This window comes from Rattus rattus, chromosome 10 (genome assembly GCF_011064425.1).
Source record: "Rattus rattus isolate New Zealand chromosome 10, Rrattus_CSIRO_v1, whole genome shotgun sequence".
In the NCBI taxonomy this organism is placed as follows: domain Eukaryota; kingdom Metazoa; phylum Chordata; class Mammalia; order Rodentia; family Muridae; genus Rattus; species Rattus rattus.
Window position 1 is genome coordinate 54,886,405 of NC_046163.1, and position 144,179 is coordinate 55,030,583.

Below are 144,179 nucleotides of genomic sequence, written 5' to 3' on the forward strand. Positions count from 1 at the left end.
CTCCTTTTTGTTTTTAGTTTGGTCAGTTTTTATCTTCTATCTTTTGAAGCTCTGCTATGTGTTGCTTATACATTTGAAATAAGAGAAAGTTCACAGCAAGGGAAGACCTTTCCCCTGAGAGGTGAGCTTCTGCTGTGAGGTCTGTTCTTCAGCCAGGGTAAGTGTCCCTGAGTCTCTATCAGTGGGTTTTTGTCGTTCCTCTTGTTCAATGTATTTTCTGTACAAACTTTTGAATCTGTGTGTTTCCAAATTATCTTTGGTAGATGGAATATTGCTAGATTCTCTTTTCTGTTGTTTTCTTTCAAAGTACAGTCCGATAACAAATATTTAGCTCAATGCTTTGTTTCTCTATGATTACATCTACATAACCCACTTAGATGCCTTCTGCCTTGCTGTTTTCTATCTGTCCTCCTGTCTGTTTGCTATCCCTTTTTCTATTGTGGACTGTTTTGATATATTAGCCATATTTTATCCTACCTTTTATATCTATCGTTTAAATGCTTACCCTAGAAATTACACTCTATCTACCTAACTCATTGAATATTAATCTAGACCCCCTCCGCAGAGACACTGTCTGTGTTTAAGGACATTTTCCTCCTCTTCCTCTAATCCTGGATGTTACCTGTCCTTGATATCCCATCCCTAAATTGTCTTTTTGCTGTTGACCCTTAATCTTATTGACTATATCATTACTGCTGTATATTCCCAAGAGTTTCCAGGCCTGAAATCCTACACTCGCTCAGAAACTTTCCATTTTTCCTTCTGTTTTTTCCTTTGTTTGGTTTGCTCTGCTTACCATCCACACAGTCTTGTCTTCCTGCGGACCTCTGAGTTGAGGGTACAGGCGAGTGTGCTTTGATTCAGTTTGTCAGTTTGTCTTTACTGTGGGTAGTTCTGGGCACCTTGGCTCTAGTGAGCCCTGCCTAGCCTTGGCTTCTGCCTCGGCCTGCACAGCGTGAGTCAACTCCCAGGTTTGCTGCACTAACACCTCCGTCCACACGTGTGCAGCTCCGGCCTTCCAATATGCTGCTTATCTCTTGATTTTAGGACTTCATCCAAAAATTAATTAGCTTGGGAGTTCCTGCCTGTCTTTGAAACTCTCCAAATTAACGAGTAGTTTACTCTGTGATGTTTGTCATAAAAAAAAAAAATACAGTTGTTTTGCCAGGAGAATTTATCCAACTAATTCACAGTTACAGCCTCTGAAACCGCAACAAATGCTGTTTTCTTTCAAAATGTAAAAGGCTATAAAGGCTTCACACATTTTACCTAATAAAAAAGTAATAATTAAAAATAATATACCAAGCATTTATATACTCTGGCATATATATATATATATATATGCCATATGCGCTGAGCAGGTAGTAGCCTGAGTATTTCATATAGATTGTTTAATCAGCATAATTTACAATAGTTTCTACCATATATTTTTATACCCAACAAGTTTGAGCTATTATAGTTACTTTTGTATTCATTTCTCATTTGGATGTTTTTACACCTGTTTTTGTGTCCACCTGGAACAGAAAGTTATAGACCCAGCTAGGTATGCTTCTGAGAGGTTTCTAGACTTCTTCCCTAGAGTTATGTCAGTGAAGCACAGGATAGTGTTATGACACACGACTAATACATTGACTTCGTAAAGAAGGTTCATTTTTACAGGGTCTTAGCCTCTAAGCATAAGGCGTGATTTGAGGGGACATAAGGTGTGAGATTCTGAAACTACCATTTGTCAGTGGCCCATGCAGAGAATCTCTGCCCCTTGAAAGACTTCTAAACCCTTAGCTCTCTCCCTTTCTTTGTGTGCAAACTGAACAAGATCATTATTATTGGATCAGGGTTTGGAATCCCTTCCTCATTTCCATTTTTCTCAATAAGCACCATGAAAAAAAAACATTTTAAAATTTAATTTGAACAGGTGCGGTAAAAAGCATTTTAAAACTGTACCCTGGACTTTGGTTCTGTTTGTTTGAGCTACATCTAAGTGTCATTTTAACAGACTTGCACTGTAAATAACTTAAGTTCTGGTGCCAAGAACCAATTATCTACAGGGAGAAAAGAAAAAAAAGGAAAACAAATGATTTTATACAGAATGAATCATGCAACCGCTTCAGAGGCTCAGCAGGCAAATTGGCTGAGATAAGACCAAATACTATTGTTGCTTGATTAGGGATGAAATCGCCGACCTGAGGTAGCTGCTCTTAGGGACTGAGGAAGACGCAAATCAAATAATATTCACGCGGAATTCCCCAAGTTTCATCATGATGCAAGGATTCTGTTCTTTTCTACATTGTCTGAGAGTAAAGATTAAAAATTGTATTTGCAAGCAACAGCAGATTTATTTAGTGACTAGACAACCTCAATAGTACAATATGCTGGATGCTTTTCCCGAGATCTTGGTTTTTTTGGATGTATGTATTTTGAAAGTGTATTGTGTACGTTTCTAGGTTTTAAATCTATATAATATTATATACATATAACAAATCATGAACACATTTGAAAGTTGGTGAAAACTGCAATCCAGTACGTCTGTGCTGGTACCCATTATGATTCTACTCCACCACAGCTAAGGATATTTTTAACCAGTTTTGTTAAGAAATGACTGTCAATAATGGTTCACTCATGCGTATGCTGCTCAGGCAACAAGCCAGTCTCCTCCCTCATGTAGTAGAGCCAGGTAGATCTGATGCAGTAGACTTGTTTGTTCTCAGGTCATCTTGCTGGACATTATACCCACTGTAACTTAAGCCATCACCCCAGCCCACCCCCGCCATTACTCCCACAAGCTCAGAGACTCGGGCAACCCAACAGCCTTTGACATTGTCATTGTGCACGTGTGTATTTGTGTGTGCTGTCTTGAGACAAATTTTCTCACTGGCTTGGAACTGGGCAAGTAGGTTGGGCCACCAGGCTAAGAAACCCAGGGGATCTGCCTCTCTTTAGTGACGGGGTTGGAAGTACATGCCACCATTTCTGAATTCACAGGATCAAACCCACATCTTCATGCTCAAAGAAACATAATGATGGCATCAGAGAAAAACCTCTATCCCTCATCACACATACATACATGTGCTCGCACATCTATCATCACACATATACATATGTGCCCACACATCTATATGTACAAAGTGCACCAGAACACATAGGAGCACACACAAATATACACTTTAGCTGCCTGGCTCTGCTTCTTTCTCCAACCCCTCCTCTTTTACTAAGCTAAAACATTTCCTCATGCCTTAAACAAATTCCTAGCTCTCTACTCCATGCAGCTGGGGCCAGTTCCTCAAAACAGTAATGAATGAGTGAGAAGTAGATATCCAGTTGCTAAGTAGGCCTTCAACATTGTCTGAAGCAGAAGAGTTTTAAGCTTACCAATAAAACACTAAAAAGCAAGGCAGACCTCTGAACATTTCTAAACACTTGTAGCTTTCACAGAGCCCTTTCCCTGTCTTGTTAATAACTAACAACCCTGAGATTTCCTTATGGAGATGAGGTTTCCTTACGGCCTTGAAACTTAAGCAACATTTGGTTAAGCTGAATTTTCTCTTATCATGAGAAGAAAGGCTTAAATCAGGTACATGTTCATTAAAGATAAACAGATCTGGTGTTAATCTCCACCCTGTTCTTTACAAGTTAGGAAACATCATGCCCAGAGCCTAACCCTTGAGCCTCGGTTTCCTCATTTTGTAGAAAGCTACTTCTCAGGTTTCTGTGAAGATGTGATGTGATGCATAGAAAGCCACAGCACAGTGAGGCAGTCCATGGGGGCACCAATAGGGGATGATTAGAATCTTTTGGCTACACTGTGGATGAGGTTAACAGATGAGCTTGGGCTGGTGAGATCAGGCTTGAATGCAGAGATTCTCGAATTCTGTCTGCAGCAGCAGGGACAAAGCCCCACCTCCCTGCTGATGCTCGAAGCCCAGGAGTTCCTTTAATCCTTTAGGGACAACACATCAGATAAATGGATCCTTGGCTTTGATCCAGAAAAGAATTTCAAGACAAGCCAGCATGAAGCAGAGTTGGAGTTTATTACAATAGGAAGGCACTCAGGGAGAGAACACAGTACACCGAGAACGCTGGTGAGGGCTCCTTGGAGATGAGCCTCTGTTAAATGTCTTGGCGTGTCTACCGTCCTGCTTGCTCTTACACTGTATCTCAAAGGGCTGCTAAGAAATCTTATTTGCTTCTTGGTGAATGTGATTATAGAGTCACTTCTGAGGTTCTTTCCTGGGGAAATAAAACCAGGAATTAGTTACAACAGGTTAGGGCTTTTTCTTTCTTCCTTTCTTTCTGTAAATGGAGAAGGGGTTCTGATGATGTCTCTTGAAAAGTGCAGGTTTATAGCTGAGAAAGTCTTTAGCAGATACTGCCCGTGCTGGATTACTGCTTCTTTGCTGGGAAGAGGCATAGAGCAGACTCCAGAGTGAGAGCCCCTGTCCCCATGTCCTCATGATTTCCCCTGCCTCTGTCTCCTCTCTTTTAATGTCCAAGTTTGTGTCATGTGTGCTGAAGAAAGACTAACCTTAGGACAACTGCATCCAGTTTCCACATCTGCGTAGTAGATAAGGGGCTAGAAAGAATCCTCATTATTGGGCAAGAGGATCTCGGTGTCACTTTCCCATTGGCTTTTGCTGTGCTTAATGAAGCATGAAAGAATAGAATTTCTTGACTCTCCCTAACATCAGGGTGGGGTTGTTAGCAAGTGAATCAAACCCAAAGGAATGATTAAGCTCATCCCCAATTAATATCTTCTGAGCACCCTGTGGTTTGATTTACACATAAAAAGCAAATTGGAGTCATCATTAAAATAACTCTAATCAAAGACTAAAAGACTATTTTTTTAAGCTCAATTAGGATAACACTTTGGTGCCTGTGATTAATCTAGTGTTGCAAGATAAAATGAAGGTGACTTAACATACCTCCCCTGATTTAATCCATTTCTCTATAATGCTGTTTTGGTTACTTTGAAAACTCTGGCCTGATCCTGGATGAACATTAATGATTCATTAATGCGTGTTTACCTAGTTTAACACACAAGGCTGACATTCGTGAGAGGTAAGAGCAATTAGCAACTTTACGGCTTAGGGTCTTGTTTATGCAGGTTATATCAAAGTAAATCATTTTGTCAGTGTCTATGAAAGGTTGATGATAATGTATTTGGAGCGTTTCCAATTTCATTTTTAGTGTGAAAATACAGCATTAATTAATCCTCCTAATACACTGATAATCAAAGGATGCTTATTTATTGACTATAGTACTGATAGTAGAAAGACCTTCATTCATTCTGTGTGTGTGTGTGTGTGTGTGTGTGCGCGTGTGCGTGTGTGTTAGATGTGTAGCGTATGCATGTGAGCATGAGAGTAGCATTATATGTGTGATATGTGGGTGCGTAGATGTATGGTGTGTAGTGCATACATGTGAGTGTGAGTCTGTGTGTATGTGTGTGTGTGTTACATGTTGTGTGTGGTACATGCACGAGAGTGTGTTTGTATGTAAGTACACTCACATATGAACATACTGAAGTCAAAGCAATTTTATAGAACATCGAATTAAATGCTATAATCACTTTTTATAGTGTCCCTTTTTCTTCCTGCAACTGGCAGGCTGCAAGTTAGGGCCCAGCAGTTACTGCTGAGATAGAACTAAGGCCACATTACTTAATCCTCCCACCCCTTCTGTGAGGCTACAGGTGTCAGTAGCCTAGGCCAACAGCTTTTTATCCTCAGAAAAAGCAAGAAAGATTTTTAGGACATTTTAGAAATCATCATCAACATTTCAGTATAATTAGAGAGCTAGAATATCCGCCTACCATCAATCTTTAAAGCCACACCGGGAGTCCTACTCTGTGTCCCATTTCAACCCTCTCAAGGCTGGAAGGCTCTCAGTATTACAGGAAATGGATGATTTTATAGACCATTTACCAAAGTTAAATCAAGATCAGGTAAACTATTAAAACAATCCTATAACCCTTAAGGAAATAGAAGCAGTCATCAAAAGTCTCTCAACCAAAAGCAGCCCAGGGCCAGATGGTTTTAACTCAGAATTCTACCAGACCTTCAAAGAAGAACTAATACCAACATTCCTCAAACTATTCCACAAAATGCAAACAGAAGAAACACTGCCAAACTCATTTTATGAGCCCACAGTCACCCCAATACCTAAACCACACAAAGACTCAACGAACAATGAGAATTGCAAGTCAGTTTCTTTTATGAACATTGATGCAAAAATACTCAATAAAATACTCAGAAACTGATCCAAGAATACATCAAAAACATCATCCACCATGATGTAGTTTCATTCCAGGAATGCAAGGATGGTTCAATATACAAAAATCTACCAACATAATCCACCATATGAACAAACTGAAAGAAAAAGAGCACATAATCATCTCATTAGATGCTGAAAAAACCTTTGACAAGAACCAATACCCCTTCATGTTAAAAGTCTTGGAGAGATCAGGGATATAAGACACATACCTAAACACAATAAAGGCAACATACAGCAAGCCAATAGCCAACATCAAATTAAATGGAGAAAATCTTAAAGCAATTCCACTAAAATCAGAGACTAGACAAGGCTGCCCACTCTCCCTATCTATTCAAATTAGTGCTGGAAGTTCTAGCTGGCACAAATAGACAACTCAAGGAGATCAAGGGGATATATATATGGAAGGGAAGAAGTCAAAGTATCACTATTCTTGGATGATATGATAGTATATATAAGTGACCCTAAAATATCTATCAGAGAATTACTACAGCTGATAAACACCTTCAGCAAAGTGGCTTGATACAAAACTAACTTTAAAAAAATCAGTAGCCCTCCTTTACACAAATGATAAATGGACTGAGAAAGGTAAACCATGCCCTTTACAATAGCCAAAAATAATGTAAAATATCTTGGTATAACTCTAACCCAAAAAGTGAAAGAGACCTTTATGATAAGAACTTCAAATCCCTGAGGAAAGAAATTGAGGAAGATATCAGAAGATGGAAAGATCTCCCATGCTCATGGATTGGTAGGATAAACATTGTGAAAATGGCCGTCTTACCAAAAGCAATCTATTGATTCAATACAGTTCTCATCAAAATTTCAACACAATTCTTTACAGATCTTTACAGATCTCAACTTCATATGGAAAAGCAAAAAAATGCAGGATAGCTAAAACAACCCTGAACAATAAAAGTACTTTTGAAGGCAAATATATCCCTGATCTGCATGGTGCTGGTATAGTAATAGACAGGTTGCTCAGTAGAATCATATTGAAGACCCTAAAATAAACCCACACATCTACAGACACTTGATTTTTGACAAAGAAATAAAAACCATATGATGGAAAAAAGAAAGCATCTTTAACAAATGGCGCTGGTCTAACTGGATGTCTGCATGTAGAAGAATGCAAATAGATCCATATTTATATTCCTGAACAAAACTCAAGTCCCGTAAATCAAAGACCTCAGATACACTAAATGTTGTAGAAGAGAAAGAGGGAACTAGCTTTGAACTTATTGGAATAGGAGACAACTTCCTGAACAAAACACCAATGATTCAGGCTCTAAGACCAACAATTGATAAGTGGGACCTCATGAAACTGAAAAGTTTCTGTAAGGCAAAGGACACTGTCAATAGGACAAAATGTCAGCCTACAGATTGGGAAAGGATCTTCACCAACTCTACATTAGACAGAGGTCTAATCTCCAAAATTTATAAAGAATTAAAAAAAAATCAGACATCAACAACCAAAGAACCCAATTAAAAGTGGAGTACAAAGCTAAACAGAGAATTCCCAACAGAAGAATCTCAACAGCCAAGAAGAACCTAAAGAAATATCCAGTGCCCTTAGTCATCAGGGAAATCCAAACCAAAACAACTCTGAGATCCCATCTCATACTAGTTTGAGTGGTGGATCAGAAACTCAAGGGACAGCTCATGCATGGAGGACATGGAGGAACAAGAGCACTTCTCCATTGCTGGTGGGACTGCAAACTTGTACAAACTCTCTGATGATCAATTTGGCAGTTTTTAAGAAAGTGGGGAATAGGTCTACCTCAAGACCCAGCTTTACCAGTTCTGGACATAGACCCCCACCCCTCCAAATGCCCTGCTATACTACAGAGGCACTTGCTCAACCATGCTCATAGCAGCTTTATTTGTAATAGCAAGAAACTGGAAACAACCTAGATGTCCCAAGCTGAAGAATGGATTAAAAAAATGTCTCATATCTACACAATGGAATACTATTCAGTTATTGAAAACAAAGACATCATGGATTTTGCAGGTGAATGGATGGAACTTGAGAATATTAACTAGAGTGAGGTAACCCAGAGTCAGAAAGATAACTATGATATGGACTCAGTTATAAGTAGACATTAGCCATAAAGTGCAGGACAGCCATGCTACAATCCACAGGAAAAGATGGGTAATAAGGAAGGCCCAAGGGAGGATGTTCGAATCTCCCTTCAGAAGGAGTCAGGGAACTGGGTAAAAGAGAGAGTGAGGAGCTGGGCTGGGATGGAGATTAGGAGTGGGGAGAGTAGAGACCAGAGAGGGCATGGAGGGAGAATAGAAATCAATCCATGGGGTATATCTGGTGACTAGCTGGAAGGCTGGGAATGGAGGATATGGGGAATCTAGCTGAGATTCCTACCAGAGAGGGATATAGAGCTTGACGTAGCCACCTCACATAGCCAGGCAGGACTTCCAAAGGAGGCAGGGGGCATCAATCCAGTGATGAGGATGGAGCAGAAATGGAGGGAACAGCCGACCAGTGACTGCCCCAACTGGAGACCCTTCCCATGTGAGAGAGCCAACCCCTGACACTCTGTTATGCTTGTAGACAGGAACCAAACATGGCTGTCTCCTGGGAGGCTTCACCCAGTAGTAGATCAAGGCAGATGCAGAGACCCATAGCCAAACAGCAGGCAGTGTCTGCTTGGGGAATCTTGTGGAAGAGTGAGGGATAAAAGTGAGCGAGTCAGAAGGTTCAAGGACACCTTGGGAAGACTGGAAGAGTCAGCTGACCTGGGACCATGGGGTTTACAGAAGCTAGGCCACCAGCCAGGGAGCATGCAGAAGCTGGACCTGGACTCCATGCACATCTGTGGCACACATGCAGTTAAGTCTTCCTTCATGTGTGTTCCCTCTGTCTCAGACTCTGTTCCCTGCTACTGGATCCCTTTCTCCCCTGGACTGCAGGATTGAGCCTCAGTAGAAGAGGACATACTAGGTCCAGCTGCGATTTGGTATACCAGAGTGTGGTGGTACCCCAGAGGGGATCCCCTTCTCTGGGGAGGGTGTAGTAGGAAGAAGGATTTGTGGGGGTAGAATGATTTGTGGGGATAGAACTAAGAGGAGAAAAGGGAAAGGGGGCTGTGTTTGGGATGTAAAGTGAATTTAAAACGTGAATTATTAAAAATTAAATATCAAAAAATAGAAATAAAAGTCAAAATAATTCAGTCATCACACACACACATATATATACAAATATATATATGTATATATATGATATACCATCAAAATCCATATCACGCTCTCCATTGTTGCTGAATACTGTCACATATATAAGAGAGATCACTCACTGACCAATGTGGCAAAATCTTTGTCATTACAAACCTTATAGCCTGATGACATCTTTTCTAAAAGTGAGCTATTTCTTATTAAATAATGATCTTTTATAGCATTTAGATCAGGAAACGATCATTTTCTCTTTAAGTTTCATTATCTGAAAAATTAAATTCTGTCATTTATATTTTGCATTGAGGAGCACTATCATGGAATGTGAACTCAGTGATTCTCTATAGAAACATCGTTCTTTGGGCAATTGCTGCACTGCTTCTGAGCCCCCCCCAAAACAAACAAACAAACAAACAAACAAACAAAAACCTTCACTATGACGTACCCTGCCTAATACAGACAGCTATGCAGCTCCAAGCTGGATGACTTCTCCTTTTACCATTTTCTGTAGTTCTCACAAATGGGAAATTTAGAATGTGTTGGAAAGATAGCCCAGATTAAAGGCAATCTAGACAAAAACACTGAAATAATTTAAGGCTACATAGAGAAAGATTACCAAAAGAGAAACGCTGATCATAAGAATTCTCACCTTATAAACCAGGAGTTCCTTAGCTAGGGGTGGGACTTTTGTTGTTACTGGTTTATACCCTGAGAATTCGTGTGAGCAATGTTGTTCATTTGGCCTTACAGACAACCTGAAATGGTGTATGTCCAACCATGACATCACAGAGTTCGCAGCTGAGCAGGTCTGTGGATGACATCTTCCCCCAGCAGCTGCATAATACCTTCTGGTACCATGAAAGCTAGCCAGCAGGGAGGAAGTTAACCGACCAGTTGCATCCAGGTTTCTCCTTGTCTTGTGGTCAGAGTATGTGATGTCATCAACAGTAGGGGGTTACCAGGTTCTAGTGGGCAACCAAAGGCAATAACAGTACACTATATTATTTGAGGGGGTGTCTCTGGGACACATGAGAACAATTTGAAGAGAGGCAGCCCACACTTGATACCGGGCCTTTTAGTTGGTATCCTATAGCTTCTGGGAAAAATATTATCCCTGATATAGAATAACACCAATTAAACGCTTCTGTGGATATGTAAATTATAGCTTATAAAATAGTTTCCACATTGCTTTTTCAAACATCCTTAACACGAGTGCCAATTGTCAAGAATCTGCTTGAGGTATTTTTAGAAGACTTTCTTGAAAATAGGCTACTATGCTAATACCCTGGCTCAGATTTTACATTTACTCAGAATTTGTCAGCGTATCATTTACCTATCTTTTCAATTTATTCTCTGCAAAGATCAAATCTTGCTTGATTTATACCCACATCAGATGAAAATCATCCCAGCAGAATTATGCTGATAACCTCTTTGGAAAGGTGGGCTGTGTGAAAGAGGTCGGTAAACAGTGATTACCGTGGAGAATGCAATAAGCATTCACATCCATCACTGTTTCTTCCCCGAGTTAAATGAGCCCATGCTTTCAGCTCCTTTGTCGACAAACAGACTAGCATCCAATGTGATATAACTAATAGATGTAGACAGAAGTTGAAGCTGACCCCAGACAATCGTCTTCTAAATGTGTGTGTGTGAGTGTGTGTGTATCTGTGTGTGTATGTGTATATCTGTGTGTATGTGTGTGTCTGTGTGTGTGTATCTGTGTGTGTATGTGTGTATCTGTGTGTGTATCTGTGTGTGTATGTGTGTATGTGTGTGTGTATCTCTCTGTGTGTATGTGTGTATGTGTGTGTGTATCTCTCTGTGTGTATGTGTGTATGTGTGTATGTGTGTATGTGTATGTGTGCATGTGTATGCTAGTTCTCTTCGTGATGTATGTGCTTGTGGGTATTCACATACATGCATGCACATACATTTTAACTGAATCCTCCTTAAAACAAAAATATCCATAGAGCTAAAGAGCCATGCTTACCCTAAGCTATAAAGGCATATTAACTGAGCTAATTAGACAATTGAAATGCCATAAAAGGTGCTAGTTAGGCTACTTTTAAAAAAAGAAAAGAAATAACAATCTGAAAACTCAGGAAAAATAAGTCGGAAAAAACTCTGTCTTTTTTTACATTACCACAATCGCTACTAAGTAATCATGCCAGTCAAATGATTGAGAACAAGAAGTATACTACAGATCTTTCTTCTGTGTCAGAACCTGTCGGGAAGCCTCCTTGAGCCATTCAAGACCCAGTGCAAACTCTCTTTGTCCTGCAAAGACTATCAAATGCTAAAAACCCATAGGCTTCTGAGACTCAAGGGGCCATGCTGTCCAGGTCTTGAGCTGTCAATGCAACACACCACAGAATGCCTGGGAGAAACTGCCTCATCTAACAACATCCTTGGCAGCAAAGTATGGTGGCTCATGCCTGCAATTCCGGCATTTAGGAGACTGAGGCAGGGGAATACCATGAGTTCTGGGCCAGTGTAGCATAATGAGTGAAGCCCCATCTTGAAAATAAACTGTTCTCTTTGCTTTATTCCAACATAAGGTATTTGTTAGTGACTTTTTACTGCATGAGTCTTAAAGGTGGAGTCTCCACATGAATGCCTTCTGGGAACGTTTACAAAAACTCAATTGTCACAGTTCCGGAACAGTGTTCTACTAATCACAGCTGTGACTTCTAAATTCACCCATGTTTTCATGAACACACTCTTACCTTTTGTTTTCAGCATCAACGTTCAGGAGCTTGGAAATGTAATTTAAATTCTATGTAATTACTATGTAATTAGTATGTTACCACAAACATTGGTGATTCTTTGTCGAGGGGCTTTATATTTTCCCAACTTAGTATCATATCATACCTCCCATTTCTCCTAGCACTAACACATCACCAGACTTTCATCAAAATTGCTTTTGTCCCCCTGTATTTTAAAGGAACCTCAGGTTCTCAGGTGTCAATGCCACCAGTTTCTTGCTTCGCTTCTAAGAAATGCCATACTGATCCCACCAACCTTGCCTTGTCCATGACTTTCTACTTCTCAAAGTTCTTGGCTGAGTTAATGGGTTGGTCTTTGCCCTCTTGTCTCACCCTAGACATAGAATACATTTGTGTTCTTCACCTGCCACAGAACTTCCATTCACTCCTGAAACAACGATTCGGCAATACCTCCTCCAGTAGCTAAGGAATGATCTCCACGGCTGACACTCAGCACTCAAGATCAGCTCTCCGTTCTGAATAATTCTTCCAGTTGGTTAGCTGCTCTGTCTCTTGTTATAGCCGATGATGTTGGTGGAATAGTCAAATGATTCTGCCACCTGTTGGTGTTACTGGGCAGTTGCCATGTCAAGAAGTGGGTGTATGGGTTGAAGACATGATGCAAAGGTGAAGAGTACAAACTGCTCTTTCAAGAGACCCGAATTCAGTACCCATATGAGGCAACTCCCATTGCTTGTAGCTCCTGTTCCAATATCTGCTTTCCATGGACATCTGCACTCACATGAACATATGATACCGACAGACATGAGCATCATACACATAAAATAAATATTAAAGCATTGAGTCTACCTCTATAACTCTACTTTTATTTTAATTGTTATTAATAAAACTATTTTTAATTTTTAAATGTGTTGGGGGCTTTTAGCTTTTATTTTGTCCCAATTCATTTGAGATTTTTGGCTTTAGTAGTGTTTCTTTAAACATGTTTTATCTGTTGGCTTGTGCTGTATATTAGTTATGGTCTCAATGTGATAGAATGCCTGGCAGAAGCGACTTAATAGAGAGAGTGTTTATCTGTCTCACAGTTTTGGGAGTACAGTCTTTTATGGCAGAGAAGGCACGGCAGCTAGAGTGGTCAGGGTGTGTTCCTAGAATGTGCAGCTGAAGCTCACTTCAGTCAAGGTGAGTTAGAAAGCAGAAACTTTGTATCAGAAGAAGCAAATGCCTTCAATACTAATCTCCAGCAGTCCATGTCAGCCAGCGAGCCATGACTCAAAGGTGCCACAGCACACCCAAACAGCACCAACAGCAGAGACCAAATACGCCAACACAGGAGCCAATGGGGGATAGCAGAGGCCTCTGACAAGTGTAACCCACAGCCCTGCTGCTAGCTTTTACAGTTAGCTTTTGAAATCAGAGCTCTCCTGTGAAGAGCCGAAATGGGTGAGCTCACTGGTGGCCTTCGATGTTCAGAGAACACCCCACTCTTTGTGGGTACAATTGCCTTCAGAAACTTTGTGCATGGAATGAAAATTAATCTTTTAAATATGTCTGATCTGGTAATCCATGTCTAGTGCTCATGAGCCATTGCAGGGTGAACATGCTAATCATATTTTCTTAACTTTCAAATTACTGATACTTTTGATGACTATGTAAAGGAACTTAGGGGAAGAAGGCCCTCCCACCTTCTGTGAAGGGGTGATATGGTAATGACAGTCCTGCAACATGTTTTCATCAGGGGCTGTCTTTTGCAGAATATTTACTGACCTAGCAGAAGAGATCTAATGTGATTATATCTTATCTTAGAAGAAATATTTATGTATTTATGCTTACTATGTAGCAGGAAATTTTCTTTTCTGGGATCTTTTTTTCCATTTCCATGCATGTAAATGCAATCAGACAAGCAGGGGGAGGAGGAGGAGGAGGAGGAGGAGGAGGGGGGGGGAGAAGAGGAAGAGGAAAAAGAGGAGGAGGAAGAGGAGGAGGAGAAAGAGGAGGAGGAGAAAAGGAGGAAGAGGAGGAGGAAGAGGAGGAGGAAGAGAGGATCTATCTAGCCACTTATATGTTTTTGGCATATATATTCTCACGTCTCTATGTCTCACGTCTCAAGTATATGTTTAAAAACATTTTATTACTGATTCTTTGCAGGCTATAATGTAAGGATTGGAAACCACAAATACTTAAGAGCAGCTAAATATTATCTCCAACATGAAACATATGCTAATGTCCCCAAACACTGAATAAACTTTATGCATGATACTTCCATAACTCCCCATCTTACAGTTTTGTCTCTAATTTTCTCCTTTTCTCTAAAAATATTTTCATCAAGGATGTGATTGTTTCTCTTTAAATTGCTTTCAGTCTAAACTTATACTGAGTATTTTTTTACAGAGTTCTCGAAATTTCCCATGTGATGGTCCTTAGTGATGTAGTAATATCTACTCAGTATTCTACTTCCCAACTTTTAGGGGACATGAGTCCATACGCCAGTTGGCTCCTTTAAGGTCACCTAGATCCTGATGACCAATGGTGATGAGAAGAGATGAATATGTATTTAGCTGACTGAGCAAGATCACCCTTGGTCACAACAGGGCTAACTTCAATTTGTGTTGCTCTGACAACAGACAGTGAGAAAACAATGATCAGAGATATCTGAAAATCTGCTATACACTTGACACATGAAAGAAAATGTCTGCCAAGCTTTGGAGGTTAGTGGTTAATACAGCACAACTTAGTTCGTTCTAACTATGTTTATCATTCTAGAATGAAGTTACAGGCTAGGCAGTGAGATTCTAGCCACTTCACAAGCAAATAAACATTTCCATTGTGTCCTAATAATTATATCAACTTAGGCTTTATATCCTTGGGTCTCCAATATAGAAGGTTAGCCGTTCAGAGTGCTTCCTCAGTTCATCTATCTTTGTCTTATAAAACTGAGAACACTAGAAGCAATGCTGGGGGCTATGGGATCTTGGTAAGGCTTCTGTAACATCTTAAACTTTCATTAGATTTCAATTATTTGGCTGCGCTTTATAGGGCCATATTGCATAGTAATCTTCATCCAATGTGATGGCAAATCAGAGGGTGTTTACACCAAAATGTCTAGGTTGATAACACAAATCAGAAATATCTGCTGGAAGCAGCACTCTCGGGTATCAGAGTCAAATGCTGTTCAACATTTGCCAACTTATTTGCGTGTTTTCCCAAAAGCATACAGCAATGTTGCCATATAATCGGGAATTTGTATCTGGTCATCATCTTCCTTTCCAGACGTTGAGATCCTAAAATCCCTGGAATTATCCAAGGGATATTGTGAGTGTCTTAGTGTTGGTATGCATAATAAACTTCTTGTGATCATAGTTGAGCATACGCTAGTGAGGTAAAGGCTTTTAGTATCTGCAGAGTATGGGGCACTGTTTGCAGGGTAATCAACCATAGGATAGGAAGACTGGAACTCGATGCCTGCACCTGCCTAAGAGAGTGGAAATTAATCTAATCGTAATAGCCAGTGATTTCTCAACCATGCTAATACATATCAATCAGACCTTCAGAGGAGCTCTCAATAATAACTATAATAATAACTTCTTGGCTGATGAACACAGCTGGGTGCTGGAAGGTGGAGCCTCTGGAGATTATGGATGCCCTCACCCATCAGTTTCTTGTCGTCTGCATCTTCCATTTGGATGGTCCTGAGTAGTATTCTCTACACCATGCCAATTATGGCCAAGTGAACTGATTTCCTCTGACCTGTTCTAGCAAATTGTCAGAACCAAGGGGAAGGTGTGTGAACCTGATTGTACACAGTCGGAACAGTAAGTAGCCTGGGCTTGCATTTTGATTATGAAGTGGGGCCGTCTGCAGTACTTAGATTTGTGACTTGGGGAATCTGATATACCAGCTAGATTGTTAGTCTATGGGGTGGTATTAGAATCGAATTAAATTGTTTGATCCCAACTTAGAGTCTGAAAGCTTGAGAAGCTATTGTAAACACACACACACACACACACACACACACACACACACACACACACACCACACACACATACACGTTTGCTGTTAGAAGTATCATGTATAAAATAGCTTATTTTTATTATTATTATTTAATTGTATTATATATGATATAATTGTTTACTATTACATATTATATAATTTTATATAATATAATGATATATAATTTTATTATATACTAAGAGTATTATAAAAATACTCAGTAGCACGAGTCACACTTGCTGCACATGACAATCTCTTGTTGGAAATTCAATTCCATCCTATAAGCTGTTTACAAGGCCAGCATACATCGAGAAATCAAATGGTCCCCAGGTTTTCACACATGAAAAAGACAGACTACTATGTTCTGTGATCCACACAGTAAACCTTAAAAACTGTTAATAGAAATCTTAACATGATCTAATTAGAAATACTTGAAAGGATAAAATAATCCAGACAAATATTTAAAGACATATAGTAGTTAATACAATTAAGTAGGAAATAACTATTCAGTATATTGACTTTTTTCACTAAGATAAGGATCTAGAAATCACAATTTTCTTTCTTAAGGTAGGACCTTTGTTAAGACTGTCCATCCCTGCTTTTCTTCATGAGTAGCCTATGGACGCTGTCATGCAGCAGCTGCTTCTTTTTAGAAAAAGAAATTTCTTTAAAAAAAAAACTCTCAAACACTCAAGAAAAATGTCACTTCTTAAGTCACTGGGATCATCTGTTCAGCTAGAAATGCCCATACATACATACATACATACATACATACATACATACATACATACATACATATCTCCATCTATTCATCTACCCATCTGTCCATCAACCCATCCATCCATCCAACAAACCATTCATCTACCCATTTATCTATTCATCGTTTGGTCTTTCCATCCACCCACCCACCCACTGACCCATCCATCCATCCATCCAACCATCCATCCATCCATCCATCCATCCATCCATCCATCCATCCATCCATCCATTCATCCACAAATTCATTCAACCACTTATCTAGCCACTCACTTATCCATCCATCTGCCTATCTATCTGCCCATTCATCTATCCATCCATCATCTATCCATCCATCATCTATGCAGGATGAAGAGGAAGGCACTAATCCTAACACATGTTCTGGTCTTTTTGTCAGTTTGAACATTGTGGAGTCATGGAGTACAGCCACAGCACCTGCTCCTTGGGTTCAAACTCAAAAGAGTTTTCTTGGTGAACTGGTTGATGGGTCACTTCAATCTATGTGTCAGGTTGAAGTCTACTCACTGGTCAAGGAAGATGAAGGTTTGCTTCTCAGAAACTATGGGTCTCAGAAGTTCCTCCAAGATTTAATGAGCAAGACATTGTAGTTAAGCCTTCAAATTTCATTTCTATCACCTCTCTAAGCCGTGTATGCAAAACATGTTTTGTGCTGTTTGTAAAGACCAACATTCTTATAGATACAGCAGTTGTTAAAAACACAGGAAGTAGGCCAAGAAAGGTATACTTACGGAATGAAAGGGTGGGGTCTGAGTCAGCACCTCATTTCCTGCAGAGCTTTCTCAGAGCCCAGTCTGATTGGTTCAGGTGCACAATGTAGTTCAGAGAAGTTCTAGTAGGAACCTCACCAACTAGAAGTTATTGGGAAAAGACCTCTAGAATGTAGTTGATAGGCACGTTCTATGGTATCCTGAGAAGGAAGAGACTGGAATGTCCTGAAGTTAAAAGAAACACTGCTTGAGTTTCATAGGTGAGTGAACCCAGACACCATCGCCTGCCAATACCTAACCATCTCTTTAGAATTCCCCTATACCCAAGTAGAACATTGACGCCTTGTCTGAAAGGGGACTGTGGAGAAATAATGGGATGCACTGCTCATCAGAACAGTTTGTGACTACATTTTCCAATCAGTGATTTCCCTGACAGTTTCTAAATTGCCTCAGGTTCTCCTCTTCCATTTATTTCTAGCAGTCGGATGTTTACTGATGAAACAGTTTTGCCTGTAATTTGTCTTAAGCGCCCTAAAGCTAAAAACGAACACAGCCTCTTGTAGTTTTCCAATCACTGCCTTGGTAATCTGGGGCAAGTCATTAAAACACCCTACTTGGAATGTTTTCACCCTTGAAAGGGAATAATCAGTTCAGACCACCTTCTTAGGGTTGTTGGACCTACAGAGCCCAAGGACTTTATAAAATTTGACAATATAATAACTGAATCGAGACCATTGCTTCTCTGTAGATAATCTTGTAGGATATATTGTATGTACAATTTAGTCAAATTTAACTTTCATAAATTTACATTTCTTTTTTTTTTTTGCTTCAAATTTTTTTTTTATTATTAACTTGAGTATTCCTTATTTACATTTCGAGTGTTATTCCCTTTCCCGGTTTCTGGGCAAACATCCCCCTAATCCCTCCCCCTCCCCTTCTTTATAGGTGTTCCCCTCCCCATCCTCCCCGCATTGCCGCCCTCCCACCAACAATAACGTTCACTGGGGGTTCAGTCTTAGCAGGACCAAGGGCTTCCCCTTCCACTGGTGATCTTACTAGGATATTCATTGCTACCTATGAGGTCAGAGTCCAGGGTCAGTCCATGTATAGTCTTTAGGTAGTGGCTTAGTCCCTGGAAGCTCTGGTTGCTTGGCATTGTTGTTCATAAGGGGTCTCGAGCTCCTTCAAGCTCTTCCGGTTCTTTCTCTGATTCCTTCAACGGGGGTCCCGTTCTCAGTTCAGTGGTTTGCTGCTGGCATTCGCCTCTGTATTTGCTGTATTCTGGCTGTGTCTCTCAGGAGCGATCTACATCCGGCTCCTGTTGGCCTGCACTTCTTTGCTTCATCCATCTTGTCTAATTGGATGGCTGTATATATGGGCCACATGTAGGGCAGGCTCTGAATGGGTGTTCCTTCTGTGTCTGTTTTAATCTTTTTGCCTCTCTATTCCTGCCAAGGGTATTCTTGTTCCCCTTTTAAAGAAGGAGTGAAGCATTCACATTTTGATCATCCGTCTTGAGTTTCATTTGTTCTAGGCATCTAGGGTAATTCAAGCATTTGGGCTAATAGCCACTTATCAATGAGTGCATACCATGTGTGTTTTTTCTGTGATTGGTTTACCTCACTCAGGATGATATTTTCCAGTTCTATCCATTTGCCTATCAATTTCATAAAGTCAATGTTTTTGATAGCTGAATAATATTCCATTGTGTAGATGTACCACATTTTTCTGTATCCATTCCTCTGTTGAAGGGCATCTGGGTTCTTTCCAGCTTCTGGCTATTATAAATAAGGCTGCTATGAACATAGTGGACACGTGTCTTTTTTATATGTTGGGGCATCTTTTGGGTATATGCCCAAGAGAGGTATAGCTGGATCCTCAGGCAGTTCAATGTCCAATTTTCTGAGGAACCTCCAGACTGATTTCAGAATGGTTGTATCTGCAATCCCACCAACAATGGAGGACCTCATTCTCCGCATCCTCGCCAGCATTTGCTGTCACCTGAGTTTTTGATCTTAGCCATTCTCACTGGCGTGAGGTGAAATCTCAGGGTTGTTTTGATTTGCATTTCCCTTATGACTAAAGATATTGAACATTTCTTTAGGTGTTTTTCAGCCATTCGGCATTCCTCAGCTGTGAATTCTTTGTTTAGCTCTGAACCCCAATTTTTAATAGGGTTATTTGTCTCCCTGTGGTCTAACTTCTATAAATTTACATTTCTATTATTGGTGTATTTACTAAAAAATGTTAAAACAGTGCCCTCCAAGTGCTAGATATGATAGAAACTTAGGGAGATTAAAATTATAGAGTAGCTTTTTTTTTATTTATTTATCTAAAAGAAGATTGGTATTCTCTCTCTCTCTCTCTCTCTCTCTCTCTCTCTGTGTGTGTTTGTGTGTGTGTGTGTGTGTGTGTGTGTGTGTGTGTGTGTGTGTGTGTGTATGTGTGTGTTCCTCGATCACTGTCTATCAAGGCAAGGTCTCTCACAGGCCTGAGACTTGCCCATCAACAAGATTTAGGAAGAGTATCTCAGGTTCTCTATCTTCCCAGCACTGGGATTACAAGATTATGCCTTCATGGTTGGCTTTCTCCTGTGGGTCAGACCAAATTCATTCTGTCCTTCTTGCATGGAAGGTATGCACTTTACCAATGAGCCATCACCTAAACCCAAGAGAACTACTTTGAAAATGCGTCAATGGCCTGGGCAGGAGAATAATTTCATTTGAAAAACTGGGAAGAGGCAGAATATGAAGGTCAGAAAACGGAGCAACTGTTCACAAAATGTAGGTACAGTGGAGCTGAGGAATAGATTTCAACTTAACCTGTGGTGGAGTCCGCAGAGGTGGGGCCACAGCTGCTGAGCCTAATGGAGCTGTGTTTGCACGCCAAACATCAACACCTGAGGGCATATTCAAATTATCCTGCAAGAGGTTAATATAGAGAATTTAAACTTCAGTAGCTCATTTACAATATAATTTTTCCATCTCTTCATCCACAGGGATGATTTAGTTTCTCGAAAATTAAGCAATATTGTTTGAAAGGAAATGTGAATGGCTTGTGTAATCACTCCTAGTTGCAACAGTTGAGATATTAAATGCTCCCAAAGGACCGTGTTAAAGGCTTGGCTCCAGGGTGACAACATTGGGAGGTTATGGAACCTTAGGGAGGTGGCTTCTTATGAGGTGGCTTTATGTTATTGGGATACTGAGTGCCACCAAGAGGGGTTAGGGACTTGTGTTTCTTTGTGTTTCTCTTTTGCTTTCTAGTCATAAGATGAGCAGTTTGCTTCACCATACAGTCTGCTACTTTTATCACACCCCATCACAGGGGGTCTAAGGGCAATGTGTTCTCTCCATCATGAGCCTTCAAATCTATGAGACAAAGATAATCCTTATAAATTAACTCACAGGTATTTTATTATGGTGGCAGAAATTGACTGCCACTGAGGAATCCAGGTAGTTTTGCGTTTATGAGCCACCCTAGATATGAAGGGAGCTTCAAATTCTGAGTTTGGGAAGCATCACAATAAAAAAAGATATCCCAACATCTCTTAATCTGATGGTGTCTGAAAAGCCATTGTAAGTGATTCGTTTTTAAGTAGTTTGTGGTGACAAGTGACCTTTGTGAGTAGGCAGTGTTGACTCAAGTGACAGCCCAAGCTGATGTCCAGATATCTGATGAGCTCCTGAGAAGGGAACTACTGGACTTCTGAGATACTGGGAAAGGGAAAGAAGTCTTTAAGGACTAACACTACCTAGGACTCTATCCTTGCTATTGTTAGTCCTGTTCTGGCACTTCTCTGTCCACCTCAACGTCACTGTGTTGGATACAACCATCCTAGCCACTGTGCATTTGTGGAAACTGAAATTTGAAAACAAAACAAAACAAAACAAAAAACTGAACATATTGCCTCAAATCAACTTCCCCTTCTCAGCGCTGGGATTTTATCTGGTTTGAACCCGTGAAGATCCTGTGAACACGGTCACAGTCGCTGCAGTGACCTATGTGCAGTGTCTTTGGTGCTTTCTATGCATGTTTAGCTGCTTCTAAGCAGGATAGAGAGACGTAGACAATGACTAAACCTTGAAAGATACACACACGTGTCAGAGACTGTAGTAGATGCTGGACTCGAGCGAGTATGAACGAATGAAAGCAGGTCTGACATTTTCATAAGAGAGGTTGCCTGATGGGCTAGCAAACGGCATCATCTTGGCTGGTAATGCTCCTTCCCTCCAGGCTGAGTAGACTCCAGGTTGAAAGGGCAGAGGTTCTCGTTCATCTACCCCTCACCTTGTCCTAGCTCCAATATGTCTTCTAGGAGCTTTCTAAAGAGGTGTCTACCTCTCACATTTCTAGGCACAGTTCCATCCTATTCTCTCATTGCATTTGTGTATGCTTACTGCCAAGTATCCCTTAGCCACATAAACCAACGGGTTATAATCCTTTAAAAAGCTGATAGAAAATCTATCATCAGTTGGCCTATTTCTATTCTAATTCAATTAACTTTCTAAAAAACATTTTAGAGAGATATCTGAAATCTCAGCCTCGAGTTCTGCAGAGTGACAGATAACAAAGATTTATTGTATTGATTTATCTGGTACTGTGTGAATGGCCCTGAATCCTCAATGCCAGGGAAATAATACAGTAAATTTCTATCCTGTTTTTTTCTTTGACATTTATCTGGCTTTATGAGGTTATTCTTCCATCTTTTGTGTCCATTCCCTTCTATCTGCTTACCGTCAAATTTGAATTTGAGCATTACCTCTTCATGATCTCTTTCACCTTACCCCTAGCCTACATCTCAAACACTGTGAGGAGTGCTCGCGTTTTATGGTATCAAAGTATAGGTATGGATCTAATACTGAAAATTCATTCGCAAATATACCTTCCCGAGAACATGCCACGGTAGGTCAGATATCGATCCAAACCAGTGAGTCACAAAGAATGCTTTTCTTCTGTGTGAATTTTACTTGAAAATGGAGGAAATATTTTAATCTCTTAAATTTTGTATATCTCTAAATTTTAGTACATATTAATAAAAGTCGTCTTCTTCCATGGTGACCTACTTCAAATTGGAAGTGTCTCTATGTTTAGACATGCATATGTCTGTAGAAATATCCAAAGATGGCCACGATTTCTTTCATCCCCAGATCCACATCCTTGTGCTGTGACTTTATATTATTTTTATACCAAGTGCTACAGTGCTCATCTATCCCTTGAGTCTGGAAGAATTTCATAGTTGTAAATGTGATGGTGTCTAGGATTTGGAAAGTGTTGTGCACTGGGCTTGTTCTCACTAGAGCATGAAGTGCAGTCAGTTTGCTGAAGAGTAAAAGGCCTTGTATAGAACGATATCTTCAAGCAATCATTAGAGAGCTCCAAGTGGTGTGTGTGTGTGTGTGTGTGTGTGTGTGTGTGTGTGTGTGTGTGTGTGTTCACACCTGAGTGAGCCCTAGGAGAGATATCTGGTCCACAACAGAAGAACCACTAAGCTAAGTTCAGCCAAAATTGCTGCCCTATGTCATCATGAACTGTACCAATGATTGGTCTTTCAAGCTTCTGAAGTTGAGGGTGATCTGCAATGAACAAAAGTAACTCACATAGTGAAAGGAAGAGAAGGGAACACCCTAGAACCTTCCCATGGCTGTTGGGAAAAAAAATGATGAGAAAGCTTAGTAACTTTGAGGTTATCAGAAAATCCAGCATTGTGACTCACTTGTCTGTACTCCTCCGTATTACCAAATACCTGTTGCAACCAATGCAGACGGTTATTGTTACCATGGAGATGTTTGGTAATTAGCCATGAATAATTTTAAAGATATCTCCAAGAGGATGTGCAAACAAAATAATCCAGTCTTGTCCAGACCAGGACATCAAATCCAAGTCAATTTCCGACACACTTCGCAGAGTCAAGCAAAGGAGGCAGATGTGAAGAAACTATGAAACTAGTTCAAGCCGCCTTAAAGAAGAGGAGGGGAAGGAGAGGGAAGAGGTGGGGGAGGAGGCAATAACAAATATACAAGGTATCATTCAGACAAGTAAACATTTCTTTTGCTGTTGTCTGGAGATGTGCTTACAACTGGGTAGAAAACAAATTTAACTGGTGGTTGATATGACATTTGAATGAGCACCCAGGCACGACGAACTGTTCCTTCATGTTTATAGATGATGTTTACAAAGCTCTTATACGTGTTCAATGAGGTGGTAAAAAAGATAAATTTTACACAGCAATAATGCATTAAATAACCATTTTGGAGCCAGGCTGTAAGTACACTGAATACCTTTTAAAGTTTTAAATTTTTTTTTAAAAAAGAATTGTAGCTAAGGTGTAGTAGAATTACTGAGAGTCGAGCATACCATCCAGAATGACTACTTAACTAGGACAGTGAAAGTCATCTGGCACAGGGACAGAAACAAGGACATGGAGTGTTTGTAAAGAATTTAAAATTCTCTCATTTAATTTTTACGTTAAATTAATAACAGTACGGTTTACAGTATCATCTCACATACTTTTCTTGGTTGACCAGGACCTCTATCTGCTCCTCTGTTTCAATCTTCCTATCTACCGTCCCCCTTTACACCATTCTCCTCCCAGGTGTTCCTCCTCCACTCAAATAAACCTGTGTTCTACCACCTCTTCCACACTCCTCCCTCAGGCATTTGCTCCAGTCCCCCCTGGCCTCCTCCCTCCTGGTTACCTGACTTCTATTCATATACTCGTGTGTGTGTGTGTGTGTGTGTGTGTGTGTGTGTGTGTGTGTGTGTGTGTACATAACACGGGAGAAAAAAATGCAATATTTGTCTTCCTGAGCCTGAGTTATTTTACCTCACATAATGGTTTCTGTTTACACCTATTTTCCTGAATTTTTCACAAATTCAATTTTTCTTATAGCCAAATAAAATTCTGCTGTGCCGCAAAGCCTACTAAAAGTAGGTCTTTTATTGTTATCACTCCATGTCCTGAAATCTTAGGTAGCTTCAAGGATTTCATATACTGTTCCGCACAGGCACGGACAGATCCCTCTGTTCCCTCTCAGCCTGCCCCTTTCCACACACTACTGCTGTTCAGATGGATGCCGCCTTAGCTGGGAAGGGAGTGCTTGTAGGGTGATGGACACATAGCCTCATTAGTTTCCATCCTGAGAAAAATTACAAGGGAGAAAACCTTGAGTGAGGTGAATGTGTTAATTGTTAATCATAAGAATCAAATATAATTCACAAAGCGGTACTGAAGAAGGTTGCTATTAATAGGCATGGATGTAGGTGGGCCCTAGATCTCAGAAAAATTCTGTCATTGAGGAGAAGGAATTTCCAAGTCCAGCATCAACCCTCTGCTATGAAATGCTAGTTTCATTTTCTAAGAATAACAGATCTAGTACAGTAACATTTTTATAAGCAAAAGATAATACTTTAATAAAAAGTTATTTAAAATAAGAATACATACTTTAATTATAGTATTAAATAAGACCAAAAACCCCCACAAGTATTTTTTAAAAAGTAAACTATAACATCAAATATTTGCTTTTGTGTGTGTGTGTGTGTGTGTGTGTGTGTGTGTGTGTGTGTGTGTGTGTAGCAAAATGGCCTTTGAAATCCTGAGCCTCAATTTTAGGAATATTTTAATTAAAAATCAGTCATATTTTTCTACCATAAAATTTATCCTGTTATCTCACAATTATTTTCCCATTCTTCTTTCATATGAACCCCTTGGAGGATATTATCCCAATTGTTTATATAGTCAGAACCTGGCTTAAAATCTGATTGATACCTGGGTATCACAAGCATTTAAAGGGACCTGCTCAAGGGATATTGTGGTCAGTCATGGTCAGTACATAACTCTGCCCCAGCCTTAATGTACTCTATCTCTCTGTTCTATATGTTGTACATAAATGATTACACACACACACACACACACACACACACACACACACACATATATATATAGATATATATATATATATGAATAAGTGTTGCCTACATATATGGATTGTCATGGTATGGAATAAACAGAAAACTTCCTCTCGGATTAGTTTGACCAAGAAGGAGTCAAAATAGGATTCTCTACATCTTTCCCTATGTCTTCTGAGTGTCTGTGGTGACCAGCCAGTCTATATCTGTATGTTGTACGTGTCTGATCTGTCTGTTTGCCTGTGTTGTGCCTATGTCTGTGCTTCTCCCAAACGCAAGGCTTCAGACTATTTATTGAACAGCATAGAAAACATGGTATGGAAAAGGAATGGGGACCCCTGTTTCAGAGATCTTTAACAGAATTTCACAAGGGAAGAAGTGACTTTACTTACCCCGAAATGATCCAGAAGCACTCAAAACCACAATATCTACCTACCCATATCCACATGTTGCTTTCAACACTTATGGAGTATTTGTTTTGTTTAAGGTTGCTTTCAACCTGTGGGCTATATTCAGCAAGTGATCACTACGACACATACTATAGATACATACATTATTCTGGTTCAGAGGCATAAAGAGTATGTAAGTTAATATTAAAGCTATGCATTTAGTTTAGGTTGTATGGTGGTTTGAATATGCTTAGCTCAGAGAGTGGCACTGTTAGAAGGTGTGGCCTTGTTGGAGGAGTGTGTTAATGTGGATGTGGGCTTTGAGACTCTCCTCCTAGCTGCCCTTGAGACAGTCTTCTGGCAGCCTTCCAATCAAGATTCAGAACTCTCAGTTCCTTCTCCAGCCCCATGCCTCCACGGACACTGCCATGCTTCCCCCCATGATGATAATGGACTGAACCTCAGAACCTGACATCCATCCCCAATTAAATGTTGTTTCCCATAAGAGTTGCCTTGGTCATGGTGTCTCTTCTCAGCAATGGAGCCCCTAAGACAGGTTGTAAATGCTGATTGAATGCTGTAGTGGTTTGAATGAAAATGGCCCCCTTAGGCTCACAGACAGTTGCACTATTAGGAGATATGGCCTGGTTGGAGTAGGTGGGGCCTTGTGGAAGAAATGTGTCACTAGGAATTGGCTTTGGGGTTTCAGGAGCTCAAACTGGGCCTAGTGGCTCAGTCTCTCTTCCTGATGCCTGTGGATCTAGATGTAGAGCTCTTAGTTATCTCTCCAGAACCATGTCTACCCGCATACCACTATGTTTCCTGTCACAGTAATAATTAACTAAACCTCTGAACTATTAGCTAGCCTTCCTTTATAAGAGTTGCTGTGGTCATGGTATCTCTTCACAGCAATAAAACCCTAAGACATACCAGAAATCTAAAGCATAGTAAGGTTGCTTGTTCTGTCCTATTAAAGGTGGGTTAAACTTAAATAAACTAATTGCACAATATGAAAGCAGGTTAAATACACAGTCTTAAATGGTCTAAAAGCATATTATTAACTTCACTGTAAGGTCTGGTAAAAGTTCAGCCTCTGAAAGCAAGAGATATTTTCAAGTGTATTGGCACACACAGAGATGTTCCATACTGATAAAAATAAACAAACCTGCTCCCAAATACATATATAAGAGAAATTTAAATATTTAAGAAAATTAGATGTGAGCCTTCACACACTGTTTGAATTTTCTTTTACAGATCTTTATGGTGAGCTAGTTCTGGATTAGATTGTATATACCTATATGATAATATTATTAGAAGTGAGGGTGTTTTCTATAGATTAGTTTCTGGACACATGCTCTAATACTTTTCTGGAGTTACTTCTTTTACTGTTAATGCTAAAAAACATAAACTTCAGTCTCCAGGCTCCCTTGCAGCTATAGTTCTCAATGGTTTCCAAATGTCCACTTACTAATTCAGTAGTTGCAAATGTTCAAGAGACCTGGGATGAAGAAAAACACTGAACGTGGCACTGTGAGGAGGGTGGAGGTTGTGTTGAGACTGCAGTTTTTAGGGTGCGGTGTCATCGGCTTCCTGATGTGTCAGTGTTCCCACTCAGGATAAAAGTAGAATATTTCTAGAGGTCATCAGTTGGTGTGGGAGGCTCCACCTATAGCCTGCTCTTTTAGGTTTTGTGGTGAGTCTGTAAACCCCCTGATATTTTAAGAAAAGTATGAATAAACGTGTGTGTGTGTGTGTGTGTGTGTGTGTGTGTGTGTTGACTGAGAGTAACTCTGCTGTGAAATCAAGTTAATGAAACTACTATCCAGTACCCATCAAACATTATATCTGGAGTGCAGACCTCAAATCTCCTCAAATCAGCTCAACATGAAATTAAATTTAAAGCATTATGAACATCTGGTAGTCCAATTTCGTGTACTAAAGTCTGTTAGCTAAAAATGTATGTTTTCAAGGTCATTGTTTTAAACTTCACATCTGAATTCAGGTTTCACTGGGTTATTTGCCCAAGGCAAATTAGAAGAGAATGCGGATGTGAAAGAATTGCTGCATAAAGCAAGATGTGTTATCTAACTTCCTGACAGTGAAGAACGAGCCAGGAAATTAAGAGCAAATGTAAGAACAAAGGAACGCTTGGCAACTGGTCCATTAGTGCAGGATACAGGGAACTCTGTGCTTCACCAGCTCAAAGGACACCGCCTGCTTACGATGTAATTACGAAGCTAACACCAGGGAAGAAGCCTTCAATTGTGTTATCTTTCCTCTCTTTAAGAATCAGGGAGGCTAAGCCAGAGAGACAGATCAGTGGATAAGAGTGCTTACTTCCATGCCTGGCGACTTCAGTTCCACCCCAAAGATCCACATGTTGAGATGAGAGAAGCTATTCCAGCAACTTGTCCCCTGACCTCCACATATATGTTGTGGCATGTGCATACATGCAAAACAAATACATATCATAAAAGATATAGGGAAAGTTGCTTCTTAGACTTGGCATGTTTTAATTCCCCAGAAGCTGGCAGCATCTCTCCCAAGTTCAGGTATAGGCTAGTCTAGGAAAGTCTACTCTGTGAAAGAGCCTCCCCTATTTTCTCAGTAGCCTTCCACATCCCACAGTGCACAGAAGGTGAAAAGATGCAGGTTGGGGATTTAGCTCAGTGGTAGAGCGCTTGCCTAGCAAGCTCAAGGCCCTGGGTTTGGTCCCCAGCTCCGAAAAAAAGAAAAGAAAAAAAAAAAAAGAAAAGAAAAGATGCCCAGGATCAGAACCAGTCCAGCCGACAATTTCTGGAGACCTGGTGGTGATTCATAGGCTGGAAACAAAACACAATGATGAGTTAATTCTCTGTGTAGATATCAGAAGGGTGTATGGGAGATGAGCTTTATCTTATTTAGAATTCAATATTCAATATTACAGAAGCAAATTAAATAGAGATTGTGTTGAATTGTCCCCTTTCCAGTCAGAAGAGCCTGTTTGGTATCAATTGTCTTTCCTAGAAGTGAAGTTCCTATCATGGCCCATTGAGGGAAGAGTAGGCTTCACCATTGCCTGAAAGACGGAGTGAGGGGACTTGACAAACTCCCTGGCAAACTACCAGACACATGCTAATATTACGTCATGAAAGGTTAGGAGGTTAAACTAAGGGGACCCTGGAACTTCTCCAGGCATAGACCCAGAAGTGGACCCCAGGAAACAATAGAGGAGGACCCGTGTTCTCCAAACGCTGAACAATACCACCAAGGAAGCAATGTAAAGAATTTTATTCTAGAAGCTGTTTCCCAACACCATGGCAACAGGCCACCAAAGGAACCTGAGTCAAATGTGAACACTGGCAGTACTGAGAAAGAGGAATTTATTAGGCAATTTTCACAGTAAATACAAAGGTATGGCTCCTACCCATATTGTGGTCTTTAATACAAAACTCCCTACAACTAGTTCACCAATCTACAAAATCTGTCCTCCAAAAGTACCATTGAATTTCTGTCCTTAGAGATGGGAAACACTTCAAACTCAAGCTGACAGGAGCAATTGCCAGAGAAAGTGCATTTGGAATAGTTTTCAAACATCGATTGTGAATAAATAGCTTTGAACTCCTGTGGATGCTGCCAGAAAGATTACATCAGCCTTGCCCTGGACCACAGCCCCTTACCTCTCTCTAGCACATAGGTCCTCACTGACTTCCTGGCACCTTTTCTAGTCCTTTCTTTTGCACTGACAACACATCAGCACCAATATGTAGGAGAATACAGAAACATCATGAAGATTTGATTCTGGAAACAAGATGGTGTAAGAACCTCAGTGTTATCTTATCTCTCAGTGATAGGACATTTCCCCTTTCCTTAACAAAGCCCACTTTAACTTTAACAAAGCTGCTGAATCCATTTGGTTTTGTTTTTTGACTTTTTTGGAGGAAGGGTTGTTTGTTTGTTTGCTTGTTTGTTTGTTTGTGTGCTGTGGTTTGCAGCTGCTGTTTTGTGCCTGTTCTATGTTCCAGTCAAACTTAGAGGCTTGGGGCAATCCCTAGAAAGTCCATGAAATCAGGATGAAACATTCAAAGCATAGAACTCACAGAAAGCCATTATAATGACGGGTAGCATGAGAAAGGTATGCACCTGGGAGAGTATTGATGTAGGATTCAAGGAAACAGGTGGGGCAGAGAAAGCATAGTGCAATCCATCAAAGCTGAAGGTGAGGAAAGCATCACTGGGGGAGATCTGTGGTATGATCACCACATAGCATTTGGGTCTCATCAACTAAGTCAGTATGCTGAGGGAAACAAGAGCTGCCTTTCTCAGGATAGTAAATATAGAAAGGGAAAAAGCAGGAACGAATTCTGTAATGTTGGTTGATCTAGGAGGTATTGAATTGAACTCACTAATTGTATGTGCAGAAATAGAAAGACATAGATAGATATAGATTACACAGATATACATATTGAGATACATATAGATAATATAGATGATAGACATGATATAGATGATATAGATATAAATGTCACATATATTAAACTTTAATACCTTAGCTCTGTCTTCTGAGACAGCATTAGAGAGCCAACATCATAACCTCTGAGCACCAGTGAGAAGCAATGTTTGGTTTCTAAACACCATTCCTCACCATAAGCTCTGGGGAATTTGGAACAAAAGCTGAAGTGGGAAAAATTACTACGCCAACGTGGAACACTTTGTTATTGTAACAACTGTCAGATCTTCAGTGGGATTTGTTACTTTCCTGATCGTAAATGCTGTGGCTGTGTGAAAGAATGCCCATATCTGTGAGAAATATGGAGTGTGTTAGACAACAGTGGTAGGCATCATATTCACAATGCTCTCTCTAATGGCTTGGGTGAAAAACGTTTCCGTGCCATAGTCTTCTGTAAGCTCTATTTAAAAAGAGAAGAAAAGAATTAGAACTGTAAAACTGTAGAGCACGCCAATCCAGCCTCAAGAAAGTCTCTTTGTCTTCCCTGTCTTTAAGACCGGTTTAAGGCAGGTGGTGCATGTGCAGAAAATGGAGAAAATTTTGAATGAGCTATGTATTCACTTTAATGGGATAATCATCAAATTATACCATGATCAGGAATAATGAAGTTTATAATGAGACAGGCTCTGCGTCTCGCCAAACCACAGATGGCATTGTGGCTAGGTTTCAGAAGTTTTTATTTTCACTTTGTTTGAGCCAGTTAAAGAGCTTTAGAAGCTTCCAGAAGGAAATAAAGGCAAAAAGTCAATCTTCCAAAGTGGCTACCTGAGGATGAAAAGCCAAGGAAAACATGTATATGTATAAAGATCTGGTGTTTGGACAGAAACTGGACAGGAGATGCTACATAGATAGGTCATCAACTGTTGGCTGTAGCTGACTCAGACAAGGCTTTCCCTCCTTGATGGTCACAAGAGGAGTCAGGACTGAACTCACGGGCTTCAAGCTGCAGAGCCTAGGACTGATGTCAAGTCAGGCAATTTGTTTATAGTTTAGTTGAGTATTAACCTGTTTCCCGCCTCTTTGCATAGCTGCATGCCATAGGATTCCTTTCTTCCTTTGTCCATTTCATACATGCATTTATGTACACATATGTACACCAAGTTTCAGGCATCTTTACCTCCCAATATCCTCCTTCACTTTCCCCACTACTGCTGAAACCCTTCGCCTTTCCAACACCTCCCTCCCACCATGATTTCTTTTCAACCCATTGGATTTACTTAAGGTTGCTTGGATGAGCATGAGTGGTAGTTGTACTTGAACATGGTTAACAGATCAGTGGCTATCCCATTGAGAAAAAGAACAGTCCTTCTCCCAGTACCCACTAAATGTCCATAGCCCCTCTGGCCAGGATAGGGCCTGATGACACCATTCCCCATGCTTAATAAAACTGAATTCAGTCCATACTGTGTCTATTCTTGTGCAGGTCTCATGCAAGTAACTGTTATGGCCTAGATAACAGTTACCTGACTAGCCTGTCATTATAAGGAAACTTTCTCATTTGTTTCTGCTGTCATTAGGAAACTTTCTATGCCAAGTTGATTACATATTCTATTATGTTTTGTGCCCTTAGAAACCATTCATGATAGAAGTCAGTAGAACTGTTTTGTATAGTTATCCACAATAATCTTGGACCCAACCCAAACACCCAACAGCACTTCCTGCACCCATGTATAAGCTTTTGTGGTGTAAGCTGCCCCTGGGATAGACCCCAACTTAAGTGACAAACCAGCACCAAGAAACTATTTGGAATAAGACTTCCATTTTGAGCAATGGTCAAGTAAAGTGTAATTTCCCAAGACCTCTCTGGTAACTGGCACTCTACTTTGCAGAAAGAAGCATGTGTGTGGGTAACAGACATCCTGATTGACAAGTTAAGACATGAATGTTAGGTCCCATCTTGGTAGACAAGTTAAGACATGAATGTTAAACAGGTCTCATCCTGGTAGACATGTTAGAACATACATATTAAAGAAGACATACCCCCTGCCACAGTCGAATACCCCAACCAATAGAAACAGGATAAATGTGCAACAAAGACACGTTCCTAAGGAAATCCCCTATCCCTAAATCCCCACTGGTAAGATTCCTTGGCACAGATGTTTGTGGATTTTGGACTTAAAGACCCTGTATAATCTTCACTCGGAGTCACGGTTCAGTTCTTAAATCAGGACCGTGGCTATAGTCAATCAGTCCTGGGATGTATGCTCAATAAACTATTCCTGTCTGACTGAGATCCTGTAGTTTATGAAGCAATTCCTGGACCTCAACTATAACCACAGATACAGGATGTTCATGGGTCGCCATAGCCATGGCATGTCCAGAATACAACATTTCACAACACTTCTTTCTAATCTCTGGCCTCTTTCTAGCCCATCCTCCACCATATTCTCTGAGCCACAGGGGAAGGGAAATACAGATGTCCTGTTTAAGGCCAAGCATTTCAGTTACTGATTCATTCTGGCCAGCTGTAAGTCATTGTATTAACTGCCACCCTCTGCATGAAGACATTTCTCTGACAGAGACTGAGAGCAGCACTTATCTATGGGTATAAAGATAAGCATTTGAAAGCATTTAACACTGTGTCTCAAAAATCTAGCAGCAGCAACAGTTAAAAAAAATCCTGCTAATTAACCAAATTCCTTCCTTATAATTCCATAAATTAGGGTGTGTGCTCCCCAAAAGCAAAACTAACCACTTATTAATTAGCTTACAGTGGGTTCTTTTCTTAAAACAAAAATGGCCAAAATGAGCTTATTTTTCCAGTAAGAAATCAAAAGGGAAAGGGCATTGCTGATACTAGACCAAATTGTGGAATAAAATGTAAATAAGACAGCATGTAGTTTGAAAAGCCCATTGAGTAATATTATGTATTTCCATCCTATTTCCAATCCACAGTTAATTAAAATTGATTTTATAGTGTTTACCTTATACTCTTGAATATATTAAGCTAAGACAGTTGTAATCATATCCAACAATGATAAAGTACAGGAAGAGCCCAATAGCTTAGGACGCTGAGTTTTTATCTGCACTAAGTCCTACAAAAGTTAATATTTCATCCCCGCTCTCAACACTAATGGTGAACCTGTATCTGATATCTAATTATTGTTGGGTTTGGTCCTCTGACGTACGTTTTATAGACTCTCATATGATAGCATGACCCACATTCTTCCAAGGAAATACCCTTCTTTGCCACAATGGATAACTTAACCATTAATCTTAGAAAGGCTTGTTCCGTGGTTCAAATTCCACGGAATCTATTCCGTTTTACACTCTTTATCTGACAGGGTAATCAACAGAAATTATTCACAGAAATTAAAAACTCAAAAAACAGTGTGCAAGACTTTATCCTAATAAATTTAAAAAGCACATTCTCATACATATTCATATGCATATGGAGAGTCCTAGGCACAGGACTTCATACGACAAGCTCTGGGGAAAGATTATAAGTGTGTGGTGGGAGGGGAATGGTTATTTTTGAATTCTCTCCAGTCAGCACAGGAAGAAAAAGCCAGGAGCAAAGTCAATGAAATTGGAAACCTAAACACAATAGAAAAGTCAATGAAAACAATGGAGAAAGGTAATGAACCTAAAACAAAAAAATCAATGAAACCTAAGAGCTGAAATATTTGTTGTAAAAAAAATCATTGAAATTGTAAACCTCATTAAACTAATGAGTAAAGGAAGGAGGAGGAAAAGAAGGCAGGAAGACATGGAGGGAAAAATTAAGAAAAAAATGGCCAATATCATTAAGGAAACACAGACAATAATGCTACAGATATCATAGAATGCACGTACTGAATATGGCAAATAGATTCAGGCATGAATTGACATTGACAAGCAGATCTGAGATAGAGTCTCAGTCTTGAGAAGACTGACAATGGGGGCAGATGAGCCTTGGTAGTGTGTCGACGGTATCTTGTGAGCTGAACTTAGACTGTGTAGTAGCCTCTGTGGCTTCCGCCCACTAGATGCTGGTAACAAACAGTTCCTCAATTTGTGACCCAAATGTCTGTCAATATTAGGAACTGTTCCCTCAGAATAGAATTATCCCTTGGAGAGAACTGATGCCCTAAACTACCTGAAAAGATCGTTTAAATTAAGAATAACTAAAACGCTTGCTTAAAATCTCACCGGGGAGTTCTATCAAACACTTAAGAAACAAGCAACATGAGTCAAACAATAGCTCTTTCTGGTATCGGTGATGCGGGGAGCATTTGCCAACTCAGCTTTTAACACTGTCCCTGTCTTGATACCTAAACCACACAAAACATCAGAAAAGAGAAGAACACTGGTCAATAGTTCCTCTGGAAAAACAAACAGGGAAAATATCTTTAACGGCACAGCATTTCCAACAAGTATAGTGCATTACGCAGAGAGCACAAGCTTGGCTTGTTAATAGGAAAGCAGGCACTACCCACCTACCATTAGAATAATATACCGAGAAGAATGATGGGCTGAATCATGTCTAAATAAATGCAGAAAATATGTGACAAATTCAACCATCTTTCATGAAAAAAAGTTCCCAGAAAACTAGAAATAGAAGCGAACTTCCTCGCTGTAGCAAAGGACGTCTGCAAAGGCAAACCAGAGAAACATCAACCTACAGCTAGCTACTGTCATATACAGTCATAGGTAAGAGCAGAAAGCTTCACTTCTCAGGACCAAGCATAAGGTAAGAAGCAAAAGTCATGTAGAGTGTGTGTGTGTGTGTGTGTGTGTGTGTGTGTGTGTGTGTGTGTGTGTTTATGTGCATTATAGAAGCCCATAGCGAAATACATGTGCATGTACAAGGTAGAAGTTGACTATGAGCGTCTTCTTCTTTTGCTTTCCATTTTATCTTTCGAGACATGGTTTCTCACTAAACTTGGCTGTTGAACTCCAAGGATCCTCTTGCCTCTCCCCTTTCCTAGTTCTGGGATTGTAGGTGTGCCCTTTCACATCTCACTTTTTGCCTGGGTCCTTATGCTTACACAGCAGGCATTGTACACACTGAACTACTTTCCTAACTCCCACCCTGAACACTTTTTTTTAATTTACTTACTTCATTTTATGTATTCGGGTGCTTTGCTTACATGTATATCTGGTCCCAACTTGCACGCCTGCTACTCCTGGAGGTCAGGAGAGGGTACCATACCCCTTGGAACTGTGACCCATACCAGTGCTATGACCCAAACCCAGGCCCTTTCAGAGAACTATCAATGCTCTTAGCTGCTGCGCTCTCTCTCCAGCCCCATGAACATTCTTAAAAATATGGAAAGCTTTTTTGTTACTCCTAATCAACCAACTGTGTTTAGAACTCTTTTGATGAATCAATGGAAAAACTACTGACACCATCAATGAACTTAGGAATCGCATAGCATAGGAAGTCATAAAAGAAATCAGTTATTCTTTATATTTGTGAGCAAGAAGCCTTTCAAACATTAAACTTAATTACCATCACTTACAAAACTTATAAATGTTAATCAACAAATTATCTAAAGTTACAATTGTCTGTATGAGAACTTGAAGAAAAATGCAGATGTGGTATCTTGTTTAGGGATGGACAACCTTCTAAAATATAAGCATAGATTCAATGTAGTCACAATTAGAATCTCAGCTTGCAGGGGCCAATGAGATGGCCTAGCAGTTGAAGACATCTGCTACAAGCCTGACAGGCTGAGCTGGATTCCAAGAACCCATAAGGTAGAAGGACAGAAGTGAGTCCCTTACAGTGTCCTCTGTCTGACCTACACACATGCACACGCACGCGCGCACACACACACACACACACACACACACACACACTATCACACACATACACTATCACACACACACACACTGTCACACATACAGTCTCACACATACACTGTCACTGTGTGTACACATTCACACATATGCATACACACAAAATAAACAAAATGTAATAAAAAAAAGAACATCAAAACCTAATCTGAATATCGTTGTAGAATCCAACAAGTTGCTTTGAAGTGAATATGGCCATCTGAGTGATCCAAAATACACAAGAGTAGTTTTGGAGATTACAGAAGCAAAAATGTGGGAGTCGACTGCTCTCTGGGGCTTATCATAAATTGACGGTGGTTAGACAGTTTTTTCTTCGTGGCACAGGTTAAACAGTGATGGAGTGTGTAAAAGATTCCAAAATTGTATTATGAAACATGGCATCTTCTAGCCTCCCATGGCTATTAAAATATAAAGTAATAACACATGAATACAATTAAAATTTTAGCTTTTGTTTGGACTTAAAGTGTTTGCATTTTAAGTGGCTCCTGGCATCATGCATATTCTCATCACTGCAGAAAGTTCTAGTGAATATTACTAATCTGAAATGCGACTGTTTTATTGACTCATGTATGTATATTTTTAGATTACCACAACTACTGAACATGGTTTATGCCTGTTATACTGGCACTCAAGAGGCAACAGGAGGAAGGATTCCTGTGAAGTGAGGAATACAGTGACTTCCAGAATAGTATGGGTGACAGTGTGAGAGCTCATCTCAAGAAATAAACCAAATCAAACCGACCAAAATGACAGGGTAAATAGTTTCTTCTTACTTGTGTTTATTACTGCTCAGGTAGCCTGCTTGTCATTCTCAGGCTTTAGTCCCCACTACTCCCTCTTCTAACAGATTGGGGGTGAAGGAGGGTGTTTATAAATGAGTGAAAACAATGTAAACACATACTTTGTGGTTAGTTTATACCTAGTTAAAACTGAATTTTAACAAAGATGCTAAGCCACTTTAGTAGTACAAGAGATCTTCATGGTCTTGATCCTGATCTGGATTCAGTTTCCCTAACAGAATGCAAATTTTATGATGTATTGAAAACAAAGATGAGGTGGCTGGAGAGATGGCTCAGTGGTTAAGAGCACTGACTCCTCTTCCAGAGGTCTAGAGTTCAATTCCCAGCAACCACATGGAGGGATCATAACCATCTGTAATGGGATCCGATACCTTCCTCTAGTGTGTCTGAAGAGAATGACAGTATACCCATTCATTAAATAAATAGATCAATAAATCTTTAAAAAAACAAGACTGAAATTTCAAACATTGAAATGTACCCTCATCAAAGTTATTATGAAGAAAATAAAAGCCAGGACCTGTTGACAACGACCTACAATTTCAACATTTAGAAAGTAGAGGCAGTAGGATTGTGGGTTGGAAGTTATCCTGAGCTAGAAAATGAGGTACTATCTCAAAGAAATGGGAGGAAAAACAAAAGGAGGTTAAAAAGAAGGGAAGAGAAGAAAGGAGAATGAGGTGGGAAGGAGAAAAGAGGAGAGGGCATGAAAGAAGGGAAAGCTACAGACTGAAAAAATTGTGAACAGAACTAACAAAAATGTGTATCAGGAAGTTCTAGCATGCATAAAGGAGATGATCAAACCAACAGGAATGGTAGGTGGTTGCCTGGATAGTTTACCAAGGAACATGTGTGCTTCGCCATAAACACAATGGGAGAGAGCTATGATGGTCTAGAACTCTTCTCCCAAAGGGCGAAGTTGAGGAAACATATTGTGAACAAGACAGTGATACTCTAAATTGAGCATGTATAATCTTTCTTTGGAGGATCGCAAAAGCCCTGATGTAGAAATGAATGCTGTGCGAGGAAGGTATTGAGGATGTTTAGACAGAGAAAATGATATCCTTAGAGTGTTTTAATTAACAATGGACAATTGTATACTGCCCAGAAGTCTATGTGGAGAACAGACTATGAGTAGACCAAGAGTAGGACTGAAAAATTGAGTTTGGGACCCCGGTGCTCTCCTAGTAAGCATGAGGTCCTGGACCATGTCCTGCCCATAAAACCTAGTCTGGTGACACAAAACTGTTATCCCAGCATTAGGAAGATGAAGACAGAGAGAGGGACCAGAAGCCTGAGACCATCCTTGGCTGTATAGCAAGACCGTGACACAAAAAGTAAATTAATTAAATAGAAAAGGGAAACTGAGTTTAGGACTGCCACGATGGTAGGGCAATTGAGGCTGACCCTTTTCTATTTATTAGAAGACACAAAGGCATTGGAGTTATGGTTTATGGTTTATTCCATACAGTTTATTATAATTTTTTTTTATTTTGAGGAACTGAGTGGAAGGTACCATGGTTTACTAAGAGGATCCAGATTACAGGGAAATATTAAGATGCCTTGCTTGCTTTTTTTTTTTTTTTTTTTTTTGCCTGTTTTGAGATGTGTATTTGAAGTCCAATGTAAAATTTTTTTGGAGTTTAACTGGAAAATATGGCCAACACGTGTGCTCTGACATCATCTGCTTATGGGAGAGACTCAAGGCCATGTCAGTGTAGACAGGGAAACCCGACCCAGTCATATCCCAAAGAACAGCAACAGAAACCAAGGCAGGAAGAAATACACAGGCTCCAATGTCCGAGAACTCCAGGAAAATTGTTTCAAGATGATAGAGATGCATTTGCATTAAAGACCATCAAGTAGTAAAAATTAAAGCAACGTGTGACGCTTGGGAAAATACACATGATATTTCTAAGTCTTACTAACAGTGTCCCAGCATTTTAGGACTGTTCTGTTCCAGAGACATGTGGAGACTGCTTCTAAATGAGTGAGATGAGAAGAAGTCAGAGAGAGAAAAAGTAAAGCTGTATAGTTAGTCAGGGTTTGACAAGCTGGCTCCGTGGTAATGGACTTGCTATGCAGGCCTGAAAACCTGCGTTCAGGTTCCCAGCACTCCTGTAAAAGCAGGGCAGAGTAGTTCATGTCGGTAAGCAGGGTTATGAGTGGATAGAAATAGGTAATTCATGGGGGCTCGCTGGCCAGCCAGTCTGTCCAGAGTGTGAGCTCCTGGGCACTGTCTCAGAAAATAAGGTGGAGAGAGGAGGAAGACCCCCGATATAAGTGCGTGCACACACACACACACACACACACACACACACACACACACACACAAAAATTTTTGGAGTTAGTCCTTTTATCCCACAAATGCAAAAAGAAGGATGGTTGTAGCTAAAATAATATTCCAGCTTGAAGAAGCAGTTGTTTATATGAGTATTAGTACTCGAACTATGCTATAAATGAGAGAGTAAAAGAAGAAAAAAAAGAACGAATCAATAGAGAATTTTCTGAAACTGCAAAAGGAAAGAAAGGATGGGATGACAGCTTGAGGAGAAAGGAGAGCCAACGTCTCAGGAGCACGATGTCTTGTGTGGCGCAACAGGAGAGAAGGCAGAGACACAGGGCCAGGTAGACTGCTGGGTTTGGTGCCGAGAGGACAGGGTTATCGAGCCTTGGCTGAAGCTATTGTTTTTAATGAATTATTAGCCATCAGTTGATGACGGCTGAGAATGGATATAGGATATTGGAAGGCGAGTCGGGTGAAAGAGACGGCGAGGAAGTAAAGTTATGAGAGAATAGAGTGGAATATCAATATCCATTTATGGGTTCCAGCAAGGACAATAAAGTTGACGTGATTGTCTCCAGCAAGCTCCAGGGTCTGGGGCCCACGTGTGCAGTTGCTGGGCTCGTGTAAGCCTGGAGTTTTGCCAAGTAAATACAATTATGGGAAGAGGGAACGGAAGGAATTTACAAGGCGAGTGTCATTATGCCGGACTGGGAAATACGAGCTGAGTCAGCACAAGCTTATAACTCTTCACGACATCTTTTATGCCCAAACCCTCCACTTCAGTGGCTTACCAGTCCCGGTGGGTGTGTTTGAGAGGGAAGGATCCCTGAGTGCATGCTTTCAGTGCTAAAACAAAGGGGGATGACAGCATCTAACCCGACTCACTTCCTGTTCTTCGGAGAGGCTGGAACCACAAACCGGAAACCCTCCCAATTTCCACCAGTCCAGTTACAGCAGCCAGGGTCCTCTGACCTCACACTGACTGTGAAAGACTCGAGTCTAAAAACACACGTAAACCCATGCTACATGTGGATAATCATATCTTTACCAGAATGGAATGCTTTAGGTCCCTAACCTACTCACTCACCAAATATCTGTATGCTCATGCCTTGGTACCTTGAAGGAAACCCTCATTAAATATTTATTTTTTATTATGCTTCCTAGAAGTGAGATTTTCTTTTGTGAACACAACTGAGAACATCTAGAATGAACTCACCCACGGGAACTGGTACATTCTTCTGCTGTGCAAACGTATACGCAGACGAAACACCATATACCTAAATAAATAAACCTAAGGGAAAAGAACCAAAGATTTTGGTATTCACAGGCTTGACAGCCTAGAGAGATGACTTTCTTTTTTGACATTAAAAATTTGCGGTTCTAAGAGTTTGGGACTTCGGTATTAGAATGCTTCTCTCTACTCATCCCAACAGAAGATAATGAGAACTTACTCTAGTAGTTTTGTATTGTGGTAAAACATGCATAGCATAACATGAATCGTTTTTGATGTATAGTTATGTGGCCCTACATGCTGTATGTAATAACTGCGGCTTAATTGTGTATTTATGGTTTGCAGAGCACTTGCGATAGATCGTTCCATTTGGCGCTCACTACCACATGTGAGAAAGAGAGCGTTAGTATTAAGTCTTTTACATCCTGGAAAATGCCAGAACTGGAATTTAAAGGCTGATCTCACATCGCCCTGTAAAGTGGTTTTTTTTTCTCCATACTTTCACCAAATCTAGACATATCTGATAGCCCCAAACTTTCTCCTAAATTACCTTAGTACCCCAGACTTGTCTGCCATGGAACAACAATGGCTGTAGTGTTGATGTCTCAGAAATATTCAAGATTGCAACAAGGATTAGAGTCACTAGACTGAAGAGATCATACCTTATCTGCGCCCTAAACATAACACACATTTATAATACCATACTCCTCCTCCTGTGCTCTCCCTGCAAAGGCCAAGGGATGAGGGAGGGGCTTAGGTTTGCCAGGAGTCTAGGCTGTCTCCTTTCATGTGCAAAGCCTCATCTTACTGTTTTACCCCCTTTCTTGACTCTCTTACAGCCTCCGTTCAGAGGCTAGGTCTCTAACTAAGCTGACCTCTCTGAGGTTGTCCCTTGGCTACCTCTTCCTATCATTGGTCATCTCCTTTCGTGACTCTCCAGTTTTTCTGCTGTGCAAAGAGCCCTGAAGGCTCCTGAGCATAAAGTGGGTCATAGATCAGTTCTCTGTCCTTGAGAAGCTTGTGTTCACATATGTCAGCCCGTGTGAAGGTTCCTCCTCTGGTGGGGGCTAAAGTGTTTCAGCCTTTTCAAATACAGACCAGGATGTCCTCAAATCTTGGGGGGGGGATGAGAGCCAGAATTTCCTTGGAAGTCACAGCAGCAGGTCCATTTATTCAACTGGACTCTCTCAATTGTACTCCTTAAAATAACCAAAAGGTCTTCCCGCAGGTCTAAGGCAAGTTGGTTTTTTTCTTTTTTTTCTTTTTTTTCTTTCCTCCCTGGAGTTACCAAAAGTCCAGTTCTCTTCTTGTCCTTCTTTGTGTCCCAGCAGGAATGCTAGCAGGTCAGACTTATGCCGGCTTGTGCCAACAGCTGCTGAGTGCTCTCGCTTAAGCCTCTAACAGAGAGCTCCTGGCATCAAGCAATTTTGGACAAACAGCAGGGTTGATCCAGGGGTCCTTGGTCCCACAGAAGCTGCCACACCTGGATATGTTCCAACACTGAGCAAAATGTCAAGTTCAGGAGGTCAACAGCCAGGAGAGGTTCCAGGTGAATCGAGGGGGACAGCATTGCTTATTAATTTATACTTGGTAGACCATAGCACTACCGCACTCTCAGGCATGGTCCATGGGTCATGAATAGCATAAGCCAAGCAAATTCTGACACTGTCCTGCAGGCAGGGATGCCTGATATGTATGTAGACAGGTTACTGGTGTGAGAAGCTAAGGCCAAGGTTAATGGATTCAAAGAGGACATGAGGATGCTCCTCTACCTGACATACCTACTAAGTGCTACAAGCATGTTTTCCCCTGTTGGAAAGCTGTGTCTGCTCTGCCTATTTTAAGAAACCTAAAAGAACAAAGTAAAATATGTTTATGGCCAAAGGGTAGGCACCCAATAAGAACATTCAAAGGAAGATGTTACTGAATGGATGGAGATTTTAAAATAGAAGTTCCCTTTACCTCAAGCCATGCATAATTTAGAATTATTTACATTTTGGCTCAAATCAATGCATTAATAAATGAGCTATCACTTTTGCAAAGAAGAAAAAAAAAGGTACTTACTTCTTTTGAGCCTAATTGGAGAGATGTGTTGGCTCTTGTACAGAAGTTGGTGTTACCTCAACTGACCTTAAGTAGTTGTCTGCTGAGTAAATGTAATCTGACCCGTCGTAGCCTTATTTCTAAAGCATTGCAGGATATTTTGCTTACTCCGTGCTGGCAGCCAGGAGGTGTGACGGAGGAGAGTGGAGAAGGCAAACCCAGGGACTATCCAAGATTGTGGTTTCCAGTGGAGGCAGGACCCAGCCTGAGTCTCTCCTCCGCTCTACCTGTGTCTGGCAGTGTTCACTAAAAGGTTTGCAAATGTGGAGCTGGCTTCAGCTTACCCTCAGATCTGTCCTTCTGGGCTCCTCGATGCAGGATAATCAGAGTTCAGGTCTGCATTTCCCACTCAACTTGATACAAAAAAGGTGAAGTCAAAACACGGCAACCCATATTTTTGCATAACTCAACCGAGTTACTAGATTAATATTAGGCATCAGGAAAGGGAAAATGTATAAGAGCCTGTGCCAATTAATATATTTTATACTACAACCCTAGCAACTTATTGCCAAATTCCTTATTGCGTATCCCCTGATTCAGCCCTCCAACGAGGTCAGTTTGTTTGACACAGAGGGTTGGAGCCAGTCTAATTCTTCCACACAGACATTCCATAGCATCTATCCAGCAACTTCTCCAGCTGTCCGAGGACTATACACAATGATGCTTTTCATTCAGAACCGAGTCCCCTGACAGCCCTTCACTTCTCACCCCCTGCTGGTGAGCCAGGTGTCTGCTTGGAGCATGCATGGAGGACATCAGAGGCTTTTTGAATCCTCCAGGGAGGCAATTATTTATTAGCAGGCATCATCTTAGTCATTTTTTGAGACGTCTACTTTCTCTGCTCTATTAAACAGAAACCATGATAATTAAACTTTATTTTCTAGCATTTTTTCCTGTGCTATAAGTTTATCTTCTCTGAGCCATACCATCACTGAAAGAGAGAGTGATAGAGAAAAGAAAACTGAAGTAATGCAGAGGAGAAAACATTTCAGTTGTTTCAAAATTGCTGAAGGGATGAGATAAATAAAGCCCATTTTACGCAAAAAATAAAAACAAAAACAACAAAAAAAACAAAAAAAACATTGCTAGAACAATACACACACATACTCATGCTCATGCCTGCACACATATCACACACACAAACAACACACACATGCACACAAACACATCACATGTATCACAGCATACACAAAATGTATCACAGCACACACAAATAAAACAGATGCATCACACGCATAACATACATACATCACACACAAACAACATACACAAATTATGCACAGTTATCAAGCACATGATATATACATATCACACTCATAATACAAACATTATATACCCAAACACACACATACGCAAATTACATACAGAGACAAAGCACAAATTATACACACAAACAACACACACAGCACTCGTGTCACACATACACATAACACATACAAACAATACATATACATTACATACACACATGACACATATACACATCATGAACACACACATTCATCTCACACATACACAGGAGAAGAATAGAGAGGAAGAATGTCGTGCTGATGAGGGGGAAATCGTCTGGGGGAAGTTCGAAGTTGTCTGTTATGCTTGTGTGGATGAGCAGGACAAGAGGATGAGCGGGAAGGGTCCAGGCCAGCAAGATGCCTCTGTGGAGAAGGATGGTTGCTACCACGTCCAATGACCCGAGTTCAGTCTTGAGACCCACATGATGGAAGAAGGGAATGACTCTTCTCTCCTAAGTTGTCCTCTGACCTTCACACATTACACATACATATGCATAAATAAATAAGCATTAAAACTTGTATTAAAAAGGGGAAGTCATTTAGAGTAAAAGTCACACCTCGGAGATAAAACCCGAAGAGGCACGATCAAGAACAAAGCTTGAGATTGCTGCTCCTCTCAGTTCCGTCTCTGGCCCAGTTTGTTTTGCTTGCCAAAGTCCTGCAATTTACCCATCACTCAGGCCCAGTGATGTCTCCTCTTCCCGTTCCCACCTCCTTTCCACCCAGCCCTCAAGCCTGCCAGCTCACAGGAACTCCCAAGGCATGCCTCGCTCCTGACCACTTGGCCAAGTTCCTGAACAGTGTTAGGCGCTGTTGATATGTATTGTATTCATGTGTGTACATGCACATACACATTCGAGTCTGTCTCGTATATTTATGCCATCCACAGATATTACCAGATCTGTTTAGTGTGCTGTTGAAGTCATAACCCATTGATATTTGATCTCGGTGGGAAAGCTGGAAAAGGAAGGAAGTCATTTCAGTAGTGTACGATAATTAATCTGAAGAGGTGTGACCAAGTTCTGCAAAATATCGAATTAGTAAAGATGTGGCAACTTTTCTTACAAAAGGTGAGATCTGTGCTAACACGTTCATCACCCAGAGGAAAGGAGACTCTGCAAGCTGACACTCAGGTGGCCATGCCTCCCGTCGACTCTCTGACAACTCTGGATTAAGCACCTTGCTGTCTCCTCCATGCCTTCCTGAACTCACCGTCAGCAAGCCATCCAGACCCTCCATATAAATGATAGATTGCTGCCAAGGAGTCCCGGGGACTGGTGCTCTAATGTCCTGCCGTCAGCTGTCCGTGAAGCAGTTTGGCCATAAACTCGTCTCTGTGCAGTCAGCATGATTTTAAGTAACATAATTTTCTATCTGTCCACATTTAGCAAGATGAAAGTGCTACCCATATCCTCACTTATTCGTATCCTGGTGGCCTGAAAGTAATGATTCTGATGCCTAGAAGTGAGACCCGATCAATAGTCTCTTGAATATTTTCCAACGAAAAAGCTTTTAAGAATCCTTCCCTCTTTAGCAGCTCATGTTGAAAAGATCAGAGAGATAACAGATATCTTTAAGTTTTATAACTGAACTCCAATATACAGTCATCTACATTTAAAAAATATATAGTCAAGATTCCTAAAACTTGACCCTTCAATAAAATCTGATATAAATGCATAGCGAATTAAAATACATTGATCAACTATCCATTTTTTTTATTTCACTTGACTCAATAGAGCATGTATGGTTCATAGTAAAACCCAAAGTCAGCAAATGCCTATATTTCTGGAAATTCCCTCATGGAGCCATCATGTGTCTATGAAATGTTTGCATGTCCCCAAAGCATATAATTACCTGAAAATTCCCTGTCTCAAATTTTAACCTACAGTGAAACCAAATTCATCAGCATGTGTACGGCATTTAACACATAAAGTGACCCTTCCTCCAAGAATGGATTCTAAGAGTCAATAGTTACTTAAAAGGAGACCACAGAGCAGCACACAGTGTTCATATCCTACCCCATGACGGTGTCTCAGAGAGGATGCATGCCTCTCCTGAAGCTCAGTGGGCTCTCTTATCAGGACCACCATCTCCAAGCCAGAATACCTAGTTGTTAACTTGTTTGAACCTGCAACTAATTGCATGACTTTGCTAAGTCTCTCAGAGTCTTAGGTTGGTTTTTTAGCAATAATATGAGCATCATAAATGAAGATGCTTATGGCTTCAAACCTACTGTGGCATGGGCACTTTCCCTTGATATGCCAACTTTCCTGGCTCCTTGCTCTGTTTGTTTTGTTTCTTAGTAAAAGCAAAAGGAAATTTTATAGGAAGAATTGACCACTTTAATTGTGTGTGTTGTATTGTGTATCGTGTGTGCTGTGCTGACTGATGTCTGTCTTGCGGATCTACACACAGTCAAATATATTAATGTCCAGGTTCTGATCTGCTTCAGAGGCGGTAAAGATACGCAGGACTTTCATATCTATTTAATGTTTACCATATCAGACACCATGATCACGATCAGACAGCGTGATACAAAACAACCCCAAAGCAAGGGGGATGAAGGGATGGTAGGAGGGTAGAGAGGGTAAGGGGCATCGGGCAACGGGTCAAGTGGGAGAGGTCATAAAACCCGAGGGAAAACATGATTTCATTTGTTTGCTCATTTGCTTATTTTTATAGTTAGGGCTTTTTATATTTCATAGATGAAATGGCATTTACCTAGATGGATAAGGATAGAGGAGGAAGAGAGAATCAAGGTTCCTGTGAGACAGAATTAAGTATTTGTTTTGGAAACTGTAAGTCTGAGTGTCTATTGAACACCCAGATGTTATACATACACAGGAATCTGGAGCTTTGAATAGAAGTTGGGGACATATCCTCAGTGTGAGAATTGTTGTCTGAAAGGTGGCTTTTAACAACAATGCCAACCAACCAGAGCTTCCAGGGACTAAGCCACTACCCAAAGACTATACATGGACTGACCCTGGACTCCAATCTCATAGATAGCAATGAATAGCCTAGTAAGAGCACCAGTGGAAGGGGAAGCCCTTGGCCCTGCCAAGACTGAACCCCCAGTGAACGTGATTGTTGAGGGGAGGGTGGTAATGGGGGGGGAGGATGGGGAGGGCAAGCCCATATAGAAGGGGAGGGGGAAGGGTTAGGGGGATGTTGGCCAGGAAACCGGGAAGGGGAATAACAATCGAAATGTACATAAGAAATACTCAAGTTAATAAAGATAAAAAAAATAAAGTACTGAGTCTAGAGATCCTTAGGTGTGTCCACAGGGACCCAGGCCTGAACTTACAGCATTCAGCACTCAGAGGTCAGAGAGAGCAGGGGGCCCCAGCATAAAAGGTGGAGATAAACTGAGCCTATGGGAGGAAACCAAAGAGATTATGGTAAGTGAAAGCCAGGAGAAAGAACTTTCTAAAAACACATGACTATTTGGTAAAAGACTATGCAGGAGAAGAATGATTAAAAACAGAAAAGTATCCCTTTCACTGGGCTCCATGAGAGTCTGAGTGCCAGACTGTGCTTTCCAAAGCAGTGGGAGAGGAAGCCAGTTCCATGAAAGGGAGAATACTAAAATCCTCCTTCATGACTGCAAAATTAGGAAGAAGAATTAGATATCATCAAGACTTCTAAAATTAACCTCTATCTGCCGCTCCTCTGTGAAAATGTGATATTAGAATCTCCCTGACAACGTCATGGAGTTCTGAAAATTAAATAAGATGTGCGTGAAACGGCAAGCTCAGAGGTGCTGGTCAAAGGTGGGCTCACCTTGTGATTGTTCTAATGAGTGGCAGGCATAAAGGTTTGTTTAATTTCCTGTGATAACCACTGGTACTGACTTCAGCTAACCCTCTCCCCACACACAGCTCAGTTCAATATAGACATTTAAGAGTCATTCTTAAGGAGTAAGTACTCGAGCTGGGGTTTGAACTCATGCACTCTGACAAAGAAATCAGGTGCTCTACCACTAAGCCACTCTGCAACAAATCTACCAAACTTAGGTCAGCTGTGAAGAGGAAATAGAGATGTCCCATGGTACTGGCACCAGTCCAGCTTAGAAAAATAAAAGCAGACAGTACCACAATAAGCTTGCCACCCGGTGCCAGGTCTACTAGGGAATAATTCATGAGAAGAAATTCAGTGGTTTCGATTTCAACAATTTAAATGTTTTCAGGACACTGGACAGCTCCAAAAAGTTGGCACACTTTAGATACTGTTGTTATATTTATTTCTCTTTTTCCCTGGAAAGGGGAGAAAAAGTAAGCCTAAATTATTTGCTAGATGACTTATCTACCCCTGAGGGGGTAGTATATTTCCAGGAGGGAAATAATGTGAGAATTTATATCCACAGACAAGAGATCACAGTGCCAGTATGACCCAACAAAGAATGCTTAAAATGGCTTCCACTTCATTTGACTCCCATAGCTCATACCAAACTTGCTGAAGAGGTCAATATGATCCCTGCTCATCACCCAGCACACACACACGCACACACGCACACACACACGCACACGCTCATAAACACAAACACCACTGACCCTATGTCCACAAAAGGTCCTGAAAGTCAAGTTCTCCTTTTGCAGCCAGATGATTCCAAATCTTTTATAGACTCCAGGAATTCCTGTCAGGGAACACTCTGCCCAGGTTAGCTTCTGAGAAGGACATTACCTCTTCATTCTCTTTTGGAATATTCTCTGGTATCCTTTTCTCACAAGATTAACAACAGCCTTTGCAAGCAGGGATTGTTCAGAACCCACTTCAGAGGGGCCCCAGAAGTATGACAAGTCAAGAGAGGCTCCTGGGTTCAGTGTGGGGCAAACCCAGAGGAAGCAGTACTAAATCCCGCAGCCCTTTGGATGAGAGGCCTCTGGAAGCCAGCATCCCTGCAGCCTACAATCACCAGCAGCCATTCCTCCCACAAGGCTGCCGAATCAGTGGTCAGTGTTACCCCAGGCCCAGGGCATTCTAGGACTCCGCAAGAAAAGCAGTGACCACAGTTCCTCATATCTGTCAGGGTTCCCATAGTCCTTCTCACCAAACACTCTTCTAACTTCAGCTATGCCTGCTATGCAGGGTCCCAAGATTGGGGCAGCTGAAATGCAAAAAGTCACAGCCAGCCAAGCCCTCTTACTTAGGGCACTAAAAAAGGCTCGCTACAAGGATAACCAGATCTAGTATAAGACCTTCTTTCTCCTGTTGCTCAGCAACTCCCCTACTAAACCCAATGATGGGCCCTACGCTGAACACCATGCACCTTCTGGACCATTTTTTTATATTTTATGTAGTTATGTATTTTCATTTCAAACGTTATCCCTCTTTCCCCCCTCTCCCATCTCCCTCCTCCCGACCCCTGCTTCTGTGAAGATGCTGCCACTTCCACCCACCCACTCCCACTTCAACACCCTGGCATCCCCCTACACTGGGAGAATGAGCCTTCACAGGACCAAGGGCTTCACCTTCTATTGACACCAGGCAATGCCATCCTCTGCTACATAAGCAGTTGTAGCCGTGGATCCCTTTATGTGTACTCATTGGTTAATGGTTTACCCCTCAACCCAGAAACTCTGGAAGGTCTTGTTGGTTGATATTGTTGTTCTTCCTATGGGGTTGCAAACCCCTTCAGCTCCTTCAGTCTTTACTCTTATCTCCTCCATTGGGGTACCCATGCTCAGTCCGATGGTTAGCTGTAAGCATCCTCATCTGTATCAGTAAGGCTCTGGCAGAGCCCCTCACAAGACATCCGTATCTGGCTTCTGTCAGCGAGCACTACTTGGCATCGACAATAGTGACTGGGTTTGGTGGCTGTATATGAGATGGATCTCCATGTGGGGCAGTCTCTGGATGACCTTTCCTTCAGTCCCTGCTCTACTCTTTGTCCCTGTGTTTTCTCCCGTGAGTATTTTATTCCCCCTTCTGAGAAGGACTGAAGAATTCACATTTTGGTCTTCTTCATGAACTTCATATGGTCCGTGGATTGTACCTTGGGTACTCTGAGCTTTTGGGATAATATCTGCTTATCAGTGAGTGGATACCATGTGTAATTTTTTGTGACCGGGTTACCTCACTCAGGATGATATTTTCTAGTTCCATCCATTTCCCTAAGAATTGCATGTAATCATGTAATCATTGTTTTTACTAGCTGATTAGTACTCCATTGTATAAATGTACCACGTTTTCTGTATCCACTTCTCTGTTGAAGGACATCTGTGTTCTTTCCAGTTTCTGACTATTATAAATAAGGCTGTTATGAACATAGTGGAGCATGTGTCCTTCTTATATGTTGAAGTATCTTTTGGGTATATGCCCAGGAGTGGTATAGCTGGGTCCTCAGGTTGTCCAATGTCCAATTTTCTGAGGACCTTCCGGACTGATTGCCAGAGTGCTTGTACCAGTCTGCAATCCCACCAACAATGGAGGAGTGTTCCTCTTTCTCCACATCCTCACCAGGATCTGCTGTTGCTGGAGTTTTTGATCTTAGCCATTCTGACTGGTGTGAGGTGAAATCTCAGGGTTGTTTTGATTTGCATTTCCCTGATGACTAAAGATGTTGAACATTTCTTTAGGTGCTTCTCAGTCATTCGACATTCCTCAGCTGTGAATTCTTTGTTTAGCTCTGAACCCCATTTTTAATAGGGTTATTTGTCTCCCTGCAGTCTAACTTCGTGAGTTCTTTGTATATTTTGGATATAAGCCCTCTATCAGTTGTAGGATTGGTAAAGATCTTTTCCCAATCTGTTGGTTGCCATTTTGTCCTAACGACAGTGTCCTTTGCCTTACAGAAGCTTTGCAGTTTTATGAGATTCCATTTGTCAATCCGTGATCTTAGAGCATAAGCCATTGGTGTTTTGTTCAGGAAATTTTCTCCAGTGCCCATGTGTTCAAGACTCTTCCCCACTTTTTCTTCTATTAGTTTGAGTGTATCTGGTTTGATGTGGAGGTCCTTGATCCACTGGACTTAAGCTTTGTACAAGGTGATAAGAATGGATCGATCTGCATTCTTCTATGTGCTGAACTCCAGTTGAACCAGCACCATTTGTTGAAAAGGCTATCTTTTTTCCATTGGATGATTTTGGCTCCTTTGTCAAAAATCAAGTGACCACAGGTGTGTGGGTTCATTTCCGGGTCTTCAATTCTATTCCACTGGTCTATCTGCCTGTCTCTATACCAATACCATACAGTTTTTATCACTATTGCTCTGTAATACTGCTTGAGTTCAGGGATAGTGATTCCCCCAGAAGTCCTTTTATTGTTGAGGATAGTTTTAGCTATCCTGGGTTTTTTGTTATTCCAGATGAATTTGCAAATTGCTCTGTCTAACTCTATGAAGAATTGGATTGGAATTTTGATGGGGATTGCATTGAATCTGTAGATTGCTTTTGGTAAAATGGCCATTTTTACTATGTTAATCCTGTCAATCTATGATCATGGGAGATCTTTCCATCTTCTGAGATCTTCTTCAATTTCTTTCTTCAGAGGCTTGAAGTTCTTATCATACAGATCTTTCACTTGCTTGGTTAAAGTCACACCGAGGTATTTTATATTATTTGGGACTATTATGAAGGGTGTCGTTTCCCTAATTTCTTTCTCAGCTTGTTTCTCTTTTGTGTAGAGGAAGGCTACTGATTTATTTGAGTTAATTTTATACCCAGCCACTTTGCTGAAGTTGTTTATCATCTTTAGTAATTCTCTGGTGGAACTTTTGGGATCACTTAAATATACTATCATATCATCTGCAAATAGTGATATTTTGGCTTCTTCTTTTCCAATCTGTATCCCTTTGATCTCCTTTTGCTGTCTGATTGCTCTGGCTAGGACTTCAAGAACTATATTGAATAAGTAGGGAGAGAGTGGGCAGCCTTGTCTAGTCCCTGATTTTAGTGGGATTGCTTTGAGTTTCTCTCCATTTAGTTAGCTACTGGTTTGCTGTATATGGCTTTTACTATGTTTAGGTATGGGTCTTGAATTCCTGTTCTTTCCAGGACTTTTATCATGAAGGGGTGTTGAACTTTGTCAAATGCTTTCTCAGCATCTAATCAAATGATCATGTGGTTTTTATCTTTCAGTTTGTTTATGTAGTGGATTATGTTGATGGTTTTCCGTATATTAAACCATCCCTGCATGCCTGGGATGAAGCCTACTTGATCATGGTGGATGATTGTTTTGATGTATTCTTGGATTTAGTTTGGGAGAATTTTTTGAGTATTTTTCATCGATATTCATGAAGGTCTCAAGTTCTCTTTCTTTGTTAGGTCTTTGTGTGGTTTAGGTATAAACGTAATTGTGGCTTCAAAGAATGAATTGGGTAGTATTCCTTTTGTTTTCATCTTGTGGAATAGTTTGAAGAGTATTAGGTCTCCTTTGAAGGTCTGATAGAATTCTGCAGTAAATCCATCTTGGTCCTGGACCTTTTTTTTTGTTTGTTTTTGTTTGTTTTTGTTTTTTTGGATGGGATACTTTTAATGACTGCCTCTATTTCTTTAGGGGTTATGGGACAGTTTAAATGGTTTATCTGATCTTTGGCCCATTGTTTCAAACTTTTCTCTATGCTGTGACTTTCCCATATCGCTCCATTAGATGGACCTTCACTGTTTCCTGCCAACCAACAGCAATACTGGGCCAGGGGTTCAGGTGCAGAAGACAGATGTCCTTATTTCCCTTGTGAGGACTCACTGCCACTTGGCCCCACTGGGATCTATATGACTGGGCCCCCGGAATGCCAGAGGAAGATGGGGATGGGTCTTAGTCATATGGTCTTCAGCAGTGAAGATCTTGGTGCAAGAAAACAAATTAAAGAAACATTTGATTTTGGCTAATATTTTGGGGGAGCAGTGGATGAAACTACATTTTTCTTTTACTTTTTCTTTTTTTATTGCTGTTTTGTGAGACAATATGATCAAATACACATATGCTGATCCAATGTATGTAGTTTTGGAATATACAGCCTAATTTCTGAGAACATATAACATGATGGTATATCTTTTGGGAAAAGGTATCATAATCTGGGGTTATCAGAAAAAAATTTCTATGGTGCTGGCTGGGTTCTGGTTCTTAGTATGGGTGGTTGTTAAGGACATGGTCTCTGTATAAAAAAGTTCATAGACTAGCATTTTTATGATCTGTGAGATTTTCTGTATGAATTCTAATCTTGAAAATTTACTTAAAATAAATTTTTAAGACTATTATCATTATCATTCATGTTCATTTAATGTTTTTATTCTTGCTGTCCATGTAAGTTGTTTATTTGTAATACTCTGTCAGAAACCTATCATTGATTTATTTTTCCTGGTGCCCATGTTTCACATTTCTAAATAAATCTTGGCCTATTTTCTGAAGATTAAATCCTGGAAGTAGAAGTGCTGGGTCACATGATAGTGTCTGTGTGTTCTAGGGATGGAACCAGCCCCTTACACATGCTAAATACACACGCCACAACTTAGCTACAGCCGTGTGGTTGTGAACCCCTCAGACACCACCAACCTCTTGTTCAGCTGTCCCTCAGGAAGCCCTCACTCCACATGGCGTTACATGTTTGGAGCCCACATCCTACCTGACCTTTAGGAGGTTTGACATGTCAATTATGTCTTCTCTTGTGAAACTGTGCTTGGCTTTGTCTTTCTGGTTGCCTCCTTGTCTAACCTGCCCTTTCCGTTTCTTTCTTAGTTACATGGCTTGCTGCAGTTCACGTCTGGGCTTTTTCTCTCACCTTTGAAAGGAAGTGTCTTGTCTCATACTTTCCCCTCCTTGGCACACTCATAGTTTTCCCTCCAGTTGGAACTCTATACCTCTTCAGCACTGCCAACAGCTGGCTGGCTGATTTCGTGTCTTGATGTTATCTGGAATGTAATTAAGTAATATATTATAAATGATGTTTAATGACCTGATGAATATTTGAAAAGGCAGGAGGCAGGACTGATAATATTTAGATGCTCAGAGACCACAGGAATCACACAGCAAATCATCCAGGATCCTCTAACATTTCCTCCAACACCCAGCAGCCTCCCCCTCCCCCTCCCCCTTCCTCATCTCCTTCCTTTTCCCTCTTCCCCCTTTCCTTTCCCCTCCCTTTTCCCTCCCTTCCTTGTTCACACCATTGTCAGTTTTCTTTTTAATTTACTTTATTTCTGAATTTTTTTCCATCAATGACCCTACTTTTTCTAATCAGAAGCACTAAAATTTAGAATAAGTAAACTAAAGGTCTTATTTCCTAAAATAAATAACACTATTTAATTACTGCTCTGAATACTATCTCTCCTCAACCAGACCAAAAAAACGGCACCAAATAATTATTTTTACATTGCTTAAAGTATCATACTGATGTTGGTTATTAAATGGTTACTGTATCAGATACTTGTGGTAAATTTATTTTCTGAGATTTTTAAGAGCAATGCTTGTGGTAGGTGTATATATTCTCAGAAGAGAAGCTGAGCCACAGGCTGGTCATCTTAGTTAGCTAGGTCACTGTGTGGCAAGGCACAGTTTCATTCAAGCCTGGGATGTCTTGTATGCCTAACTTCAAGGTCTTTGCCTTTGTGCTGGGAGCTCCAGGGGTATTGTTAACTTGAGCAATATTAATCTTTTTGATCCTCACTCTCCGGAGAAAGAGCACAGAGTATGCCACTCTGAAACAGAGATGTTCATGATGCTCTCTTCCTCCCACATCACCCTCTTTGATCATCACAAGGCAGATTATTAAAATTAACAGTGCAATTGGAGTCCTGGGTGGTAGCCAGAATACTAAGGACGGAGGCCTGAGCCTGCTCCTCCTTCCCCCTCAGAGTGGGAGGTAGAGCAATGGCAAGTCACGTGGGTTAGAGGCTTTGAAGGGGCTGAGGAGGTAACATAGTAGATAAAGTGCTGGCTGGCAAATGTGAACCCGAGTTTGGGTTCTCAGAGCCTGTGTATTTCCGGACACTGTCAGTAACCCCAGTACTCCTACTCTGACGCTCAAACAGGTGACTTGGTAGAAGCTCAGTGGTCAGCTACCCTTGTGCACACAGAGGCAAGCAAGAGACTCTCGCTTGAACAGAGCAGAAGTTGAGAATCAACACTCGCCTTTGTACTCTGACTTCCACACGTGCACACCTAGTTGGCCTCCACATTGTGCATTGTAGCATGTGCACATCTAGCTGGATTTCCATACACATCATATGCACCCACTCAAAAGGGTGCTTCAAGAGGCATTTGAACCACACGTCCAATATGGGACACTGCAAATGGCCTCTCCTTTTTAGATCCCATCTTCATCACCCACGAAGACTACTGGATAAAGGAAAACAGAGAAAGATGGCCACATTCTCCCTTACTTATAAACTGAGTGGCTTATTTACGAGCTGTTCAAGGTAAAGTGTGTATTAGGAATGACGGGCTGAAATCACATTTTTAATGTGTAAGCTTTTGAGGCCATGTGATTTATTACAGGCATCAGACCACTCTGGGCTCCTGGCCTATTACATGTAGCCCTAAGACTTTTGAGCTGGTAGTTACTCTTATATTTAGGGGCACAGCAAGACTTTTATTGGAGCTCTTGCTTCCTTTTTATTGGCTTGTTACAAAGAAACCTGATCATCCATTTGTTTGCTTGCATCACTCACAACACACACACACACACACACACACACACACACACACACACACACACTGTCTCCCAGTATTTCGACCCTATAGTAATAGTCAAGAATTGAGTGCAGTTAAATTAAAGAGTATGGTGATATTCAGAAAAGGAAAAACTTGGCGTGTGGTGAGCAGCCCAGGCTACGAACTGTGCCTGAGGTCAGGGTAGCACTGCAGGGCTGCCACTGTGAAGAATGGGATACACACTTTTGAGGCAGATACTCAACTTGTGTGAAGCTCTTCCTGATTCTTCAAGAGCAGACCGGCAGTGTCCTAAGTCCTCAGTCATCTGCCAGGTAAAGGGATCACGCTTGTTGCTTTCTTGCTATCTACGTTGGAATCCAAAGGGAAAATGTAAGAGTCCCCAAATTCCTAAAGCCCTGAGTATCCACGGCCCCCCAGTCTAGAATCAGGGCCTGAATTTTCAGCTGTGAAGGCAGGAAGACCATCTGACTGAGGCTGTGAAGGGAAAGCGAATTTCAGAGAAAGTAGGGGGAGCATCAGTCCCTCAAAGAAGCAGCTAACATCCGGATCCCCAAAGCATGGAAATGCTAACACATCGAGTACATTTCTGTCTCTCCTATCAACAAGAGATGTTCCTAAGGGCAGAGGCTTTCTCCAGTTCATGCTTTACACTGTCACCCATGTAGAGACTAGAACAGGGCAGATACACAATGAATGGTTGCTTAAAATGGCAGCCTGTACCCACCCATGACACAAGAAGCTTCAGCCCATTATTGCTGAATCCCTTGAAGAGAAAACAAAGAATTTCATTAGCCCCTTAACCTATTCACAGATGTCACAACACTGCATCTGATTAGAGTCCATCACTGGGTAAAGTCCCCATCAGCCTCAGCCTCATCCCTGTCACACCTTGCTGGGTCCCTGGAATATCTGTCGCAATATGAAGATGCTCAAGTTGTCATTCCTGTAGGAAGCTAATGGCTATGTATTAAATGGGATTATACTCTCCTCAAAGGCTCACAGACGAAAGCACTGGGTCCACTGAGATGGGTTGTTGCAATACGCTCCATCAGTCCACAGCCAGGCTACAAGGCACCAGCAGTTAGCTGGGCGAGGAGCCAAACCAGAGCTGAGTCTCTCGGGTGGCTGAGGTCCTTTGAGCCTCAGCTGTTTATCAATATCTTTCTTGAAGGGAAAGAGAAAGGAGCCAGGACTTGAATATTGAAGTGTAATTCTCTTAAGGGTTCCCCTTCCTAATAATGGTCGGATAGTTCCACCATTGCTCGTGCAAGGGAGCTTCATTTGTTGCTTGATTTGTAAATTCCAAGCATGAGAGACTGAGGAAAGATGTAAGAGATCTAAAGGACCCAGGCAGTCTTGTTATCACAGAACTAAGAGAGTGTGTCAATGAGGGTACCCTGTGCTTGAGCCTTCTGCCTGTAACCTGGCCCTGGGCACAGTTGAATGGATGTATCCATGGGTCCCTCTGTCATCCTAACTGGCAAGGTCAGAAGCTGTTTCACTCTTCAGCAGGATGACCTCTTACCTTCAGCTAAGATTGGAGACTTAGAGATGTGGGGGAGGAGCCAAAACTCTGAAAGGAGAAAAGATACTGGGATACATGGAGGATGTCCGCAGACTTTCAAAACAAACAAACAAACAAACAAACAAAACATTACTGTATTGCAGCAGTGTTTTTTTATACCACAAAACACACACACCGACACACACACACACACACACACACACACACACACACCGACACACACACACACACACACACACACACACACGCGCGAGTATGTCCTCTAGGAAAGACAGTTCCTTTGAGAGCAAACTGAAGTCTAAGCCTGTCTTCTCAGGAGTCAGGTACATTTGAGATTCCAAACCTTGTTGGGGACCGGGGCTATCCTCTCAGAAATGGGTCTAAAGTGGTAGGGAGAAGACAAGAGAGCCATTTCTGTTTGTCACCTTACCCCAGGCTGGGAAGGCAACAGTCCATTCTGATATCCACCTTTGTAGGACAATGCCAGCCTTTTAAATAGCTACTCTGATATGGGCTTAGGAAATGAACCTTTTCACTTTCCCTTACAAAGCCCCTTCCTCAGATTCCATCTACGGCAAACAATATGTACAAAGTCAAATGCTCTTTGAATCATCCATGTTTTGTCACATGTTATCACCAAACTCTGAGGCCAGAAATAGTGCGCTGTTCATTGACATAAAAAAATGCTTACCAGGAGCCTTGACTATGTCAGTGTAGGAGCTTTCTGTGGCTGTGACAAAATGCCCAAGTGAGACTTATTTTAATTCCTGTCACGCAGTTGTAAGTTGAAACTTACAAGGGCACCTTGCTCCATCACTGTGTGTCTGTGGAGTGTGGGTAGGGCATGGCAGAGCAAACTTACCCACCTCACCTTATGGGGCTGGAAAAGCAATCAGGGGAAGAGTTGGGGATGAGATACAGTCCCCCATTATCCTCTATGCAACTGGGACTCACCTCCTAAGTTCCCACCACCTCCCAACAGACCAACAAACTAAGAAACCATCAGTGAATTAATCCAGCGATGACAACCAAAAGTCCTTGAGATGCAACCTCTGCATAGTGCTGGATTGGGGAACGACACTTCAGCACAGAAGCGTTTGGGGAACCATAACAATCAGATGCAATGCTAGACTTTATAAGTGAATGCATGCTCCCAGCTAAGGATTTTAGTATGGCTTCACTTCTGAGTGAATGAAAGGAAGTCTAGTGTATACGAAGCATTTGGTCCCGACAAGTTTACTCATGACGTGTCAGCCTGCTTTACTTATTCACCCCAGCTTTCAGTGACTCTCCGTCATGTGCCAGCTATGTAGACGGTGGCTGCGTAGCTCCAACAGTCTAATGCTGGAGTCCACAGAAGACGTCCTGGAGGTTGTCTGACTCTAGTACTTGCCTAGTGTAACTTGATCTTCAACCCTTTGGTCTCCTCACTTTTCAATCAGGCATAAAAACAGTATCTAGCTCATAAGGCTGTGTTTAGTACTTACTGAGAAAATCGCATGTAATGTACACTAGCTGAGCTAGGGCCACTAGCTACATGTCAGGAATGATGCGGATGGCCGTTTAGAAGGAGAACTCTGAGGTCATACCTAAGGAAACACATTACAGAAAGAAGTGAAGCCAAAGAAGTCTGTTGTTCTAGAGAAGCAGAAGTTGGGCTCCAGTGGACATTGTAAATTCTGCCCCATTCATGTAATAAATTTCCACGGAAACTAAGCAAGGGCAGCTGTATCCTTGTATCTTTGCGTGATCTGCTATCCTTATCATCATCACCAACATCACCATGGCTACCAATACCACCATAGCTGCATGTGCCAGCTCCCTCCAAAATATTCATCCTTATTACTACCACTATTACCATACTGTTATCACCATCTTTGTCATCATCACCATCACTGTCACCATCACCATCTCCATCATTGTCACATCACCATCTCCATCACTGTCACCATCACCATCTCCATCACTGTCACCATCCCCATCTCCATCACTGTCACCATCACTATCTCCATCACTATAACCATCCCCATCTCCATCACCATCACCATCTTCAGCAGCAGCAGCATCACTCTCTCCATGATCACCATCTCCTTCATCAGCTCCACCACTATCACTGCCACTATCGCCATCACCATCCCCATCATCATCACTGTGTTTCTATCTCCCTTCTCATCACTATCACCAGCAACATCTAGATCTCTGCTATTAGCACCACCATTGCTACTGTTAGCATCCCTGCCACTATTTCCAGGCACTCTAAACTTTTCCAGCACCCAATGCCAGCAAGAGCTATAACGCCGAGCATATCAGTGTTTGTAAGAGGAACAGTCACCATCTGTTTCAGAGTCTTCTGGGGCCCTCATTCAAATTCTAGCAGTCTGTGCCTCTCTCTTAATTTATTGATTCCTGAATTTGTAAGTATTCTCCGGAAGTCTACTTTTTCCTGGAATGCCCCTCCAGGTTTTTTTAAGGATTTATTTAATTATGTACATAAATGTTCTATTCTATGTTTGCATGACCCAAGAGGGTATCAGATCTCCTTATAGAGAGTTGTAAGCCACCGTGTAGTTGCTAGGAATTGAACTCAGGACCTCTAGAGGAGCAGTCAGTGCTCTTAACTGCTGTGCCGTCTCTCCAGCCCCACAAGTCTATTTTCAAACAAGATTCCAGTTGATTCTCCAGTAGGTAAGACAGGAAGACACTGATCTAAGAACTTGTTCCTAGTAAGCAAAGGTGTCTAACTGACCTGCTGGGACTCCTTGAGTTTCTCCTGAAGCGTCAGCAGTGAAAGCACTTGATGAAGAGTGCAATGAGTATCAAAGATGTCAATACAAAAAGTAAGCACAGAGCTGGTGGGGTGCATCAAGACTACACTGTACACAAACTAAGTGTGCATGAGCTCTAGCAAGCGTACGCATCTCTCTGGCTGTAGCGTCTCTCACCCATTAACTAGGGAATGCACCCAACTCCCATGTTTGCAAATGGCAGAGGTGGGACTGGAAACCATGTCTTCCCACTTCCTGTATGGACTAGTTAGTTTTCAAAGCAGTTGGTCCAGGTAAAGGGAGGCAAGGAAAACACCAGCCAACACAGAGTGCTGTGTGTGTAACCTGGGATGTACAACAAAAGTGCTGATCCTGGGCAGAGAACACAGGAGCAGAGTAAGTGGATTTGGGGCACAAACTACTCTTTTCTTTCAGTGTCTCCTTTTCTTTTACCCCACCCCCAATTGTCAGTCCCTGGCTGCACCATGGCCTTCTTCCTGTTCACATCTCCTAGGGTACTTCCTACCTGCCTTCCGTGCTACTTCTTCAATCTGCACAGGAACTCTTTATTCTGCCACATTCCATGATTCCATCATGAGCTCCTGCCTCAGAGGCTCCAGGCTCCCTGGGCATTCCACTGAGATCACTGCTGTGGCTTTCCTTCACTCCATTCAGCCTTTACTGGAACTCCACCTTGTCAACTGTGTCCTGATAACCCCCATTATCAAAGAAGATTTCCTACCCGTTTCCCTCCCTATACCATGGTTCCTTTTCACTATCTGACACATTCACTCACTGTATGATAGACTCCTCTGAATTCTCTCCTTTCAATAAATGGTAAATATTTTGAGAGCAATAACTGTTTTATTCCAATGACTCCTGACATGAGTTAGGTATCCAACAGATATGCCCAAAATAAATGAATCACCCATTTGGTTGGATGTCTAAGCAGCAATATGAGTGATAGTACTTTACCCTTTCCCAAATAATGTGTTTTCATTTCAAAGTGACTTACAGGAGAATGTGTTCCAGTACAAAGAAATTATCCCAGTGGTGGATATTATAGCCTTTTCTTTGGTCCGTGGAAATTGACATTTTGATGAACATGCTCAACCACCATACAATTACCTTGCCATCATTGTGAGCCTAGCACCTTGTCCCAGGCCTGACACACGGTAGTTGGTCAATAGTAGTTTACTGAACCTCACTTTGTGGGATGCTCTACTTTGCCCACATGCACTGCTTTTTAGACATCCTAATTCAATCTTCACACCCAGGGGTGTCTTTCTAATTGCTGACTGCTAACCTCTTTTGCTTATAAAACTATCACCTCCTAGCCAGGACCAAATTCAGGTCTTACTTCTCTTTCAGGGATGACTTCCTGGTCCACTGTCATAATTTCACTAAGTGCAACATGCAGACAATGTCAAATGGCCTCAAAAAATGTTTTTTTCTTCTAGACAACAAACAGTTGTCTGAATTTATGTGCAATTTAAAAGCTCGGTTATGTTTTACTCTGGGCTTTCCAAGTATGTCATAATTTTCTTATGAGAATCACAAAAACAGTTGTGCTAGGCAATTGTGCCTCATCTTACAGCCCAAGGATTCAGTTTTTAATCAGTGCTAAATTTATCGGATCTCGTTTGGATTTGCAAGAGAATGAACAGCTGCCAAGCAAACTGTGAAGGAACAGAACACGTCAATGTTCTGCTGAACCTGCAAGGAAATCCTTCCTAATTAGAGCCTGCAGTTGCATCCCGATGAGCATACATTGAGCGATTGCCTCTGATGTGGGGAACGCCCTACGTTGGAGGCTCTGCAGAGATCCCAAACACGTGTCCACAAGCAAATTTTCATACGAAGAAAAGGTTCCAGTTGCCAGGCAAAGATATCAGTGCCAAGAATCTTATATTTACTTATGCGTGTTGAGTTTTTGCTTGTTGGTTGGTTGTTTCATGGTGTGTGTGTGTGTGTGTGTGTGTGTGTGTGTGTGTGTGTGCGCACGTGCGCGCACACGCATGCGCACATATGTGTGGAGCCAAGAGGTGTAACTTAGGGTGTTATTCCTCAACACATACCATGCTCCTTGACTTTACATACAATCTTTCATGTGCCAAGTAGGTTAAGCAAGTGGCCATTGAGCCCAGGAATCCACGTGTTCCACTTTCTTGGGTCTAGGATTACAGGCGTGCTCTGTCACACTGAGCTTTTCTATGTGGTTTCTAAGGACCAGCCCAGGTTCTCGTGCTCACACTGCAAGGACTTCACTGGCTGAGCTGCTCCCTAGCCAAAGGGAATCTACTGAACTCTTTTACACATTTCTTTTTATTTTTATCTTATTTTGTTTCGCTGGTGTGTACTGGGGAGTACAGGTTGTTGTTACAGCCTCACATGTGTGAAGACCAGAGGCAACTTGCAAGAGTGCGCTGTCTTCCCCATATAGGTTGCAGGGATCAAACTCTCGTCTTCCAACTTGGCAGTATGCACCTTTATCCCGAGCCACCTCACCAACTTTGTCCAGTCATGGTCACTGTCATAACCCATTTCTTAATGCATCTCAGATCATATTAATAGTTGACTACTTCCCACAAGATCTATACACTAAACAGCAGCTTCTTCTCAAGATCATGTTTACCACTTATCTAATGTAATCATTATAATCTATTTCTGGTTTAACAATATCTTCCTTTACATAAACCAAGGTTTTTTTTTTCTAACCTTCAAATTTATCAGATATATAATGACTTACCTCTTCTTGATGAGACGTTTGCCAATGCTAATACCTATGTTAACTCTCAATATTCTTTACTATTCTTTCCATGTGATTGTCCTTGAAGCACTTGACATCTAACACACTACTTCTTGCTAATGTATTGTTCCTGCTCTACATATCCACTCCTGCCACATTCACCACTAAAGGCAGACTTTTGCTTCCTCTGTTGACATCGACCATGTGTCCTCTACAAAAGATATTCAACTTGTACGTGTTGAAAGGAGCAATGGTTGAGGATGTTGACTTCAAGTTCAGTCTGTTATTTTGATTGAGATTCTATTTCCCAGAAATGATGTTAAGATGAAGCCTTCAGTTTCCTTCCCTGCGATGTGGGGTAATGATGATGGCCATAGCTTTGGCTTCTGTCCTACTGTGAGCCCCCAACCCTTAGGAAGTTTTTGCAACTGACTCATGGTTTCATTGTCCATTCCACCTGGAGGACGAAAAGGACTTGACACATTGGCTGAAGAGAATTATAGAAGCCAAGTCACGTTATGTGTTAGGGACGATCCCTGGCACAAAGCCGGCACTCAGAGAGCTGCAGTTCACACCTCTTTCTGGGAATGCAAAAGACAGACAGCAAACACGCATCCAAAGAGGCAGAAAATTGTTCCTAGTTCCAGCATCCCAGTGTTCCTGAAAAAGACCAACCTGTCACTTTAGACTGTGCTCCATGCACAGGAAGAGATAGGAGTCCGGCCTCGAAATAGCTTGCAAAGCTTTTGGAAACTCCAGCCTGGCCAGTTCTATTTGTTCATCTGTATGCACCAATGAAGGTGTCTGTGCTTGTCCCAGGACGAGCCCTTTATCTTTCTTGATTCTTACATGGATGGTCCCATTCACCTAAAAGAAGATACCTTAGGTTCCCCCTAAATACAGTCCAAAATAAAGGCCACAAGCATGACAACACGCTTACTGCAGGACTCCCTAGCCCTGGGTCAACCCCGCAGCAGCTCCTCCTTCCGGGTGACTAATGTGGCCACCCTAAGAAACCTAAGTACTCTCCTGAACTGTAAGAGACATTGAACTGGAGGAAGAGACACTAGGCTTGGAAATGGGGTGCTTGGTAAAGAATGAGATTGAAGAAATAAGCTAGGAGTCTTAGTGGGGAGTCCAGGGTTGGAAAGGCAGCAGAGGGAGTTTAGGGGAGCGTAAAGAAGTGAGTTGCTACAATGAGAGGAACTGAAAGGAAGGGGTGGGGGTGACACCTGGGCAAGGCATGGCCATAGTGACTGGCTAACCCTGAGTCCTGAAACTCAAGTCACGGCATTTTCTTTTATCAAGGCAGAGAAGAATCTGTGACTCCAGGCCTGCCTTGCCTCTGACTTTGACTATCATCCTAAAGGTGACAGTCATATCAGCCCAGCCATAGCCACAGAGCATGGCAGTGACTACCACCAACACATTGTTTATACCTGGACTTGTCATGTTTTATGCTCACCAGATCTGATGGCTGGGGTTACCGTCACTTGTAGGTTGCCTCCTACCGTGACCTCTAATCTGCCAACTCCAACTCTGTCCTTCTCAACATAACTGTATTCAGCTCGGTGGTTCAGATACTATACTAGGTCCCACCCATGAGTGTGCCTGTAGTCTAGGACAGTATCTACAGGCACCATTTTTCATTCACAGTCTGAGGTAATTTCACATGAGATAATGCATGTGGTTACAAAGGTAGGTCTTGATGTGTACGTGTATAAACAAAGCAATTTTGATTTTCCCAAACAATATTAGCCAACGTGTCAGAAAATAACTTCTGACACTTTCTATTCTATCCCACTCCTTAAGAAGAAAACAAAACAAACCACAATCATAGCCTACTAGCCTGGTATTATGTCTGAGGTGGGAACAACTTAGGTAGTGGAGGACCACAAGGAATCAGGCTATTGAAATGCAAAAATAGGAAGTTTTAGTCAAAGTTCATAGCCAGGATACAACAGCCACAAAGGAGGCGTCCTTAGCCCATTGAAGGCAAGAGACAGTTAAGAGGCTTCTCGAGGTGGGAGGCATGTCCAAGACAAGACAGAAACCTGGGATAAGAGAGGCACCCAAGATTCAGTAGGAGTGACCTTATCTGTGACTCACAGCATTGGGGATGTGGAACCTGAAGAGGCCGCCTCCTGTAAACAAGGAGGGATTCAAAGATAATGATGGAAATTTTCTTTCTTCGCTCATATCTCGTCTTTAGCTTCCCCCTCGGCCTTCAGACTCACGAATGGGATATTTCAGATGACAGGTCTGCCTAGGGTCCACTGGAGAAAGTGGGGACAGATGAGAATGACCATGCCAAGGTGGCCCAGCGGAGTTCAGCAAGGAAGAGGTAGCAGGCTGTTGTCCTAGCTCGTGTCCCCTTAGTATTAGCACCATCTAACTTTGTATCCTCTAGACTTCTCTTACCATTTTTGTTTCAATTTAATTAGTGTAAATTTTTTTTTAAAAAAAAAATCTGCTTTTTAGCCATCACAGCCACAGAGCACAGGAGGCCAATGGTTACAATAGTGGGCAGTTCCTCATCCTACCATAACAATCCTACTGTTCTGTCACAGATAGCCTCGTTCAGTCACAGCTCAAGTCGGGTATCCATCACAGGTTAAATACCTGAAGTACTGCAGATTTCAGACTCTTGTCTTCATATTTTTAAATATTTATTTCATTTTGTTTCCATTTCGTGCATATGCATCTATGCATACTCGTGAGAAGTCTGGAGAAAGGAGTGAGGTGTCTTTCTGTGTCACCTGCCACCTTCTTGTCTTGAGATGGGCTCGCACACTGAACCGGAAGCTCACCGTTTCGGGCAGGCTGGGTGGTCCTCCTGGCTCCGCCCTGCAGCTGGGTTACCGCTCTGCCTGGCTTATTCTGTGGGTGCCAGAGATCCGAACTTGGATCGTCACCTTTGCCGAGCAAGTGCTCTCACCCACTGAGCAATCGCAGCAGTCCCACAACTTTTCTTTTTATTTAAAATATTTTCCAGAAAATAATATAAGCAGTCGCCTCTCAGATGCAGTCCAGGGAAGGCAGGTTTCTCTCTCCTCCCACAATTAGTGACAACTCAAATAAGCAACGAAACTCAGGTCACCTGATCAAGTAGGTCTTTAGAGAATAAATATTAGAAACAGTAGTCATTCAGCAGACACCGTAGAGAAGGGGAGTTATCAAGCAACCGAGGCAAGAGCAACACACCATCTCTACTCACACGCTTTCTGGCTGTGGTTTGCAACATTCTTCTGTTTCCTCTAAAGCCTGCTTCTGAGTGTGGCATAACTTAGGTTGGGGGCGGGGGAGATCAGAGGTCCTCCCTCCTTAACATGAGTTCCTTCTGAAAAACTCCTGGTACCACACCAGGATCCACATTCTGACCCTGGGCTTGCCTCCACATCAAGTCATGGAGACGCTAATCAGGCCTGCCCACCAGATGCCACCTCGTACCACTGAGGAGAAATGGCTTGTTGCAAGTTGCAAGTTTGATAATGGCAAGGGAGGACCCTGGAGATTGGGTCTTTGAAAAGCACCTGGCACGGGACTTTTCTAATCAATATTGCACATTTTCTACAAGATTATATAAATTTGGAGAGCATAATTTTTTCTTCACAGTTTGATGACTACAAGTATGGTGCCATTTGAATATGAAGAGGTAAAAATCAACATGTAATTTTGTTGTGTACTGAAATAAAACGTTTTTCCAGACCTTGAACTCATGACAACCCACCTGCCTCAAAATTCAAAATTATATTGATGATATATATATATGATGTAAATGCATATATATATAGAAATTTATATATACATATGAGATTATATGTATAAGTTACCACTCGTATGTATACATATATATATAAATTTCTTACCTTGGTGACCACATAGTAAATTCTATGTTCAGATAGACTAGGGTTCAAGTCTGTGGTTATAAATCTTGATTGTGAACTTGACTGCACTGAGAGATGCCTAAGTTTGTTAGTAAATCCTATCTTGCTTGTGTCTCTGAGGGTGTTTCCAGAGGACTGACAAGTGGGATAGAAAATAAGGAGGAAACATCTGTTCTAAATGGCTGGGACCCTGAAATAGATGGAGGAAGAGGAAGCTGGCCAGGTCAAGCAATGCCCATTCTTCCCGAGAGAGCAGTCCTTGCTGCTGCACGGGCCATGCACATCGGACTCCAGCTTTTCTCTGACTCTCCAGCATGGACTCACAGCAGTGAATCTCCAGCGAGCTCCCAGGTCTTCAGGCTTGGACGTGACTGTGTCCCTGGTCCTCCTTGTTCTAGGGTCCCAGTGTCTGGGATGAGGCAATAGCCAAGTTACCTGTCTTCAGCATGCAGGCGGCCATTGTTGGACTATCCAGCTTCCCATTGTACAAACCCATCCAGTACATAAATAAATTCCTTTATAATTGTATCCTCTCTGCAGCTGCACCCATAACTTCTTTTCTCCCAGAAAATGGCATCGGGGCCATCAAACAAAGTTACATAAATCGCATGCTTACTCTAGAGAATCCTGACTAATGCAAAGTCCAAGCCTTTTGATGTTCTAGCTGGGAGCCTTTGGATGTAAGAGATATGAGCAAAATATGAACCGGTGAGGTATATAGACATGTGTTATAATTGACATCTGTCCAGAAGGTGAGCAAATTAAATTAGTTGCTTTCCCCACTTTGACAAACACCCTTTTCTCATTAACATCTTGAGTAGGTGGTTGTATGTAAGAACATGCCTGATCAGCCTTAAAAGGCTGTGTAAGAATATTGCTAACGCTCAGGATAAGTGCCAAACTGAAATTACCTCCCACCCTGTCCTATTCCTACCAGCTGACATTGACATACATTGGTCAGATATACATTCATCACCATACTTCATTGCAGCCAGCATGGTTTGGTCAAGGACTTTGCTGTTCTCATATTAATTAGTATCAGTACACCCTGAGAGACTAAACCCTTAACAATCGTAGTGTAACTACAGTTCCAAACTACTACAGTGTTCCTTATTTATGGTTTAGTTTTCTATGTCTTCTCAGCACAATTAAGAAAAAAAATGCAGCTACGTGGCCCTCTGTGCTGGAGGTTTTCCATGGAGATCTCTGGTCTAGCTATGTGCTTGGGTTCAGGAGAAGGGAAGAGAACTCAGGCAGGGAGGGGAAGGGCCTTTTGCCACCTCAGCTGGTGTTGCTCTGCCTCCATTTCCAGCCAGGCTGAGGCAGCAGGAGGCCGAGTAGCTGGTGAAGGCTGCAGGAGAGCTTCTGGAGAGAATTTCAGGGAAGCAGATCTCTCCCTAATTGGCGGTGTTACAGCTTTTTATAACAGAAGCTCTCAGATGACGAAGTGATTCCTGCACACCTTTAATCCTTCTGAACAGGATTCTTAAGTATAGTTTTTGGATGGACCAGTGTCTGACCATAGGTACTTCCTATTGGTTTGGCCTGAGTGCTTGAGAATACTTCATCTACATATTTGGGGGTGTGGTCCTGCTTCTATGACTGATCTGTCTTGAGCATACATGATCTGAGGTCACATTACCTGTGGTGGAGGGACTTGGGGCATTGCCCTACATGAATAATCTGTCTCAAATCTCTCTACATGGGCTATGGGGGAGTTGCAGCTACATGAGAGGCCCCTGATCTCCTGGAAGACTGGGAATGAGCCTGCCATCCCTTAGGGTCCCTGGGGATTTGACCTATCTCTACAAGGAATCACGGTACCTTTCACAGCCTGCTGCCCCACACAGCTATATAAAATAAATAAATTATATAAATTGTATATATAGTGATGACAATCCTAAGGGTTTTGTGCCTGTTAGACAAGTGCTCTTGCACTGAGCCCTACCCCAGCTCTTGAAAACATTACTATTCGCCCTGTTGTGTGTCAAGTACAACCATTCATGTATTTTCTCCATGTAGTGCTATAACTGTTCTGTTAGATGACTGGCAATTGCTCCTTTTTTACTTCATCTAATCTATAGGTGATACTCTGTCATAGAACCTTAATATAAGAAAATATGTAGGTAGGTATATGTAGCGTTCCCCGTTACTCGAGGTAGTAGAGGGTCTTGGTATCTATCCTGTGGGTGTAAGTGGCATGTGTGACTGTGTTTATGTAATTGGACCTCTTGAATCTCTTCAACTGGGGTCACATATGTCACCTGCTTCTGGAAACTTCTTGGCATCCAGCAAGTAGAGCCTGGTGTACCTGCCATCTGTCCTCATAGGAAGAATTATGACTGAAGTGCGATGATGAGTGACTGACTTTGCTGCTGGGGAACACTTCCCGTGCCCACAATCACACTCATGACATGAAAACCACCTAATGAGATTACAGAAGGTCCATGTGGGTCCCCTACGCACTCTGCGTCTTCTGCAAAGTAGAGAACCTACCTCTGTCAACCTTGATAACAGCAGCAGCCACGAGAGGCCCCTGATCAATAAAGAAAATGAAATAAAATCCTCTGGTCTTACCAGGCAGAGCACAAGGGAACACAAGCAGCTTGGGATTTCTCAGGACATCTGAGAAAGGACAGGGACCACATTACTGTTTACTGCTTAAGATTGGGATTCTATTGGATTATTCTCTGGTCTTCCAACCAGGTTCCTACCTCAGCTTTAATGCTTCCATTTATTGCTCAGATTTTTCTTTCCAAAGCACATAGTGTTTTCTACCATTTCTGAACCATGAAAATTGTTTTGGCTTTTTCCCTTTGCAGTTACTACATAAAGAAATGAATAACATTAATGCATTATTTATTGGGGGGGGGTAAATAGAGAGAAGTCAAAAGTCATACCAGTGCCTGTGGCACCAACTGACCCCTGAGGAAGGAGGGAGGTGGCAAAGGGGCTGCAAAGGTTTCTCCATCCCTGTCTCCCTCAGACCCAGACCTAACTGCAGCCAGCCCTTTACCCAAATGTGGTGGTTTGAATATCTTGGCCCATCTGGAGTGGTACTGTTAAGAGGTGTGGCCTTGTTGGAGGTAGTGTATTACTGTGGGCTGGGCTTTGAAGGTCTCCTCCTACGCTCAGGCTCCACCCAGGGCAGAAGAGACTCCTCCTCCTGGCTGCCTTTGGATCAAGATGTAGGACTTTAGTCTTCTCCAGCCCCTCATCTGCCTGGATGCTACCATACTTCCTGCCATGATGATAATGGACTGAACCTCTGAAATTGTAAGCCAGCCCCAATTAAATGTTGTCCTTTATAGGAGTTGCCTGGGTCATGGAATCGTCACAGCAATGGATACCCTAACTAAGACACCAAATTTCCAGAGAGTTCTCTCCTCCAGTTTTCCTTTGGACATGGAACCTTTAACTAACCAAAACGAAGGAATTTAATGAATTTTGTTCAGAACTTTCAGGCTCAATGCTGCCTGTGTGACAGTGGACTCAATGCTTGGCTCTCATTAAAACCTTTTTGGGAAACTCAGCATGCTAGTAAAGGAGGTGATATTTTAACACAAGGGTCTACAGACCCACCTACTTATGACCCAAGAGTCACAAATGTAAGCAACTCCCATTTCCATAGGCTCAAGTTTTCTCTGTGACTCCTTAGGACCTAAAGGCTCACACAGCACCTACTTTAACAGTGTGGGCTTTCCCAGCCTAAATATAGAAGGTTCATTGTCCTGCAGAAAGTGTGTACACAGGACTCCACAGCGCCATGTTTCTGGCAGACAAGAAGATGTTTGTGGGTCCCATTGAGAACCTATAATCTTCTCGGAGTATTGAGTGTCTCACTGTGCAAGGTGCATGATGGTGGAGCTGCTAAAGATTGGAGGGCTTAGGAGAAGGAAGCTGAAGGCTTATGTATCAGTCTGACCGTCTCACACCCACCTCCAGCAAAGATGAGTCTTTCCAGGCTGGAGAATGTAGTAGTTGGTAGAGAGTTTGACTAGCATGGCCAAAGCCCCAAATTAGGGAGCAAGCATTGCATAAACACGCTGAGGAAGCTCATGTCTATAATCCTTGTACTGAGGAGTCATTTATGACCCTGCGGGAGGCAGTAGAAGATTATATATATCAGATCTTCCCACTGACAGCAAGGAGTAGAGGAAGAAAATGGAGACCAGAAGGATACCATGGGACCATGGGATATGCTTCCATCAGAACATCATTCATTATCTGAGGTTTAAGTTCAGCTGGGCATCCTACTCTGTTCCTGGCACTCTGATCCTTACGTCCTTCTACCCTTCTGGTGAAGTACCTCCAATGCACCTATCGCATACAAAATTATTTTAAAGGAGGTTCTAATGCCTTGGAAACATTTTAAAAGGAGGGAGCTATTGCAGGATGCCTTTACATAGTAGCTGTTAACGATTGCATCTGTGTATGACAAGAAAAACTCGTGCGTCCCCTGGGTCACTGTCCTGCCAAGAGAACGGAGAGCCACATTTCTGAAATTTATGAATTGTATTACTAAAGAGAAACTTAAAATAGTTTATTACCATTTGATATATTTAAAAATAGTCTGCAAGTTGTATGTTGAATTCTGGCCCCAGTGTTTTGCCTTCTGTATCCCTACAATTTTACCCCATGGCTTTGCAGTTCTTCATACTGTGGCAGTTGAGGGGCTAGAAAGACAGACCAGCGGTTAAGTGAGTCTGCTTTCCTTGCAGTGGATCTGAGGTCTGTTCTCAACACCGCATTAGGAGTTCTCACAACCATTTGAAACTTCAGCTGCAGGGGATCTTCCCACTCTGGCTTCAGTGAACACCTGCACTCGTGTGCATACACCCACATGCAACATAATTTAAAAAGAGAAACTTATCAAAGGCAGAGTCTGTTTTACTGGGTGACTTAGTAGAGCTTTATTGCTGTGACAAGACACCATGACCAGGGTTATGATAAAGGACAACCTTTAATTGGGGCTGGCTTACAGGTTCAGAGGTTCAGTCCATTATCATCATGGCAGGAAGCATGACAGTGTCCAGGCATGCATGATGCAGGAGCGTGCTGAGAGTTCTACATCTTGTCTCGAAGGAAGCCAGGAAAAGACCGACTCCTCAGGCAGCTAGAAGGAGGGTCTCAGAGCCCACTCCCACAGTGACTCACTTCCAACAAGGCCACACCTCCTAATAGTGCCACTCCCTGGGCCAAGCATTCAAACCACCACACTGGCCCCTTTTGGTTACTGCATCAGTAACTTATTACCTGCTGTATCTTCATGATTAGGTTTAGTGTCTTGATCTTGACATCAACATGAAAAGAACATGCTAAATAAGGGAGAAGTTCTCATTTGTTTTAGAAATATAGCAACTGTAAACAGATAACCACTCTCACAGTTTGAAACCAAGTTCAGCTGAAGATCAATTCACATATTTATAAAACAAAGGTAAGTGCATTTCATTAATGACCCGGAGATAAGGGGTGGTTATTACAATAGTACTACTGTGACAAACAGTGACTGTTTGATGAGGTACACTCCACCTCATCACCCTCGGGGGTGCCAGGTATTTTGTGAACACAGATTCACATGAGTCTGCATGACACAGACTTATCAATCTATCTAAGAGATCTGTGATCAGAAAGCTGAGTAGACAACACATTCCCAAGATTTCCCAGGATGCACAGAGAAACCATCTATGAAACTGAGTATTCAGATTGCTAATGAGATTATCGGTGATCACTTTAACTTAGAAACGAAATGTCCTTCCTGTGAGTTCCAAAAGAGCATTTCAAAGACAGAAATGAGAATTAGCAGCCATGAGAAACCGTAGCACCAAACAGCTGTGTAGCAATTCATTCACCAGAGTCAACATTTAGTCAGGGAAAAATTGGATTGTATTTCACACTGAAAATATATGTTTCATTAAACTTAGTGTTTGTGGGATGAATCCAGTATGTACCAGATGGGAAAGTTAGAGAATCTGGTTTGAAATGTTAATTAGCCATAATCTCCAGAAATCCCTGCCACCCGCTCCCTTCTCCTTTGAAATAAATATTTTGAGACTAATTTCTAAGTTGTGTGGGTCCCACATCACCACCTTTCAAAGTGATAAAGCCAAATATTTGGATGAATATTGCTAAACTACAAAAGAAAAATAGGAACTCTTTGAAAACCGCACTGTACATTTATCATTTGATTTGCCCACATTTCAAAGCCAAAACAAATGTCCTAGTAGAGTTGGATCAGAAGCCACAGTCAAGCAACCATGGAAATGGAGGAAATGTGACTTAAAATCTGATCGGTAGAAAGTACTTGCTAGGTTTTCCCAGTTTTCCTTTCTGTTGTTGTTATAAAACACTTGCTTCCTTTCGATGATCATTGGTCAATAAGAAATACAGAGCATCTATGCATTTCCTGTACATTGATATAAAATCCAAAAACAATTTTGGAAGGAAAGGGTTTATCTGGCTTATAACTTACAGTCATTATCAAGGGAAGTCAAGGTTGGAATTCAGAGGCAGGAACTGAAGCCCAGACCGTGGAGGAGCCTTGCTTATTGGCTTGCTCCCTCTAGCTTGCTCTACTGTCTTTCTTATGCAGTCTGGACTCATCTGCATAGGGATGGGGTTGGGCCCTCTCACATCAATTATAGATTTAAAAAATGCCTGACAGATACTCCCAGAGGCCAATCTGATAGAGGCAATCTCAGCCGAGATTCTCTCTTCCCAGATATGTCTAGGTTTGTATCAAGTTGACAGAAACTAGGAAAGGGCACCAAGGGAAATCGGGATAAAACCAAAACTACTTCAATGTGCAATATGTAACCTGTAGGCATTAACATAGGCAAGCTTCAAGCTCTTCCTAAATCTGACATTCAGCAAAGCTATGATATCAAATCAGGGATGGAAGATGATTGAGTCAGTATGGTGTTCCCCAAACACTTCTGGCAAAAATACACTTTCAGGTAGAGGGCAAAAAAAATCCCTATTAGATCTGACATCAGTATAGATCCCATGGCTTATGGAAAGTCCGGCATCTCCCCTTTGTTTCCTTTCATTGTTTAATGACAAATATCAAATGTCTATTCCTTTCCTGGACATTGTACGCAGGCGAGCTCAAGAAGTCCATATGATTTGTGTCTGGCTTTTTTCTCTTGGTCCTGAGTTTACAGAGTTCATCCATACTGTGGCATGTAACAACGCTTCATTCTTTTTTATGGTCAAATTATATTCCACTAGATCGACTCAGGGATATTTGGATTGTATCCATTATGCTAAGAACATTCATGTACAAGTTTCATGTGAAGAAAAGAATAGTTGGGACCATGCGGTAACTTCTGAAATCTTTTTCTACGTGGCATTTTATTTATATTCAGACTGATTTTTTTTCTGTATTTCAACCAACAAAGTTTAAAGCTTCAGATATCTCCAGATTCGCATCAACTCTATGATTCTCATCAACTCTAATCTGTTCTAGTTTCAGACATCTTCATGGTTTGAGGGGTACCTCTGTGTGCTTTTAAGCTGTGTTTCCCCAATGGCTAATGCTACTGAACAATTTAATGTTCTTATTTTCTACTTTGGAAATCGATTCCTAAACTGGTTTCCTTACATTTTAATTGGGCCCTCTGATTTTTTTAAATTATTGAGATATAAGAATTTTTATATAACTTTGTGTAACTCTAACTAAGCAAGTGAAGGACCTGTTTGATAAGAACTTTAAGTCTCTGAAGAAAGAAATCAAAGAAGATATCAGAAGACAAAAAGATCGACTATGTCCATAGGTCAGCAGGATTAACTAGTGAAAATGGCCATCTTAACAAAAGCAATCTATAGATTCGGTGCAATTCTCATCATATTCTAACAGAATTCTTTACAAACCTCGGAAGAGGAATAAAACCTGACACTATTACTCATGCCATGTTGTGCTTGCAGACAGGAACCTGGCATGGCTGTCTGATAAGAGGCTCTACCAGCAGCTGACTGAGACAGATGCAGATACTTATAGCCAACCATTGGACTGAGGTTGGGGACCCCTATGGAAGAGTTAGGGGAAGGACTGAAGGAGCAGAAGAGGATGGCAACCCCATAGGAAATGCAACAGTACCAACTTACCAAGACCCCTTAGAGCTTCCAGAGACTGAGTCACCAACCAAAGCACATACATGGGCTGGTCCCTCGGCTCTGGCATATATAGCAAAGGACTGCCTTTCTGGCCTCAGTGGGAGAAGATGCGCCTAGTCCTGTAAAGACTTGATGCCCCAGGGAGTGAGGGGGTGGGGGGAGCACCCTCTCTGGTACAACAGGGAGGGGGATGGGGAGAAGAACTCTGGGAGGGGGGAGGACCAGGAAGTGGAAGCAACATTTGGAATGTAAATAAATAAAATAATTTAATAAGAAAGAAAGGAAGGAAGGAAGGAAGGAAGGAAGGAAGGAAGGAAGGAAGGGGGAAGAAGAAAGCACGTCTCAACTTCATATGGAAAAAAATGCCCAAGATAGTTCTATACAATAAAAGAACTTCTGGAAGTGTCATCATCCCTGACTTCAAACTGTACTACAGAGCAATAGTAATACAAACTGCACAGCATTGGTATAGGAACAGAGAGGTGGATCAACAGAATTGAATTGAAGACTCAGAAATAAACCCACACACCTATGGACACTTGTTTTGTGACAAAAAGGCCAAAAATGTACAACAGAAGAGGGAGAGCATCTTCCAAAAATGGCACTGGATTAACTGGCTGTCAGCATGTAGAAGAATGCAAATAGATTCATATTTATCACCCTGCACAAAACTCAAGTCCAAGCAGATCAAAGAGTTTTTATGTAATTTGGATGTAAAATTCTCATCAGATGATTTTTAAATATATATACACAAATACATATTTGAATACACAGATATTCGAGACAGTATCTCCCTATGTAGCTATAGATGACCTAGAACTCTCTATGTAGACCAGTCTGACCTCAGAGTCACAAAGATCTTACTTCTCAAGTGCTTAAATTAAAAATTTGTACCATCACACATGACTGTCTTACTCTTTGAGTTGCCTTTTTATTTTAATAGTGACTTTTGAATTTTTTGAAGTACAAATTAAATTTTGATGAAATCTAAGTTATTTTTCTCTCTCTGTCTCTCTCTCTGTCTCTCTCTCTCTGTCTCTCTCTCTTGCTTTGCTTGTTACTAGATGTTCCTTTAAGAAGGTCACAATGACTTTCATGACACTTTCCTTGGATTTATAGTTTTGGGCTTTACATTTAGATCTTGGATGTATTTTCAGTTTTATGTGGAAGAAAGTCCTCAACATTTATTCTCCATGTGAAGGCCCGATTGCCTCAATGTCATTCATCTGGAAAACTACCTCCCCCCCTAATTAATTCTCTTGGTATTCTTGTGTGTGATAAGTTATCCATAGACAATCAGTTTATTTTTGAATTCTCAATTCCAATCCATTAATCCTTACATCTATTTTTATGCCAGTACCCTGGCCTTGAGTAAAATGTCATTGTATTCAACTATAAAATAAAAAGTATGTCTTTCAAATTCCTTCTTTTTTTCAACAGGATTGGACTTCTTCAAGGATGGATGGGGCTCTTAGATTTTCATTCAAGGATCATCTTGTTGATTTTTTCAAAACAAGACAAAACAAAATAACAGTGAACTGTGATGCATGTCTAAGGAAACTTAAGGGTTCTTTGGAGAGTCCTTTGTGTTGGATGGTGTTTTGCTGGGGCAAACACATGAAGGAGTGTTTTCCTGAAGCAGACCCAATTGAAAGGATGTTTTAGTAAAGCATAGATGTGAAGGAACTTTTCACTGAAGCAAACACAGATGAAAGGATGTTCTGCTAAAGCATGGGGCTTCTTGCCACATCTTTGGACTCAGCCTGGTTGGCAGAGTGATGTCAGTTGACACAGACTCAAGTAGAGTTTTGCTAAGATGGCTAAGTGGCTGAGGTACGGCACATGGTGAAGCAAGACCCATGGAGGATACATGATGTTTGAATGGAGTATAAGTAGGACTCAGTGGACTGTGAGAGGGGCTTGTTGGTAGAGCTACCTTTTGGATGCTTCTTGGTCTGGAGTCTTCGGTGATCTCCACTTTGCTGAGAGAGGTACCGCAGAGAACTTCTCCTGGCATTCCTCCTAGTCCAAATCCCTCCTGTTGAATCATGCCTATTGGGCCTCATGAGGCCTGGCTGTTCCTGATAGCCTGTGCCACTGCCACTGCTATCCTGACACTACTGAACTGGACTGCTGATGTATCCATGAAATATTTGCTAGCTACTGCGCCAACCTGTGATCTAAACTGCTGATTTCCTCCAAAGAACCATTTCTAAACAGGTCCACTTCCCCTATATCCTTTCTTTCCCACTACCTCTGGTGGGTGGTGGGCTAGAAAGGGAGGTTGCAATATTTAAGAAACACCATTAAAAGTATGTTTTAAAATATTGAAGCTACACACATCACATTAAATCTGCATACTATTGTAAGAAATGTCACCATAGTCATGTAGTGACCGCTGTCTGCTTTAACTTGGGTATTTAGATTTTCAATGATGTGTCTTAGTATTTTCCTATGAAGTTCATTACTTTGACCCTATTGCATGTGAAATTGGTCTTAATTTTTATGTTATTCATTTCTAGAACATAGATATGTTATTAACTTTGTGAGCTCGGGAGATTGGGCAAGTTAAGAGTGTTGCACACGAATGAAGACTTTTGTTCAAACTCTCAGAACCCATATAAAAGGCTGGGTGTGGTTACAAGCACCTGTAACCAGCACTAAGTCATGGGGGCAGGGGAACAGAAGAATCCATTGCCAGTGCTTATTTGCCGACCTGCAGCTTAGCTCTAGGGCCAGTGAGAGTTCCTGTCTCAAGAGAATCAAGCAAAGAGTCATAGAGCAGGGACCTGACATCCTCCTTCAACCTCCATACAACATGCATCCATAAGATATATTACACATGCTCGCAGCAAAACCCAATGCCCCCACACTTCACATTCACAAATAGGTTAAGAAAATCCAGACTTTTGTATATCAATGCTCATTCATGCAAGAAGCTGAGCTTACAGATTTGTTTTAAGAGGTTTTTCTTCGTATTTCCTATGCACAGGATCGTGCCATCTGCATATACAGACTTCTTTCTGATTTTGAGGCTTTCCATTCTGGTTTGCTTTTGAAATGTGAAATTTTAGAACCCACAGCAAAGTACTAAGTGGTGACAGCCCACACCCTTGTCCTGTCCTGTGTTAGGGGAAAGTACCAGCCTCTCATTGGGAAGTGTCTTTCCCTAGGGGATCTTCACAGCTAAGAAAGTCCCTTCTCTTCCCACATTTTGAGCATTTTTAACTTGAAAAGATGTTGTTGGGCTTTTGTTAACTGTTCTTTCTCTGTGCTTTGAGATCCCTGTGTGTGACCTTTGTCCTTTCCCCTACTCGTATCCTGAGTATTATATCATGTACTCTTATATTATATATACTCATATATATATAATCACATACATATAATCATATATATATACATATATATAATCATATATATATATATATAATCATATATATATATAGTCCTGGCTAGTTTTATGTCAACTTGACACAAGGTAGAGTCATCAGAAAGGAGGAAGTCTCTCTTGACAAAATGCCTCCATAAGATTGGACTGTAGGCAAGGCTGTAGGACACTTTCTTAATTAGTGAATGATGGAGGAGGGCCCAGCCCACTGTGGGTGGTACCATCCTGGGAAGGTGGTCTTGGGTTCTTTCAGAAAGCAGCCTAAGCAATCCATGGAGAGCAAGCAGCATCTCTCAATGGTCTCTGCATCAGCTCCTGCCTCCAGGTTCCTGTCTTGTTTGAGTTCCTGTTCTGTCTTTCTCCTGTGATGGACTACAATGTGGAAGTGTTAGCGAAATAAACTCCTTTCTCCCCAGCTTGCTTTTTGGTCATGGCATTTCAATGTAGCAACAGAAACACTAACTAAGACATTATAAAATACCCTGACACCATGGGAATAAATTCCACTTTGCCCTGGAATGTGATCCCTTTCATTATCACTGGATTTGGCCTGCTAGCATTTTGCTGAGGATTTTTACATCTATATTCACAAGGAACACCATCTCCAGTTTTCTCGTAATATCTTTGTCTCGTTTTGTTAGCAAGGAAATACTGGGCTGAGAAAAAGAGTTGAGATGTATTCTCACTTCTATGATTTTGCCAAAGAAATCAATTTATTAAAAGAAAATGAAACCTCTGTGCGTTCATTATTCCTTTTTCTGAGAGTTTCTGCAAACCTGGGATATTTGACGGAGAGCAGGTAGAGGGAGGCGCTGCAGCAAAGCACGTGTGGGTCTTGCCATCAAAGGAATGGTGTGGTGGTTCACTCTATAGGTTGTTTCTTTGTTCAATACATCCCAGCCCTGAAGCTTAAAACAAAATTCATAAAATGTGTGGATGCCCACAAACATGGATAAAACAGTCCTGACAGAAGCCTGCTTTCCTTAAGAATAGGAATGATACAATGCAGCAAGCCAAACCTTTTAGACGACAACTATTCTAGGTTGGGCAAAAACCACAGGGTGAGATTGTGGACTAAAATTATGGCCTGTCTCCTCATCCCATCCAATTCTGCAAGGACTGGGTGATACGTGTAGACTCTTGCAATGCTATAACCAGGCTCCTGGTTCTTTCTAGACAGAGTCAGAGATGCCAAAGCTGTAGCCACTATTTCCATCCTCTCTAAATGGCATCCAGGATGTCAGTGGAGTAGAGGCCATGGAAGGGAGTGACACACTGAGAAACTACACTCATGAGAAGACACCCACCCACACGTATGTATATCAGATGAAAATCCAACATCCATGTTGTCCCAACCAAAAGCAACAGGAGTGTCATTCTAAGGATATCCTTAGGGACTAAGTGAGTGAGGTTCAACTTTCACCCTCATCCGGTGCCGACAAGATGTGATTCCCAGTCCCCCACCAGGATGGCTTCAGGAGCAACTAGTTCAAACAGAAAGGCTAATTAGACTTTCTGGGTGTCATGACAACCAGATATCGGGGTTTCATTAGGAAATCAATTGTCAAACCAAAAGCGAGGAAGCTCTTAACCAAATATGTTTGCTTTTTCCATGCTGGGGGATTGAACCAAGAGCCTTCCCTAGGCTAGGCAAGAGCCTCGATGCTGAGTGAGAGCCCTAGCCTTTTTTATAACAGAGTCTCACTCAATGGCCCAGACTGACCTTGACCTCACAATCCTCACGGCTCTTACTTCTGAGTAGTTACAATTACTAGGCCCAGCTTTAAGTAAGGTTTTTGTTTGCTTTGGGTTTTGAGCCAGGGTCTCATTCTATATCCCAGGATGGCTTTGAACACTACCAGGACAATGAGTATATGCTAATAATGGGATGACATAAAAACATTGTGATTATCAGACAGGGGGTGGAGGGATGCACCACTACTCTTCCCTCTGACCAAGTTTCAAAAGAAAGATCATATATAATATACATATATATATATTATTAATTTTCAAGTAAGAGCACTCCTCAGGATGTGTTAGAGGAAGTAGACAGCCAGTGGAAGAAAAGCATACCAGTACTTACAGCTCGTTAACTCCCATTCTTACATCGGATGGCAAGTTCATAGGTATCTATTCTATAATTAGCACGAGTTCTTAACTAAAGAACATAAAATTGGTTTATGGGTAAATTAAAGATGAGAAGATGGCATGAAATATGGTGATGATTCACCAACATTACACTGTCCCTGGGGTCCACTGAGGGAAAATAAATTCTGATAAACACTTGCCTCTGCCTGTGCCACATTTCAAAGCCCTTTCTTAAGGTTTCTGACAATTTTTTTTCTTAAAAGATTAAAAAGTTAAGCAAGCCTCTTTTAGAGAAGCTATGATCTAGGTCCTTACACTTGGACATGAACACATGGAGAATGAGGAAAGCTTTCTTTCCCAGGGGAGGTGTCTTAGTCAAAGGTCTGACAGGGTCTGTGTTTTCTCCGGTGTCCTGCCAGTCTGGGTGTGAGAGGGCCTCGTTCTCAGCCTGGCTCTTCTAGACATGTCTCCATCTGTGTGCCCATGAATTTCTCTCATCAATACAGCGCTTGCTAAATGCCCCATGCATCTTGTTGAGCATGTCTTCAGCGGTTATTTTGCAAAAAAAAAGTCCTTCAGAAGGTAATATTTTCCCAGACAGCATCATTATAAGTACAGCAATCTAAAACCAATCATGCAAGCGTATTTTTGCGTGTCCGTGCCTTCTGCCATCTGGAACGGAGAAAGCCAGGTTAACTTCAGCCTCTGAGCCAGCTGTTTAGAAGTGTCTCTTGCATATGTTAATATGTATTTTATAAATGTGTCACTTAGTAACTGTCTGCCATGTTGGTGGGCACATGACATCCAAAACAGATGCAGGGTTTCACACAGGACTCTCCTCTCAGAGACCAGCAATAGCGGAGATGCCAACTGCTGTCCCTGGGGTTGTGACACTCTCTCACAGTTGTTTACTTGGAAATGGTTTTTTTTCTCACTACATGGTTCTGACCCAGACTCGTCTGCTTTCACTTAGAGGTTTAGTATTTCAAATTGTTTTCACTTGTTTTTAAAATCTTAGGGTTACAAAATAATAAGTGGTTTCTCAAGTTTCTGACCACTGTGCATTTTAACCAAGACTTTCCAGTACATCGTCTGCTTTGGAATCAACTGTCAACCTGGCGCCATGTGTAGTTATTATGGTGAGTCGGAAGTCCAACAAGGTCAACTATTTGGACACCTACGCTCCAGATGGTGTTGCTGTTTTGGGAGACTGCAGACCCTTTGGAGGTAGAGCCTGGCTGATAGTTCAGGGTCATTGTGAATTAGCCTTGTCACAGCCTCGCCTTGTTTCCAGATCTGTTCTTAGTTTCCTGTCTGCTGTGAACAAGTAGCTTCCTGGGGCTCCCAATCCACACTTTCTCCGCCATGGTGACCCCTGAAACTGTGTGCAGAGATAAAGCTGCCACTCTTAATTTGCTTATCCCTCAGCAGCAACACGCACAAAAGTAACCAATGTACTGATTAAGGACCAATTTCTCTAACAATGGATGACCCACTGTGACCTTGAACAAAGCTTCTAGACAAAAAAAAAAAAAAAAGAAAGAAAGAAAGAAAGAAAAAGGAAAGAAACAAAAGCTTCTAACTTCCTGCCTGAGCCATAATGTTATATCTCCTTTCCAAGATATAATTTTGAAAATAATGGGCTATTTAAAAATTAGGGACACCAAATTTAATTTTTTAAATGGGGTTGGAAGATAGGGAAAGTTCCTGCTTCTGGCAAAATCAATTTTTACTGTAAATCAAGATTTACAGTAAATCTGTAAATTCAACAGTTTACCATCATTAAGTTAAGACAGTTGGGAGGTTTGATGGTAGCTAACAGTTTTTCATTTAATTATGTGCTTTAAAATTCCCTTGTGTGAACAAAATGTGTGAAAACATACAAGCAAGCAAAGAGCCTGCCTATCTGTGCCCGCCCATGCCTCTGAGAACACAGGCATTGCACCCTTACCCTGGGCAGGCCAGAGTCACCTACATGAGCCAAGCGTCATTTGCCCAAGCATCATTTCTCATCATAAGTCTTCTGTGACATCATTAGAAACATCTCCTTAGAGTTCAAAACGACTACATTTTCCTTCTAGAAGAAGGAAGTAGAGTTCCTTCCTCCATAGGAGTTGTCTGACATGGACAAGTTACAACCTTCTCAACTCACAGATCTCAAAAATTCATTGCAATGAACATTTGCAAGTGAAGATGTGTGGACAGAGGGATACACTGTGGGACACACTGTGACACACTACAGCTGCCACAATGAGGTATTTTCTCTGCTTTCTTTTGTTATCTGTTTGTGTGGTTTTTATTTTGGGGGGAGGTTGGAAGGGTGAAAGGCAGTTATGAGAGGATGGGGAGATGGGTGGGACTGGGGTGCATGGTATGAAATTCAGAGAATCAATAAAATAAAAAAATTAAGATTCATAAGAATTGAAATCTTCACTTCTCCAAATTGACAGACAAAATATCTTTTCTGGGATTATGGATCATTTTGGACCCTTTTAGACTCCTTTGGATAAACAAATATGAAATATACAACAGTAAAAGAATAAAGCTGATAGAACTTTATGACCTTCAGCAAGGATAAAATAAAAAGAAGATAAAAGGTAAGGCACACATTTCCAAAGAAAGGGCGTTTTCGTAAGCCCTACTATCCCTGAAGTGTGGATCTTAAGAAAACCAGACCTCACTTTATATCATATGTGTTATACTAAGGGGTCCATGGTTTAAACATACTGAAGATCTACTCTTCAATAAAACAACAAAAATCCTTCTGTGACTCAGAACTGCCCTGGACAGTCTCCAGACTGGTGCCTTTATTGCTGTGTAAGGATGCTATCAGACTTAATGGTGATTTATCATCTTCTAGTCCCTGTGGCTAGGGAGTCTGGACTTGGTTTAGCTAGGCCTCCTGCTGTAGGATCCCATAAGGCTTGCCAGGATGATATCACTGAGCTGAAGTTCCTCAGAGAGCTACACAGTGTCCAAGACACTATCTATATGTCCTTAAAACAGCATTGCTGAGATCCAATACCTGTTCTGCTTGTAGTAAGCTGCCTTTGTACAACTTCCCCGTTATAGTCAATGGAACTTCCTCAATCTTTCTACTCAGACAATCGATCAATCAATCAATGGAGTCATCCTATACTGTGGTAGTGGTGAGACCAGCAGGGCCAGCAGAGAGTCCATCCAGGTGAGACAAGAAAGAAGTCTGGTTCCACATGACTCAGTAGCTGGTGTTGGTTCAAACTTCTAGAGTCAGGCCATTTATTTTAGGCAAATTTAAGTATAGCACGATTTGGAAAGAAAATTTCCTGATGATAATTAATCTAACCTGGTGTATACAACAAAACACAAGACATGATTACACTGGAATTGTATACATATGATTTCTTCTATAACGATGGACTATAGACTGTGAAGCAGTGTTCAAGCTAAGGTCTGGGGAGAATGACTGAGATGGCCATAAGAGTCTCGGGAAGCCATTTGTGGCCTGGTCCTACAGATAACACAGAGAGTATTAACCACATCCCTTCCCCAGCCTTCTGGGCAAAAAACAGGATATACATTTCTTTCTTTGAAGAGATAAGAATGAGTGTTTAACATTCTACAGATAACACAGAGACTATTAACCACATCCCTTCCTCAGCCTTCTGGGCGAAAAATAGGATATAGGTTTCTTTCTTTAAAGAGACAAGCATAGGCGTTTAACATTTCTGGGTTCCTTAGTGCTTATCTGTGGGTACAAAGACCTCGTGCCCTCTACACTGCTGTCTTCCTTCCCTTTCATCCAAACCCTGTGTTCAACCAATGAGCAAACGTCCACTGCACCTCCATAATGTACCAGCAGCGATCATTTTCAGCGTCTCTACTGCTACTGCCCTCCCAGACACATAATAAGCTTCTGGCTGAGATCTCAGCCTTACTTCTTTAGGTAATCCTTAACACAGGGTACCAAAGGGACCATGTCACAATGTTAGTCACCCCTACCCAATACATTCTATTATGTCATCTTTCTCTGATTATGAAGCAAAGTTGTCCATTGGTGACAAAACCTTGTATGTCTTATTTCCCATACCTCCTCTGATTGGTCACTGACCCCAACCCTTGCTCCTTGATTTTTGACACAAGAGATTAATGAGAAAAATCCAATCCATGGTCTAGGGGAAACCAGTACATCATGAAATCTCAAGAGTGATTGTAAAGAGAGAAAAAAATGATCAATCCTATCAGCCATACCCAGGAGATGTAGAACAAGGGCAGGGATGCATTGTAGCACTGGATCCTTTTGAGATAAACCTCATTAGAGATCTAGGTCATTGATACTTCAGTGATGTGTAGCTAGACTCAAGTCTTGATGAAAAATGAGGTAGGAATATAAAAAAAATAATGAAAAAGATCAGTCCAATTTCACCAAAAAATTTGCCTCAAGCGAGTGTTAAATGTGGTTGTGGAGGAAATGGGGAAATTCAAGAAAAATGTGTAAGGGTGTCTAGGAATGCTGTGTATGCATATGTGTGAGTATATTCATATGTATGTGCAGTCAAGTGTATGTGAGGCCAGGGATCAATGGAAGGTGTCTTCTCTCTACCCCTCTCTCATTTGTGAGGCAGGATCTCTCACTGATGCAGTGAGGCTACCAGATCCAGGAACCCACTTTTGTCTTTCTCCTTAGCATTGGGATTACAGATGACCTCTGCCAAGCCAGCTTTTTACATATGTGCCTGGGAAGGCTGTTCTCTGCCCAGATGAAAGCATGATAACAAATTAAACTGAGTCATGGGTGTACTTTGTGGTCCAAATTATTAAGCTTTGAAAGCCTAAGTGCCTAGTAGGGCAATTCATAGACAAGTGCAGAATTAGAATTTTTCTGAAAAGTTTATGTGTGGAGAGAAGGAGATGGTTTGGTAGAGAATAGATGTCAGAAGTTGAGGTTGTAGTGTAGTAAGGATTCCATAGTATCAGGGATCAAAACAAAGCAAGAATAAGAGGGGAGACAGGATCAAGGAAAGGGCAGTAGGTGCACAGGAGGTCACTGTGCTTAGAAACTTTCTGGTCAGAATTTCAGGGGACCCTACTATGGTAGAGAAGACCCAACTAGAGTGACTAAGAGCGAACAGAAGCCCCAGAGACTGCTGTCTTAAATCTGAAAATCTGGTAAAATGCAGGGCCTGCGTCAAGCTTAAGAGAATCTGAAGGGTACCTCTGAGGTATGAGCAGGGTGGTAGATATTTTTCCTGCATGGCCACTGTGATTTTTGTATAGTCTATTCAAGGAAAGGAGCTGGGACCCCTGGGAGGTCAAAGTGATGAGTGTGCCTCTCTAGCGTCTGACCTTTGAGGCCAGGCAGTGAAAGTCAGTCAGAACAATTGATATTGGGGACATCATGGACATACCACTGGCTAGCCATCAGTCCAAGGGAATCCAGCATACCAGGACAATCCAGAGTTGACTGGTTTGTCTAGAAATAATCTTGTTGATAATTGAAGACATACATTTCTCTTGGGGTAGAGAGAAAAATGTTCACAGCAACCCAAAGAAAAAAATTAAAGCAAATGCTTTACCCAGGTTTCCTAATGGAGCTGACAATGACCACACAAACATCACTCTGAATTGGTAGCCTGAAGACAGTGTCTCTGTGGGGCCTGGAGCCCTGACAGATACTATCCTCCCTGAAGCATCTACCACCTTCTGTGGTCAGAGGCCACAGAGCCCTTTCCAAGCGTGTGCATATTCTGCCTTGGGGGTGATGCCCATGCAGGGTTGAGGAAGGAGAGGAGATGCACTAGATTACTCTTTGCCTGTGGAGTGTGTGTGTGTGTGTGTGTGTGTGTGTGTGTGTGTGTGTGTGTGTGTGTGTGTGCTTGTATGTGCTGATATAAGTGTGTTTGGGTGTGAGTGTGTGTATAGGTAGGAGAGCAGAGGTCAGAGGTCAACTTTGGGTAACACCTTGTTTTATAATTTTTTATTGTTTATTTATATTTAATTACCGGTTGCATATGTATTTATGTGAGCACACATGTGCCATGGCATGCCTGTGGAAATGAGAAGGCAGCCTGTGGAAGTCAGTTTTCTCCTTCTATCACGTGGCTTCCAGGGAATGAACTCCCACTATCGTCAGGCGTAGCAACACACTGCTACTTGCTGAGCCATCTTGCTGACCCCAGGGCTATTTGTTTATTTGTTTTGTTTTGTTGGTTGGTTTTGGTTTTTATGAGACAGATCTTTTATTGAGACCTGGGGCTTCACCTGGCTCTCCCAGTCCAGCTCTGGGATGACAAGCATGCCCCAGCATCACCAGCCTTTTCACATGGGTGCTAGGGATTGAACTCGGGTCCTCATGCTTGCACAGCAAGCCTTTTCCTGACTGGGTTAGCTCTCCAGCCCTGGGAAATACTCTTCTCGACTTGATGTACATGCTTAGTAAGGACTGCCAGTTTGTCTGAAGGGCCAGGTCAGTTTGAGAAGAGGGTTTGATGAATACTAACGAAGCAGTACAAAGATCAACACATGTGGGCATGGTTCAGAAGGAATGTGCTGCAGTTGATGCTGTGGGAAACACATCTGGTTCGGAGTTATCCACATGGGCCATGACAGGCTACTATGACTGGGTGGATAAAAGTCTAGAGTGAGAAACAGGAAAGAAAATAAACGGGCCATCCAGAGATGTGTATACATTCATATTTTCATCCAGAGATGTGTATACATTCATATTTTCCCCTACTGTGACAGGTGAACAGTTTTATTCAGCAATCACAGGGGCAGGTTACTGTGGGAAGTGTAGGAAAGGCCATTTTCTCAGTTCTATCCGGTCTCTGGAACATAACTAGATTTACAACATTAGTCAAATCATCTACTCACCGTATATCTCAATTTCACTATCTACAGAAAGTTGTAGAACCATGTAGCCCCTAAGACAGTACTAGAATGTTAATGAAATCATGGAAAGAAAGATCTTAGTACACCACAGCCTGGCTTACTATAAATATTTAATACATGCCAACTATTACAAGTTATGAGTCGGACTAGTAAAAATCTCATAAGATAATCCCAAACATAGGTTTAATATACATGATACAGTAAGGTGAGAAAAACAAGGTCTAGTTAAAGGGGCAACCGAGAGTGCTAAGAAAAAAAAAAAAACAACTCATTTGAGCCTAAAGCTGGCAGGACCAAGGCAGAGTGTTAATAGCACACAGGACAGGACAAGATTTTTTTATACTAAGTGATGAGAGCACAGTGTACTTCAGCCTTTCTATCAAGCGAGCATCTGTGTCATGAGTTGTATCTCTATGACACTGAGTTCCCACCAGATAGACACCCTTCTCATCTAATTCAGTTTGGTCACTCATCTAATTCACTTGCCCCCTTTTCCTGTGACTGTGTTAAAGATTGAAGAGAACATGAAAAAGAGGGGAGTAGGCGGTAGAATGTGAGAGAATACTGTGGCTAGGAGTAGCCTGAGGTGCACGTCATGTTGAAACCTGGGATCTTAACCAAACTCCATTTCCCCACCCACTACATGAGAGTAATCATCGTACCTGTCTCTATGGAGTCAGTATGGTGATGAAATGGGATGAGAAATCAGTAGCTTCTGCTGTTGTGTGGTGGTGACTGTTAATGAAGCAAGTGCACATACGGTCCCCAGTCCCTGTCCCTAGTTTTTGTTTTCATTTTTGTTTTTGTTTTGTTTTGTTTTCTGATCACCATGCTCTTCTCTCCTTATCTTTGCGGGAAAGGTGAAAACATTTTTCCAACCTCTCAATCCACTATCCACTCTGCCTCTAAAAGATTGAATACAGCTCTTGATTTCAAATCCTCCCTACAAGGCAGTGCAGGGTAAGGCATGCCAGGCTTTCGTCCCCAACTCTAATTGGAGGGACATCAAAATGAACAGTCAACATCATGACATAATCAACGCATGGCATTTGATGCGGTGTCCCCTGAAAGGCCCTTAAAGGTCTCACTGACAAACGTGAGTAAAATGAGAGCAGAGTCGTTTCCTTTGTCTCGAGCCGTGGTGTGTCACTGTGCCAGCTCCCCTCAGAGCCTCAGAACTGTGCAGACAGCGGCCCACTGGACACAGTGTTCTGTCTGTCTCCTCAGGTTTTGTGATTTGCTTGGAGAGGTAATATCACCTGTTTGTTTGCCAGGCTGTGTGGACTTGCTGTGTAGCCCAGCTGGTTTGAACCATTCAATCTTCTTGCCATAGTCTCCTGTGTGCTGGGACTCTCCTGCTTTGTTCAGCGTCACTAAAACACTCATTTGCATAGTTGCATAGCCTCACACTTGATATGTCAAAAAAAGTGTTTATTTTCTACCAACACCATCTTTTCTCTAGCTCTTACACACACACACACACACACACACACACACACACACACACACACACACACACACATTCTAACCTAGTATTTCCTATCTTAGAGAACAGGTGTATTATTCGTACCCAAGGGGAAAATGACCAGAACTCTCTTTGCTCCTACTTGTCTTTCCCATCCACACCGATCTGTCAGAGTACTGTAGATGCCACCTTGAAACATTCTCCTGAATCAACTTCTCACATATCTACTACTCCGAGCTCAGTCCGGCCATCTTCAGCTCCACCCTTGCCTACTACGGCAGTGACAGTGGGTCTTCTAGTTCTCTTCTCTCCCACACAGAAGTCATACGCTGTTCCGCCAGAACATCCCCACACATGCCACACACACAGCTCCCCACTGTGTTCGCAAATAACACAACTTATTTATCCCCACAGCCCAGAAACCTTTGTCTTTTCTCCGTACCTTGGATGGGAAGGATCACTGGGCAGCATCCTGCACTCAGGATGTGCAGATGCTGTTTCTTCTACACGAAGCACCCCATATGCCCGTCACTCACCACCATGCACCGTCAGCAGGTCACAGGTAGCTGTGTATTCTGTGACGTTGTGTCTCTTTGGTTGATGGTCGATAGCTGAAGACATTGCAGCATCCATTGTCGCAGCTCCAGACAGATGGTCTTGGCTGCCATATATTTTAAATAGGAGTTTATTAAAGCTATTTAAAAATTTTAAAGTTAGAAACTGTCTAAAAGTTCGGAATGTCTGGCTCTAAGTGAAATAAATATGAAAAATTTCAAATTATAACACATTTGTGTGTTTTTAAAGATTCAAAACTATATTAAAAACCAATATTGAACATGGTTATCTCTGAATAAGTATATTAAAGATCATTTTCTGTTCTTCTTTCATATTAATTTCAGTTTTTCTTCAGTAAATAATTTATCATTTTAAGGTTTGAGAATAGAAACAAGTTTCCAATAATTAATAGCATTATTAAACCTTGGAAAGCACAAAACCGGGGTTGGAGAAATGGCTCAGTGGTTACTACAACTAATTCCACAGTCACGAGGACCAGAATTTGGATACCAGCACCCATGTAATGAGCCAGTCATCTCACAAGTATGCTGGCTCTGAATAGCACGGAGACAGAAGGACTGTCTTGTGGGCTTCCATTTGCAGAGACAGAGAGAAGTGTGGTGTCAGGGAGCAACCCTGTCTAAAAGTACTCTGCAGAGAATGATGGAGGAAGACACCAATGTCACCTTTTTTTGAACATACACATGCATAATACAAGTGTGTATCCCTCCCTACACACACACACACACACACACACACACAGAGTTATGTACACACAGAGGCAGGCACACCTTCATACAGATATACACAGATGACAACCCACTCCTCTTAAGGGTCAGGGACCATTGAAGAAAATAGTTAAATAGAAAGAAAGCACAAGGGTATGTGTTATGAAAACACCATAATAAAACCTATTACTCTGAATACTAACTTTAAAGTAAAATTACCAAAAAATATCTAAGGGGTTGGGGATTTAGCTCAGTGGTAGAGCGCTTGCCTAGCAAGCGCAAGGCCTTGGGTTCAGTCCCCAGCTCCGAAAAAAAGAAAAAAAATATCTAATATGTATTGTTTTCAGACATAATGTACTTCAACTTCAGATGTATCCTAACCTAGAAATGAAGTCTTCAGTCCTTTTAAATTGGGGTAATATAGTCTGAACTCTCTGACTACAATTCTGTCAACTTACAAATGACTAACTGGAGATAACTTATAACCCTTATGTTTAAAACATTCTTAAATCACTTACAAGTCAAAGAAGAAATCTGATTAAAATTGGAAGTTAAAACGCAATTTTAGTTTCATATCAAGATGTGTGATCTAGATGAAGCATTAAATACATGGAAATTGCAGCCTTATTTGCTTGTAACAAAGAAGGAAAGCTTAAAGTCCACAAACAGAGCTCTCATCTTCGCTGTACTAAAAGGTCATTCCAAAAATGTGAAAGGAATTACAAGGATTAAAGCAGACATGACGAATATAAAAGTATAATACAAGGAAAAATATTAAAAACTAATAAAATTAACAAATCTGTGATAAACGGAACAATTTGAGATGTGTGAGTTGGGTAGAGTATATATTCTTCCTCATGTGTGAAATCTAGCCAGGAACACATGTGCATATGTAAAACAATGTACATGTGGGTTTGGGATGACATGAGAACAAGAAGGGTAAATATAAGGAGGTGAGGAAGGACTGAAAGCAGTGATGGACGCAGCTTGAATGGTGACAGAAAGATGACCTTTTCTAGTTCTAACTCTGTCATGGAGTGTTTGGTTTGGGTGGTAGATAAGTGCAGGAAATGTACCTGATGTTGGGGCTGGACGGATGGCTCAGAGTTTAAGAGCACTTTTCCTTCTTGCAGAGGACCCAGTTTCTATTCCCAGAATCCCCATGGTGGTTCACAATTGTCTGTAATTCCAGTTACAGGGGATCTGACATCCTCTTCTGAACTCTACAGAAACAAGACATGCATGTAGTGCATAGGCACACATGCAAACAAAACATTCATATGCACAAAATAAAATAAAATAAATCTCATTATATATAGAATATAGAATATATATATTCTATACTAAAAGCAAACATTTAATGTGAAACTTCACAGCTTTCATTTTAGATGTCGAGTCTAACTGGATCTAAGTTCGTTAAGTTCCATAGATTTTGGAGCTGATTAATTTTGGTGTGTGGCTTTTATTTACTTGCAACAGCTTTTTTATTATAATGCAGTTCATTTTAAAAGCCACCCAAGAGTAAAAAGACAAGAATATGAATGACTTAGAAGAACACCAATCAATATAAATTCCTAGAATAGAGAATTCGTGATGAGACAAAACAAGAAACTTGCATAACAAGAGCTTAACCCAAAATGAGCCAAATAGATTTTAAATGTTTCTATAGTAAAAAATTCTAAGCTAAAATGTTTCACAGAATGCCATAAGTGGTCTGTAAAAAGGTTATTACAATATTTTATTAATTTTACTTGATAATAATTAACCCTCTACCCATTTTATGAGATAAACAAAAGCATGACCACATCTGGGGGTGGGAGTGGGGAGAGACGCATGCACAACATGCATGTGTAGGTCAGAGGACAACTTGTGAGATCCAGTTCTCTCCTGCTACCATATAGGTCCTGGAGATTGAATCGAGGTCATCAGGCTTCGACATCTTGCCAATCTGGTCCTCAGAACTTTTGATAGTAGCCTAGAAATGTTCTAGACTCTAGGAGAAGTCATTTCTGGCTACAAGTAGTCTAACTCCCTTACTCTAGTAGGACAGGAGAATTCTATCTTAGCACAGGATGACAGCTCTCCAGGTAAAAAGGGTAACTCTCACATTGAAGGGAAAGAGCAGGTGGACTGTGAAGTTATTTGTGTAAGAAGTTCACCACAGGCTTAAAATAAATAAAGCTGTTTAGTATTCTATTCACCTGAATAGAATAGATACAAAAACATGAAGAAAATGGGTGTAAAAGTCAGTGCTCATGCTTCCTGAAGGGTAGAGGAACACGGGTGTGGTCATGCAGAGAGAGGAAGCTCTTTGCAGCATGGAGAAGGCTGGCAAACTGGAGGCTGAAATAGAAGCTCCTGCTTACGATCTTTGTGCTTTCAATAATCACCACAACCCATATTACCTGTAAGAATAGTTTTTCACAGTGTGAAACTCTTAGGTATATACCATGGTGAATTTTCACAGACATAAATGTATTTGTAACATTTTTATGTAAAAAAATTACCATGCAAACAAGCAGAAAACAGATTTTGAGATTGACTCTCAATTTCAACTTACTTTTAAAAAACATGTCCACTACAAAAAATCCACTGCCCGTTTAATTCTTTGCTTTGAGGAAGTCATTGTTTCAAGAAGGAATCCAACATTTCTGTTAAAATCCATGCAAGTGCAAGAGAACATTTTCAACCTAAAATATTTGTTTGTGTGTGTTTTAAAAAAAAAAAAACTCGTTTATAATGTACTTGCTATTGTAAGTGCTCATGCCTCATGGATGTGTGGAAGGTGGTGAAGAAAGCCCTGTAAGAGCCCATTTGAGGAAATGCATCCATGCAGCAGACACCAAGGGCTTCTGCAAGGACTTCTGTATTTCAGCTTCCCCCGGTAGAGGAGCCCCATCTCCTCATACTTTGCTTCATCAAACCTGTGAATGGAGTGACAGTTTTGGAATTTTGGTTTCTTTAAAAATACAGAAATATGGGAAGTCCCACACCCGCGGATCCCGGCCCGCAGCAGCTCTCTGCTCCCAGAACCCGTGGGAGAGATACCTTACTGCCTGGTCGGGTGGGCACTCCTGAGGCTGCAGAGCGGAAGAGACCACCAACACTGCCCACCCCTGCCCACATCCCTGACCCAAGAGGAAACTGTACAAGGCCTCTGGGTTCCTGTGGGGGAGGGCCCAGGAGCAGCAGGAGCCCTGCCTGAGACACCGCCGGATCCTGAAGGAAACAGACCGGGTAAACAGTTCTCTGCACCCAAATCCCGTGGGAGGGAGAGCTAAACCTTCAGAGAGGCAGACACGCCTGCGAAACCAGAAGAGACTGTTCTCTACACACATTGCTGATTCCAGAGGAAAACACCGGAGGCCATCTGGAACCCTGGTGCACGGAGGCTCCCGGAAGAGGCGGCGCAGATCTTCCTGGTCGCTGCCACCGCGGAGAGCCCGTGGGCAGAACCCCGCGAGCGAACTTGAGCCTCGGGACCACAGGTAAGACTAACTTATCTGCTGCAAGTGACTTGCCTGGTGGAATCGGGACAACAGAGGCAGAATCCCTCTAGGACCAGGCACGTCCTGTGTTTACCGGAAGTCCCACACCCGCGGATCCCGGCCCGCAGCAGCTCTCTGCTCCCAGAACCCGTGGGAGAGATACCTTACTGCCTGGTCGGGTGGGCACTCCTGAGGCTGCAGAGCGGAAGAGACCACCAACACTGCCCACCCCTGCCCACATCCCTGGCCCAAGAGGAAACTGTATAAGGCCTCTGGGCTCCCGTGGGAGAGGGCCCAGGTGAGGCAGGAGCCCTGCCTGAGACACCGCCGGAACCTGAAGGAAACAGACCGGATAAACAGTTCTCTGCACCCAAATCCCGTGGGAGGGAGAGCTAAACCTTCAGAGAGGCAGACACGCCTGCGAAACCAGAAGAGACTGCTCTCTGCACACATTACTGATTCCAGAGGAAAAACACCGGAGGCCATCTGGAACCCTGGTGCACGGAGGCTCCCGGAAGAGGCTGCGAGATCTTCCTGGTCGCTGCCACCCATGGAGAGCCCGTGGGGCAGAACCCAAGAAAGCGAACTTGAGCCTCAGGGCCACAGGTAAGACCAACTTTTCTGCTGCAAGTGACCTGCCTGGTGAACTCAAGGCACAGGTCCACAGGAACAGCTGAAGACCTGTAGAAAGGAAAAACTACACGCGCGAAAGCAGAACACTCTGTCCCCATAACTGACTGAAAGAGAGGAAAACAGGTCTACAGCACTCCTGACACACAGGCCTATAGGACAGTTTAGCCACTGTCAGAAATAGCAGAACAAAGTAACACTAGAGATAATTTGATGGCGAGAGGCAAGCGTAGGAACCCAAGCAACAGAAACCAAGACTACATGGCACCATCGGAGCCCAATTCTCCCATCAAAACAAACATGGAATATCCAAACACACCAGAAAAGCAAGATCTAGATTCAAAATCATATTTGATCATGATGCTGGAGAACTTCAAGAAAGACATGATGAACTCCCTTAGAGAACAAGTAGAAGCCTACAGAGAGGAATCGCAAAAATGCATGAAAGAATTCCAGGAAAACATAAATAAACAAGTAGAAGCCCATACAGAGGAGACACAAAAATCCCTGAAAGAATTAAAGGAAAACACAATCAAACAGTGGAAGGAATTAAAAATGGAAATAGAAGCAATCAAGAAAGAACACATGGAAACAACCCTGGATATAGAAAACCAAAAGAAGAGACAAGGAGCTGTAGATACAAGCTTTACCAACAGAATACAAGAGATGGAAGAGAGAATCTCAGGAGCAGAAGATTCCATAGAAATCATTGACTCAACTGTCAAAGATAATGTAAAGCGGAAAAAGCTATTGGTCCAAAACATACAGGAAATCCAGGACTCAATGAGAAGATCAAACCTAAGGATAATAGGTATAGAAGAGAGTGAAGACTCCCAGCTCAAAGGACCAGTAAATATCTTCAACAAAATCATAGAAGAAAACTTCCCTAACCTAAAAAAAGAGATACCCATAGGCATACAAGAAGCCTACAGAACTCCAAATAGATTGGACCAGAAAAGAAACACCTCCCGTCACATAATAGTCAAAACACCAAACGCACAAAATAAGGAAATAATATTAAAAGCAGTAAGGGAAAAAGGTCAAGTAACATATAAAGGCAGACCTATCAGAATCACACCAGACTTTTCGCCAGAAACTATGAAGGCCAGAAGATCCTGGACTGATGTCATACAGACCCTAAGAGAACACAAATGCCAGCCCAGGCTACTGTATCCTGCAAAACTCTCAATTAACATAGATGGAGAAACCAAGATATTCCATGACAAAACCAAATTTACACAATATCTTTCTACAAATCCAGCACTACAAAGGATAATAAATGGTAAAGCCCAACATAAGGAGGCAAGCTATACCCAAGAAGAGGCAAGAAACTAATCGTTTTGGCAACAAAACAAAGAGAAGAAAAGCACACAAACATAACACATCCACGTATGAATATAACAGGAAGCAATAATCACTATTCCTTAATATCTCTCAACATCAATGGCCTCAACTCCCCAATAAAAAGACATAGATTAACAAACTGGATACGCAACGAGGACCCTGCATTCTGCTGCCTACAGGAAACACACCTCAGAGACAAAGACAGACACTACCTCAGAGTGAAAGGCTGGAAAACAACTTTCCAGGCAAATGGTCGGGAGAAGCAAGCTGGAGTAGCCATTCTAATATCAAATAAAGTCAATTTTCAACTAAAAGTCATCAAAAAAGATAAGGAAGGACACTTTATATTTATCAAAGGAAAAATCCACCAAGATGAACTCTCAATCCTAAATATCTATGCCCCAAATACAAGGGCACCTACATACGTAAAAGAAACCTTACTAAAGCTCAAAACACACATTGCACCTCACACAATAATAGTAGGAGACTTCAACACCCCACTCTCATCAATGGACAGATCATGGAAACAGAAATTAAACAGAGACGTAGACAGACTAAGAGAAGTCATGAGCCAAATGGACTTAACGGATATTTATAGAACGTTCTACCCTAATGCAAAAGGATATACCTTCTTCTCAGCTCCTCATGGTACTTTCTCCAAAATTGACCATATAATTGGTCAAAAAACGGGCCTCAACAGGTACAGAAAGATAGAAATAATCCCATGCGTGCTATCGGACCACCACGGCCTAAAGCTGGTCTTCAATAACAATAAGGAAGAATGCCCACATATACGTGGAAATTGAACAATGCTCTACTCAATGATAACCTGGTCAAGGAAGAAATAAAGAAAGAAATTAAAAACTTTTTAGAATTTAATGAAAATGAAGGTACAACATACCCAAACTTATGGGACACGATGAAAGCTGTGCTAAGAGGAAAACTCATAGCGCTGAGTGCCTGCAGAAAGAAACAGGAAAGAGCATATGTCAGCAGCTTGACAGCACACCTAAAAGCTCTAGAACAAAAAGAAGCAAATACACCCAGGAGGAGTAGAAGGCAGGAAATAATCAAACTCAGAGCTGAAATCAACCAAGTAGAAACAAAAAGGACCATAGAAAGAATCAACAGAACCAAAAGTTGGTTCTTTGAGAAAATCAACAAGATAGATAAACCCTTAGCCAGACTAACGAGAGGACACAGAGAGTGTGTCCAAATTAACAAAATCAGAAATGAAAAGGGAGACATAACTACAGATTCAGAGGAAATTCAAAATATCATCAGATCTTACTATAAAAGCCTATACTCAACAAAACTTGAAAATCTGCAGGAAATGGACAATTTCCTAGACAGATACCAGGTACCGAAGTTAAATCAGGAACAGATAAACCAGTTAAACAACCCCATAACTCCTAAGGAAATAGAAGCAGTCATTAAAGGTCTCCCAACCAAAAAGAGCCTAGGTCCAGACGGGTTTAGTGCAGAATTCTATCAGACCTTCATAGAAGACCTCATACCAATATTATCCAAACTATTCCACAAAATTGAAACAGATGGAGCACTACCGAACTCCTTCTATGAAGCCACAATTACTCTTATACCTAAACCACACAAAGACCCAACAAAGAAAGAGAACTTCAGACCAATTTCCCTTATGAACATCGACGCAAAAATACTCAACAAAATTCTGGCAAACCGAATCCAAGAGCACATCAAAACAATCATCCACCATGATCAAGTAGGCTTCATCCCAGGCATGCAGGGATGGTTTAATATCAAAACCATCAACGTGATCCATTATATAAACAAACTGAAAGAACAAAACCACATGATCATTTCATTAGATGCTGAGAAAGCATTTGACAAAATTCAACACCCCTGCATGATAAAAGGCCTGGAAAGAATAGGAATCCAAGGCCCATACCTAAACATAGTAAAAGCCATATACAGCAAACCAGTGGCTAACATTAAACTAAATGGAGAGAAACTTGAAGCAATCCCACTAAAATCAGGGACTAGACAAGGCTGCCCACTCTCTCCCTACTTATTCAATATAGTTCTTGAAGTTCTAGCCAGAGCAATCAGACAACAAAAGGAGGTCAAGGGGATACAGATCAGAAAAGAAGAAGTCAAAATATCACTATTTGCAGATGATATGATAGTATATTTAAGTGATCCCAAAAGTTCCACCAGAGAACTACTAAAGCTGATAAACAACTTCAGCAAAGTGTCAGGGTATAAAATTAACTCAAATAAATCAGTAGCCTTCCTCTACACAAAAGAGAAACAAGCTGAGAAAGAAATTAGGAAACGACACCTTCATAATAGACCCAAATAATATAAAGTACCTCGGTGTGACTTTAACCAAGCAAGTAAAAGATTTGTACAACAAGAACTTCAAGACTCTGAAGAAAGAAATTGAAGAAGACCTCAGAAGATGGAAAGATCTCCCATGCTCATGGATTGGCAGGATTAATATAGTAAAATGGCCATTCTGCCAAAAGCGATCTACAGATTCAATGCAATCCCCATCAAAATACCAATCCAATTCTTCAAAGAGTTAGACAGAACAATTTGCAAATTCATCTGGAATAACAAAAAACCCAGGATAGCTAAAACTATGCTCAACAATAAAAGGACTTCTGGGGGAATCGCTATCCCTGAACTCAAGCAGTATTACAGAGCAATTGTGTTAAAAACTGCATGGTATTGGTACAGAGACAGACAGATAGACCAATGGAATAGAATTGAAGACCCAGAAATGAACCCACACACCTATGGTCACTTGATTTTTGACAAAGGAGCCAAATCCATCCAATGGAAAAAAAGATAGCATTTTCAGCAAATGGTGCTGGTTCAACTGGAGGTCAACATGTAGAAGAATGCAGATCGATCCATGCTTATCACCCTGTACAAAGCTTAAGTCCAAGTGGATCAAGGACCTCCACATCAAACCAGACACACTCAAACTAATAGAAGAAAAACTAGGGAAGCATCTGGAACACATGGGCACTGGAAAAAATTTCCTGAACAAAACACCAATGGCTTATGCTCTAAGATCAAGAATCGATAAATGGGATCTCAAAAACTACAAAGCTTCTGTAAGGCAAAGGACACTGTGGTCAGGACAAACGGCAACCAACAGATTGGGAAAAGATCTTTACCAATCCTACAAACAGATAGAGGCCTTATATCCAAAATATACAAAGAACTCAAAAAGTTAGACCCCAAGAGGGGAGACAAATAACCCTATTAAAAATGGGGTTCAGAGCTAAACAAAGAATTCACAGCTGAGGAATGCCCCGAATGGCTGAGAAACACCTAAAGAAATGTTCAACATCTTTAGTCATCAGGAAATGCAAATCAAAAAACCCTGAGATTTCACCTCACACCAGTGAGAATGGCTAAGATCAAAAACTCAGGTGACAGCAAATGCTGGCGAGGATGCGGAGAAAGAGGAACACTCCTCCATTGTTGGTGGGATTGCAGACTGGTACAACCATTCTGGGAAATCAGTCTGGAGGTTTCTCAGAAAATTGGACATTGAACTGCCTGAGGATCCAGCTATACCTCTCTTGGGCATATACCCAAAAGATGCCCCAACATATAAAAAAGACACGTGCTCCACTATGTTCATCGCAGCCTTATTTATAATAGCCAGAAGCTGGAAAGAACCCAGATGCCCTTCAACAGAGGAATGGATACAGAAAATGTGGTACATCTACACAATGGAATATTACTCAGCTATCAAAAACAACGACTTTATGAAATTAAGTAGGCAAATGGTTGAACTGAAAATATCATTCTGAGTGAGCTAACCCAATCACAGAAAGACATACATGGTATGCACTCACTGATAAGTGGCTATTAGCCCAAATGCTTGAATTACCCTAGTGGCCTAGAACAAATGAAACTCAAGACGGATGATCAAAATGTGAAGGCTTCACTCCTTCTTTAAAAGGGGAACAAGAATACCCTTTGCAGGGAAGAGAGAGGCAAAGATTAAAACAGAGACTGAAGGAACACCCATTCAGAGCCTGCCCCACATGTGGCCCATACATATAGAGCCACCCAATTAGACAAGATGGATGAAGCAAAGAAGTGCAGACCCGACAGGAGCCGGATGTAGATCGATCGAACCTGAGAGACACAGCCAGAATACAGCAAATACAGAGGCGAATGCCAGCAGCAAACCACTGAACTGAGAACGGACCCCCGTTGAAGGAATCAGAGAATGAACTGGAAGAGCTTGAAGGGGCTTGAGACTCCATATGTACAACAATGCCAAGCAACCAGAGCTTCCAGGGACTAAGCCACTACCTAAAGACTATACATGGACTGACCCTGGACTCTGACCTCATAGGTAGCAATGAATATCCTAGTAAGAGCACCAGTGGAAGGAGAAGCCCTGGGTCCTGCTAAGACTGAACCCCCAGTGAACTAGACTGTCGGGGGAGGCGGCAATGGGGGAGGGTGGGGGAACACCCATAAGGAAGGGGGGGGAAGGGATGTTTGCCAAATGTACATAAGAAATACTCAAGTTAATAAAAAAAAAATACAAAAAAAAATACAGAAATATTACAAGAATGTTTCATTTTAATCCCAGATATGAGATATGTGGCTGGTTCAGATTGTCCACAGCAGCTGACTATGATTTGCGTAGTGCTCTAGAAGGGGCATGATTTTGCCAGCGGCAGATAGTTTCTATGATTGTGTAATGTTTGAAATTCTGGGGACTTTATATTTATATATAAATGGTGGGTGAGGTGAGTTGTCAGTTGTTGGCTGTCGTTGGTTGTTGTGAGTTTGTTAGCAGTTGTGCACAAAGAAGAAACATGAAGAAATTGGCTATTGTGATGGTGAAGATCAAACTTGCCCCAGGAAACTCTTTACCCTTAATCAGCAGGAAGTAGTCAAACAACAAGGTTGCTCCCTTTCCTTTCTACCATTTTTCTTTCCTATCTAGTGTTAGGAGACTGAAAGGGTAGGAAAAGGTGGAGAGGGGTGAAAAGAAGAAGGGGTGAATTCACATAGTAGCCAAAGCCTGGCTATACATAAACACTTTTAAACATTATCTAGAACTTTACAGTGCACTGGATTCTCATCATAAGTTTGACCATTTATCTTAATGTTTCCTGGGAATTTCATTTAACTTTACTCCATGTCTTCTGCATTAGTCCATTTTCTGTTACAACAGCAAAATTTTAACAGTATCAACTTATAAAGAGCAGGAACCAAGGAGCAGTCTGGGGCAGGATCCTTCCAGTTTGTGTGTGTGCTTAGAGCTGACCCTGTGCCACAGCTCTCTGTACCCAAGTCCCACTTGACAAGAGCTGGTCTCCCAGGAGCTGACACATAGACTTACAGGAGGGTCAAGGAGAAAGGCACAGGGTAAAGAAAAGAAAGGAAACTGTGTGGTAGAAATGGGCATGTGGTGTTACGTCTTCCCTGGTTTCTAATCTTTGCAATTCATTACTGCTAATGAAATAGAAGATGGCTTCACTCTATTTTCTGTCATTATTATTACTATTTTTTCTTAGTTGATGAGTGAAGAGGCATGCAGGGACCTTTTTAATTATTTGTGGGCACTTAGTCGCTCAAGTAGCAACTTAAACCATGAATTCCTAACTCCAGACATTACCTTTCTTCAGATTTACTTTTTTCAACCCCAACTGTTGCTCTTTTGCTAGTGTCTTATATCCAAGACTCTACATCAGACAACTGAAGTGACATTTTGTTTGTTCTTTTCTGGCTTCCAGATAAGTTAGAATAAGAGAGGCCTTTAGTGATTCTGTAATATGTAATAAAGTCTTTCACCTTAAACTGGGTAGAGACCTCCCAAAACTCCTGTCAGACAGGGACTGACTTGATAGAGAGGCACAATCTTCCTGAGTATCCTGAGAAGCCATGACTAGATTTGAAAGGGAATAGTCCTAGTCGTTGAAGTTTTCTAGGATAATGAGAACTGCTATTAAAATGGAGGACTCATTTTATCTGCCTCTTTGGCGGAAGGACATTAAAACATGAGTTAGAGCAAGGAAAAGACAGTAACCTGGAACTACACAATCTTGTCCAGGAGGGCATCTGTTTACTGGAGCAGTCAGCTACGTGTTTTCATAGACACCGTGAGGTCTGTGAATCAAGGTGTGGCCTAAAGAATTTACTCAGAGACTGAATTGTATGGAATTAGACCCAGCGAGGAGAGTCAGACCCTTTGCTTCAAAAGCTGAGGACTGCTAAGAAAACCTCTACCCTTCTACTCCACCATCCCTCCACCCTGTACCCCTGCACCTCTCCACTCTTCCAACCCTCCACCTCTCCACCCTACCATACCTCCACCCCTCCACCCCTTCACCCTGCCACCTCTCTCCTACTACCCCCTCCATTCTTCTACCCCCCCACCTCTCCAACCCACCATCCCCTCCATCCCTCAATCCCTCCAAACCATCCCGCCACTATTCTGCCACCCAACCCTACCACCACCCTCATTCCTTTACCCTTCTACTCATCCATCCTAACACCTTTCTCCACCTCTCAATCTCTGTACCCCTTAGCTGATATGTGAAGTAATGCATGCGAGTCTCACACGACGGTGCTGGAGTCTGTCTCCTCCCATGTGGCCATTTTTAAATGGCTTTGTTGAGATATTGTTGACTACATTCCTTACAGCAAGCGTGCATTTGTCATATATTTCCCACAGTTGAGGCATGGCCCTCAGTTCCAGAAAATGGGGAAATGGTGGGAGGGAATGCCTGCTAGCAGGGTAATGGTTTTCTGAATTTCTTTTTCTTTCTTTCCTTCTTTCCTTCTTTCTTTCTTTCTTCCTTTCTTTCTTTTTTTGACATCACAAAATTACAGGTTCTTGGTGTTTGTTGTTGCCAGTGGAAGCTGCATCCCAAGAGATCACTTCCTGATGTCATGGAAGAAAGCCATGGCTATGGCAGGAAGTTCAAGCCAGAGCAGAGCTGAGAAGAAACAGAATGACCAGCTTTGCAGCAGATCTACCCCCGACCTTGGAACCATATCCAGGAGACCTTGAAGGCGACTCTGCTTGCTGACAAGATGAGGTGTCTGTGACAGACTCTGGGCTTCTGCTCTAGAGAGTAGTGTGTTCTAGAACATCGTCCAGAATGCCCAAAGGCTCAAAGTCACAAAATCATGGTGACAAATTAAATCACCCTTGAGTCACCTTCTGAAAAGTTGTGCTTTCCTAATCTCACAATCCCAGAATCTTAGAGCATAAAGAAATCGCAGGGGCTTCCTGGCCCAGTTGTTTCCATTTCCCAAATGAACCCACCAGCAAATCAGCTTACACGTATGCCACTCTCCTTCCTGGCCTTTCAAAACAACAACAACAACAACAACAACAACAAAAACAAAAACAAAAACAAAACAGAAGTAAACATCTCTTCAACCATTTAAAGACAAGACCGGTGGGTAAAAGTCTTTCACGTTGTTACATAAAAACTAAAAGAAGTCCCTATCCCCTCTCATCTTATTTGGCACAAGGAAAACCCGCCTAAAATGACTGTTGACACTAAGGACTCTAACTCTTCCTAAGCATGGTGTATGCATTGACAGGCAGGGCGAAGGCGTCTCAGAGGTTATGGCTTGCTTGGGCTTAATCTAGTCTCTTAGCCAACCTGACTCAAGCTGTTGGTAAAGCCTCACCTGCATTCTGTCTAATGTGCCAAGGACCTCTGCAAAGGCAGCAAAAATATCTGGTTTGTTATCTGGTTCTGTGTCCCTAACCATGGGCCCAGTTCTTTCTCATCTTTCCGTGTGTGAGGGTGAGAGTAGGGGATGGGCTTGCATATCTCTACATCTGTATCTATCTGTAGATACATATCTACACACATATATATGAATATACATAAGCATACCTACATGCACATACATACATGAATCAATGGAGATTTCAGGATTGAAAAATAAGGTTTTCCTACATTGTCTTGTTTAAATACTAAAAGGGGTGGAGCTAAGTGCAAAGAGTCAAAGTGCAAAGTAGATTCTAATTACACAGTATGGTTATAACAGGGGAATATATATATATACATATACATATATATATACTAATTATACAGTATGATTATAACAGGGGAATATATATATTTATATATGTAAATATATATATATATATATATAGAGAGAGAGAGAGAGAGAGAGCAGGTGTATGGCATAACTACTTTAAAACTCAGTGGATTTAATTCTCACTAATGGACTTACATGTAGGCATGTTAGCCCAGCCCTTTTTCTTCTGTGGCTATAACACACTGAGAAATTTAGCTATTTATCCAGAAGTACCAACACCGAGACATGGCAGTGGGGAAGGACAATCCAGGACTTTAATGACTGACTCTAAAGAAATGATAATATGGTCTGGGGAGGTGGCTCAGTGGGTAAAGGCACTAGGTATATGAGACTTGTGACTTCAGTTTGCTCCTAGAACCCATACCAGCTTTTAAAACATGTGCGAACATACATCTGTAATGCTGGTACCCATACATCAAGATGGGAGAGAGAGAAAGGGGGAATCACCCAGAAGTCCATGGGGACAGCTAGACAGGAGTATGCACCACAGCAGCAGAAACAAGAGGGATCTTGCTTTAGCAAAGTGGAAGGAGAGAAACGGCTCCTGAAAGTGATACTTTGACCTGCACAAATGCATGGTGATACACCCTCTCTCACACACACACACGTGTGCACTCACACACCTCCATACACATACACACTGAATAAACAAATAAAAATTTAAATTCTTTATGAAAACTGCCAAAGACATCGAAATAACTGTTGAAGAGCAGAAATACAAATAGGTGGTTCAATAAGAGACGGACCTACAGAGTTATGATGAAAGTTTCTGGTAAAATGAAAAAGAAAAAAGGTCAAGCAGAAATCCTAGAGCTGAAAGCTGCAATAGAGAAGGGAAAGAGAAAGGAATGCAGTGTAAGTATCAACTATAAAATCAATCAAGCAGCGTGTACACAGAAAGTCCTATACGAGGGAGTTTCAGCGTGGCTAGCTGCAGAATTCTCAGCAGAGATGGATTAGGCCAGAGCAGAACAAACGTTGTGTTTGAAGTGCTGAATTTAAAAAGCCTACAAAACCCCAAAGAAAACAAGTAAAGCCATTCTTCAAAATGAAGCAGGGCTGACACTGTAGCTTAATGGTAGAGCACCAACTTGCCTTCCACAAGCTCCTTGGTTGGATCCATCCCCAGTGTTACAGGAAGAGACCATGGAAAAGGAAAGGAGTGCTAAGTCCACCCCCATGCCCCATAAGAGCAAAGGCTGGGGGATTTCATCACTACCACATCTGCTCGACAAGCAATGCTAAAGGAAGCACTCGAGCGCAGAGAACGGGATGCTGATGAACAGCGCAATAAGACGCAGCCTCGCAAATCATTGAGCGATTTAAGATCAAAATCGTAATCATGTTGCATTTGATTGCTCGCACCTTTAATCCCAGAATGTGGAAGCCAGAAACACTAGATCTCTGTGAATTCCACCCCAATCTGGTCTACACAGAAAGTTTCAAGCAGGCCAGGAATACATAGTGAGACCCTGTCTCAAAGAATATATCACAATCATATTACCTACTTCTGTTAGCACGCCTGTTATTAAGAAGAAAACAGATGTGTTGGCAAGTATATACAGAAAAGGAAGGCCTTGGCACTTTGGTAAAAATGTGAACTAGTGAATGTACTGTCAAAAATAACGCAGAGAGTCATCGAGATGTTAAAGAGAGAGCTACCATGCCATCCAGCATTCCCAACTACAAGAGATAGTTAAGAGCAATGTCATGAGCATGTTGACAAGACACCTTCACTATCTTCTTTATATAACGCCACTCACAGGAGCAAGATTATGGCACAAACTTAAGTATGCATCAACAGGTGACTGAATTAGAACAAAAACGTGGCCCTCTGTAATATACAATAGGATACCATGGAGCCACTAAAAAGAAACAGGTGAGTGGATTTTAAACATAATTAACACACCCAATAGGATACTGTTCAGCCATTAAAAAGAAGGGAAATCTGTCATTTGGGACAATATGAATGATAATCTGGAGAACGCTATTAAGTGAATTAAGACAAAAACAGAGGCTGCATGGTCTCGCTCACATACGAAATCTAAAAGAGAGACTCATAGAAACTATCAAATAGCACTTTCCAAAGGCTAGGGTGGTTAGTAATGTTAGAAAGGGGTTCTGGGAATGGGTTAGTCAAGGGGAACAAATACTCAGATAAAAGGAATAAATAAAGGAGGTCTACCACAAACCATCATGAATATAGTTAATGACATGCTGTACTCTTGACAAGCTGCTAAAAGAATTGAAGCAAAGAATCAGGACACAGAAGTGAGGACCAGGGATGTCTAACATAGCAATGGTAGAGCAGCTCTTCAGAGCCATGAGAGGTAATAAACATGCTAATTAGCTAGATATAATCACTCCATGATTCTAGGCCCTTCAAAGCATCAAATCATGCTGCACATGATAAATACATGCAATTTGTATCTTAATTACAGATAATAATAAAATAAATATATACAGTAAGATTATTTGACATGTGGCCTTGCGTTGAAGATGGCAGACTGGGGAAGGGGCTTGACGCTCCGTGTTTGCAACATCTTGAAGAGTTGCCTAAAGAGAATATGCCCTAGAAAAATTTCAATCCTCAGGAAAGATTCGAGGTAAGATATTTCCTATCAGATATGGCAATAAAGCTATCCATGAGCAAAGTAAACAGTGGTGTTTTGCTTGGCTTCCTACTCAGCTCCAATTTTTCCTCCCGTCTTTTCCTGGCTGAGACAGAAGTTTGATCCAGCCAAACATGGAGTTTTGCTGACAATGAAAGTTATCAGTTGGAAGAGCAGTTTATTTCCTGAAAATGATGTTTGCTGGACCCTGGCCTTATGGGTAAAAGAAAACTGAGAAGAACCCTCGTCCTGGGCACAATCCCAACCTACGCAATGCCAGGGCCTCTAGGCCTTCTGATTACACTAGAGACAGTTCAAGGTGTTAGTTCTTAGACCATGAGTTAACTCAGCTTCGCTGGGATTTTGGCAGGATAGCACTGGCTCGGGCTGCAAAGATTTAATTTGTCTATCAAAATAATTACAGGTAAACCAAAGTCTTTACAATGCTTCCTTCCTGTTTGGGAAGGACGTGCATGGGCACACCTGGTGAGTCAGGGGAGTAGCAATCCCATGCACCGCCTCCACTCCCAAGTAAGAGCTGTGTAGTGTTTCCTCACTCCTGCCTGCATCACTATGCTTGTTTCTCTCCTTGTGACTTTTTCTGTAAAATGTCTCATGTGTGGAAACTTTGCCCCAGTTTTCCTAATTCTGTCCGCACCCTGAATCCTCTGTGTATTCCCCCAATAATGTCTTTGCCCCCTCCCTAAGACCTCCTAGGACACTGCTTGTCCCTGATCCTACTGGATCATTTTTCCTTCCACGATGTGTGGTTTGGTATCTGGCCCACTGATAGAAGGTAATTCCAGGAAAGTAAGCACATGATCTACCAGACTTATCACTGAATTCTGATCAATTCGTATCCATCCTACATCCTCAGCAGAAGATGAATCTCAAGGTCTTGTGCAAGCTAGGCCAGTGCTCTACACTGAGCTATAACCCCAGTCACTTCTCTTTAAGTTCTAGTTTGAGAAAGGGTCTTCTTAAATTGCTCAGATTGTCCTTGAACTCACTGTACAGTCCAGTGACCTTACAATTCACTTGTCCCAGCCTGCTGAGCAGCTGAGATGTGAGACGTATACTACTGCACTAGCCTTAAATTCTGACAGCTTTTCGTTTAAGTCATTGGTAAACTATGGAAAACCTTTTTGTGTGGATCCCAGCTCTCAGGGATGTGAAGTACTGTATGTAATAGACCAGAGTACAGTGAGGGCTCAGAAAATGTTAATCCATGGTCTATTTGAGCCTTGCAGGCAGTATAGGAATCTACATGACATCCTCAGATTTTAAGGAAGGACATATAGTCATGACCAGACTTCAGCTGAAGCTCTACAATGGCTTTCTCTACGTTAGAGCTCACCTGGCAGGTAGAGGAACCTCTGCTTCCTGCAGCCTCTATTATGCTGAGACGTTCTTTCTGCATCAGTCTGTGTCTGCTCCAGAAGCATACAGGAAGGCAGCATGGTTTCTTCATCGAGTGGCATAGGCTGCTCCATAGCGGACATTCAAGTTCCTCGTCTTCAAGAGAAGTCAACAGCTGGCACAGCACTGGCTCAGATGGGGACTCTGCTTTATTTCGGTTCCCGTGCATCTGTGAAGCCATTTCATCAAGTTCTGATCAATGAGATCCAACTAAGAACAACATAGGACTGCCTAGCACAGCAAGCTCTTGTCCAGGTGTACTGTCTCACATTTGTCAACCCAGCAAATGAGGGGCGGAGGCAAGGGGATCACTGTAAGCTTGAGGCTAGCCTAGCTATAGTGAGTTCCAGGCTAGCCTGGGCTATAGAATAAGACCCCGTCTCAAAAGAAAATAAGATACCACAAACACAAATACACAAGGAAGGTATAGCCTTTGGTCACAAAATGAGAGCTTGGTGACTGGTGCCCCAGCAGCCATTTTGGAAAATAAAAAGGTAAGATTGAGGAAAAAAAAAAAAAGCATGCAGAAGATGGTGGGACAGCACTGTGGATCGCCCCAGATGGTTGTGGAACCTGCAACAAGCCCTAGCAGCCTATTTTGGGATTTCTTCTGTATAAGGATAAGCATTCCTCTTATTTAAGCTTCTGGGTATTTTTTGTTTGTTTTGTTGTTCTGTTCTGTTCTGTTTTGTTTTGTTATTGCAGTCAAACATACGTCTTACTGATACAGCCATTTCCCTGCAATGGAAAGAGCAGTGGTGGGGCTGTTTGCTACTGTTTCAGCCTCCAAGTGAGAACCGGAGACAAACCTATACTTTCTGAGACTCGTCTTGAAGCAATCCCTTGAGATTTTTGAGTTGTAAATATCCCAACTGGTCAAGGCGACTGCAACTGTGTGAAGTGTGCCCTTTCGAAACACATCAGAGTGAGATATAGAACATCATCTGGGCTCATGTCGTTCTGCATCAAGCTTTTAATCAGCAGCAGTTTAAGAAGATTCTATGCCAAAGAGGAAAAGTGAATTTCGAAGCCATGTCCTCGTGTGTAAGTGGTAGAAATGTGAATGTTTAAGCAAGAAGTTAACTCAATTATGTTTCATCCCCTTGATTTGTAAACACAAAAATCAAGGAATATTTGTTGTAAGGAGCCTGATATTCTCCTCCTGATTTGTTTTACTCTCCTTCCAAGCCACAGGTCAGCAGCGAAGGATAGATACCTAAGTTAATTGACCAAGAGCTTAAGTCACTGAGACGGTCCTTCCCCCATTATGTGTGGTCACAGAGCATTAGAGACCACATGAGCCATTAGCCTCCTGCATCTCTTGCACATGTCTGTGAGTAAATTAAGCTAGGCTTACCTCAGTGGAGCAGGTCAAGTAAACATTGCATCCTTTCTCTGATTTGGAACTTGTTGTTTGAATGAGAGTGTGTTTAAAAACAAAAAACAAAAAAAAAAAACTTGAAACCTGTCCTCAAGTTTTGGGTGAGGTGGGCCAAATGCTCATGCATACACACACACACACACACACACACACACACACACACACACACACACACACACTCACACACTCACACGGGCTGATGGTGTGTAACAGTTTCTCCTACTACAGGACTTTTATCATCTAAAGGGGGAAACATCCGAAAGTTACCATCTGAGCTTAGAACAAGGTAAACAGTACTCACTGAGGCTATGCACTTAGGCTTCAACCTGTCAGAGTTTCCTGCCATTACTAGGAATTCAGAATCTGGTACATTGCCTCCAAGCTCAGTGGCCTCCTGTGTTCTGAGTGTAACTGATGGAGCAGACTGCCCACAGCTACGGTGGGATAAACAGAGGTAGGGTGGGGTGAAGCCACAATTATAAATTAGCTAAGCTATGGGTATTTCTGCTTCTCCACTGTTACTATCATGAAACATTTTTAAATGCTGACATTTCTCTTTATATTACAGTCAGCTCATTTGACTGTGCAATAGTCATTCACGTGAGTCAGTCTAAACAGAAATTGATTACAGCAGAGTCATTAACATTACGTGTTTTCTTCTTCCCCACACCCACCCTTTCCTGAAAATGCAGGGGTGATCAGGAGCACAGCCTGCTTCACCTCTCACAATTCCATCGTTCTTCCTCACCCCAAGCTTCCCTCCCACCCCTTCCCATTACTGTTTCCCTCTACCTCTACCTCTCTCAAGTTCATGCTCCAGGCCTCACAGTGGCTTGCCTGGCTAAAGTCCTCAGAGCTCGCTGTGCATTTCCTAGACATCAGTAAGTGTCCTGGGTTCCAGGACATGCTACTGTGAAGGTTCTACCACTTTCCTGCTCCAACCTTTTAACAGAGCAGCTAAGCCTTGCCACCAGACATCATGATATCAGAGTCAGTGAAGAAAAGGGGGTCATGGTAGCAGGAGTGGGTGGCTACCTGGATCCCCCTTCATGGCCTTCTTCATGCAGAAGCTGTAGAGAGAATCCCTGTGCACTGTGAGGAAGCTTCATCTGTCAATAAAAGAATCCTACGGCCAATATCCTGAGGTAGGTCTGCCAAAGAGAAATAGGATTCTGGTAAATGGTCAGGCTTGGGAGATCTGCCTGGGAATGCTTATGGAGACAGATGCGTGAAGGAGAGGTAACCAACCGTGTGGCAGGACTTACACTAGAAAATATGGGTTAATTGAGACACAAGCTAGCTGGAGCCAGCCATAGTTTATGGCCTAAACATTTATTCATAATCAATTATATCTCGGTATTTCAGGGATCGTAGGCATGGGTGGAGAGCCTACAGTCACATGAAGCTATTTTAAAGAGAGCCTCTTCTCAAACTGTGTGTTGGGGTGTTGGGGAGATCATGAGAAAGTTGGCAATGGTAAAAGGTTTCGGAATGTTCCACTGGATGACGTCATTGATGCCTTGGTTCTGAACCCCCAGCATGGATGCTTTGAATGCACATGCTGTCAAGCCAGGCAATGCCTATGAACACTGAAAAACACCCCAGCTCAGACTCAAGACAATGTGTGTTAGGGATTCCATGGCTTTAGCTACCCGTGCAAAGCTTTTGCACTCACAGAAGCAGGGCAGTTTAATCACAGAGAACAGAGACCACTGATGCTTCCCCACTCCCATTCTTCAGCGTGTGAGCGTCAAGTCAGTATACGCTTGGCTTGTGCCACATTAGAATTAAAAATTGTTTGAGTTTCTATCTTGAGTTTCACTTTTAAAAAATCACTAAATGAATTTTGGCTTAGAATTAGCACAAAGTTTCTAATAATTTCTACAATGGCCCTAAATATATTTCTGCCATTTTTGTGTGCATTGCGGTGTGATTATCAAATCGAACATCAATCAATTCTGAAAACCATTGTCGTTCCACTACACCCAAATATATCAAATACTTAGCCAAGAGTTAGTTCTATGTGTTGAAATAAACATCTGCATTCATCTCATTATAAAATAAACTTCCTTTCATCATTATTAAATGGTAAAATTATATGTATGCCAAAGAATTCTTTTACAATAAAAAACTTTTTTTTTTACTATCAGTGAGTATTTTACTTGTACACCTGTTTCATATACTTAGATACTCAGATTCACATACAATTTTCACTGAGGCATAAAGGGTCAAGAGTGGCAAAAGTTTAAGAAATTTGGCCTACACCATGAATCACCAATTGTTCCCTTGTGAAAAGCCAGGTACTCTAGGTGTTGTGTGTCATCCAGTCTTCGACAAACTGCTTGCCTCTAGTATGTGACATGAACATCACAGAATCGATCCTGTACTTTGGATCCAGGTCCTCTCTCAAAAGTGCCCATGGTGAAGACTTGGCTCTATCATTGTGCTATTAGGTATGGTAGAACCTTTAAGAGGTGGGGGCTACTAGAAACTCTTCAGGTAATTGGGGGCTTATCCAAGAGCAGATAGATGGCAGCCTCTCCTTTTCCTCTCTCTCTCTTTTTCCTTCTTTTTCTTCTCCTCTCTCTCCCTTTCTTCCTTTCCTCTCTCCTCTCTCTCTCTCTCTCTCTCTCTCTCTCTCTATCTCTCTCTCTCTCTCTCTCGCTTTGTGGCCATAACATAGCAGGTTTTGTCCACCCTATGCTAGTTTCAGTTTCAAATCAATGAGGACAACCAATTATGGACTGAAACTTCTGAAACCATAAAGCCAAACAAAGCTCAAAACCAAACCCAAACCAACCCCTGAAACTGCGAGCCAAAATAAAATTTTATATGCTCCGTTCCTTGTTATAGTAAATGAAAAGTCATAGATGACTCCTAATAAAATTTTATTATGGACACCAAAACCTAGATTTTAATAAGATCTTTCTATACCACAAAATATTCTGATTCCCCCCCTTTTGTTTAAAACTATTTCAACATGCAGGGAAATTGTGGGGAAACAGGTAAATAGGGCTGTTTACGACCCATGAATGCAGTTGCCTACATTGTCACTACCTATAATTCAGACTCTATCACTGAACCGTTCGATAGCCCCAGAAGCTAGCACAAGTTAATTTTGAAGCTAAAGAAGACACACGGAAAATAATGCAGTAACCATTTTACCTGGTGAAGAATAGTTACTCCACATCAAATCTCCCACACATAAATTTTCTGTACAGACATTAATCCTGAGAATTCCTAGCCACCCAATGGAGGCACACATCAATCATGGCACACCACTGGCTTACTTCATTAAGTGCTAATAATCCCAGTCGCTTCCCTTATTTATCTCTATAGTATTATTTTATTTGATTTTTTGACCTGTCAAAATCTTTATGGGTTCCAATATATCTCCTCGATCACATCTTCTCCATAGCAATAAAGTCTTGCTTAGGCAGTGGCCAGAGCTCTTCAGGAAAAACGCCCAGGAGGAAGTAAGCTGATCATTCGCATTCATTAGAAATACCTCACGAGGCCTTCAAATACCCACATGCACAATACCCTGGAGTAACTATATTCTTAGGAAATAGAATACTTATAGCTCCAAACTTTAATAGGCCTTTTTGAGTCCTTTAGAAGTTATAAATATGGGAACAAAGTCATTTTTATAGCACTGTGCGCCTTCTATGGGGGTTACCATACACATAAAGAAGAAGGAAAAATTAAAATGAACAACTGCCTTCCAGAGAGGTCTGTGTCCAAGTTAAGTGACTTAGTTCTACATGTCGGACCCACAGAAAGCATTACTCTAGTTAATATCCTAGCAAGATTATGAGTCTGACCATTTCCCAAGCCTTTAAAGACCACAGTAAAATTGCTGAGTCTGAATCAATGACTGGTGAGTGTCCAGGGAAGAAGGATTGGCTGTAATAAGTTACAGCAGCAGCACTGTGGTGTCAGACAACACAGACAAGAGTTCCTGAGAGTTGTCTATATCTGGATGGGGCACCAAGTTGCCGCCCTTCCATATTGACATTGGAGGCTGGGATCCAGGAGTCAAAGGCAAAGGCTTAGCCCAAGTTTCCCAGATATGACCAAGAGACAGAAACAATCTTCTTATATCCCCAGTAAAGTCTTGTGCTTACATCAGTTTTATTAAAACCTCAGAACAAGTTGCCCGTAAGAGCTATTCCAGTCCTGATATTTTGTGGCTGACATGTGGCTATAGCTCAGAATTATATAAAGAGAATGGAACTAATTCTGGAGAAGCTTGGGATAACTCTAATAACTAACCATAGGTATGAAGAAAGATGGCAGAACAGCTGATTCCTAGAGACACTAAGCCAGGCAGCACCTGTGAACCTCAACCATCAGCTTCTAGGGTTTACCTTTTATTGGAGAGATGGCTGAGTTGTTAAGAGCATTCCTGAGGTCCTGAGTTTAAGTCCCAGCAACCACATGGTGGCTCACAACCATCTGTAATGGGATCTGATGCCCTCTTCTCATGTGTCTGAAGACAGCGTGTACTCATATACATTAAATAAATAAACAAACAAACCTTTTATTGACAGGGCAATGGTGCATCAATCCACTCTCCCCAGCGTCCACTTTCCATCTGTAAGATTTGGAAATGAGAGGGACTGGGTGGAGGGTGATGTAGTCAGATTTTCCTGCTGATATTTTTCATTCTTGACAAAGATCCCTAAACCTGTTTGATATACCACCATTGACCTTAAAGGGTGACTCTTTTCCCATCTCAAAATAGCCCTCACGGTTCATACTCAACAATGAAGATCTGTAACCCCAGCCAGACCAGGTACATGCTCTCTGCATAACCTAACAGGCCACAAGGTAGTGAAGGCATTTAAGGGTGAATTGCAAGGCACACTGGTGGCACAGCAGCCTTCCCCTTCCCAGAGAACTTCAGCACTACTGAATTTTGTTCTCCCAAGTCACTGGTTCTTTCTGTTTCTTTACAGTGTCCCCAAGCTCTTTCCACCAAATTATTTCTATTCAATAACTAGTTTCCATTTCTTGCCACTAGAGAAATTCACATTGGCTCTAGAAATATAATTTATTTACATGGATAGATGAAAGGTAATAAACTATACTAATAAAACACCCAAGAACTTCCTAAAAGTCAATGTTTATTATTAATTGGAGAAAAAAGTGTCAGTTGGGTATAGTGGCACGTGCCTGCAGTCACAGCTACTCAGGAAGCTTAGAGAAGAATAATTCATCCCAGGAATTGGCCACCATCTTAGAAATCTTACACTATAAAGAGTTTTCTTCAAGTACACAAATGTGTCACAGTGCAATAGCAAAGCATTAGGAGTGATTTCGTGAGGTTACCTCTGTGGCAGCCATATTCTATCTAGCAACCCTACTATTGAACATCTTCTGGGCCCTGGCCATTCTACTAAGCCAAGTCCCCAAGAAAAGGAAAAAACCAAAAGTATTTACAACTATAAAAAAAATGACTGAAATTTTATCATTTTGAAAAATCATTCAATAAATGATCTTAAGATTTCAACAGCCAAGCAGGGATAGAGATTATAATATGATCTTGCAAAAAGAAAAAGATGGAAATACAAATATGGCTAGGGTTCCTTTGAGCAGAAAGATAGGGAAAACTTCAATGAAGCTTAAGTTCCGTGCAAATCTTTTCATCTCTGGACTGGAGCCAGAAAGATGCGCCAGGGAGGAAAGCGGAGAGCAGTACCCTCATTTCGCCTGTGGTCAAGCGAAGGGAAACATAAACAAGATAAGTAAAGATAATATTACGTAGGTTGTCATGTCTATTATTCCACTTGGAGCTCTTGGAGAAATTCAATTTATAGGTGACCTCCACTCCATAATGAGATCAAGGCATATTAAATAAATACATATACCAATGAAAAATTTAGATACATGCAGAGAAGCATTTTGAAGGTTAAATTACATGCAAACAAAAATGATGCATATTAGTGGGGTACCATGTGAATTTTTGATATATTATAATATATTATTATATTGTACATTATATATCAAGTATATTATATATCACACACTGTATGTTATATATCACATATATATTACATATGGCACATCATATATCACATATTTCATATCATATATTATATATTAAATATATTATGTATATAATATAATGTTTCAATCTAAGCAATCTTGAAAAAAAGAAAAATCGGGATTTGTACTACCTGACTTCTAAGACATGATGATTAAACTGAATGGCATTGACACCAAGAGGTTTACAGGCCAGTGAAAGAGCTGAGTACCCCAAAATAACCCCACTCATCTGCAATCAACTGATTTTCAATGAAGGTACTGAGGACATATTGGAGAAAGGTCAGTCTCATGAAAAAATGGAACAGAGAAATGGGATAAGCTTTACGCAGAAGGATGAAATTAGAACCCTGCCTCTCATCAACTACAGAGTAAAACATTGATGTTTAGCCTTAAGAGGCCACCATCTTTGCAAGTGAGGCCTGAGGATGAGGTTGAAGAACTGTTATCCAGATGCAGAGACTGGGAAAGACCATCAAACCAGGATCCCAGACAGGGGACAAAGCCGAGATTCCAAGTTTTAACCAGCAACAACCGAGAGTTCATGTTAATAGGACAAAGCCCAAGCGTGGTGCTTGGTGTTCATTATTTCAAGCCAGAAATGCATTACAAATGTGCAGTTTGTCAGGGGAGGGTGCATGAATGCAGCTAAAGCTGCAGACAAGTTGGGTGCAGACAGGATCTAGATGATGTCTAGATTGTGACAGCCCCACAAAGACGGGGGTTGGGGACATGGACTCCAGATTAACTTGTCTGCACTTGTAAAGCATACTAAGACATGAAAGGTTTACCTCTCTGTGAGCCTGTCAACTCCAGGAGAAGCCATTCTCCTCAGGCTCTAGATCTGTTCTCAACCTTCCTAATACAATGACTCTTTAATGCAGTTCCTCATATGGTGTGACCCCCAACCATAAAGTTTTCTCATGCTACTGCATAACTGTAATTGTGCTACTATTATGAATCATAATGTAAATATCTGTGTTTTCCAATGGTCCTGGGTGAACCATAGGTTGGGAACCACTGCCAAAGTAATAAATTACAGAAAAGAATAAATGGGACCAATACATAGGACACTTCATCTCATTGGGATACATAGAAGTTAATAAGTTAGGAAGCAACAGTTGTCAGCTCTGCTTTGCTATGAAAGTCCCAAATTCTGAAGCAAAGGAGAAATATTAAAAGGAAAAAGCATCTAAACTATGCCAGCCTGGCCGACATAGAAAACCAGAGCCCCGAGGTGCACTCATATACACTGACGGCTCAGCTGACAAGCTCCCCTAAAACTGCACACCGTCACTAGGCTGGCATTAGGATTTCAGTGCGAAATGTCCCCTAAAGGATGATAATATAAACCCTTGGTCCACAGCTGATGGTGCTGCCTTGGGTAATTGTAGGACCTTTCAGAGTAAAGGCTGCTGTGGAGACAGGAATAAAGGGTTACAGTTTGGTTCTCTTCCAGGCCAACTTCTTTGTTTCCTGCTCTGCTGATATCACACTGAAGGCCCCTGTCACCACAGATGAGCCCAAGGCATTATGACTTCCCAGCCATGAAAGCCACAACCCAACGTAATCTTCCCTAAGTTACTTCTTGTGTGTTATTTGACTCTCTTTTAAGATAATGCTCGTTTGCCTGGTTTGGCTTTCCAATGATTCTGGCCCTGCTCCCTGGAGTCAGACTTTGAATCTGGAGGTGCGATTCTGTCCTTAAAACACTCAAGTGGAAATGACTTCATTGGTCAGTAGAGTATGTGGCTGTCACACAGGGGTTACAAAAAACTCCAGGACGGCTCCCCAACCCCATATTTGTCTTCACAATTCTCTAGAGCATCATTCACAGTCCTGCCTTTGTTTAGCAATGACACAGTGCCAGTCAGAAGTTGAGGTGACTCGGTCAGGTTAAGGCTGAATGGGTTTAATGGAAGAATCTGAGTAGCAGTTATGGACCAAGGCTTGGATACCTCGAAGTAGGCAGGTGGGTAGGCAACCCTAGCGCTCAGTCACATCCCTGGTGACTGACTTGAGCCAGATCTGGAGGCAAAACCATAATTCAGGTGAACCACACTGTTGGTTTGGGGCACAGTGCCCCCAAATAGGACATCTTGTCATTTGAGAAAATTACAGAAGCAAGATGGTGTCTCTGACCTCCTCTCTCCTTTCACCCTTTAAAGACCCTCATGTGACATGTATCCTGACCTGTGCCCCTAAAAAGGTGGGGAGACACGTAGGCACTAAGAGTGATCTGAGCACACGGCTATGCATCTGCCTCCCTCCTGAGGCATAGCCCCGCTGCCCGCTTCCCACCAAGCACAAACATCAAGCACCGTTGCCCACATTTCTTTGGGTCTTCATTTCCAAAACTGCCTCGGCATCACATAAAGCCTACATTCACGTGTGTGTGTGCTTTTCCCCGCCACTGTGCTTCTATGGGTTCTATTGCCAGGTCCTGTCAGGGCCCTGGACATGGTGGATGTTTTCCTTGTCTGGACTATATTGTCAAGAATAACAAAAGCTGCCAAAAGTGGACATGGCGGGATGAGCTATAGGAGATATGTAATTATCTGAAACATAGTTTTCAAAAGAATTAACATGAGATGAACGTGGAAAGGAGTATTTCAGTCCCACAGTCAAACAGCAATAAATCCTCACACAAAACCATTAAGAAGCAAGAGAGTAAGCTACCTCCTCTGCCTTTTTCTCTCCTCTTTTGTTTTTCCCTTCAGTCTTTTCCTTGGTTTGTGGAAAATTCAACCTAAATATTTTCTTATTCTCACTTGGGCAGTTTTTTTAAATGCCATCCAGCCATTTCCATAATATAGCTTCTAGTGGCTGTGGTGATGTGTGTATGTGTGTGCATGTCTGTGTCTGTATATGGAAAGGCACATATATGTGTACATGTGTGTATATGTGTGCATGAGTATGTGACTGTGTGTGCATGCATGATGTGTGTATATGTGTGTGCATGTGCACGTTACTTTGCTTTTTGTATGGGTTATTTTGTTCAAAAGAGACCTCATGCACTAAACAAACATTATGCCCCATTTCGTGGGTACTACAATTATTTTTTTCCCACTTTCTCTTGTTTCCTTTAAGATGTCCTTGGCTGCGGGTCTCTCTTGCACTCACTTCCAATTATCTTATCACTCAAATACACTGAAAGGACGCCCAGAACAAGTTGACGATTGGGACACACCCTCTTCTGCTATCATCAGCCTGAAAGATGGATTATTTGTCCCATGAGATGACCACAGGCTCTTCTGTGGCCAACAAGTGAACTACACTCCAACCCCAAGCCACTCTGCAGTCTACTCGGCCCTTCTCCCTAGAATTATCTGTCCCTGTTGGTCCTGACAACATCTAACAGAGTTTGAGAGATAAGCAGATCATGGGGTCCTTCAAGAAGAGATCTAAGTTCCCCAAGTCTATTTCATCTTCTACAAGGTAAGGCTACCAAGGCTGCTAGGTCAACGACAAAATTAAGTAAAATTCCATTAAGTTCAGTGACTTGGAATGTCTCTAGAAAATAACATGAACTATGTAAACAGCCGTAAAAGCTGTTACTATTCTCATTAGAATTACTTGGTCAATATTTCAGTCTTAGAGAGAAAGATTTATTAACAGGAGACCAAAGGCAGAACCTATAAAAGGCAAGATTTATATATTTAATTATAAAAATTAAATTTTTCTCTGAAGCAAACAGCACCAAAAAACATTAATATGCAAATAGAAAAAAATCTCTTGGCATACACAAAGCATAAATTGGCAAAGGATATTAAAAGGAAATTCACTACAACCTGACTAAAAGGCCAAAATCTGACTCAAAAATAAGAAGTTTACCTGACCCCATTAAACTTAAAATATGAGTAAAAATGATGGTAAGTTTTTCATATCAGTTTTGAAAATATAAAATATGGAACTGAGGACCCTTCAGTCTGCTTTTAATAGACTATGTTTCTGCTTTTGGAAATCACTACCAAGTGTGGCCTTGTGGTTGTATTTGGTGGTGGTGGTGGTGGTGGTTTGGTTTGGTTTTTATTTTTGCTAGTTAGCCAGGATGATTGGTTCCCAGGGACACTCCCCAAGCACCTACATTGGCATTCATTCTTCAACATCTGTTTAATGAACTACCCATTAGAGTACTTAAGAACACTCATTCAAGAAGAAAAACCAAAAATCTCTGGATCATACTTGAAAGAAAATAAGTGTTCTTTTTTCAAATCCTACAGTAAGTCTAAAAACCAAATGTTCCTATGGTTTACACTACTGATACTATTTAAACACGTTTAAAATTAGGCTTGTTAGTGGAAAGTTTATTCTCTCTGTTGAAACATAGATTTTTCCTACAATGAAAGCAATCAGAGAATACAGATTAAAAACACGAGAAAGAGATGTTTGGGGCAGGGGTAATTCTGAATCATGTATGTTGACTGAATATCTGAGTACTAGGCCAGGAAAATGAGGACAGGGAATCCACAGAGCATCACTTGGACAATGCATGCCTCTTCTCTTTTACTGAATCTGACTCATTTTTCTACCCATCTTTGGGGAGGGGCATCTGGACTGTGGTGACTGACAACCTTGGCACTGAGTTCTGAGGACTGCAGAACCAAACGATACTGGTCCACTAGACACCATAACATATTTAGCTGTTGGAGGCGGTTTTCCTATGATAAGAAACATAAATTTGTCTTTCAGTCTCAGCTTAGCCTAATCTTTGTTTGTAAAGGTCACCCAAATTTCTCTGGGACACATGACAGTTTGTTATGAACCTGAGACACTGAAGACAACCCATTTTAAAACCCAGACACAAATGTTGTTTGCTGTCCAACTGCCCGAAGACGGGCTGCATTCCAAGCTGGAGCTCAATAGGAAGGAAAGCTTACCACACACAATTTGTCTTGGCCAATTGTCTGAACTGGTTATTTTCCACAGCCCAAGGAAAAGAACCTAGCCTCCTGCAAACCACTGTAACCAAATAAATAACATAGGGCTCCCCAAGGCGACAGGTTAGCTGAGGATGTCCGTCTTCCCATAATCTTGGGTGTGCAGTGACTAGAGAAGGAGAACTATTTCGGAAGACCTTTATATTTTGAGATAATGATGTACCATAGAAAATCGCAAAATCAGCACATAGAGTCACACGTATTCTTCAGCCAACTTGTTCTAATTGCTACGTGGTAGAAAGTGACGGCCCAATTAGCATTGCCAGATCAAATACTAGGTATTCAGTTAAATCTGAATTTCACACAACAAGTAATTGGAGGGTAAATATATCTTGATATTACTTGCTGATTCCCTGAAGTTTAAGAGACAAGATACTTTGTGTTTTCATTTGTTAAATTTGTCAGCCATGATTATCCTGTCAAAACCAGGAAGCTATTGTATTGGTGGCAGATAAGAAAAGGACACTAAAACTACAGACAATTCTTTCCTTCCCACCACTCACACATCCATTCATTTATATATGGATGTACAGTTAGGTGTTCATTTTTTTTTTAATTTCAAGAATAAAAAACAAAAGTAGGGGCTGGGGAGATAGTGTGGTCAATAAAGTGTCTACCACACAAGCTGCAGGACTGGAGTTTAGCTCCCAGAACTCACATTTTAAAAACTCAAGCACAGAGGTATGTATTTGAAATCCTACCACTGGGAAAATAGAATCAGGGTGATCCCTGAAGCTCTGGCCACCTGGAGATAATCAGCAAGTTCCAGACCAAGTGAGAGACCTTGTCCCAGCAAAAGAAGGTGGAGGGCATCTAGGGAATGATGGTCAAAGTTGACCAATGGCCTATATACATTTATGTACAGCATGAATGTGCACACACACAAAACCAACATGAATACAGAGAGAGAGAGAGAGAGAGAGAGAGAGAGAGAGAGAGAGAGAGAGAGAGAGAGAGAGAGAAAGCAAAAGTATCTGAGGACATTTAAAATCTAACTGCACTTGTCAGCAGCCTTGTTTGTCCTGCAAAAGGTAGCTTTGTGCCATGTGTCTGGTCAAATGAACACTGTGAGGGCCCAGGCTGGTGAAAACCAACAGGTTCAGAGCTTGGCTCACCTAGAGTACTCAGCTTTTTGCCTGCCTCACGAAGGGCTTTTGCTTGAATTTTATGTATTTCTCCTGTCCCCAGGCTGTGATTTCCTGTGCCAATAGCCACCTTCATGCTATATTACAAGAGGAAAAGTTGAATTCTCTCTCTGGATCTATAATTTATATTCTGCAGCCTATAATTCTCAATTCAATATTCAGTCTCTTGGATGGTTATCTCCATGAAGAATGTTGCTAAAAATAAGAAAAGAAAGCAATGTACAGAAAACAAATCCCACTTCGGCTGCTTGAGCCAGGTTGATACTGCAGCTTTCAATACAGACCACTGGGCAGAGATGGATGGGGACACTAGAGTGGCAACAGCCAGAACCACCGAAGGGAGAAAGGGAGCTACCCATGCCCTAGAGGTAACCCATCCCCTCGTGTGTTCCCCCGGCCATCATAAACACACTCCAGCTCTCAGAAAGAATGTGTTTCAGATATGAGTGGTGCTGCTTACTCCTGATTTAAAAAAGGAGAATGTCATGGAGCCAAATGGCATCATGAGACACAAGAAAAGATTTATAAAAGGACTCTGATTCACAAGTGCCACTTGTAACCTGACAGGGAAGCGTCCCCACAAGATGACTATAAGCCAGTGATGAACTTTCTAGTATCTCATAGAAAAATAGAGGAATGAGAATTCTGATTTTTTTTTTGTGGTCAAATATTTGAATTTATATGATTAGCCTTTATTGTAAATCAGATATCTGGAGGATGAAATAAGACAGCATTTTTATTACTGAATAATTATAAAAGTTTTTGTATTTTGTGTGTGTGTGTGTGTGTGTGTGTGTGTGTGTGTCTGTGTGTGTCTTTGTGTGGCTGTTGCCTGTGCCTGTGTCTGTGTTCATGCATATGGGAAGGTCAGAGGCCAATTTCATTTTGCATTCCTTAGCTGAACTACCTCTTTGACATTCCTTAAGTGCCTTCTACCTTGCTTGGGACAGGATCTCTCATAGGCCTGGAAGTTTACTAAGTCGGTAAGACTAGCTGACCAACAAGCTTCAGGACTGTGTGTCTCTGCCTCCCTAGTGCTGTCATTACAAGCATGTGTTACTGTACTTAGCATGTTTTTATGGGAACTTAAACTCAAGTCCTCACAGTAGCAAGGAAGCAAGCACTTACCGTTTGAACCATGTCCCCAGCCTTAAGGTTAGCTTTTGGCAAACTCAGTGCCAATGAGAGCAAGTCCTTGGTAGTCATAGACAGACTCCGGCAGCTTTGATCCACTGACTTCTCATGCTTCTGGTCCTCTGGGCTATCTAGGGTATGTACCCTGCACCACAATGGCAGAAAAACAAAAGAGCAAATCTATATCTCCCTTTGGTGAAGGCTGATATATGTAGCTGATCCCCCAAAACAAGGGGTCAGAAGTTACTCCCCAACTCTCCACAACTGTAGACTGTACATTTCACAATTGTACAATTCCAAAGTTGTGACTATAGAACCAGACTGCTGGGGCAAGATGTTGGAACTCATGCTTCCTTCTACAATGTTAGTAATTAGATGCACCCCTACTTTCTTCCAGTGTTAGCTCAGCTAAGGAATACAGTAGTTTGAGAATCACAACCACAAAGGGCATTTCTGACCAAGAAAACATAATGAACTGAGAAATAACAAGTGATTAAAACACTATCACTGGAAACCCTTTGCAGACTCTGAAGATGCCAGCCATCAGCATTCTGATCATGCATCTCCCTCTCTCTGTGAAATGCAACTCTAAAATGACAGTTTACAATGACCTCCCTGTATCTGTCACATTCATAAGACATCCTTGATAAGGTGCTGAAGTGTTTGTTTCCTTTGGATCATTGGAAAGAAATTTCCTATCCTGAATTCTAAACAAGATCGTAGATAAAAAGTTAATTCATCTGCCCATCTTTCACTGCACATATGTGGTGGATGAAATTTCCATCCAAGAAAACTAATATCATTACTAAATCATCATCCAAGTCCCCTCGGGCACAGATGACATAAACTTTTAAGCTTATTCAGGATCAGCTTTGTCAGTAAAATATTCAGTAATCTTGTATGTGAGTGCTGATGCAAGTGTGCATGTACATGTATGTGCACATGCATGTGTAGGTACATGTATGTGCATGCATATGGACATGTGTGTATGTATGCATGTGTGTACATGTGTATGTGCACGTGTGTGTGTATGTGTGAATGGGGGAGGAAATGTGACATGCACATGTGGCAGTCAGGCAGGACAATCTGGAGTGTTGGTCCTCATCATCCATCTTATTTGAGACAGGATCTGTTGCCTTGCTCGCTGCCCCTAAATACACCAGGCACACTGGTCGAGAGTTTCCGGTGGTTCTCCTGTATCTGCCTCCCAACTCCTCTAGAAAAATCATGCTTGGATTACACATGCATGTGCTACTGAACCCAGATTTTTATGTGGGTTCTGGGGATTTGAACTCAGGTCTTCAACAGTTGCTTCACTCACCAAACCTTTCAAAGCCCATCAAAGCATTCTTAACTCCTCATTTATTTTATTACTAAAAAAGCATTCACCTAGACGAGTTTCAAAAAGAAAAGGATGCAAAGTTGGATGGGTAGGAAAGAGGAAGAACAGAGCAGGGAAGACGTGGGTGAGATAGGATCAAAACACAATGGATAAAACTGTCGAAGAACGAATACACAGTTTTCAAAAGTACCCACCCTGATCCATCATCAGTATCCCAAAATAGACAGTTGAACAAGCAAACACTTAAAATTATAAGTAAATGACCATTTTAACACCATCCATTCACTCACTAGAGCTAGAGTCTCTGGAAAATTCAACTAGGAAAAAGGATGACCTGAACTTCACTCAAGGACCAGAGTCTGAACTGTGGAGTGGAGATGGATTTATTGTTTAATATCTCTGGCTGGCTGGTTCTTTGTTCACAAACTAGGGTGTGAAGTGGGATTTAAAAATATGTCTGTGTGCACCTTGAAACTCGCTTTGGTATTAAAAATACATTTTTTTCATACAATATATCCTATAAAACCATGGTTTCCCCTCCTTCTAGTCTTCCTAGTTCCACAAACACACACACACAGACACCTTTATTCCCATCCATATCCACCCCTTTCTGTTTCTTATTAGAAAACAAACAGGTTTCTAAAGAATAATAATAAAATATAGTAAGATAAGACAAAGACGAACACACAGAAAGAGGACAAAAGAAAAAGAAGGAAGAAACTAAAACAAGCCACATGAAATAGATATAAATGTGGAAAGTCACTCCTCCAACACTCAGGGATCACATAAAAATACTAAACTGGAAGTCGTAATATATTCCCAAGGTAGGATAAAGGAGAGACAATCTATAAATAAAATAAAATTAAGAATTTTTTAAGAGCTCTGAGATGACATTATGAGAAAAGGAAGCCCCCAAATACGCTGTGGAATTTGTTTTCTCTTGACCATCACTCCTGGGCATGCAGCCTACCCTTAAGAGTAGCTCTTCCCCCAGTGAGACTCCCTTGCAAGTGGTTATAATTTAGAGTAGCTCCTGAGTTAGGGACAGGGACTTGTGTCCACTTCGTTTTTCGCTCTAGACTCTCATTTGGTGCAGACTTGCGCAGGCCCTGTGCATGCTACCTCAGTCTCTGTCCGTCCCTAAGTTCAGATGTGCACTGAGCGTGTTGTTTTATACAGCCTCGTTTCCTTGGTGTCCTCCATCCTTCTGGCTGTTATATGCTTAGTGAGCCCTAAGAGGAAGGGTTTGATGGAGAGATTTCATTTAGGGTTGAATGTTCCAAGGTCTCTCACTCTCTGCACGGTGTCTGGCTGTGGGTCTCTGTGTTTGTTCTCATCTGCTGTAGGAGAAAGTTTCTCTGATGATGGCCGAACAAGGCCGTGATCGATGTGTAGAGCGGAATGTCGTTAGGAGTCTTTTATTGCTATGTTCGTTTAGTGGAATGGTAGCATTTGTTTTACCCTAGGTCCCTGTGCTATCTAGTCTCAGGTTTTTGATATCCCAAGCAGTGTGAGGTATGGGTTGCATCTCACGGAATGGGCCTTAAGCCAAATCAAATATCGGTGTGTTATTCCCACAAGCTTTGTGTTACAGTTACACTAGCATCTCATGCAGGCAGGACACCATTGTAGACCAAGCGTTTGTGGCTGCTTTTGTATTTATGTTCACACTTCTCCTTTTGTAGCATGTAGAATAACTTTACCTTGCGTGTAAAGACGTTAGAATGTTGGGGGTTGTGGGGAAGGGTCTATGTCCAGCTCAACTTCTCCATGTTCAGTAAGCTGTGTAAGTATTCTCTTCAGCAACTGAACTTTGCTATACTTTGTGGAGAGCAACCTATAGTCTGAGTTGTTTTGTAGTCTCATAATATTTCAATAAAATGCAACCCAAATCTGGTATTCAAAGCCTCTTTTGGTGTCAAGAGATATGTAGTTGGGGCTCTGGTTCCCCTATTATTTGGAGATTTTATTTGGATCACCTTTATATATGTACACATGCATTTTAGAAAGCTTCTACTGAATTAGGTCTCCATATTACCCCTCAAATGGCCCTGACTTTTACCTGTTTCTCACTGCATTTTCTTCTAAGTCCCTCTTCCTTCCCTCTCTCTTCATATGATCCTTCTGTTCCAGTCTCCCCCCTCCCATTCCATCCATAATCATATATTCTATATATTCTATATATATATCTCCTCCCTCCCACCATGGTCCCCTACTCTATACCTAACATCTATGATTCTATGGATTATAGCTTGATTATCATTGATGTAATAGTTAATATCCACATATAAGCAAACAATGCCATATTTGTCTCTCTGGATTTGAGATACTTAACTCAGGATGATTCCTTTTCTGTTTCCATCTATTTACCTGCACATTTCATGAGGCTGTTGCTTTAAACATGTGAGAAATATTCAATTGTGTAAATGTACTGCATTTCTTTATCCATTCATCTGTTGGAGGACATCTAGGTTGCTCCAATTTCTGGTTATTATAAATAAATCAACAATGAACATGTTTGAATAAGTGTCTCTGTGGTAGGATAGAACATCCTTTGGGTGTGTGTCCAAGAGTAGTAGAGTCAGGTCTTGAGGTAGATCAAGTCCCATTTCCCTGATGAAGCACCACACTGGTTTCCATAGTGGTTACATAGGTTTGCAGTCCCATCAGCAACTGATGAATGTTGCCTCTACTCCAGCATGAACTGACACTTGTTTTATTGACCTTAGCCAATCTGATAGGGGTAAGGTGAAATCTCAAAATAGTTTTGTTGTGCATTTCCCTGAGGGCTAACAATGTTGAATATCATTCAAGTATGTCTCAGCTATTTGAGTTTCCTCTTTTGAGATTTTCTGTTTAGATTTGCCCCCCCCCACACTGGTTTATTGTTTTCTTGATATCTAGTTTTTGAGTTCTTTATATAGTTTAGATATTAGCCCTCTATTAGATATGTGGTTGGTTACGTTTTTGCCACTCTGTAGTTGTGTTAAGTTGATAGTAAAATTGACCAGTCCACTAAGATGAGATGATTACTCTCAGTTCCTTTTGTATTTGTCTCCCATGTCTAGCATAAGCCCATTGTCAGTTATGAGGCTATGAAAGGTTAAGAACTAAGGTCCATGGGTAAAATATCTCATAGTTTTAGTAGTATTTTGTCATCAAGGATTTGGGGAACACATGTGACTTCTCCCTTGTTGGGAAGATCTCCCCTCACCCAAGAAAACTTTCAATAACATGATGCTTACAAAATTAATTGCTTTATCAGTAAATGGATGACCTTTCCAGGATGCAGAAAAGCAGATTTTATTATTCAGTATCCTGAAAGAAAATGTTTATGATGTGGCATGAAATAGCCTCGGGCTATTTCACAAAATGAAGAGAACCAAAGGAGTTGTTTGCCCATTAATGTAAAATATTTAGCAGGGGGCTGGCAGCAAGGTGGGGAAGGGAAAGGCTATGACTTTGGTTGTTGATAGTGTTTTGTGGTCATTTTTACTGTAGCAGACCTGGAAACTGTATCACGGTTTATGAGAGTAGCATTTAAAGATTTATACATTAAAACACTCCAAAGAACAGAAACTTTCCAGATGTTCTTGATGATTAAGAAAATATAAATCACCAAGTCACTAAAAACGTAAAAAGAAATGATTTCATGGTGTACGTTGGCCAACCATTGAAGTTCAATGGCTTCTATAGCCCATGGGCTTTTAACAAATGCAGCACACAAGAAGAATAGTTTTCAATTTTTAATCATCTTCCCCGTGCATATTTCCTGCCTTGTATTTGAGTTCTACTCATAGCCTCCTCATGAATCTTTTTATGATGCTCTGTTTTGTCAAGGTCAAATGCCAGAGGTTATCTGTCTTCAGCATTTCCAATAACTATTAGGTTCTTAAAGGAAATGTGATGTGGTGTGGGTAGTGTGGGTGGTGTGGGCATCTCATCTTCTTTATTTTTAAAGAAAAATATCTGAGTTTTCATGTTCAATGAGTTCAGAAGTATTAAAAAGTTAGCTGTGGAAGAATCAAAATAATTGAATATTTTAGTGGGAAAAAATTGGAATTTTAAAGTTAACTACTTTTATTTATTTGTGCATTTGTATCTGTGTATACATGTATGTATATAAGCAAGTGTATGTGCTTATGTGTATATAAACATCGATATGTATATGCATGTATGCATATGGAGGTCAACAGTTGATATCAGGTATCCTTGTCAATCACCCTCTCTCTTTTTGAAAAAAGGTTTCCAACTGAATCTGGAACTGGCCAATTGGCTAGACTAAGCCTGTGACTACCCAGGAATCCTCTTCTTTCATCTTTCAAAACTATAATCTGAAAAATGTACCTGTCTCCCTCAGCCCAGCATGCGGGCAGACATCAAATCCTCAACATTAGCGATGTGGTTGGCTTATGACCTTCCCTCCCCTCTGTGACTATTATTGCCCAGCTTTTGGTCCTTACTGTCTCTTTCTCTCTGGGACCACAGTAGGATCATCTGTCCTCTGTTCCCCAAAAGACTGTTCCACTGCCAGACTCTCCTCATGCTAGCTTGCTCTCCATCAGGTGTACACACACACACACACACATGTTCTCATCTAAATAACTCAGCATCACTCCATGTTCTACTACAGAACTTCATGAACTTCTCTTATTATTGATGTCACCTTAGCTCTTCATCCTCACTTATGAAGTTCTTCACAATCATTTGGAATCCCAGGCTCTCCCCTTAGCCACCCCACCATTGTCAAATCACTGTCAAGAATCCTTTTTAGTCCCAGGAAACAACTCATGTCCATTCTGCTCACAAAGTTGATGGCATTGCTTATCTAACTGGCAAGAAATTCCTTTAAACTATTGGGAATTCTCTACCCATCCTTTAGCAGCAATCCAAATGTCAAATCTTCTGTGTTTTTGAGACACTCCGGAAAACAGTCAACACACGTTGACCCTTGCAATAATGACTGCTGGTCTCAAGTCCTATTCTGGACTGTGTGGATGGCTGGACTATGAACAGTCTGTCTTGATCATCACATCAGCTGCCTCCTGCCCCCATACACACACACATACAGACAGAGAGAGAGAGAGAGAGAGAGAGAGAGAGAGAGAGAGAGAGAGAGAAATTCTGTGGCCTCCCACTTCCCTTGGAAGGGAAAACAGCACAGTTCAGAGTTGGTTAGTCAATACAAAAGTAAAAATAATCTATGGTTCTCCAATTACCTGCTGTTGGACTTACATTGTATTATAACATTTCATTAAGCACCACTTTTCTGAGGTATTGCTCAGTAAATAATGAGGTATTAATTAGAAATGGAGGAAGACCAAGGAGTATGTTGCCGTCTCCTCATTATCTGGCAAGAGCTGTCTTATGGGCAGTAAGTCATCAACCCTAACATGTCATTAGCTTCATAGTTTCAGAAAATCAGTTCTGGCTAATGGCTAAAAATTGGTTAAATAGGGTGTTCTCTGACAGCAGCCCTGGGAGTGATGAGAAAATAATGGGTTTCTTCCTTGGGCCAAAAGTAATTAGCAATAAGGGGTTGTCTAAGTTCAATTAAGCACTGATTTGCCAACACAGTGAGCAAGACATTAGAATACAGAGCGTCCAGGTCAGGATTGATCTGAAGAAGCACAATGAAGACACAAACCTAAACAAAAGGACACTCAGTAGCTTGTTACTTATTATCTGTTCAGTTCAATGTCAAGTCGTTTTTCAATCAAACTCTTAACCTACCCGAGAAAACATCAAGAAACATGACCTTCTTTCTTAAGAGGTAAGCTATTACAAATTCACAGGTTTATTACTGATTCTAAAAATATTTTATCAACAATACCCTCCCTGTAAAGACTGGATCAAGAGGCATTCTAAGATACTGGAAATTGCTGGGTAGTGTTATCTTAAACACCTAAAAGCAAGAAGCTCCCGTTCATATACACAACCCCAGTTAAAAGACCAATAATGACCACTGACTCTAACTCATCCGATAGCCAAAGTAGACCTTGACCGTCTGCTCTCTTACCTCCACCTTCCAAGTACTGGTGAGCGGCCATGTCTGGCTTTCAACTATGATGGCAAAAGTAATAGAAGTGACAAGAGGGAGAACCGCTATAGATATCTGATAGCAAAATTCTGATATTCAGAATTTACAACAAACTCATAGGAAAATTACCTTAAAAGCTAGTTTAAAAACAGGTAACTTTATAGGAAAACAATTAATTACTGTATTAACCAGCCTTCCGTCACCATAATGCATCCAACGCAGACTACTTGTGAAAGAAAGTGAGGTTGAGTTTGACTCCTGAGTTCTGGAAATTCAGGCTGGAAGTCTCATGATTCTATTGCCTTGGATTTTGGGTGTAGTAAAATCATCCAGGTGAGAGTGCAGATCATAGCATTGTGCTCTCCTCTTAAAGAAGGAAGAAGGCAGGAACAGATCAAGAGCAAGAACAAAAGCCAACAGGAAGAGAGGGAAACTGAGGTACCACAGTTCCTATAAGAGCATATAAGTTCCCCAGAATGCATTCATTCCATACTTTTTCTGCTCTTCTGGTGATAAACGTATACTCACTCTCTATTTTTTTCCCATCACAAGTGTGGGAAGACTTTATACTCCCTGAAATGACCACTTTCTCACAACTACTGGTTACACTTGTCAAAAGCTGATCTTTGCCTGTGAACTTGGATAGCTATCCTGTGACGTGACATCAAGACATGTGTGATTTCCTTCTGTTCTTAGAAGGAATACACAGGCACTAGCACAGGTGATTTCACTGGATTGAAAACCCTCAGTAACACCAGGGCTTTCCATCAGGCCACACCCCTGTCCCAGCACCTACCTGCCAACGCTGATCCCTGGGGACTAAGCCTTTATATATGGACTCTGGGAAACAAACATCCAAACCACGGCTTTGAAAATAGCCAAAGGAATCAAACAGGACTCAGGATGTCTGAGTTAAAATGTGAAGCTATTGCTTCATGCCCCTTAGCCTGCCAGAACCATAATCCTAGAGTTCTGATAAGAACAACCCAACGAATGGTGTGGCTATAAAATGAGAACAGTATGTGCAGTTTCTAGAAAAGACTACTCTCTGTGACCTTTCTCCAACTGTGGAGGGCTTCGGAGTGAGCATCCATTGCAAGATCGTGTACACGAGAAGACAGCGACCACTAGAGTAGCCAGTGATTTATTTACTTGCCTGATAAGGGAAATTTCCAAACCAAGATTCTCACTAAGTTTTTCTCAAAGAAGGGAAAAAGAGAAGAATCACAGAAGCTGTGCTATGATTAGCCCTTCTGCTCCAGATCGGATAAAACGACTACGTATAATACATATCTATACATGTGCGATTATAAGAAGTTACTATTAAAAGCATAAAACATCGGGCTGGGGATTTAGCTCAGTGGTAGAGCGCTTGCCTAGCAAGTGCAAGGTCCTGGGTTCGGTCCCCAGCTCCAAAAAAAAGGCATAAGACATCATTTTATGTCTGGAATAAAGATGTATGGCCAAGAAACTACTTAAGCAAAGACAAAGTATCTTTGGGAAAAGTCTTCTATCCAGTGACAGCATTGTGCAGGGACAGGATGACATTCTCTCCTAGGAAGCACGGCTTCTTACACAGGAGTATTAGGTTGACACCAGCAGTAGACATAACACTACTCCCAATGAGCCTGATAGGACTGGTTCCATTCCAAAGACGAAGCTGTCCTGATCGGCAGCTGCCAGGGCTCATTTACTGAAGTGAGCTGCCATTGATTTAGGGAGCTATCTGAAACCAGTTCTGATGTTTGCTTGTTTTCTTAGACACACAAGCTATCGTGTTTGATTCCTGTTCGAATGATTGTGTGTTCCTTCTAAGGATAGAAAGCAAATCACAGATGTCCTGATGGTACCAGACAGCTATCCAAGTTCACAGGCAAAGATCAGCTTTTGACAGGTGTAACCAGTGGTTGTGAGAAGGTGGGGGTTGCTGGGAGGGAAAAGTCTTTCTACATTTGTGATGTGAAAAACTAGAGAGCCAATATATGTTTAGCATCAGAAGAGCAGAAAAACTATAGAATGTGTAGATTGTGAGACACCCTATAATTAAAATGAATATTAAAAATAGAATGTTTTGTCAAGGAAAAATAGAGTTGCATCGGAGTGTGATACTTGTATCATACATTGTGTTTATTTGTATATGTGTGCATTTAGTATGAGGAAAAAATCATAGCCTGGACACACTGAATTTTGGAGAAGGTGGTAAATAGGATAAGGGAAGGAAACTTGAACTTTGAACCCAATGATAATACTTAAAATTGGGGAGCTACATTTGATATGTTTTTATAAGTTTTCATTAATTTTTAAATTATTTTATTTTTTATATGCCAAATGTTGCCCTCCTCCTAGTCCCCCTTCCCTGAGTTCTTCACCCCATCTCCCTCCCCTTCACCTCTGAGAAGGTGCTCCCCCCCCCGTATCCCCCTTCCCTGGGGCACCAAGTCTCTACAGGATTAGATGCATCCTTGGTTTTATATGTTTTTTATATTACTAAAAATCAAGTAAACATGTGGTCTGAGTAAGTCCTATGCTTCTTCAACGATTGCACAGAAAACCTAAGGAAGAATATCCTGGAAACATAAATTGTTTTTCCTCTAACAAGCAGAGGAGAAGGAGGTTTGAAGTGAAAGGAAATTTCTTCTCCACTGCTACTACATTTGAGCTTCATTCTCCTCAGTCTCTGTTACCTCTGATAAAGAGACAAGCAAGACTCCTGTAATGAGGCTATGAAATGCATCCTTAACAGGCTTGTTTATTGGGTGCCTGATCCCAGTGTTATTTGGGAGGACAGTGGAAGGCTCAGAAACTGGGACATAGCTAGAGGAGGAGATCACTGCAAATGTGTCTTTGAAGGTAGTCAGTGGCTACTAGTCCCTAGTTTTCTGTCTGTTCTCTGTTACTGTGAAGTAACCCGCTTTCTTCTTAGGTACATTCCCAGGGTTGTGGCCATTGTATTTTGCTCAAGCTCATGGGGGCAGGTGATGCTGGAGCAAGTCCTCTGAAACAGTAAGCCAATATAAAGCCTTTCTCCCTTGAGTTGCTTTTGTTAATTGTTTTCTTAAAGTGATAAGAAAAGTAACTAAAATTATAACTGTGTTCTCTGGGAATTTCCATGGAAGATTTTTCTCTTTAGAAAGAGAGGTAGCTAGAAGAAAAAGGGCTGAGAAGATAATCTCCTTCCAGGCTTTTCTGTAAACTTCACCTAGATAATTCTGGAACTGGTTCAAAAGAAGTTAGAAATGTGTATTCAGATCCTATATTCAGTTTTCCCTTGTCTTAGCCACTGTTCTATTGCTCTGAGGAGACAACATGACCAAAGCAATTTTTATAAAAGGAAGTATTTAATTGGGACTTGCTGCTAGTTTTAGAGGTTTAGTCCATGAACATCACGGAGGAAAGCAGACAGGCATGAGGCTGAAGCAGTACCTGAGAGCTTTATATCCTGATCTGTAGGCAGTAGGCAAAGGGAGAGGGGGAGAGAGAGAGGAGGAAAGAGAGGGGGAGAGGGAAAAGGCGGGGGAGAGGAAGAGGGAGAGAGGAGAGGGGACAGAGGGACAGAGGGACAGAGAGGGAGGGACAGAGAGGGACAGAGCGGGGGAGGGAGAGAGGGAGGGTGGGGCACGGGCTTTGGAAACCTCAAAGCCCACTCTCAGTGATAAATGACCTCCAACAAGGCTACATCTACTTCAATGAGACCACACATCCTAATGCCTACTAAACGATTCCACTAACCGGGAGTCAGGCATACAAATATATGAGCCTATGGAAGCCATTCTCATCAAACTACCACAGCTCTAATAGAAAATTTCATAATTATATAATAGAACACCATAAATACATTGAGATGACTTTCTGCTGTTATTCAAAGTTATATGCATTAATGAGATGACTGAGCATGAGAGAGAAACAGAGGTGTAGAGAGAGACCGAGGCAACAAGACAACAAAGAGAACTAGGTACTATACTCTTTTTACCACATGTGGATTTTCATGTGTTCACCAGCACAGCAATGATACTCAATGATTTTAGCATTGCAAGGATCCCCCAGGATGCCCTTTTACAAATAAACTCATCTCCCTTGATTCCTGTTCCCCATACCTAACCCTTTGCAGATACCTATCTCTTCATCATTTGTAAAGAACAAAGACTGTTCAGCCATTTCAAGAATGTTCTACAAATGGAATCATACAGTATCTAACTTCTAAAACCTATTCTTTTCTCCACTCCTCATGATTTTTCTGGAGATTCATAAAAGTTATGGCCATTAACGTACTGCTCTTTTCTATTGGTGGCCTTTGTTGTTGAGTTTTTCAGGTATGTGCAATAGTTTCTTTAGACAGCTTTCTTCTTAAAGGAGCTATTTTTTAATTCCTGTGTTTAAAGCTGATTTAATCATGTATATGCAGGTTTTTGTATGAGCATAAATTTTATTTCTCTGGGACAATTGAACAAAAATAAATGCAGTGAGAGACGCCAGTGGGTTTCTGTTGTTCCTTTAAAATTTGTTAGACCGAAGAACAAAGAGAATGAATCAGCTGATAAAATTCTTGCCACTCAAGAGTGAGTACTTTTGGATCCCAAACATCTATTTAAAAACCTATGTGTAGGAAGGTGTGTTCTGTAATCCAAGTACCTCAGAACTAGAACTATATGGTGGCCAGGTGATCTGGCAGCAATGATGCTCTCCAACTCCTGTGAGAAATGCCTCCTGGAAAAATAGAGTGGAGAGCAAATGAGAAAGATGCCCAGTGTTGATCGCTGATGTCAATGAGGACACACACATGTGTGCACACCCACATATACATACCAAAAATGGTTAAGAATATAAGAGACAAAAATCAAATAAATTTGGGGTTGAAACCCTTTCCCTATGCTGGAGTATTCCTAGGCTTTAGGTAAGTGTTTCCAGCCTCTGGGCTCTAGTCAGGGTGTTCTGTAAGACTTACTAATTCCCTACAATATATACCTGAGGGCAAAATTAGAGAGAGATTTCATTTCTTGCCCATAATCACACATCAAATGGCCAAGCAAGGGTTGATTTCCAGAAGGACCAAGTCCAGAACCATCACTCTGAACCATGCCACTTTTCTGTCAGGCTCCTTTTGATAGTTGGGAAGGAGTATGTTCTCCCAGTCTCTCTCTTCCCATCTCTGGTGAACCCACCTCATATCCTTAGAAAACTGAACACAGATGAAATGAGATTCGTGAATCACTAAGCTTAGTATCTGGGACTCTGTGAGTCCCCAACAGCTCAAAGCTACTCCTTGAGGTACTGTTTTTCCTTTCACAGCAATGCATTCACCATTGAGAAGAGTAAGGTGAATGACGCAAAGATAATCAGACTCTGTCCCCACCCTGGTAAGGACAAGTATGCTCAGTGTCTGACATTTCAATACCTCAAAGCTTTAGATTTATGGATGTCCATGTTCCCTTCTGCAGAACACTTTGCCTGATCCATCAAAACCGGTGGCAGATTAAGTGAGTGTGAATGATCTATAACAAATAGAATCTGAGCTATGAACTAGAGGCAAAGGCAAGGTATAAATAGCTAAACTGTGAAGAACATTCACATAGTTTAATGTCCTTTTCAGTGCAGCCCTGTGGGAGAATAATGTCTCCCTATTGTCTAGTCTCTCTCATTTCTAAGACAGACTGTTTGGCCTACTGCAATTCAGGGTCTACCTGTGCTTGTACAGCTACACAGGTCAATATATTAAGCCCAAGTTTTAGACACACCAACATTTTAAGGATATAAAGGAAGCCCCCAAACTATTTTTCCTCTGAACTTGTAAAGTGTTGGAGTGGAATTTTTTGATTTAGGAAATACATCAAAACCAATCATATCTCATGACAAAAAATGACCAATTAAAAATACCCATCTGAAAAATAATTTGACAAAATCTCGTAAAGTTGAAAATGTACACACTCAGCCATCTAGCATTTCCTCTGTCACATTTGAGTACTGGGACTGAAACCATTACTCAGGCTCTGCCCATAAGGACTTATGCACTGAATGTTTTTTTTTTTAATTCCTTACATGTACATTTTGGAAGCTTTTTTCTAAAGAGCTAAATAGAGATAATGCTCTAGAGTAAAATTCATCCAATTTACGCCATAATACACAAACAAATTGTAGCAATATCATAAAAACTTTGTAACAACAAAATAGGATATCCATAAGAAAATGGGTGAATAAACTTAAATATGTAAACAGTGTCACAGTGTGAAATATTGGGCACCTATTACATATTAACCTCTTGGTATTCATCAGGAGCCCAAACAAACAAAAGCTATGCCTTAACAGAAATTAGTTCTAGTCCAAGAGAAGAGAAGCAGAAAAACCTTATATGCTAGATAAGTGGATGAATAAAGAGAAGGTAGATGATAAAGGTAGATGATAATGGTAGATAGATACATAGATAAATAAGAAAGAAAGAAAGAAAGAGAGAGAGAGAAAGAAAGAAAGAGAGAGAGAAAGAAAGAAAGAGAGAGAGAGAAAGAAAAGAAAGATGATGGGTGGATGGATGGATGAATGGATGAATAGATGGGTGGGTGAATGAGTGTATGGATGGATGGATGGATGGATGGATGGATGGATGGATGGATGGATGGATTGGTGAATAGATGATTGGATAGATGGATAAATATAGAGATAGTTTAAGTAATATGATCAGGAAAAGCCTCACTGAAAACTATCATTAAATGAAACTTTCTGAAAGTAAGAGAATGGTCATAAAATATCAAGGTCAAGAGCAGAGCACACAATTTAACATCCAGTCCAAATGTCCCCTACTATGTGTATGAGGAATAGTGATGGGATAAAAGTGGCCAGAGTAGGGTAAGTGAGGAGTGAGGACAAGTAGCCATGGGAAGGGAAGGCTTTGACCCCTTGCCCTGAGTGAGGCAAGAAGCACTGGAGGAATTGTGGGCATATGAGCAGCATGCTGCAAGTTGGTTTTGAACAGATTATTCTGGCTGCTGGGCTGTAAATACACCATAAGAGGCAGTAGAGTAAGTCAACCGAAGTAGATAGCAACTTTAACAGTTACCTAAGCAAGACTGGACTATTCTTTGAAGAAACCTAATAGCAAAAGTAGTAGTAAGTAGATAGAGTCCATATATATTTTGAAGTAGGAGCACAAGATGCATCGATTAAGTAGGGTGGCAGGTGAGGACAGACCTGAGGAAGTTGGTATGATGAGCACAAGCCCAGAGTTACTATTAGCTGCAATGGCACTGACCATTGGAGGCCCACACTTATATAGGGCACATGCAGAAGCTTGACTTTGAACCTGTAAGATATGAGATGTTCTTATGCATTTACGTCTAATAGGTAATGGATATATGGTTCTGGAATTCAAGAAGAAGTCTTATTGGTATGTACATATTTTTCTCAACCTACTTTAATAAGGGTTCGACCTCCCCTCTCGCCGCCATGCACAGAGGTAGGGAAAAAGGAAAGATTATTAGGATATGGGGGAAATGGACCTGTTTAAAAATATTTCTTAGGAGCGATTCCAATCTTCATTGTTTTCAGTCCAGTCCACTCGCAAACACCAAACATGAATCAGCAGCTGAAATCCAGTCCGCTCAGCAGACACCACACACAAGTCAGCAAGCGCAATTCAATCCAGAAGAAACCGAGAGGCTCACCAACTGCCCAGAGTCTGCAGAAGCAGCATGAAGCTGCAGATTCTCCCTACGATGTCAGCATAAGGAAAGCTCAGCAACACGATGTAAGGTGTGCAGATTGATGTCGACACGCGGTGAGGGCTGGCACAAGTTAGGTCAAGGCCCACGACTGGACAGTAAATAGTAAGGTGGGGACAAAGTTTTTGTAAGGCAAGAAGGAAGAGGAAAGAGGAAGAACCAAAAGGGAGGCAGAAAAGGACGACCCAGATCCGTGTGGCCTTAAATGGCCACAGGTAGTTAGGAATATTTCTTAAGGGATGGATTTCTATAGGTCAATTTATCTTATCTAGGTGGGCAGTTTATATTTTTATCAATTGGTTGTGAGTTTATTGTGTGGACAAATTGTGGATTGAGAATTTAACATATAAATCTGATTGGTAAATTATAGCGTTCTGAGTCTTGATTTCAACGGGTTGCTGGGAGTTTATACAATAATTACCAGGAGTGTGGGCAGAGTCTGTGGCAGGGAACCTCGATAGGCCAGCTGCTGCTGGACCTCTAGTCTCCTGATTTTACCAGGTTACTGGGACCAGAGAGTTCCCACTAAGGGCAGCTAGCACTGGGGGCTGAGAGACTGCTGCTGGGGCTAGAGGTTAGCAAGAGGTAACATGGTGTGGGGCCACACTGGAATCAGCCACCGCTGAGGTGAAAGTACCCCGCAGATGCCATGTGGCCCTATGGTGCCGGCACTAGCACAGGATAAGAGTTTTATTTTTAAGTAATTACCACAAAAAAGGTCAATCAATATATGTGTGTCACCAGCGAAAAATAGTGAGACAGAGCAAGGCAAACCAATGATTGAGCTCCCACTGTTGATAAAGTCATATTTATATTTTTCCTAAACATCATTCACGTGTCTGCTGTGTGCTCTAGCAAAATATCATTTAACATAACTGACTTTCCAAAGAAACCAGAAGTTTCCACTTCAGGTCTGGACTAGAGATGGAAAGGTGTCCTCAGTATATATAGATGTCCTTTAAAGTCATGAGGATGGATGAGGTCATACAGATAATTGGCTTAGGTAAAATAGAAACAGGAACTAGAAGGACTGGCCTGAGCCCTCAGAACAGATATATATGTCAATTAAAAGATTAATATTACATATTAAAAAGAATAATTTGTAGCTATCTTTTAATAATTGTGCTATTCTTTCTCAGATCGTTGAGTGCCTGTTGACTAGAGAATTAATAAATGAGTGAACATATAAGTGAATTAATGAGTGACTATTATCTTCTGTGTGAATTTTCATCAGAAAAGTTTTATTAATTTTTATAAAAATTTATAAACTACTGTGTACATTTATAAACTCTTAAACTAATACAGAGGGAAACTAGATTTATCTGAAGTGTTTTGATTTAATAAACTTTTAATCACATATTAATTAAGAACTAATAAAAACTCAAACTGGGGGTAAAAGGGAAAATGATCTATTGGAACTAAAGGATCAGATCAAAATGAGATCTGCTAAATGTCATGACAAGTTTAAAAGGAGGACTCAGGACCTGAAGGGATGGCATAGCCAGCAAAGCACTGACTGCTCAAGCATGAGGACCTGAGTTAGATCTCCAAGATGCATGTGAAAGCCAGGCAAAAAGTCAGGCACACACACACACATGCATTTGCAATCCCTTCTCTAGGGTAATGGAAACAAGGCTATACCAGGGCTTGAAGGTGAGTCAGCCTAGTTAAATGAGTATACACCAGGTTCCAGTGAGAGACAGAGAGGTGGCTCAGTGGTTAAAAACCTAAGTACGGCTCTTACAGAGGACTTGAGTTTGGTATCTTACAACCTCCTGAAACTCTAGCTACAGAGGATCCAAAACCCTCTTCTGGTTTCTATGGGCACCTGTACTAATGTATACATACTCCTACACAGACACACATATATGTACAATCAAAAATAAAACATATACTTTTTGAAAAGGTGGATAATTCTTGAGAAACAACACCAAGGTTAAACTTTGACCTTCACATGTATTTGCACACATATACACTTGCATACACTTGAAACTACACACACACACACACACACACACACACACACACACACACACACACTGGGGATAGAAAGTATTTCCTTTCATTATATAACTAGAAGAACATCGATATTCCCTGCAAGAAAATTTCCAAGGGTGGAGATACAGCTCAGTGGTTAAGACTGCTTGCTCTTCTTCCAGGGGACCCTGGTTTGATTCTGAGAACCCATAATGGCAGCTCACAGCCATCTGTAACTCCACTTCCGGGGAATCCAACACCCTCTTCTGGTCTCTTCAGCCACCAGGTACTCACTTGGTGCACAGACAAACATACAAGCAAAACACACATAAAAAATGAAAAATTCTTTTAAAGAAATACCTCTAACTAAATGACTATGAACTCCTAAAACTAAATGACCATTGGAATTGTATCTGTGACTAGGTAGGAAAGATCCAGACACTGCTGCTGGGACTGAAACGGGCACGAGGAGTCCACACAAAAGCACAAAAGGTGCTGATGCGAGAGGATAAAAATCCAGGTGAGACTTGTCTAGCTCAGGGAAGGGAATGATGTAGGTTCAGGTACATTGCTGTAAAGAAATGATCAGAAATGTACAGTGTGTCTTTTCTGTGAAGCAAATGTCTGATGCAAGTCGGAATGAGTAGAAGAGCAGATTTTAAGAGAATGAAGAATCTTTTCAGCAGATTGTGCAAATAATAGGGTAGGTTGGAAGGCGTCGCTGGGAGTTCATCTGTGAGTGGAGACAGTGAAATCATAGTGGCATCTACTTAAAGAATGTTCTGGATTTTAGTCAGAAATTCTTAGCAGTGTGGGTGTGGGAACAGAGAAGACAACTGTGGGATTTTATTCTCGGGTTTGGGAACCAAGCCCAAAATAGTGACCAAAGGGATAAGGAAATGGCTAGATAAGACATGGGTGCAGAAAACAGCACTTACTGGGTGAAATAAAAGCAAAGCAGTATATAATTGGAATTTGCATGAAATTGCAGAGCAGAGAGGGTGAAAAATGAACCAAAGGGAGTTGGAAATATGTGAGATTACCACGTGGTTCAGATTTTCAGACATGGGTGTTTGGGACAACGAGAAGGTTCAGGGGGTCCTGGGGTGGGTTTCACTTCAGTTGAAGATGAAGACTCTCAGAGCCCGAGAGGTTAAAATACCCAGAAGTGTACTCACTAAGACGGTAATTTCCACATCCGCAAGAGTAACAGCAGGACCAGAGTGACAGAGGAGACACTGATGGAACAGACAAGATCCAAGCTATGGGCGTGCCTACACGCGGCAGCCTGTGCGGTCTAATGTAGCAAGAGGCTAAGACATTAATTATCAGCCTCAGACATCAGGAGGCATCTCCTGTATGCTTGTCCATGACCAATGCAAGGTTTTCATCAGACGCTGATGACAGCTTCCTCCCCAGCTTCCCAAATGGAAGATGCCCCGTCATCGTTCAAATGGTTCACAGCCCACATGGACGATGAAGGAAAGGACACCGGATTTCCAGAGAAATGTACAGTGTGTGCAACCCTGAGAGAGCTTTCCAATGCTCTCCAAGATGAAATGTCACCACGGTCCTTCAGCGGCTGCTATTATCACCCCTGCTTTAAAGTCACAAGGAAGCCGAGGGGCCTGGAGTTCAAGGGATTCCCAAAGGTTATCGGTGTTAAGTAGTGGGGCTGGCTTAGAACCAGGGTAGTTTTACTCCGAAGGCTGGAACTCTTGCCACTGCACAGTGTAAAACTTAGCCAGTTTAGAAGCCGCTGTCGCTCAGTCCCCTGCATTTACACCTGGGCTGCGATTCATTTAAGACAAGCTTTATAGTCCCTTTCCTTTAACAAAAGTGATTGGCTCAGGACTTACCATGTGACTCAAGGAAGTCCCGCCTCCCCCCAAAAAAACCCTTACTCAACCACAGGACATTCTGTATCCTGTTGGAAATGCTTCCAACATTGCTGGAAGACACCACAGTGACACCAGGGAAAATCTTGCATTAAATCCAGGGTCAAACCATGGAGAAAAATGGGGAAATGAGGCAGGAATGGGAGGCTTGGAACCAGAGTTTTTGAGTGAAGGATTGAGCCTTTGCTGAACTCTGTATGTGTTCTGTTACATGAACCAGTAAGTTCTCCATCCTGCTTAAGGAGGTTTGGCTTAGAGTTCCTAAGTCAATACCAAAATATGAAGTATAAGCTTTTGCAAGCAGACCAAGGCCTTGAGAAAATAGGAGAAAAAGCACACAGTTCTTTGGGTACACACCTTCTCCTCATTCAGCATTTCATTCTTAGTTTCCTACCCACTCTGATAATAGCCTAACAATCTCTAAGCAGCTGCTATGGTTTGAGTCTGGTTTCTCCACTCCAAAATCAGGTTCAAATGTAGTTTTCACTATGAGAAATTAAGAAGGCGGGGCCAAGTGAACCTCTAAGAGGTGACTAGAGCTCTGCCTTCACACATAGAGTAACCCTTTCATGTGACGGATGGGTTATCCCAAAAGTGGATCACATGTGAAAGCCAACTTGGTGAGAGCTCTCCAGCACCCCTTGCTGTCTCTGGCAGTGGGTGATGCCCAGTGTCGTCTGAGGACTTAGTCAGAAGGAAAGACACACTACCCGCTGGTTCCTTGGGCTTAGACTAGAATCATGAGTGACAATATTAGCTTTTTTTCTCCTCATTACTTACCTATTGGGTCCTATGATGTCATTATCAATAGAAAAATGAGTGAAGGCAGTAGTCCTACCCTTTCGTGCAGGAAGAGGCCATTGCACAATGTCTACAGTTTGCTCTAGGGCCAGGCCCTCCCCCACAGTCACTTAAACATCTTAAAAGCCAGAGATTAGTTTAATAGTTCCTCCTTGACTCCATGCAGACTCTCTGTGACAGGTTTTAATCTCTTTTAAAAATCTAAACTTATCACATAGACTTAGAGGTAGCCAGGAGAAGGAGAAGGAGAGAAGGAGGAGGAAGGGGGGGAGAGAAGGGAGAATGAGCACAGAGGAGGAGAGAGGAAGAAGGAGGAGGAAAATCCATGAAATGAATTAAAGAGGGAGGAACTTAGCCTCTCTTGATGTGGTGAATGTCTCCGTGTACTTTCTTAAGCTTAGATTTAAAACAAGGGCAGGGAAAGAAAAATGGTAATTTCTCCAAAAACTGTATATTTAATTGTTTTATTTTTGAGATTTTTATACATGTATATAATGGTTTGTGAGCACATCTATTCATTTCTTCTCTCCAATTCCTCTATGTTTCTACAACGTGCCCCTTCTTGACGTCAAGCGTTTTTAATCATCCACTGAGCCCAGTCAGTGCGGCTGATATTGTGCATAGCTGGGGAGTCAACCATTGGAGAATGGAAAACCCACCAGTAGCCACATTCCCCAAACAGCATAATCCCCTCCTCCCCAGCGACTATCCACACCAACAGCTTAGTAAGGAGTGGAGAGGAGCCTGGAGAGCTACCCTGCCTTAGCCAGAATTTTGGCTGGCTTGACCCTGTGCAGGTGACCACAGCGGCTGTGAGTTTATAATTGTAACAACTATGTCGTGTCCGGAAGGCAGAATTTCACAGGTCTCCCCCCATCATCTACCACTTACATTCCTGCTGCCTATGATGTGGTGGTGATGGGGTTAATCCAGATGGCCTACTTAGGTCCTGACCATTGAGTCTCTTAGTCTCAGAACTTTGACCAGTTATTCATCTCTCCCTTGACTGCTGTCACCTGCTAAAAGAAGCTTCTCTGATCAAAGTCCAGGAGCAGCCCAGTCAGTGGGTCATGGGAAAGAACTGTTGGCACCAGGAACTGGAAGGACAAAGTGCTTGAAGCCTTGTGAGCCCTTACTTGTGAGCGCTATGAGTTGGGTAGATGGGGAAAGTTGGCTGAAGGTATGTTTTAATTTTAGATGACATTTTTTTCAAGTAGGCAAGCTGTAGAACACTTGTAGATATTCTAAATATTTTATAATTGTTGAAAATGTCTACAAATATAGATCTGGAGCTATCCTAAATGTGAATTATCAGGAAGAGAAAAGTTACAAAGCTGAGTCAGTCAGCATTTGCTACAGATATTCTTTTTCTCCTGTCTCTTCTTCCTTCTCCTCCTTCCCCATCACCTTCCTCCTCTCCTCTTTCCTTTTATCATCTTCCACTTCCTTCCTCTTCCCTCTCATCTGCCTCCTCACTCTTCCTCTTCCTTTCTCTCTTTTCCCTTTTTTCTTTCCTTTCTATTGTACTAGGGTAGAGACTATAGCTTGACAATCATCAAGCAAGTGTCCTTTACAGAGCTCCCTGCTCAGGCCTATGATGGACCCTCTAGAGTACACACCAAGCAAGCTGAACCGGTAGGCTGTGCTGCCCTGGCTGTTTACTTCATAAAATAATAAATAGTCATTCACCCAAATTTCTCTAGAGTAGAATGAAGTAATTGAGCCTGACATTCATACAACCTTCAGACATCCAAGAAGAATGAAAACAGAGAGGTACAGGGCTCTGCTGGGCACATAGGACACAGATCATTCAGTGTTGAGAAGGTAAATCTTATAAAAGCTGGCACTGGGCTGGGAGGTGCTAAGTGTCAAACAGGACAATATTTGCATAAATGTCTCCTGCTTAGAGTCCATCCTTCTGTCAAGCTTTCACCATGCATACACTGAGCATCTTTTCCTAATGCACAGAAACCATGCCTAATTCTCACCCCCATGCCTCACCCATCCATGTATCCTACCCCCAAACAGAAAGTGCAGCATAGGTATCACAGGGGTGACAAATAACAAGAACCCTGAGGCTCTGGCACTTAGCGATATAAATATTTATGTACCTAATAAAGAGAAAAACGTTCTGATCCAGTTGATGAGATGCCTAGAAGGAACGTCAGGACCAGCTTTTACAAACAGGGGTCCCTAGAGCTTCCCAGGAAACAGGGATGCTCAGCAATGGGCCCTGCTGACAGCAGCCTGTGTGAAACATCCTTGAGTGGGGGTCAGCTATTTTTACCATCTCTGATTTATAGCTAAATACACTTGGTGCTCTCGAGTTTCCTCCCAGAATTTGGATGAATCACTTCCTCAAGCTACAGTTCCGAAGTGAACATACTCCTACCCATTGAGGTAAATGATCATCTTCAAGCTATGCTTTGGACCCATACTCCTCAGGCTCAGATCTGAGGGAAGAATCCTGAGTCCTGGTCTCCACCTTGCTTCTCATTGGCCTACAAAAGA